This window comes from Phacochoerus africanus, chromosome X (genome assembly GCF_016906955.1).
Source record: "Phacochoerus africanus isolate WHEZ1 chromosome X, ROS_Pafr_v1, whole genome shotgun sequence".
NCBI classification, from domain to species: domain Eukaryota; kingdom Metazoa; phylum Chordata; class Mammalia; order Artiodactyla; family Suidae; genus Phacochoerus; species Phacochoerus africanus.
In genome coordinates, this window is record NC_062560.1 from 2,649,234 (window position 1) to 2,793,412 (window position 144,179).

At 51.3% G+C, this 144,179-nt stretch overlaps 1 protein-coding gene and 1 long non-coding RNA gene across 5 annotated transcripts; one reads left to right on the forward strand and one right to left on the reverse strand.

Moving 5' to 3' along the window:
* Window positions 1-22,335: 22,335 nt before the first annotated feature.
* On the reverse strand, window positions 22,336-117,205 carry PRKX (protein kinase cAMP-dependent X-linked catalytic subunit). 4 transcript variants are annotated; one of them, XR_007132946.1, is made up of 10 exons: window positions 116,631-116,897; window positions 77,521-77,689; window positions 63,214-63,477; window positions 48,230-48,349; window positions 38,121-38,216; window positions 34,025-34,082; window positions 31,001-31,078; window positions 28,880-29,028; window positions 26,448-26,623; window positions 22,336-26,352 (listed from the first exon to the last, which is right to left on the reverse strand). XR_007132946.1 is itself a non-coding variant. In XM_047765886.1 (9 exons), the coding sequence occupies exons 1-8, from the start codon at window positions 116,794-116,796 to the stop codon at window positions 28,903-28,905; spliced, it is 1,077 nt and encodes a 358-aa protein (XP_047621842.1). In that variant the 5' UTR covers window positions 116,797-117,205; the 3' UTR covers window positions 22,336-26,623; window positions 28,880-28,902. The 4 variants fall into 4 exon arrangements, 3 of the variants coding, with proteins under 3 accessions (XP_047621842.1, XP_047621840.1, XP_047621841.1); XM_047765886.1 differs by having other exon boundaries at window positions 22,336-26,623; window positions 116,631-117,205; XM_047765884.1 differs by having other exon boundaries at window positions 22,336-26,619.
* A 2,833-nt stretch (window positions 117,206-120,038) lies between these two features.
* Window positions 120,039-122,587, forward strand: LOC125118641 (uncharacterized). The gene is made up of 3 exons (XR_007132863.1): window positions 120,039-120,724; window positions 120,820-120,985; window positions 122,016-122,587. It is a non-coding gene; the product is annotated as an uncharacterized LOC125118641 (long non-coding RNA).
* The last annotated feature ends 21,592 nt before the right edge of the window (window positions 122,588-144,179 follow it).

Consider the following 144,179-nt stretch of genomic DNA (forward strand, 5'->3'; position numbering starts at 1 on the left):
CCGGAGAGATGCCCAGGCGTGGGGCTGCTGGATCGCAAGGTAGTTCTGTATTTAGTTTTCTGAGGAGCCTCCAGACTGTTCTCCACAGTGGTCGTACCCGTTTCCATTCCCACCAACAGGGCAGGAGGGTTCCCCTTTTCTCCACACCCCCTCCAGCATGCGGGATTCGTGAGACTTGTTCATGACGGCCCTTCCGAGAGGCATGAGGTGGTCCCTCACTGTAGTCTTGGCCACTAGGACAGCTTTGAACTCCCTAAGTCACGGGAAGGCTCCCGGGGGCGTCCCGGGACCCGCGTCTGCAAGAACTTCTCTGGGGTTTAGCCCTACAAGAGGCAGGACTGGGGCGAGATGTCTGCTTCTCTAGTGCAACTCAAAGCATGGCCAGAACGCCCTTCGGAAAGGCGGCCACCATGCTGATGGGTCACCATCAGGGCAGGGACACTCGTGTCTTCTGCTGCCCTTGAGAAGACCGCGTCTGTCCCCACTTTACAGAGCTTGCGACAGCCACGTGCACTGATGTCTCTCACTGTTGCCTTTAGCTGCATTTCCCTGATCATTAGCTAATTACTCATTAATAGGTGTTACACTGTCTATTCCTCTGGCCGCTGCTTCCCCCCCCCCCCCCCCTTAACGTGCAGGAGTCCCATTCATCTTTATCTTCTTCTTTTCTTTAGGGCTGCACCCAAGGCACAGCCTGGGAGGGACATTCCCAGGCTAGGGGTGAATGAGAGCTGCAGCTGCAGGTCTACACCTCAGCCACAGCCATGCAGGATTCAAGCCCAATCTGCAACTTACACCATAGCTCACAGCAACGCCAGATCCTTAACCCTCTGAGCAAGGCCAGGGATGGAACCCACAACCTCATGGACACTAGACAGGTGCTTTTCCCACGGAGCCACGATGAGAACTCCGAGAGCCATCCGTTTTCTTGCTGCTTGGGCATCTAAGCATAATATGTACGGGACTCCTTTCCAGTCTGTGACTTTTTTTCCCCCGTGACAGACTTGGGAGCTTTGGTTTTCTTTCACATATATTTCTCTCGGAGGTCCTTTCAAACTGGTGTCACCATTGCACAGAAATGAGGATTGGCATGAGTACATAATTGAGGGGGGCAGTCACGCGAGAGAGAACACACTTCATCGTCACAGCCTGGGAGGGAACCAAAGGGGAGCCTGAGGCCAAAGCAGGGAAGGGATGGGTGGGAGGGGTCCCGGTGGGGTCCCAGCGGGCAGAGATGCAGCCCGGCAAGGAACACAGGGACCTGTCCGGCGGCCACCGTGGGGTCTCCGGGGGTGGGACATAGGGCAGGACCTCTGAGTGTCTGCCACCAACTGTCCTATTCTGTTTTACATCTTTTTCAAGCCTTCCTGGCGTCGCACCCGACCCCGCCTGGTCTCGTAGCTGAGGCTCTGCGTTCAGGACCCACACAACCCCACCCGGGCGCGGGCGCGGGAGCTGGGTGATCGGAACGCCTCCGCTACTTGTGGGCACGACATCGCCCAGCACGGCTCGTGCCAGCGGGGTTCGGATGTACACCCCCAGGTCCCCTTCCTCGCCAGCAAACCACGTGCTCCTTCCCTAATCTGGCACCTTCGGTCTCCACCGAAGGCACAGCCCCAGGCACCACCCAAGGGCACGCAAGGCTCAATCCTCCTTCCCTTTCTTCCGAGATGCCTCTGGGAAGACTGACTGACTTTCTTTTTAAAAATGTTTTTAGTTTTCTCTTCTTATGGCCATACCTGCGGCATATGGACGTTCCCGGGCTAGGGGTCGAATCCGAGCTGCAGCTGCAGGTCTACACCACAGCCACGGCCACGCCCAATATGAGCCACATGTGTGACCGACCGTTGCACCGTGTGCCAACGCCAAATCCTTAACCTACTGAGCGAGGCCAGGGATAGAACCCGCATCCTCATGCATACCCGTGGGGTTCTTCACCCGCCGAGCCACAACAGGCACTCCTATCCCGACTTTCTCGGATGGAAATGATGCTGGACCATAACGCTTCCGTTCTCACACAGCAGAAGGCCTGTTACTGTACTGTGAAACCACACACACACACACACACACACACGGACACACAAACACACGCTGTGAAACATAGAGCACATGCATAGTAACAAACATGGGGACTAAACTTTGAGTTGTATAAATCGTTTCAAAAGGATACCACTTCTTCCACCAATACATGAACCAATGTTCAGCAGCCTCTCTCTCTTGTTTGTTTTCTATTCACGGCTGCACCTGCAGCATAGGGAGGTTCCCAGAGCAGGGGTCAAATCGGAGCTGCAGCTGCCAGTCTACACCACAGCCACAGCAACGCAGGATCTGAGCCACATCTGCCATGTATGCTGCAGCCTGTGGCAACGCCGGATCCTTAACCTCCTGAGCCAGGCCAGGGATTGAACCCACATCCTCACAGACACTAGCTCAAGTCCTTACCGTGCTGAGCCACAGCAGCAACTCCCCATTGCATTTATTGATTGAAAATGTTTTCCTCTGCCCAGAGGAATAAGCCCCACCTGTATCAACATTCAATGGCCAAAACTATTACTAAGAAGCCTTAGGACAGGAGGAAGAGGAAGAAGAGTGTTGGGTGGAACTGTTACCTCGCAATATATTTCAGTCCCCTGAAACGGCAGGACGAGATGTGAGAAGCTAACCTGAGAGGAACAGCTATAAAACTTGGACGAAACTCACACACACGTGGGGTCCAGGGGTGACTCTCTCTCTCGTGTTGAAACCGTTTAGGGTTTCTCACGGGGGGGACGGGATCCTCGCAGACCCTGGGCTGGGGGGACGGCCCGCCCTGCCACAAACTCAAGTGCAATAGACTTTTTGTCTCCCGCGGGAAGAGCGCCTCCCAGTCTGGGACGAAGGCCAGTCCGGAGCAGCGGATGACATTGTCCGCAATGAGCCACGAGGGCACCTAGGCTGGGATTCGTGGGTCCGGACATTCTTCCAGCTCTTGGAAAGTAGAATTTCTTTTTCTGCCAACCCCCTGCTCTTGCATGAATAAGAGGCTTGTTCTCTTAGTGGTTACGGTTTGTTTTCTTTAAGTCAATCCTATTTAGATTTCTTGCTGAGAAAAAGCATACGGAGACCCCTTGAGGATGAGCCATCTGTCACAAACAGTTTGCACCAGTGCCCTTGATGGACGGCTGCTGGTTCAGCAAACAAAATCCCAGGACGCCTGAGAGTGGAAGGGCGAGCCCGGGATCGCGGTGGAGGGACTGACGCCGACCGTTAGTACATCCACTGAACGGGAATTGACGTGCAAGGGCGGGCACCATGGAGGCGTTCCCATCCCATCCCAGCAGCCACGAACCTGTCTAGTATCCATAAGGATGAGGGTTCGATCCCTGGCCCCTGCGCACTGGGTTAAGGATCCAGCATTGCCGTGAGCGGGCGGCAGCTCCGATTCGACCCCTAGCCTGGGAACTCCCACAGGCCGTGGATGCAGCCCTAAGAAAAGACCCAAAACAATGTTGGGTACCTATTAAATTTGCATTTGAGGGTGAATAATGAATCATTTTTAGAGGTAGAAGTATATCCCATTGAACTTAGGACGTACTTGTGCCTAAAAAATTTTTTTTCACCATTTACGCAAAATGCAAATTTCACTCAGCTTCTTGTATTTTATTGGGCAATCTCACCTGCACGAGCTGAAATGATATCTTTTTGGGGGGGAGGTGGGTGGAAGTAGCAGACGGCACTCTAATAAGACTCACTTTGGTCTCGGGGAAAGCATTCGCCGTTGTGGCTCTGAAGCAACTTCTGGAACGCAGCCAGGATGTGCCGTACGTAACTTAAGTCTGTACCAGGGATAATTCGCTGAGGGGGCGTTCCTGCCACCTTGAATATACATGCCAACCCCTGGTAACTCCACTCAGAACCAAGTCCTGGTGGAGGACAACCAGCAGCCGTTTCAATTCCCAGAGAGTGGAGACCAGGAATAAAAAACAATCTTTCGAGACAGCCACGGGCTGGACCCGGTCTGTGCTAAAATCACGCACCTCCTTCCCAGCACATCCGGCACCCAGCCCCCGTCCCCGTCCTGCCAGCAACTTCTCTTCAAGCTTGTCTAGATGAGCCCTGGGCAAGGTCGGGCTCAGAGCATCACGGCATCCTATGAGGCAAAGAAAAATCAGAGATGCAGGAGTTCCTCTTGTGGCTCAGCGGGTAAAGAGTCTGACATGATGTTTGTGAGGATGCGAGTTCAATCCCTGCCCTCGCTCAGTGGGGTAGGGATCTGGCATAGCCGTGGCTGTGGCATAGGCTTCAGCTGCAGCTCCGATTCGACCCCTAGCCCGGGCACTATCCCACAGGTGCGGCTGTAAAAAGAGGAGAAAAAAAAAAAATTAAGAGTCTCAGACCCCAGTTTCAGAGCCGACTGGGTCCCTTTGAAATGGGGCGAGTCACTTTCTCTCTTTGCCATGGGATAAAGGGAACCGCCCAGCTCACAGCGCCGTGACGAAGATGGAGCCATTTCCAGGGAGGGTGACAGTAGCAGGCACTGAATGGGTGCTGAGGGCTCACGTCTATTCCAGAGCGTGGGGGCTGGTTCTGGGGGATGGTGCAAACAGGCAAAGAGCCGCGCCTGGAATATGGGTACTGCCGAGGTTGTGGAGGGTGCAAGACATTCCAGAATCCAGCTGGATCAGAGCTGGATAGAAAGGCAAATCTGCTAACAGCCCCATCTGAGAAGTTCCTAGGTAGGGGGGCGGTGATGCAGGAATAAGAAGCCCCTGTGAGTTTGGTTGCCATGGCTACCTGTGCAAGGGGGGTCGGCGCCAGCCTGATGTAGGACAAGAGTGAGAAGTTACATTGTGAGGGTTCTTGGGTTCAAACTCATTATTCAAACATTACTTTGTTTCCTTCTGCGGGACCTCCCGTGAAATGGATGACTTCCTTCCAAGAAGGTCCGCAGCCCAAAGGGTGCAAAGGGATCTGGTGCATGAGAAGGGCAAGCTTCGCAGAACTGGATCCGATGAGAAAATGCAACGTCTCGGATCATACGGGGAGAAGGGAACCCTTAGGTCCTGCTGCATGCTCTCCAGTGACAACGCGGGCGAGGACGTGGGTTCGTGTGCGCCCTGCCTGTCACAGCAGGGACGAGTCATCACTGATGCAAGAACGCCGAGCCTTGCCTCCACGCATCCCCGAAGTCACTGGAAAAAACCACCCTTCGGCAGACATCCCATAAATTAAAGGAGGGCTTGGGGATGTTGCAACTACTATTTCCAGGGTGTCTTAGCCGCCTGGCAGTCTGTTCCTGCTTAAGGCGAATGCTTTTCAAACAACGACAAAGACCTCTCCAAACCAGCCCTGACTGTGATCTACACATACGATACAACAGTGTTTTGGGTTTTTTTTTTTTTTAAACAATAATAACTATGGCTTTGGACGCTGTGCCAGATGTTTGGTCTTTACTCTGTTTGTGTGGTTTTGGGTGTTTTTGGTTAGTTTGTTTTTGTTCTGGTGGCACCAAGGCACGTGGATGTTTGCTCTTTATTCTTTTGTATCCATTGCTTTTCTTCCTTCCTTCCTTCTTTCTTTCTTTCGTTTGTTTTTTGCTTTTTAGGGCCACACCTGCAGCATGTGGAAGTTCCCTGGCTGGAAGAAGGCTTACACCACAGCCACAGCAACACAGGATCCAAGCCACACCTGCGACCTACACCACAGCTCCAAGCAGCGCTGGATCCTTAACCCACTGAGCAATGCTAGGGATCAAACCGGAGTCCTCATGGACGCTCGTCAGATTTGTAACTCTCTGAGCCACAACGGGGAACTCCTGCATGCATTGTTTTTCCATGAATAAAGAAGACCCTTTCCGGAAGGAATGCGTTTTCCTTAATGAGAGATGATAAACAGCACCCTGGCGTGTTTTGAAAGGCGCTTAGTATATACCCTTTAGGCTGGAAAATATTCTTTTGAATCTGTATTAATTGTCTATTAACTGTTCAATGGTTCAGTTGCACTTGGCACAGAAAGAAAGGCTTACTTATACTTCCGTCATGAGAGACAGTGCGCCCAGATTAAATACTGATTGCCTTGCCTTTCACGCAAGTTCTTTAGATTCCAATCACTTAGAATGGGACCTCATGTTTCTTTCTTTCTTTCTTTTTTTAACACCTAAACAAGATGTTATCCTGAACTGCAGGAAATATGAACTTCGGAATATACAGAAGCCCAAACCAACGTCCATTTTTAACCCACATCTTGGTTGGGCGGCTCAACTGCTGTGAAAACGAGACCCCCCACCCCACCCCTGCCACTTTGAAACACACGAGGGAAGGGTTGGGACGGAGTCAACATGTATTTTAGAAATACACGTGGCCTGCCGCTCCCAGAACTTTCTGCAATAAATGAAAACACATGAGTTTGTCAGAGGCCACAGACACCACATTCTCAGCCCAAAAACAGACCCTACCACGATCTGGCGCGAGGCATTTATGCAATAATGAGCAGACTGGAGATCTGATGGCCCCACCTATAAAAAAAGACATCACGAAACCCTATAATCCTAATACCCATTCTCCGTTTCATGAGCCAGCATCGGAATGGAAGTTTGGTGACCTCCTGATCCTCTCTGATTATCTCGTCACAGAAGAAACTGTTGCAACCGCCCCTCTTCTTCTTGGCACGTGTAATCATTCGGACTGACTTTTTAAGCACCAGTAATTTTCCAATCATTCTGATTTAAGAGGAGCCCCATGCCTATTTTTAAGAACTGTAATTCACCCCTTTTTGAGCCCCGGTAATTTCCCCGAGCACGCGTGATGCTAATACCTACCACATGTTTGCATCTCGGCCCGTGAAGATGACAGACCGAGACAAGGTCATATTCCATCCAGGTCGGCTCCGAGCGCATCAGCGCGGTGCAAGCCATTGCCTGGGATGTTTCTGGACCACACAAGGGGCTCGGGGGCCCCAGGCAGGGACCACACCACTGAAAAGGATGTGATCATCTCTCCTGGCAAAAGGTTTTCAAGCTAAGACAGAGACGGGCCACCGGGCAGGATGCAGGAGGCGAGCAAGCGGCGGGCAGGAGGCCAGGTTCAAGGCAAGAAGAGACTCATGGAAAAACACAACCAAGCAACACTCCCGTGGTCTCCCCTGATGGGCGCGTGGGCAGGGCTGCAGGTGAGCATCCTAACGCCACAAGAGAGGAGGCCGCCCGATAAACACAGATGCATGCAACGGGCCCTGAGACCGTCGAGGTCCTGGAAAAAATGCTGGAGGCCCTACGTCATGGGTGGGGTTGGCTTCCAACCCTCAAACCCGACAGGAACAAAGGGGAGAAAGGCACGGTTTCTCTGTGCAAATCGCCCTCGACCTCCCCCAGGTGTCATCTGTTTGACGTGTAGCTTCCTGCATCTTTTCCGTGGATGTGAGAACCGTCCGTGTTCAGACACGCGGACACGTGGGGCGTGCGCCCTGGTGCATCCCTTTCACCCCGGGACGCGTCCCGCAGGTGGACAGTATCTCGCAAGCCACTTCTCCACAAGCCAGCCCAAATTCAGGTTATCCACAGTTTTTTTTTTTTTTTTTTTAAAGTCCGGCCACTTAATTCTGTTTCCTGGGGGCACTCTGGTTTCTAGTCACATCTCACCCTCATTTTACGACGATTTCTCAGACCTTTTTTTTTTTTTCCCCTTGGGTGGGTGGTTATTTTATTTCTTATGCTTTTCATACAAAGGAAGGAAAAGAAACCAAGCTATGTGCTGATTCCACTACAGAGAAGTTTTCGTTAACATTTGGTAACATAAGTCATACGGGAGAAAGGAAAGAAAGGAGGAAAGAAAACAGAAAAAAACAAAAAACAAAAAACAAAAACTGAACAGTATGGGATTTTCTCTTTAGCGTATGTTTTGCAAACCCGAAATTACTAAGATAATTCTATTTCAATGAAAAAAATGGTTTAAAAAAAAGAAAGAAAAAAAAGAAAGTTTAAAAAAAAGAAAGAAAAGACAAGTAAGAGAAGGGGCCGAGAATATAAATTAGTTCACCCCTTTAAATGCATAGAACAGGGGGTCAACGTGGTTCATTTAAAAATGCACATCAGGAGTTCCCATTGCAGCTCCGTGAGTTAAGGACCTGACATAGTCTCCGTGAGGTCGCGGGTTCTATCCGTGGCCTTGATCAGCAGGGGCAAGATGCACCGTGGCCCCAAGCTGTGGACATAGGTCACAGATGTGGCTCGGAACCCGTGCAGCCGCGGCTGTGGTGTAGACTAGCAGATGCAGCTCCACTTTGGACCCCTAGCCTGGCAGCTTCCATATGCTGCGGGTGCAGCTGTAAAAAGGAAAAAAAAAAAAAAAAAGGAACATCAATGAGTCGAACGGTATTACGCTCCATGAAATAAACCAAAGACAAAGACTCTGTGATATCCCACGTGGAATCTAAACACTACAACGAACTGGTGAATATAAGAAAAAAAGCAGCAGGCTCACGGGATCTAAAGAACAAACAAGTGGTTCCCAGCGGGGAGAGGGAAGGAGGAGTAGCAGGTGGGAGGGAGGAAGAGATACAAAGTTTTGGGGGTGAAGAGGCTGCAAGGATACAACACAAGGAATAGAGCCAATGTTTGGTAATAACTGTAAATGAAGTATAACCTTTAAAATCTGTAGAAAAATTAAAAAAAAATTAAAAAGAAAAGCAAAGAATTCACCTAAGAAATGTTTTTTCTTCTTTTTATAGCCATACCTGCGGCACTATGGAAGCTCCCAGGCTAAGGGTGCAAATTGGATTTGCAGCTGAAGCTACACCTCAGCCACAGCCATGCCAGATCCGAGCCCCACGTGCAACCTACACCACAGCTTCCAGCAACCCCGGATCCTTAACCCACTGAGCAAGGCCAGGGATCGAACCCACATCCTCACAGACACAACACTGAGTCCTTAGCCCGCTGAGCCACAAAGGGAATTCCAGAATTTTTTTTTAATGCACATCAATGTGAAATAGTAGATTTTACTCTCCTGATTAGCAAAAAAACAGAAAAAAAGAAAAAGGAAAAAAAAAAGTGTACAGCAGCTAAGATCTGCAAAAAGGCATTCCCTTAAACCATCGCATGAGTAGAACAGGAGGGATATTTTCTGTGAATTTCTCAAACTCTATCAAAATTTTAAAAGATCGATACTAAGAGTTCCCACTGTGGCAAAGTGGGTTCAGAATCTGACTGCAGCAGTCGTGCACGTTTCATCTTCAGCCTGGTGCAACGGGTTAAAGGATCGGTTGTTTCCGCGTCTGTGGCTCAGATTCAATCTGTGGCTTGGGAACTTCCACGTGCTGTGGGTTCAGCCATAAAATAAAAAAACAATAATAATTTTTAAGATGTCGATAAGCAGGAAGTGTAGGGGAGGAGAGGGGAGAGTGAGGCATTTTTCTAGTTTCCCAGTCATGCGTCCATGGTCCACGTTAAACCCCTGGCAGTGGACAGATAAAGAACTGGTGGGGGAGCCACATTTCTGCCCCACCCCCCGGCTTCCTGCATCACGAAGGGGCGGGCAGTGCCTCCTCCAGCTCTTCAAAGGGGACTGGAAAATTCTAAAGAATTCTGCACCCCAGCAGCTCAAAGATCCACAGCCTGAAATTAGTCCCGTCAGAATCAAGTATTTACACCACTGTCATGGGCAAGAGCTACACATCAGGGCCTTAGTTCAGCCCAGACAACTGGTTTACCACTCCCACCTCAGTAAGACCTTCAAAACCTCTGTACCACTGAAACAAGGCAGGACCCTATGTCCTTCTCAGGGCTTCCCCTCTCCTCCCCCCCAACCCCAATGTCCTCTGCCTGCCTCTTGCCTGTAGAAAAACTTTAGCCAAAGGATACATTTAATCAGAGACGTGAGGAAGTGCAGAAGCAAAGGAAAGCCGTCAAGCCAGACCCCATAATAACAGGTGAGTCATTCAATAACGTCAAGGAGTTTTGGGTCCTCCTCCAGGGGCACAGACCATCCTCTGAGCCATGCGCTGTGAGTTGTTTTCCAGAGACTGAAACCCCCCAGCAGGTGGAAAAGTTCACTGCATGATGACCAGACTGTAGCTGTGACATCAGCTGCCACAATTCTGAGAAATGGCCTCAAGGAAATGGGAAAACATTAGCCTGGAACTGAAGATGAACTGTACTTAAAACAATCAAGATGACGCTGGTTAGATGACCCCATGACCAATTTCAAGAGGACGGTCAGAGCTGTCTGTGCTGCTCTGCACGTAGCCACTTCCCTCTGCTGACACAGCCCCCAACCTTTTTTTTAAGGGCTATACCTGTGGCATATGGAAGTTGCCAGATTAGGGGTTGAACTGGAGCTCCCACTGCTGGCACATGTCACAGCCACAGCAACACCGGATCTGAGCTGCATCTGTGACCTACACAGCAGCTTGTGGCAACACTGGATCCTTAACCCACTGAGCGAGGCCAGGGATCAAACCTGCATCCTCAAGGACACTATGTTGGGTTCCTAACCCATCAAGCCACAACAGGAACTCTTCTAACTCCCTCTCCATTTTTTTTCTTTTTAGGGCTGTACCCATGGCACCCCAGGCTAGGGGCTGAATTGGAGCTGCAGCTGCCAGCCTACACCAGAGCCACAGGGGCACTGGATCCAAGCTGCATCTGTAGCCTACGTGAAATTCTCCTTTCAAAGTTCTTGCCCCATGATCAGTAATGGGGAGTTGGCTTTTGGACATGAGTCCACCTTCTCATCAGGGTGCCAGCCTCTGGAATAAAGCAAACTTTCCTTTTTACCAACACCTGCCTTGTGTGTACCGGCTTTTGAGCAGCAAGCAGCTAGCTGGACCTGCGTGTGGTCACACCCCTACAGCAGAGTTCTGTATGCTGGGTCTTGAGAAGATTATGGCAACCCAGTATTTATGGGGTTTTTCATGCTTGGCAAGATGTGAAATAGTTTTCCCCGTGAGATCAGGATGCTGGTGATGGTGGGGAGCCACGGAAAAATAAATATGGAGAGAAAACCCAGGAGGTCTCAAGGAAATAGTCTCGTCTACCCAAAGGTTCTGAAAACAAAGGCGAAGACCCAGGAGGCTTATGTGGACTTTTAGGAGCTCATTGACTTCCACTGACACCTTTCAGTTAAACAGCAGAAAAGACAATCTGAGAATGTGACAATTCTACATCTCAGCATAGAAAGAGAATACGCGGCAACCCCCTACTGTTGAGAAAACTGGGAACAAGAACAAGAACGTGCTTCCAAGCATCTGCTCGTCAGCTTTCAGAGGTGACAGAAATACTGCAGATGAACAACTGCTGGTGTGTGTTCCAACATTACACATGGACTATAAAACAAAATAGGGACGGGGTGCTAATAAACAGTAACGTTAATGCAAGCTTTATATGACATCAACAGCCTACGAGCGCAAGCACACCCTCTGCAAGGGGATTACTGGCTAGGTTCAGACATGGACAGAATCGCAAAGGGGGGTTTCTAAGCATTTCTTGCCAGCTTTTGCTCCAAAATATGACTCCCATGGAGTGTCAGTGTTCCCAGCAAAGAGACAGGAACTCCCTGATTTGTTTTGGGTGCAGGTGAAAGACAAGACCGATGGGAACAAAAAGGGAAATACATTGGGCAACAAGAATGGGGAAGAGTTGAGACCTCATACAGCAGGGAAAAGACAGGCTATTCCATCAACAGTTCCAGAAAAGCCCTCCATTAAAAAAAAAAAAAACAATCTCTACGATGCACCATATACCAATAACTGACAACGGGTTTCGTGTCTTGAATTAAAAGTAAATAAAACCAGAAACCAGGTCCAGCATCATACTATAACTGGGACGAAACCCTAAGTGATACCCAAGTGCCAGAAAACGTAAATTCAGTTACATTAAAAATTTTGTAAGATGTTATATATGTTATTCCATCCATGCAGCACCTCATAAAAGCACAGCAACATTTTCAGTAAAACATGTGTCTGTATTACTTCTATCAGTTTTTAAAATGAAATGAACTCGAAGATATTTGCAATTGATAGGGCAGTAAATTTCTAGTTTGGACACTGTACTATGGTGTAAAATGCTGTGACCTGGGGAGGGTGGATGAATTATGTTTGCAATTTCTTCTTTTTCTTTTTTGGACTGTATTTGAGGCAAGCAAAAGTTCTGGGGACAGGGATTGAACCCATGGGACAGTAGTGACAACTTCAGATCCTTCACCTGCTGAGCCACCAGGAGACTCCTGGAACTCCCGTTTGCAGCTTCTTGGGAGTCTTAAATGAGCACCAAAAAAAAAAAAAAAAAAAAAAAAACCCAGAAAGGAAAAAACAAAACAAAACAAAAAAAACCCTGCATAAGCAGTAAGGCTTTTTCTAGAACCCCAGTCACTAAAAATGAAGCAAAGCATAGGTGATTCAGAAACAAAACCAAAAAAGCAAAGAAATGCACAAGCCCACAAGACATGAAAACGTACAGAACCTCCCTCATACATGTGGGTAGAGAATATTGAGGTATCACTTCCTTAAAACAATCCGGCTACCCGAAACCATGAAACCTGGCACAACATGCCGTGGACACGAGGCGACGAGAACCTTCCATTCACTGGCAGGAGGGTCCCTGGGTCACGACCTGCAGTGTCTGATCATAACACACTCAAGCCTGTGGATGCGGCAGTGTGATTCCCAACCTAGAAACGGATACTGCAATCCCACACTCACACACACACCAGATATACACACGCCCCGGTGACACACGCACACACAGATCACAGCAGATACACACACCCGAGATGAACACACACCAGACATTCCCCAGAGACACACACACACCCCAGAGACACACCCCACACCGCAGACACACACACACACACACACACACACACACCCCCTTGGATACATGCACACGCACATCCCGCCAGATACACACACCCTACATAAACACACACACCGGACACAGCCCACACGAGACACACACACACACACACACACCAGAGACACACGCACATCAGAAATACACCCCATGGACACACACACACCAGATACACACACCCTAGATAAACACACACACACCAGACACAGATCACACTACAGACACTACATATACACACACAAGCCAGATACATACATACACCAGAAACACACCAGACACACCATAGACATACACACCAGGTACGCCCACATCAGCTATACATACACATGTCAGATACACACAACCCAGGTGTACGACTCACATGCCGCAGGCACACCCCCACACCAGATGCACATACCCAGCAGATACACCCCCCATACGCACACAGATGCACCCACACCTGTATACCCATGCATGCTGTTTGACATAAAGCACGGTTTGTGTTGTGCAAAATGCAGAGACATCCTCTCAATTACAGGGCACCGCACCCATCAGTTCGAACCGCACCCCAGCACCGCAAAGGACAGTGCAGCGTCCATGCACAGTGACAGGGAGTCACCCTGACAGAGTCTAATAGGAGGCTGTACCTCCCAGGTACCGAGGACTGTTCCGGGCACCAGGCATGCAACACGGGACAAACCCAAAGACCAGCTTCCCTGCCTCCACGGGGCTTGCCCTCTAACAGAGACGATTCAAAAACGTAAGAAACGTGAGAGTTCCTGCTGTGGCGGAGTGGGCTCGGGATCTGACTGCAGCAGCTTGGGTTGCTGCAGAGGTGTGGGTCTGATCCCCTGTCTGGCACAGTGGGTTAAAGGATCCAGGGCTGCTGCAGCAGCAACTTGGGTTCAATCCCTGGTCCCGAAGTTTCACATGCTGCAGGTGCAGCCACAAAAAAAAGACAGAGAGAGAGCAGCACACCTAACCTGTTAGAAAGGGCTCAACACTATGGGGGGCCATACAGGAGAGAAGGGGCTGCGGAGTACGGCCGGGAGGAATGAGTTGAAATGCAAAATACAATGACGAAGGAGGCCTCCTTGACTTGACCCTTCAGCCAAGTCTTTAAGGAAAGGGTGCAGAGGATGGGCAGAAAGACAGATTTAGAAAGACTGACGGACAGATGCACAGATCCAGTCTCCTGCTAATACTGTCCAGGGTCTGAGCACCTCAGCCCTCCTGACTCCGGGTCTGCAGGACTCTGATGGGGGGCGTCCTGGGCGCTGTGGGGGTTGAGCTGCGGCCGTGGTCATGTCCGCCCCCCCCCCCCACGGGCCAGGAGCCCTCTTCCTCCAAGTCGGGACAGCAAATAATGTCCCCAGACACGGACAAGTATGACAATTGGCTGCTGGAAGGTGAAACAGTCTCACACTGCAAACAAGCGCCACAGATAGAGCTAGTGATGGAAAGAAAGAAAGAAAGAAAGAAAGAAAGAAGAAAGAAGAATGGATGGAGAGATAGATAATAGGCAGATGGTAGAGCTAGACCAATAGAGAGGTCAAAAATAGATTTATAGGTAACAGATCGATAATCAATAGATCGGTGATAGAGATAGATATATAGGTAACAGGTAGAAAGAAAGAAAGAAACAGAAATGATGAATAGACAGAAGGATGAAGACAGACGTCAGAGGTCAACAGACATAAACAGATACTAGAAGGAAAGAAAGATGGACGGACAGGTGGCTAGAGATAGAAAGACGGTGGGTTGGATGGATGGACGGACTGACAGATGACAGAAGATCAAGGGACAGAGGATGGATGGAGAGGCAGAGATACAGCGAAGGACGGGTGGGTGCATGGATGGATGGATGAACTGATGGAGAAACCGCAAGAAAGATGGAGAGCTGGTGGCCAGGCAGAGAGACAGGTGATGGGCAGCGTCCCGTGCTAGAGGGCGTTCATTTCTCAGCCTCAGCCCCATTGCCACTGGGGCTGCAGGACTCTGACGGGGGTGTGGTGGGGTGTCCTGTGCCTGGTGCGGGGTCTCCTCCCCCCCGCGCTTGTCGGCAGGACCCTCTGCCGTCCCCGGAGCTATCTGCAGGCCCTTCTGGCTTCTGCTTCCACTGTTCATGAAAGAGCCCCAGACTTAACCACCCCGGTACATCCACGGTTTTAAACAACAGCCTTCCAGCTTCAACATCGCCGTTCGGAGGGGTCAAGGGGCCCCCTCGAAACGCGCCGCAAAGCCTTTTCAAGCAGGTCATCAGACTCGGAGCAACGGCCCATCTATGGAGCCCTCCGAATGGGGGCGGTGTGTCATTGCTGAACGGATATTTTTAGGGGTGCAGAACACGCGGCCCTTTTCCGTGACAACCAAGAGAAAAATGCCAGGGAGGAGTCACAGGGGATCGAGGCCACAAAATGAAAGCGGGGGATGGAGGCACAGGGAGAGGGCTGAGCACGCCAGGGCCCCCCCAACGTGCCCAGGCCACACTCAGGTCTGGAGCCCCAACACCTCCAGCTGTGCTCGGGGGGAGGAGGCGTGCGGAACCCCAGCAGCATCTCCTCTCCCTCCAACGAGAGGATGCTCCCTGCATCCGGGGGGGAGGGGGGGGCGCCCGCCCGTCTGTCCATCCGTCCCTCCAGGGGGCAGTGGGACCTGGGCAAGGCTCCCGCGGGCTGGCTGCCTGCCCCCCGCGGCCAACCACTGACAAGGACCTCCCGCCACCATCAGGAAGGCACATCCACGCAACCGCATCCCTGAGCAGGTCGCCAAACAGTCCCCGCTGCAGGCAGCAGCCCGGGCAATGTGGACCCAGCAGTTGTAAAAAAAAGGGGAAAAAAAACACCCCCAAACCAAACCAAAACTAAAACATACTGGAGCGACTTTGGTCAGAGTACAGATTCGCAGGGACTGGGGGACAGGGCTGGAGAGCAGAGCGCTTGCCTGCCCTCATGGCCTGCAGGACCCCAGGGTGTACAGGGCACACATGCAGATAAAGCCTCCCAAAGGGGGGGGGGGTGTCAAGCTTTAAATTCAGACATCAAGGGACAGAGAGCTACAGCTTCCTTCTGAGCCCGGCCTGGCTCGTGAGGTCAGTAACCTGAGTCCAGGTGCACGTGGGGGAAGAACGGGATTCGATGTGGGACAGACACACACCCTGGGGACTGCGGGGGGTTTCAATGGCTAAGCAGGAACCCGGGGCTGTCGGGGAGGGGGAGAGAGAGAGAAGAAGGAGGGAGGGAAGGAAGAAGAGAGACAGACAGAAAGACAGACAGTGAGTTCTGGATGTTTCCTGCCAAATACACCAGCCGGACTTCTCACCAGGACCCCAGCAAAGGTTTGCAAAGCCAGAATTAGGGGGTCTCGGCTGCAACCCCAAGTCTTTCCCAGGTGACATTCTGAAAGCCGCATCGCTCCCCCTAATGGGTCGCAGGGCGTCCCCCGTTAGGGTCGCGAGAGAAAGAGCACAGGTCCCAGAAGACAGGCCGCGAGCGTGTGTTCCGGGGACGGGGGTGGGGGTGACAGGGCTCAGGAACGAGGCCGGTGCCCTGTCTCCGGCCTTTGGGCCTCTGGGTCATGATTTTCCAGCCCCACAGAAGTACGTGCAGTTGACCAGAAGAGCCAAAATTCAGGTCTCCGAGGGCCAAATTAACCTCTCTTCCTTCCCGCTACTGAAATGACATCACTGTAAAAATTCTGCCTTTTGTGGAGTTTTTTTTTTTTTCACTGCTTTCTCTGAGGCAGTGGCTTTAAAGAGCCCGCACACAAAGTCTGACTCAGGAGGAAGAAGGGAGGCCAGTGGCTTTCCCACAAGTGCCCCCCAGGGAGACGGAAAAGCTGAGCTGGCACTGGGCTCAAGCCCACCCCTTATTTTTTATTAATTTTTTTTTTTTTTTTAGAGCCGCACCTGCAGCATATGGAAGTTCCCAGGCTAGGGGTCGAATCCAAGCTGCAGCTGCCAGTCTACACCACAGCCACAGCCACGCCAGATCCGACCATATCTGCGACCTACATCACAGCTCATGGCAACGCTGGATCCTTCACCCACGGAGCGAGGTCAGAGTTCGAACCTGCATCCTCATGGATGCTAGTCGGGTTTGACACCTGCTGAGCCACAACGGGAACTCCAAGCCGGACCTCTACAGCCAGATACAGGATGTCCTGAGAACTGACAACGGTTCTGGGTAAAATTCCAGAAGGCAGCTCCGATGTGGAAGCCGGGGGTGGGGGTGGGGGTGCGGGGGGGGGTGTCACTCACTGTTCAGCAGGTGTATGGTTTCGGTTCTGTGAGGTTGATACATCCGTGACGCCCACAGTAAACACTCCTGTCCTTGGCACTTCAAACTGTGTCGAGTGGTGGGGGTTCCCATGGTGGCTCAGCAGGGTAAGAACCCGACTGGCATCCATGAAGTTGCACGTGCGATCCCTGGCCTCCCTCAGTGGGTTAAGGATCCGGCACTGCTGTGAGCTGGGGTGGAGGTCGCAGATGTGGCTCGGATCTGGTGGTGCTGTGGCTGTGGTGTAGGCTGGCAGCCGGAGCTCAATTTGACTCCTAGCCTGGGACGCCCATATGCAGCAGATGTGGCTCTAAAAAAAATAAATAGTTTATTTCCAGGTCTATCCATGTTGCTGCAAATGGCATGATTTCATTCTTTGTTGGTGGTGGTGGTAGAAGAATTTTATTTAAAAAAATTTTTATTAGAGTTGATTTACAATATGCTAATTTCTGCTACATTGCAAAGTAACAGTCAGATACACACACACACACACCACACACACACACACACATTCCCTTTCTTATGTTACCTTCCATCATTCTTTTTTACAGCTGAGATGTATTCCATAAAGTATATGGAATATACTTTATCCAGTCCTCTGCTGATGGACATGTAGGCATGGTACATAGATACAACGGAATACGACGCAGCCATAAAAAAGAACGAAATCATGCCATCAGCAACAGCATGGATGGACCTAGAGATGGTCACACTACGTAAGTCAGAAAGAGAAAGACAAACATCACATGGTATCACTTACACGTGGAATCTAGAAAAAAGGACAGCAATGACCTTACTGGCAGGACAGCAAGACTCTCAGACTTTGAAAACAATCTTACAGTCACCAAAGGGGACAGGCGGGCGGCAGGGACGGACGGGGGTGCGGGCTTGGCACGTGCACCCTGAGGTCTATGGAATGACGGGCCAACGGGGACCTGCTGTCCAGCACAGGGAGCTCTACCCACTACTCCGTGATCATCTCGGTGGGAAAAGAAGCTGAGCAAGAACACACGTGTGGACACGGATCCCCGAGTCACCTTGCTACACAGCAGAAAGGCTCCCAACGCTGCACATGAAGTCCACCGCAATGAAACTTTAAAAAACGACAACAACAACAATAAAAAAGTGTAACAAGGTCCCACTGCCCAGCCCAGGGAGCTCTCTGTATTCAGTATCCTGTGACAAACCCTAACAGAAAAGAATAGGAAACAGAATGGATCTCTATGTATACCCGAACCACCGCCCAGCACAAATCAGCACAACACAGTACAGCAACCACCCATCAATGAAAATTCTTGTTAAAAGTCTCTCCGGGAGTTCCCATCATGGTGCAGGGGAAACGAATCCGACTGGGAACCGTGAGGGAGCGGGTTCGATCCCTGGCCTCACTCAGTGGGTGAAGGATCCGGCGTTGCTGTGAGCTGTGATATAGGTCGCAGACGCGGCTCGGATCTGGTGTGGCTGTGGCCGTGGTGTAGGCTGTCGGCTACAACTGGGATTTGACCCCCTAGCCTGGGAACCTCCATAGGCAGCAGGGGCAGCCCTTAAAAAAAAAAAAACAAAGATTACAGTTCTCTGCCCTAAGACACAGCAAAGCATCAGGTCCTCTGTGCTCCTGGAGCCCCCGCACTGAGGGTCTGCAGCTCGGGAGCTGGTCCAGCATCCGATGTTTTCACCAGAATACAGAACACCGGCTTCTTTGCTCCTGCAGCAATCACTGTCCCAATACACAGTATCGGGGCAGAGTCACGGGCTGAGCTGGCATTGAGCAAGAATCAGATGGAGTTGAAATCTCAGCTCCATGATCGTTCAACTGTGAGACCTCGTGTGAGTTATTGAGTCTTTCTCACCCTCGCGTGCATTAGCTTTAAAGGGGGGGGCAGATACCCCACCTCACAGGATTTTTAAACATCAAATGTGCCCAGGAGTAGGACTGCGAGATCCTGGGGTGATTCTATCTTGTTTTCTGAGGAATCTCCATTCTGTTCTCCACAGTGGCTGCACCAACTGACATTCCCGCCAACACTGTAAGAAGGCTCCCTTTTCCCCGCACCCCCTCCTAGCATTTATTATGTGTAGGCTTATTAATGATGGCCAGTCTGCCTGGTGCGGGGTGGTACCTCATTGTCTGTTTGCTTGTTTTTCCTTTTGGGGCCACCCCACAGCATATGGAGTTCCTGGACCAGGGATCAGACCCGAGCCACTGCTATAGCTGCAGCAATGATGGAATCCTTAACCTCCCCGTGTCCCAGCGCTCCAGCGATGCCCCCAGTTCCACTGCAACACAGCAGGAATTCCCTCATTGCGATTTTGATTTGCATGTCAAAGAGGTACCTGTGCTGGGTTATGGCAGCACTCTTCATGGCAGACAAGATAGGAAACAGTCTCAGCGTCCATCCACAGATGAATGGATACAGAACACGTGGTACAGGCCTGCAGTGGAATATTACTCAGCCAGCAAAAAGGAAGTCGATCCTGCCATTTTCAACAACATGGACGGCTGTTGAGGGCATTATGCTCCGTGAAAGAAGTCAGACAGAGAAAGACAAATCCTGTATGATCTCATTTATACGTGGCCTCTGAGAACGCCCAATGCACAGAAACAGAGTTAAAAGGTGGTTACAGGGGGCTGGGGGCTGGGGGCATAGAAGGAATGTTGGTTAGATGGTTAGAGTTGGAACTAACAGATAAATAGGGCCTGGAGATCCAAGCACAGCAGTGATTATAAACAAACTTCTGTATTATAACCGCCATCACACTTGCTATGAGATTTGTCCTTTTTTTTTTTTTTTGGCATGCAGAAGCTCCCATGTTTTTTTTTTTTGGCATGCAGAAGCTCCCAGACCAGTGATCAAAGCCATGCCACGGCAGTAATCAGAGCCACTGCAGTGACGATGCTGGGTCCTTAACCTGCTGAGCCGCCAGGGAACTCTGAGACTCAATCTTCATGATCCCATCCCGAGAAAGAAATGATAGTTCTGAGACTTGACGGAGATGTGAGCTACTGCAACACACAAGTCCACCAAAACATCCTATGGAACAAATTATGAGCTTGCTTTATGCCGAACATATGACAATTTCAAAAAAGATGAGTTCTTTATGAGCAGCTTAGAGTTCCCGCTGTGTCTCAGTGGGTTAAGACTACAATACGGTCTCCGTGAGGATGCGCATGGGACCCCTGGCCTCGCTCAGCGGATTAAGGGTCCAGCGTTGCCACAAGCCGCAGCGTAGGTCACGGATGCTGCTCAGATCTGGTGCGGCTGTGGATGGCGCCAGCGGCTGCGGCTCCAATTCGACCCCTCGCCTGGGAACTTCCGCGTGCCTCAGGCACAGACATAAAAATGAATAAGCAGCTCCATGGAGGAGAGGAATTCTAGGCACAGAGAATGAGAGCTGCAGAAAGCACTAAAGCAGGGGTTCAGGGCTTCTAGATGCCCGAGGTATGCACCCCGAACCCGGATTATGAAATAATGCCAGAAAAGCCTTGTAAATCATCTAACCGTCACGGTCCGAGATTTCTGAAGTAGGTACACGTGACCTGACCTCCACTTGGAAGCGAGGAAGAGCTCGGCATGAAGAGCCCCCGCGTTACCCAAGCCAAGCTTTGGAGCCTCGGCTGAAGCATCAGGATTCCGACAGTGCTGAGCTGATCCGAGAGACCCCAACACCCAGCTGGCAAGCCGGTCGGAGGCAAAGCACCACGGTTTGTCCTTCTCACTCTGGCCATCGTATGACTCCAGTTTTCGTAAAATAATAATGAAACAGTAAAATAACTTAAAAATAGTTAAAAACAATGACCCATAAAGCAGGCATCTCCTTGTCCTGCGTGGGGCAGGGTGCTCCGAAGACAGGAATTGTTTTGGTTTGTGTTTTCTCTTCAGGTAAGACCTGTGCAGCCTCTGGTTGAGACCACAGGGGTACCCCTGTTTCTCCTGAACTCTCTGACACAAGGTCACGAGGTCCTTGAGCGAGAACGCCAAACAAGATGGGCTTCCAGGCGTCCATGAACAGAGAGCACAGTTTAAAAAAAAAGAAGAAGAAGAAAAAAAAAATGAACAGAACCAGGAAAAAAAAAAAAAAAGGCAATCAATGAGAGCAGCCAAAATGACAGAGGCGAGAAAAGAACTTAGCTCCTCTGCAGCACACACTCCACAGATAACTTCCACTGGTCCTTCAAAACACTCTTGCCATTTTCTCCCAAAACATGCATGGACACGTGTACACACACACACACACACACTCTCTCTCTCTCTCGCAAACCAGAACATCACCTGCTAAGCATCTGCTCTAAAGAAATTCTGGAACTGTCACTCCCAGGAGACTCAGGGCGGGACCCTAAGCTGCTGTGCGGCCCGTCTGTGGAGAGGATCCCAAAGTTGGCATTCCCCCCGCAGGGGTGACCAGTGTGCTCGCCAGCGCTCCTGTGCAACCCTCTCCTGGATGCGATGGACGGTACCCGGCTGTGACAAAGTGACAGCAGTGTCGTACGTCACAGCGAGAAAGGCAGGCTGCTTTTCGCCACCTGCAACCGCAACTCGGAAAGCTGGTACCCGGCTAAGCGCGTGATGAGAACGAGCAAATATTTCACTTGGGGAGGACCCGGGACAGAGCACGAGCTGCAACGTCACCCTCAGGCCTGAGAGGCGAGCTTGGGAAAGCACGGCCAGGGGGTCCCATCTGGCCCCCCCAGCCTCTTTTTGTAAATAAACAACTCTACTGGAACACAGCCACACTCCTTCAGTCACACGATGCTTAGGGATGCTTTTGCACACGTGCGGATCCTGTGGTAACAAAATTAGTGACCATCTGGCCCCTTGCAGAAGAAGCTACAAGAATACTGTATCATATATTTGCAAGTTGTCTTAAGAGAGTAAAATTTAAAAGTTCTCAGCCCAAGAAAAACACTTTGTAACAAGGTTGGGAGATGGGTGATACCTAGACTGTATGGGAGTGTTTTTTGCTATCTAGCCATCTAGCTGTAACTAGCTACAACCTACCTATCAGTCACTCATAACTATCTATCATCTACCATTCGCCCATCATATGTATCAATCATTTATCAATCTACATATCAATCATTATCTATCCAATCGTCATGTTGTCAATCCGAAACAAACATCAAGTTTTTGTCAATTACATCTCACTGAAATACAAGAAACTGAAAAGAAGAAGAAACACTGCCGACACCTCAACGAGATGTGAGCGGAAAAGATACCCGCTCCTCCCGCGACAGAAAAAGCAGACCGCACTCAAGACTTTATCGTAAAAGATACAAAGTTTTATTAAACAAACCTAGAATCAATAGCATTATTCCATAAATTAGACAGCAGTAAAATTTTCCTAGGGTATATATACAAATCACAGTGATTTTCATTGTGCAAGGAATTGACAGGGTTAGAAACAGGCTTTTTTGTTTTTCGGGGTTTTTTTTTTTTTTTCCTTTTTCTTTTTGTCCATCCACATGAAAAGCTATTGACCTGGCGGGGTTCCCAGAGTGACCGGCCACCGGGAACGATAGGCTGCAAATGGAAAAGCTTCACATCCCACTTGCAAAAATACACCTGTCACGACTCTGACTTCAATCACAGAGGCGTCCACCGCGGAAGACCCAACAGAAGATCAACAGAAAAGTCCCAAAACACCATCGTTTGGAGGCAACCAGGACAGAGCATCTCCTTTGGATGCAGAGGGACGGCGCCCCGGGAGGCAACGCCCCGGGGTCAGCAAAAGCCAGCCTGCTGTGTACACGGGATGCTTGGTGAAGGCATCCCCCTGCACTCGACCTCCACCAAGACACACACACACACACAAACGCACACATGCGCACACACACACACACCAAAAAATTATGAAGACAACTGTGTATGTGCTTTTCTCTCTGTTTTTGGTAGGTCAACAACATTCACTGGCATTGAACTCATTGCTCAGAAACCAGGCGTCAGGATCCAGTATCTAGGATGCGCCCAAGGGCTGCAAAATTGCACGGTGGGGACATGGACCCCTGGAAGAAAGGGCCATGCAGGCGTTCCATTTCAAATCTCCATGGGGAGCCATCAAGAGCTTCCAGGATGGAGTCAGTTTCCTGAAGGGCTGGAAGAAAAAAAAAAAAAAATCCCACCTTCCCTGTACCCAAAACCAGAGCAAAGATTTTGATGAGATTGTGGGCAGTCTGCATGCAGGGCCTCCTGAGCGGTTGCCCAGGAGTTTCCTGAACGGGCTGGGGCTTCAGCTCCTGGTGAAAGTGATTCCGGATGGAGAGGCATCCTGGGTGGTCCGCAGAAGCAGCACACGCCCGTCACAGCCCTCACGTGCTCAGCGCTCCTGGGGCCCCTGGGACCGGCCGCAGGTTAGTCCTGATGCCCAGATGGACCGAAGGAAACTAAACCACGGCAGCAGGCGCTGCCACACAGCAGATGGCGCGTCTGCTCCAGGAGCAGGATGGGACGGGGTGGTGTCAAAGCAGCAGGAGGGTGTGACATGAACCCTCGGGATCTGGCCGCTGGGGGTTCCTCTGCACATTCTCACGTGTCCGCAGCAGACGTCACGCTTTTGCCACTGCTGGCAACCTATCTGCTCCTGCTGAGCAGGGGATTCTGAGGGGGGCAGCGAAGGAGCTGGACATCGGCCCGTGACCATGGTGCCACGCCCGGCTGGCCAGCTGTGGGTCTACCTCCTTGTGGCTGTAGAGATGCCATCCATCCCCTTAGGGAAAGGAGACCCACCTCGGGCCACCTCTTGCCATCTCTGCCGTTTCCTGAAAGACGTTTCAAATCGCGTTCTCATCCAGGGGAACGCCGCCAACCTGTCAAACTGCCTAAAACAAGACAATCTGTCCTATTCTGGCTCGGAATGTTGTGGGGAGTGCCGGGCATTTTCTTCCAAACCTTTGCACCCTGATTATTTTTGACCGGACGCGGGAACCGTTCAGAACCCGCCCACGGGGTGATTGGGTTTTGCTCGTCTGTCGTGAGCCCGCCGTGTATTCACAGCACATCTTGATGCCATCATCTCTGCATTACATCAGACCATGAAAATTATAGCCCAGCCCCAGGCAGATAACGCTTGGGATGATGAAACTGGGAAGAGTGGCTCTAAGGCGAGAGAATCCCAGCAGGGATTCTTGGAATTCCTTTGAATCTTCGATCTCTTTTGCATGGCGGACGGCCAATGACCATGCCTTTTTTTAACGACCAAGTCGCCAAGGCCTCCGAATTTCTGTTCTTCCCACCCGTCCGTGGACATGGAACGCCGTGCATTTTCGGGCATCCTGGGGCTATTTTCACCTCCTAGAGTCCAGCCTGGCCAGGAAGAAGGAGGCCAAGAAATATGCACAGGGCTCGCCATGTGTATGTACAACTGGGTCTTGGGTTCAAGAAAGGCGTTTCATTTCTTTTTTATTGTCTTCAAGCGGAAGACTCCAAAATACAAAGAATGGTGTGTTTTTACAGTCCGAGGGCCCCAGACGTGCTTCTCCTTGGGACTCCGTGCTCGCTCCCTTTGCCGATCAAACCTTCTCACCCTCCGTTCAGAAACTGCAGCATAAACTGTTATCCCAACGCCACACCTGGGCTTGACCCAAAAGGCACAGATCGGAACACGGGTCTGTGGCAAGATTCACCCAAGTGCAGCCTTGGCAAACCATCTTTTCTTGAGCTCCTCACTCCATCCTGGACTCGCTCTCTGAGACGGAGGGGATTGCTCTTTGCAGAAGGGCTCCTTGAGGCCAAGGCGCCTGACGGACGGCTGCCCGGGGCGGAAAGCGGTGACAGGTGTCGTTTCTGTCTACGTGGCCTCGGGGTGCACACAGCCCTGGCTTTCTGATTCGAGAGTGCCATCTGGGCGAGTCGGACAGGGGCCTGCCTTTCCCTTGAGACGTGTGCTCCTTTTCAAACACAAACATGTGTTTTCTGAGCGGCGGGGACCCAGAGCCCTAGATGCACCTGCAGGAAAGACAGGTGAACGAGCGCCTTCCTGGCCTGGCCGAGGAAAGACAAAATTGACGGCAAAGAAACTGCCATGTGACTCAACACCACCGGAGCCGGAGGGGCCGGGGGTCCCCTCACCTTGACTCATACCCCCCCAGGGAGACGCAGCTCCCACCAGCTGTCCACGGAGCTCTCCTGACAGGAAGAAGAAGAAGGCAGAAAGGGTTGCAGAGGTCTACTAGGCATAGCCGGGGCGTCGGGCAGGGAAGGTTCTGGAACTGGTGTGCAGAGCTCCACGGGGAAGGGCACAGTGGAGCCCCAGGGCCACAGAGACACACAACAGGCTCGAGCAACTCTGTCCTCCCAGGCGAGCTGCGGCCCCTCCAGACGGCCCAGCCAAGTTCAGCATCAGGAAGCAGAAGCCCGAGCGGAGAGCAGGAAAGGAAAGACAGACACAGCAGGGACCCTGAGGTCCTTTCCCGCCCCCCCCGCCCCCCGCCCCCAGGAAGACGTGCACGGAACCCGCGACACCCACCACGCCCTCTCCCCCGACGCCCAGCTTTGGTGAAGTCCAGACTCCACGAAGGACAGAGCCGAGGAAACCCTTCAGGATTCCAAGAGAACGAGAATTCTGCACGAGCCAGCCCCCCGGGTCTGTGCAGTCAGAGGGGGACCGAGGAACTCAGGCTGAAGGTCAGCACGGAGCCACGAGACGAAGCAGCAGCGAGCGAGGGTCCAGCGCATCCAGCCTGGAGGCGTTTCCCCCAAAACCAAGGGCAAGGGAGCACCTTGGCATGAACTGAGCTGGGGGACGGCGGCCCGTCTGCTCTGGGGGATGCCCTTTGGTCAAGGCATCCAGGCTGCCTTCTTAACTCGGAGCCAGTTCCCTCCAGCGTATGAAATCTTTATCAGGGACAGAGAGGATGCCTGGACTAACACTCCCGGCCGATGGCTAGTCCTGCCCTCGTGTTCCAGCCCACATCTCCTTCGTGGAAACCCTTCTGCGTTCAAGCCCAAAGGCTACCGGACAGAAAGCATTAAAAAGATGCTGCGTGGATGGTATCTTCGTCACGGACAACCATCAAAATGCCCATATTGTACTTTTGACATGTTGTCCCCAAGAGCATAGATGCTTGGAAAAAAAAAAAAAAGAAAGAAAGAAAATCTGAAGCACAAACATCACAGGCTCAGGAAAAAGGAACACCAGGCACACGGATGCCTGATTTCCATGCTCCAGGAACACCGTCCTTGTTTTAGACACACAGGCGCCCGCGCTCACACGCACACTCACGCACACACGCTTTCTGGTTCTATCGGAGCAGGTCCGCTCACACGTATAAAGTCATGTCTATGGAGGGAAAAAAAAAAAATCAAGGTATCACAGTAGGAACCCAAAGCTAAAGGGAAGACAAAATCTACAACGCGTTTTTCAAATCGTCCTACTGTGCCGTCGATTTCCAGGTGCTTTAAATGCTGCCGGGTCCGGGAACGTGAACGGCTCTGCCATCTCTCTATCGGCATCCGGGGCGTCTCGCCGCGGGGGAACGTCCGTATCCGATGAACAAGATGCTCCGATCGCTGCGCCCTGGTTCCAGGCAGCCTCAGAGCCTCCTCCCTTTCTGGCACGAGGTAAGACAACGCATGCCGTTAGTTTTTAAAGACCCGAGGGGAACGTCCGTAATCTTTCCGAGAACAAGAGCAACAACAACAACCCCCAAGGGAGTTCCCACTGTGGCACAAGGACACTGGGGGTGTCTCTGCAGCCCCAGGATGCAGGTTCAATCCCCGGTCCAGCACGGGGGCGGGGGGGGGGGGTGTTCAAGGACCCAGCGCGGCTGAGGCTACAGCACAGGTCACAACAGGGGCTCAGATGTGACTCCCTGACTTGGGAACGGCCTATGCCACGGGGCAGCCAAAAAAAACAACAACAAAGTAAATAAGCACAAAAGAAATGAAATTATTATACACAGAAAGGACAAACAGAGAGAGATCTCAGTGTAGAACAGGGAACGATATTCAACATCCAGTGATAAACCCTCCAGAAAGAACACGAAAAAAAGACTGTAAACAGACAGATATGCATGACCAGGTCTCGCTGCGGTACAGCAGGAATTGGCACAACCTCGTAAATCAACGACACTTTACTAGGAGCTCCCGCTGTGGCTCACGAAACCCGACGAGCATTCATGAGGATGTGGCCTCACTCCGTGGGTTCAGGATCCGCCATGAACCGTGCTGTAGGTCGCAGATGTGGCTCAGATGCATCTCGCGTGGCTGTGGTGTAGGCCAGCAACTGCAGCTCCGATCTGACCCCTAGCCCGGGAACTTCCATAGGCCGCAAGTGTGGACCTAAAAAGCAAAAACCAAACAACAAAATCTATGCATTGCTTTTAAAAAACTCCTTTCAAAAAGAGTGTGTATGGACCTATGATGGAATCCCTTTGCCCCGTGACCCCGTGGCAGAAATTAACACACCATTGGAAACGGACAATACTTTAATTCAAAAAAAGAATTTAAATAATAAGAGCACAAAAGAAACCAAACTTTTCCCTGAAGTGCTTATTGCCAAGACCACAAGCCTGAATTCTCAGGAGAGAAGATGCCGACAAGAGAAACTGAACAGGGTCTTAAAAGTGGGTTTTGTTTCTGCTTTTTTTTTTTTTTTTTAGGGCCACACCTGTAGCTTATCGAAGTTCCCTGGCTAGGGGTCGAAGCCTTCAGAGTGGCAGTTGCCGGCCTACACCACAGCCACAGCCACACCAGGTCTGAGCCCCGTTCGCAATCTGCACGGCAGCTCAGGGCAATGCAGGATCTTTAACCCCCTGAGCAAGGCCAGGGATTGAACCCGAATCCTCACAGACACTGCCGGGTTGTTACCCCGCTGAGGGGACTCCTGAAAACCATCTCTTTGAAACCTTAAATTAAGCTTAGCCAATGAGGTAATGCTAAGATGCTTACTTTTGAATAAAAAGGGAGCCAACGGCTGTGCTGAAAATGTTTGGTTAAGGACTGGGGTCTGTTCCAGGAGTTCCCACTGTGGCTCGGCAGGTTAAGAACCCGACTAGTATCCATGAGGATGCAGGTTCGATCCCTGGCCTCGCTCAGTGGGTTAAAGATCTGGCATTGTGTGAGCTGTGGCACAGGTCACAGAGGCGGCTCAGATCCCACAACTGCTGTGGCTGCAGGCGGGTAGCCGCAGCTCTGATTTGACCCCTGGCCTGGAAACTTCCATTTGCCGCAGGTGCAGCCCTAAAGAGCAAAAAAATAGAAATTAAAAAATAAAAACAAAGCCTCCAGCGTTCCCATCGAGGCTCAGCAGTAACAAACCTGATGAGTATCCATGAGGACGCGGGTCTGATCGCTGCCCCCGGTCAGGCCATTAAGGAGCTTGCGTTTCTGTGGCTGTGCGGTAGGTCGCAGGGGCAGCTCGGATCTGGCGTTGCTGTGGCCGTGGTGTAGGCTGGCGGATGCCGCTCCAATTCGAACCCTAGCCTGGGAACTTCCATATGCTGCAAGGGAGGCCCTAAAAAAGGGGCGAAAAAAGATTTTGGTTTGGAAGTCAGGGATTCCAGAACGGGAGCCACCAGAGCTTGCTCCTCAAATGTGTAGGCACAGACCCACCTCCCAGGGGTCCCCTGAGGATGCAGAGACAGGTGTAAGGAGTGAGATGCTGGTGGTGACGTTGGGGATCCAGCCACACCCCCCACATGCACGGGCTGCTCGGAGGAGGAGGAGCTGGGCCGGCCCTGCTCCATTGCCCCATGGCTGAGAGAAGCCCCACTCAGTCAATGTGGGGTCCCCACTCGGTCACTACAAGGTCCCCTTCCCAAGAGCTCCTGTCCACCTCGCCAACCTTAACCACAGTCAACACGTACCTTCCAGAGGTGGGCTCCCGTCCTCAGAAATTCTTGAAGGCTTCCAGGTCTTTCTGTGCCACCGGAGGGGCTGTGTTCCAGTCGTTCTCAGGATACGCTTCGAAGTTGGAGGTGTCGCCCTCACCACAGACTTTAGGCACGATGGGGGGCTTCGGGGTCACCAAGACACAAGGCCACCGTTAGAGGGGACCGTGCACACCAGGTTACACATATGCAAGCCTGTCTCCTTCTTCCCAATTGGCAGATACCATATTTTTAAGCCTTGCCGCGACCCTCCAGCCATCAAGCCTCCCCACGTCCTTTCTCCAAAGGCCTGGGCGCGCCTCGTCTCTCCAGGTCACATTTTGATCCTGCTCGCCGTTATTTCCAGCGGTTTCAGGATGATTTTATCTGTTATGTTGATCAGTGACCTGTGCTCCCTGACACTACCATTAAAATGATCTAACTGCATTTTTCGGGTTTGGTTTGGTTTCTTTTGACACACCTGCAGCAGGTGGAAGTTTTCAAGTTCAAGGATCAAACCCGAGCCACAGCAGTACCCAGAGCCACAGCAGAGACCATGCCAGATCCTTAACTCACAGAGTCCCCAGGGAACACCTGTTTTTGTCTGTGTGTGCGTGTGTGTGTGTGTGTACACGTACACACATATGTATGTGTGTATGTGCTTTTTAGGGCTACGGCTGATGTATACATAAGTTCCCAGGCTAAGGATCGAATCAGAGCTACAGATGCTGGCCTACACCACAGCCACAGCAACACCAGATCCGTAACCCAGTGGGCGGGGCCAGGGCTCGAACCCGCATCCTCACGGATACCAGTAGGGTTCTTCATCCACTTCGCCCACAACGCACACCCCCATCCTGGATTTTCGGCTTGGACGTTGCTGCTTCAGATGTAAGGTGCCTGCACGGCCAGCACACTCGAGGGGGATACAGATCACTTGCAGACACCCCGGGAAGCCCCAGAGAATGTGTGAGACTGGCTCTAGCGGGTGATCTGGAACCGAACCCTCTGCATCTCTGAGGTCTGCCTGTGTATCCACGTCTACAACTAGGGAAACAATCGGGGAAACAGCAGAGCCGATTTTCCCCTTGCTTATGAACAGGAAGCGCCTGGAGTGAAGATACTGCGAATGGGGTGCCCACCCTCAGACCGGTGAGGGCTTGGGAGGCCGTGGGAAGAATTAGGGGAGAAGAGAAGGGACCTGCAGCCCAGCACTTGCTTCCTCAGTTCTAAAGAAGCACCCCGGCTGCTTGGTCCATGCAGACCCCCAGGCCTGCCCGGTCTGGGCAACGCTGATGTGGCTGGTCCTCTGACCAGACGCTGGACAATTCCAGAAAGACAGAATAGAGCCCCCCCCCGACTCGGGTTTTCGTAGCTCCGATTTGTCCCCGTCCCGAAGTTCCATGCTTCCTAAGAGACCACAGCAAAGCAGATGCAGCTGGACACGCCTGACAACAGAGAACGGGCTCCTAAGCGGGTCCCGGAGGAGACATTCTTCCCTGCGAATGCGGCCCCAGAAATGAGTCGCGTTTAAGTTAAAAGTGACTCGTGTACAAAAAGGAAAAGAGATCCTCTTGTCACGTCCGTGTGAGACAGGCCGTCGCACGCATGGTGCGTCCATCAAAATGTAAACGGCACTGAATGGTCAGCGTCTCAGAAACCCCGGGGAAGCGCAGGGCCGAGGTGCCACATTCCCAAGGTGACCCGGCAATAACCACACCAGGAAGCCTGGTCCGTGGGGTTCCCACCTGACACGCCCAGCGGACAACTCCCATCACCCAACGGGGCCAGCCCACGGACGAACGCATCGTAGGCGGGGTCCCCAAGAGAGACCAGGAGGCGCGCGTCCTAGCTGTGTTCACCCCCGTGACAAAAGCAAAGCCGAAGCCCCATCGAAGCCGCAGAGCTCAAAACCCCAATGGCACGAGCCAGGGGACGTAGGAGAGTCTCTGGCTAAGGTGCCCCGTGAACAGGGAACCTGGCTCAGGGACGACGTGGGGTGGCGGGTTGGACGGAACCAACTGTCTTCTGCATCCCGAGGAGGCAGGGCATGCGGCGGAGCCCGCCTCTTGCTCCCAGGGCCCAGGGACAAAGGAGACGCACGCACGCGGGTTGTACCTTCAGCTTCCGCTCCGGCACAGTCTGCCAGTCCACCGTCCGGAACCACCGATGCCGCTTGACGTCCTCGGCCCCGTTCTTCAACAGAAGCACGTGACACCGTCAGTGACGAGAACACCCACAGGACAGGACAGAAAAGCCGCCCAAGAACGTCTACAGGATATGCCACCCAGAGCGCAGCAAACACGCAAGAGCGGGCAACGCGGGGCGTCTGCGGCCCTGGAGAGCAGGCTCTGCGGGAAAACCGTGCACGAACGCATGCGGGCTTTGCTTGCTTTCCTTCGTCACAGCAAGAAATGCAGCCATGACGTCCACGGGCACAGCTCTCTGGACCACAGAGACCAACGTTTAATGACGGTTCAGCCGCTGGACAGAAAATCAGACGGACTTACGGGTAAGGTCTGAGACTGTCACCTGCTTTCGTCCTGACAATTTTCTTCTGATAAAATTATGCTCATTTTGGGGAGTTCCCGTCGTGGCTCAGGAGTTAACAAATCCGACTAGGAACCACGAAGTTGCGGGTTCGATCTCTGTCCTTGCTCAGGGGGTGAAGGATCCGGCGTTGCCATGAGCTGAGGTGTAGGTCACAGACACGGCTTGGATCCCGCATGGCTGTGGCTGTGGCTGTGGCCGGCGGCTACAGCTCTGATTCGACCCCCAGCCTGGGAACCTCCATATGCCGTGGGAACGGCTCTAGAAAAGACAAAAAGACCAAAAAAAAAATTATGCTCATTTTATAAATATATAAATGGAGGTTCATGAAGCGATGTCACCTGCTCAGTATGGCCTGGCAAGCAAGTCATGGGACTACAGCTCAAAGCCAGGATGTTCAGCTTTCAGAGACTGTCACAACTGCCCCACACTGCCTCCCAATCAACCCGGTGGGTGAAGGTTGATCGAGTTCATCTCCAGCTGGGGCACCGACCGCCGGCGGGCAGACACCCCCCTGCCCACCAGGTCCTGAAGAAGTCCTGACCCCAGCCCCCGCCAGACGTGGGAACGTGACTTTGTTTGGAAAACAGGGTTTCTGTAGATGTAAACAAGATGCAGTCATTGGAAGCGGACTCTTCATCCACCAGCAAGTGTCCTCCTAAGAGACACAAGAGGAGACCCAGACACAGAGGAGAAGCCACGGGAAGGGTCTGAGAGGTGGTCCTCCTGGATGAGGGGTCCCTCCATCCAAGGACAGTGTCCTCCCAAGAGACACAAGAGGAGACCCAGACACAGAGGAGAAGCCACGGGAAGATGGAGGCAGAGACGGGAGGGAGGCGGCCACCAGCCCAGGGCCGCCTGGAGCCCCAGGAGCTGGAAGAGGCAGGAAGGACCCTCTCCTGGAGCCTCAGGAGGGAGCGCGGCCCTGGGACCCCTTGACCTCAGACGTCTGGGAGGGGGGAGGGCGGGTTTCTATGGCTTTTAGCCTCCACTTTGTGCTCCTTTGTCACAGCTGCCCCAGGAGATGAACACACCACATAAACAGCGGGCCCTGAGAGATGTGTGGGGTTCAAGTCTCACACGCAGGTCTACTTGGTCCCTTAAGACTGCCACCGAAGGGTCAAGGCACTGGTGCACATCTTAAGTTTACCCAAGGACGTCCAGAGCTGGAAACAGCTGAGAAGATGTCGCTGGATTGTCTCAAATTCAGTGGAGCCAAAACTGAATCTAGGACATCACACCATTTACGCAGCTGAATCCCTGACCTGTATTTCCCTCCAGATGGTAGGTTGGAGAAAAATCACACACGACGTTCATCTTCTAAAATTCTGATTAATTCACACACAAACGTGCACCCGCATGTTCACAGCAGCACAATTCACAATAGCCCAAAAGGTAGAAACAATCCAGATGTCCATGGATGGATGGCTGGTGAATGGACGGATGATGGATGGATGGATGGATGGATGGATAGATGGATGGATGATGGATGGATGATGGATGGATGGGTGGATGGATGGATGATGGATGGATGGTGATGGATGGATGGATGGATGATGGATGGATGGATGGATGATGGACGGTTGGATGATGGATGGATGGATGGATGGATGGATGGATGGATGCATAGATGGATGGGTGGATGGATGATGGACGGTTGGGTGATGGATGGATGGATGGATGGATGGATGGATGATGGATGATGGATGGATGATGGATAGATGGATGGATGGATGATGGACGGTTGGATGATGGATGGATGGATGGATGGATGGATGGATGATGGATGGATGGATGATGGACGGTTGGATGATGGATGGATGGATGATGGATGGATGGATGGATGATGGATGGATGGATGGTGAATGGGTGGATGATGGATGGATGATGGATGGATGGATGGTGAATGGGTGGATGATGGATGGATGATGGATGGATGGACAGGTAGATGAATAGAAGGATGGATAATGGATGGATAAACAGCATGGGGTCCATGCACACCATGGCCTATGACCCAGCCAAGAAAAGGAGTGAAGCTCTGACACAGGCTGCCGTGTGGATGGACCTTGAATCCGCGATGCTCAGGGGGAGAAGCCAAAGAGAACGTGTTTTACATGATTCCATGTTTTATGGAATCAAAGAATAGGATCACTGATAGAGAGAACGCAGGCTACTTTCTCTGGCCTGGTGCCAGAAGAGCGAGAAGGACAAGGAGGTGATAGTTACAAAATGCGTGTTTCTTTGGAAGAGACTGAACGTGTTCTTTCAAACGAACCATGGCTGAGAGCTGCACAGTTCGGCAAATCCATTACCAGCCATCGAACTGTCCACGTTAAATGGGTCATTTGGATGGCGTGGGAATTCTACCTCAGTAAGACTCTTTCAAAACACAAAAGTAAATCAAAGAAGGATGGGTCCCGTATCGATCACTGTTGAGTCGCTGGCTCCTCAGCCCCAGGCTCCTTCTGCGGAAATGCGGATTTGAAACGTGTCCAGTGATCGACGACAAAGGTTCCGCCTTTGCTGTCACGTCTGAACTCAGACGATGGGCCCTCATCACGAGCACAGCGTAGGACACACGGACACACTCACCTTCATGTTCCCCAGCCGCCTGGTTCTGTCGACGACAAGCAGCTTCCTAATGAGGTCTCTGGGGGGGAGACAGAAACACAGACGCGTTGAGATGGACCCACACAAACACAGCAGCGAGAGAGTCACTGGCTCGTGGGTTCAGACTTCCCGGTGGCTGGACGTGTTCGAGCACGTCCCTTCCTTCCTCCCTTCCGCGATGACTGATGTGACTTGGAGCGGCCAGCACCCAGGGACCCAGCTAAGGGTGCGAGGGTGACGACATCACGGCGGAGAAGCACAGCCTTGGAACAGGAGCAAGAGGAAACGGGCCGCCCTGGGGACCGGGAGGCTCGTTTCAAACACACCCATCGGGCCACCCGGCTCGATGATAAAACATAAAACGTGTGCTTTCTCCCAAACCGACGGTGACGGTTTGCCCTGGGGGGTCTAGTGAGTTCTGGGATTCTCGCGTGGCCGTGCTCGCCTGCCCCTAAGCGTGTCATAACCCAGATGGGAAAAGAAGCTGGAAAGGCACAGACAGCCGTCCACATATCACGGGTTCATCTTGCTCTACACCTGAAACTAACACAACCTTCTGAGTCCACACTACACCAGTAAAATGTATTTATTTTTTTAAAAAATGAGCATTCATGGAGAACACATGTGTGGCTGTCGAGGGCAGGGGGAGTGGGATGGATGGGGAAGGTGGGGTTGGTAGCTGCAAACTAGGACATTTAGGATGGATGAGCCATGAGGTCCTGCTGCCCCGCACCGGGAATTTCTATTCGGTTTCCTGTGTTACCCCATCGCGAGCAAGACTATGTCTGTGGATCACCAAGTCCCTTTGCTGTACACCTGAAACTGAGATAACACTGCACATCAACTCTACCTCAAGAAAATAAATTCAAACATTAAAAAAAAAAATACACGCAGCATCAGATGCACAGACAGAACTAACTCAGGGTTACCAACGGGGAAAGGTGGGAGACACGATACATCAGGAATTACGGGAGATTCAGAGACATGCCACGATCTATAAACTAAACAACAAGGACTCAGTGCCCAGCACAGGGACCCCGACTGCATATGGACAAGAACAAATCTGTGTGTAACTGAGTCACTGAGCAGTACAGCTGAGACTCGCCAACAGCGTGAATCAACTATACTTCAGTAAAACAAAATAGATTTTTTTTTGGGGGGGTCTTCTTAGGGCTGCATCTACAGCATATGGAAGTTCCCAGGCTAGAGGTCGAATTGGAGCTGCAGCAGCCAGCCTACACCACAGCCACAGCAACACGGGATCCGAGCCAACTCTGCGACCTACACCACGGCTCATGGCAACGCTCCATCCTCAAGCCACTGCGAGAGGCCAGGGATCGAACCCACATCCTCATGGATACGAGTCAGGTTCTCCAGGAACTCCAAAACGAAATGGATTTTTAAAATGATGCTACACTATAAATAAAATTTACTATTTTAGCCATTAAAAAATAGATATTAACACGAGCAAATACATAACCTAGGATCTGTAGGTGCCCTCTTGACGTGGGGAAGTGGCTCCCGGAAAAATTTAAGCCCTTCTTCAGAAGAGAAAGTGGATTCAATCTGAGCACCTGCTGTGTTGCCTACAACCAGCAAGATAATTATGGACAAGATAATTAATTGGATCCAATCATTGGTAAGTCGCTAATACATCTACAATTCAATTTTATTTATTTATTTTTTCTTTCTGAGGAGTTCCCATTGTGGCACAGCGGAAACAAACCCAACTAGGATTCATGAGGATGCAGGTTCGATCCCTGGCCTCGCTCCATGGGTTGGGGATCCAGTGTTGCCGTGAGCTGTGGTATAGGTCACAGATGTGGCTCAGATCTTGCGTTGCTGTGGCTGTGGGGTAAGCCAGCAGCTGTAGCTCCGATTGGACCCCTAGCCTGGGAAACTCCATATGCTGTAGGTGCGGCCCTAAGGGGAAAGAAAAAAAAAAAAAAAAAAAAAAGAGCAAAAATAAATAAATAAATAAATAATGCTTAAGGAGTTGCCCTGTGGCTTAACGGTTAAGGACCAGTGTTGTCACTGCTGAGGCTCGGGTTTGATCCCTGGCCCAGGAACTTCCACGTTCTGCAGACTCGGCCAAATAATAATAATCACCAGCCAACAATGATGGGATCAGGGGCCTGGGAGAAAAAGCCAGTGGTCTTCGTTTCCTCCTAGAGCAACAGACTTTTTAAAAAATATTTTTTTATTTTTATTTTAAAAAAAATTTTCTGTTACAGTTGCTGTCCAGTGTTGTGTTCATTCCTGCTATACAGCAGAGTGACCCAGGCATACATACATATACATATAGATTCCCTTTCTCATGCTCTCGTCCATCCTGGTCCATCCCAAGAGACTGGACAGAGTTCCCGGTGCGGGACAGCAGCACCTCACGGCTGATCCATTCTCAGTGTTCCAGTTGGCATCTACGGACCTCTAACTCTGCGTCCAGCCCACGCCCTCCCCCCTTGACAACCACCAGTCTGTTCTTTGTGAATAGACATTTTGAAAAAGAAAGAAATCAATTTTACTGGCATAGCCCTGACATCGTTCCTTTCCAGACCCTTTTCCCATCTAGGTTCTTCCACGCTATCGGGGAGAGTTCCCGTGAGGCCGTACTCCCCTCGTCACCTGACTGTCCGACCACTCACGGGACAGACAGTCCCTTCTGGATGGCGCATGTCTCCCTGGAGCCTCCACATCTTGCTAAAATCTTTCCAAACCCTCCTGGTGGAGCCATCACAACGCCAGCTCCAGCTCTATGGCGGGTCAACACACTGACGGCAACAAAACAAAACGTGGATGCAGCCAGGGGGCCCAGGAGCAGATGAACTAAGAAACAAGTGGTTTTCTGAATGCAATTTCCACGGGTGTGTTAAGAAAATGTAGCCATGGAGTTCGCCATGGAGTGGCTCAACAGGTTAAGAACCCAACATAGCGTCCATGAGGATAGGGGTTCGATCCCTGGCCTCCCTCACAGGGTTAAGGATCCAATGTTGCCACAAGCTGCAGCCTAGGTCACAGGTGCACCTGGGATCCCGCGTCACTGTGGCTGTGGTGTAGACAGCCACAGTTCTGCAGCTGCAGTTCTGATGCGACTCCTAGCCTGGGAACGTCTTTATGCTCCAGGGGCAGCCGATTTAAAAAAAAAAAAAAAAAAAGTAGCCAGAAAAAGAGAGCACAGTTGAGTTTTCAACCCAACACAATTAGGTCCCTCTGAAGATCAGAGGACTGTGATCATCTGAGGGCCTCCATCAGTCCACCTGGGATTTAAAAAAAAAAAACACACTCATTTATCTGGGAGATAAAGACAACTAGAACGTAGGGTTCATTTTATCGGCGAAAAGTTGGCCCCACTGAGCCAGGTCGTTTGCCTTTCATTTTCATTTTATGGCCACACCAGCAGCACATGGACGTTCCCAGGCCAAGGACTGAATCCGAGCTGCCGCGGCAGCAATGCTGGATCCTTTAATCCCTCATGCCCGGGCTGGGGATCGAACCCGTGCCTCCGCAGTGCCCTGAGCTGCTGCAGTCGGCTGCTTCATCCACTGTAGCACAGCAAGAACTCCGAACGCATGCCGATGTTTTAAAAAATTAAGGGGTTTTCCCCCACATGGCCACACAAACGCCTACCCAACTTCCTCAGGCTGAAGCACTGTGGAAGTTCGGGAAGCAAGAAGGTCGGAACTCAAAGTTTTCACCGGTGACTGTCATTTCAGCCCGAGAGGAAAGACCAACGCTCCTCCAGCCATCCACACGGGGGGGCGCCAACCTCAACCCTCGCCGGGAAAGGAGAGGGGAGCCGTTGTGTCCAGAAAATCAAACGGCTGGCTCATTAAAGATGACAGCACAGGCTCTTATCTGCTGGCTATACGTCCCATTTACCTCCCGAGGTAGAACGCAGGGCCGAGAGCCATGCAGACGTGACGTCCCACGCCCGCAGAGTCCGTGATGGCATAAAACGATGGTGCCGAGAAGCTGCAGCCCAGCCCAGGATGGTACCCGGCCCGGCAGGTTCCTTGCCTGGGCTTCCCCGAGACGCTTTCCAAAGAAACATGCGGAACGAGGCCAAGGGTTTACTTACTTGACACTGAAATCCAAATGTCTGGGGAAATCGATCTTGCCCGCAAGAATTTTTTGATAAATGCCAAACGCGTTGTCGTCAAAAAACGGAGGGAACCTATGAGAAGCACAAACAGCTATTTTTAGTGGCAAGGGCGCAAAATCGCCGCGTCGTCACAAAGGTTCTGGCGGCCGGAGGCGGGCGAGCAGCATGTGCTGCACGGGAGGCGTTGCCTTGAGCCCCGGGGTCCTGGCTCGCTGGGGACCGGCGGCAAGGGCTTGGTTCCAAGAGGCGGAACGTCAGGCACGGTCGCCCCACGAGGAGGATGAGCCCGCCAAGAAAAAGCAATGACCATGAGACCACAGGACCAAGAGGGTCACGTGGGGGCCACAGAAAACGTCCCCCCTCCCCCCCGCCAGCAGAACATCAGTGGACGTCTTTGCAGGCTTCCTGCTTTAAGGACAGCATGTCAATCAGAAGATGCTACCTAGATATACACAGAGGCTGTCCAGGAAGAGGCTGGCTTACCCTGGCCCGTATTTTGTGGCTCAGGAAGTCTCTAACGTTAAAGAAGGCAACATCTGAATCTCCACAGGAAGTCAATGCACCTATTTATGTCCTACATGCGGTGGCTGGTGCCTAGCTTGCAGCTTTGGGCCCAAAGATCTAGCCTAGAGGCTGGGCAAAGGACGGCCCTTAGCCTGTTTGTGTCAATAAAGTTTTATTGGCACACGGCCACGCCATGCACTTATGTAGCATCTGCAGCGTGGTTACCAACGGCGAAGGCTGTAGTTCAGGTATGGAAACCTAGAGACCTGTCTTTTTCATTTTTGTCTTTTTAGGGCCACGCCTGCGGCATATGAAAGTTCCCAGGTGAGGGGCTGAATCAATGCTGCAGCCGCAAGTCTACACCACAGGCACAGCAACACTGGATCCAAGCCACATCTGTGATCTATGCTGCATCTGCATCAAAGCTGGATCCTTAAGCCACTGAGGAAGGCCAGAGATCGAACCCGCATCCTCAGAGCCACTACGTCAGGTTCTTAACCTGCTGAGCCGCAATGCGAACTTCCGAACCCAACAGAACTATCTCTTTTAATATCTGCGAGTAGAAGGGGAAAAAAAGTAACATAAGCTAAAGAAGAAATATGCTTAAACTGCAAACACCAATGCAAGAAGCTCTAGAAGTTAACCACTAAATACACACTAAATATGCGTCCCTGGATACGTGCCCGAGGCAGAGAGACCTTCGACTCAAAATCACAACCTCCAACATTTTCTTCAGAACCAGACCTGCTACTTCAGTGGAATAAGCCTATGGAGTTTTCCAATGACATTCGGATGGACAAGGGGCAACCTCGGTGACCAAATCGAATGCCTGGGAAGTTCCCCGATGGCCCAGTGGTTAAGGATCTGGAGTTGTCACCGCCGTGGCTTGGGGTCTGCTCCCTGTCCCAGGAAGGTCTGCAGGCGTGGATGGTGACAATGAGGATGATGAAGATGCCAAATCAATTCCTGAGGGTTTTTTAAGGAAAAGGGAGACGAGCCAGAGGAATGGTGGGAATTCCACAAAGCTGGAGCCATGTTCTCGCCTCAACTACCTTGAATGGACCTTATCTGGAAAGAGACTCAATGCAGGTGTGAGGAAGTGAGGGGTCTGAGAGGGGGTCCTCCTGGGTGAGGGGGACCCTCCCTCCAAGGACAGTGTCCTCCTAAGAGACACAAGAGGAGACCCAGACACAGAGGAGAAGCCACGGAAGACAGAGGAAGAGACAGGAGGGAGGCGGCCACCCGCCCAGGGCCGCCTGGAGCCCCCAGAAGCTGGAAGAAGCAGGAAGGACCCTCCCCTGGAGCCTCTGGAGGGAGCCCGGCCCTGGGACCCCTTGACCTCAGACACCTGTTCTCCAGGATGGGGGAGGGTGGGTGTCCGTCGTTTTAAGGCCCTCCATTTGTGGTCCTGTTACTGCCACCCCAGGAAACCAATACACAAGCATATACTCCAGAAAAGAGAGAGCAGGAAGAGAGAGGAAAAAAAAAAAGCAGAAGAATAGCACCACGAGGCCTAAAAATCGAAGGGACTTGAGCGCGGGCGGGGAGACGAGGCTGGCCCCCTGGACAAACGGAAGCCTCTCGGGACAGGCAGGAGCAGCTGTGCCCGCGCGGCGTCAAGCAGCCTTTTTCCCTAAAGGATCCCTCGGTTCCCGGGCTGCCCGCGGGGGCCCGAGCACAGACACAGGACCGGTGCGAGCATCGGCGAGGTCGCGGAAGCCCTGGGTAGGAGGGCGGAAGAGCCAGCTGTCCTCCTGCCCTGGCTGCGGCCCCGTCCGGGCACAGGCAGGTGGAGGATGTCATCGGCGGGCACGAACCCGCATTCAGCAGTGGGGCGGGGAGAAGAGCGTGTCGTTCGGATGTCCCTCTATTTAGGCGCAAGAGGACACGCCGTGCTGCTGGCGGGCTGGCGTGATGGGGCCCCGTGGCGGGAAAGGCGTGTCAGCGGCGGGTTAAGGAGCGGGGAAAAAAACACGCATCGGTGAGCACGAAGCGGTCCTGCCTGAAGGAAGGAGCCCAGAGAAGGCGCTTCTGAGACCCCGGGGTGTGCAAAGGGCTCCCGGAAACGCTCACATCTCTGTCTCCCACCCAACAGAATCCTTCCGCCCCCGCAGACCGGCCAGGAGCGTCCGCTCCACAGAAGCAGGTGCCACAGGAACCCTGCGACACTCACCGGGAGCTGAACTCAAAGGAAAGACAAGCTATCTGTGCATCTACACGAAGGCACATTCGAGGATTTCATCCTGGAGCTCCCGCTGTGGCTCAGCAGGTTAAGAACCCCACACCGTGACCATGAGGATGTGGGTCTGATCCCTGGCCCTGCTCAGTGCATTAAGGATCCGGTGTTGCCGAAAGCTGTGGCACAGGTCACAGATGTGACTTGGATCCCACACTGCTGTAGCTGGGGTGTAGACCTGCAGCTGCAGCTCCAGTTCGATCCCGAGCCTGGGAGCTTCCCTATGCCACAGGGTGGCTGTAAAAAGAAAAAAAAAGAGGAGTTCCCGTCGTGGCGCAGTGGTTAACGAATCCGACTAGGAACCATGAGGTTGCGGGTTTGGTCCCTGCCCTTGCTCAGTGGGTTAACGATCTGGCGTTGCCGGGAGCTGTGGTGTAGGTTGCAGACACGGCTCGGATCCTGCGTTGCTGTGGCTCTGGCGTAGGCTGGTGGCTACAGCTCCGATTGGACCCCTAGCCTGGGAACCTCCATATGCCGCGGGAGCGGCCCAAGAAATAGCAACAACAACAACAACAACAACAAAAAAAGACAAAAGACAAAAAAGAAAAAAAAGAAAAAAAGAAAAAACCAAAAATCTTTAAAAAAAAAAAAAGAAGAATTTCATCCTAAAACTTCATGCCAGCTTTGCCCTTGGCTCCATCATCTACCCATGATTTTTTTTTTTTTTTGGCCGCATCCATGGCAAATGGAAGTTCCCAGGCCAGGGATAAAATTCTTAACCTGCTGTGCCACCCTGGGAAGTCCTCCGTGATCTACTTTCATACACACCTCGAACCTACCTAAATCGTCCAGTAAAAACTGGACTGTCCCCAAACAGGTGCCATAGTGCTTGTGTCCTCGCGTTATGAGGTTCTAATCTATCAGCCAGTCCTATCAGGGGCTGGAAGTGGGTTCAAGGCAAGGCAGAAAGAGGTTTTGGGGAGGGAGACGAGAAGGAAGGGAGAAGCTGCTCCAATTTCACTCCGTGTTGAGGTTTCCAAGAGCCCCATCCTCGGACATGCCTATAAAACCAACACTCTGGGATCCTCGGAAAAAGCGACCACAACAAAGCCGTGGATGGGGCAGAAAGTACTGCGACCAAGAGTCCCAGGGGCACCGCACCTCGGGTGTGGCAGCCGAGATGCTCAAAGTGGGGGGGGGGGTCTCACGGAAGCCTGGGGTCCCGGGAGGCCTTTTGGGGAGCTTAGTGATGCCATTCTTCCGACGATGCATCTGAAAGCAGATGCATTTTCTTCCTCGAAATGTTTTCTTCCTCAACTCAAACAACAAATCATGCCAGACAGAGCCTGAAAGAAGAGAACTAGGTGGCCCTCGATGAAGCTGGACGTGAAAGCGATGAAAGACAACATGAAACAAGACTGCTCTTCTAGAAGCATTTCAATTTCAGGAAAGACTTACTTTTTTTTCATTAAAAACTCGGTTTACGTTCCCCATTAGTAAGTTGACTATTTGTGGTAAGGTGATATATATTTTCATTTTGATTTTCACGTGCAGTAATAAACACTGACAGATAGAGCCCTCGTCAATGAAAGGAATTTGACATCCATACAAACAGGGAGGAGTGTTTGTAACTGTTAGCATGGTAATAACTTTCAGAATAGATGGCTGCTGAAAAATGTAAGGGTCCTGTGGCCAAAATGTTTGAGAACGTTCTGCCCTGCAGCTAATATTCCACCTGGATGTGGCTCTGAATGCAGACAAATGCTCCACCTTCCCTAAAAAGAGGGTTCAATTCCCCTCGCAGGTGGAGGTCCCAGGCTGAGCTGCGGGCCCCCGGGGCAAGCCCAGGAGTCATTTTGTTCTGGAATGAGCCACGCACTTTTTTTTTTTTTTTAAAGCATTCTATTTTTTTTTTGTCTTTTTGCTATTTCTTGGGCTGCTCCCACGGCATATGGAGGTTCCCAGCCTAGGGGTCCAATCGGAGCTGTAGCCACCAGCCTACGCCAGAGCCACAGCAACGCGGGATCCGAGCCGCATCTGCAATCTGCACCACAGCTCACAGCAACGCCGGATCGTTAACCCACTGAGCAAGGCCAGGGATCGAACCCCCAACCTCATGGTTCCTAGTCGGATTCGTTAACCACTGCGCCACGACGGGAACTCCATGGGCCATGCATTTTCAACCCAACCTACGCATTTCTCATTCAACGAAAATACAGCCCAGTTGTGATAGGCTTTCCTACCTCATCCCAGGTCGAACACACTAAACGGCTGCTCTTGTTCTCATGAAAGAGTTAAACGACCCACTGAAGCAATGAACAAACAGATAAGACCGTCTAGCCTGTCTAGCTTGACAAGACAGTTGCAAAAACAGAAAATGGAAATCGAAGGACTAAGTTGGAAAGCGGGAGACACTGAAGAAAGATCCATCTTCCACGTCCCTTACAGTAACGCCCTTCCACCAGCCACCAAAAGTTTCTGGGTTCAAGGGGGCAAGAAGAGCAGCTTTGAGTCCAGCCAGTGATCCTGTGGGCAGTCAATGCATGTAACCTGATGGTTTCACATCCACTAAGTGCTAGAGACAGAACAGAAAGGGATGCTGGGGCAGAGAGAAAAAGAGAGAGAGAGAGAGAGAGAGAGAGAGAGTGTGTGTGTGTGTGTGTGCACAGGGGGACAGCAGGTGGAATGGGGGGGCAGGCTCTTAGGACAAGGTACAGGTGACTCTGAACTGTGAGCAACAGAAGAGAAGGGACCAGCCTAGGATGCTCCCAGGAGACAGGCAGGCAGAGGGACCCCAGCAGCGAGGGGCATATCAAAGGGTCAGCAGGAAGGACCACGATTCCAGGACAGGAGCCACGTCACTGTCGACGTGGGCAGATCTTGTACTGACCACTTGAGAGCCTCGAATAAGAAGCAGCTCTGAGTCTTTCCACTCAAGGGCTGCCGGGGCAGGGCTGGATGGTGCTGGTTCTGGACCCCTCCAGCAGCTGCCAGGGAAAGGTGGCCCCGGCAGGAGCAGGTGCAGCTGGAGGAGACGTGAGGACCCTCGGGGCTGGTCCAGGCGAGGGCGGAGGCTGCCCAGACTTGAGAGTCAGACAGGCGTGCAGTGTGGGCAGACTGATGGCTCTGCAAATACCCACCCAGAAAACCTGAACTCTAACTGAAAATGCAGCCAACAAAAATATGCCAAGAATGGAGTTCCCTTTGGCGAAATGCAAGGTGCAGGGAGGTGTATGGTGTTTTGGTTGGGTGGGGAGATGGTTTTATTATTAATCTCCTCTTATTCTCATAACAGAACCCAATAACAGGTTAGATTCTAATTACATTATTTTCTATTGAATTCCTAACATGCTTTGTTTTTAACGATTTCTATCTTTTCCATGATAGCTGGTTTACAGTGTTCTGTCCATTTTCTGCTGTACAGCAAAGTGACCCAGTCACACATACCTATAGACATACTTTTATCTCACGTTGTCCTGCATCCTACTCCATCCTAAGTGACTAGATATAGTTCCCTGTGCTGTACAGCAGGATTTCACTGCTTTTGAATTCCTAACATTCTACTAGAGTATTAGAAATATCGTCGAACCTTCTATTAGAAACGTCCTACTTTTTAATGTTCTATTATTAATATATTAGATCCCAACAGTAATTAGAACACTGCCTTAATAGCGTCTACCCTGACAATAATGAGCATACTATTTTAATAGATTACATCCCAATTGTAATCAGAGTACTACTTTAATGGATTATAACCTGATAGAAATTATATCTCAATAGTAATGAGAACGCTATGGTAATAGATCATATCCAATAGAAACGAGAATATTATTTTAAGGTTTTATTATCCCAATAGTAAATGAGAATACTATTTTATATTTTATCCTGATAGAAATGAGCATATCATCATAATAGATTATATCCCGACAGAAATGAGAGTATTATTTTAATATGACTTATCCTAATACTGAGATTACTGTTTGAATGTTATATCCTGACAGAAATAAGAATACTATTTAAATAAATTATATCCTGATAGAAATTGAAGTGCTAGTTTAATTTATTACATCTAGATGGTAATGAGAACACGATTTTAATAGACTTTATCCCAATAGAAATGACAGTATTAGTTTAATGTTTTATCCAGATAGTAATGAAAACACTATTTTACTATATTTTATCCTGATAGAAATGAGAATACAATTTAATAGATTATATTACGATAGAAAGGAGAATGATATTTTAACATGTTTTATCCTGATAGGAATATTATTTTAACGTATTACTCCAATAGTAAAGAGAACACTATTTTAAACATGTTTTATCTCTACAGTAATGAGAATGCTATTTTTTTTTTTTTGTCTTTTTGCCATTTCTTGGGCAGCTCCCATGGCATATGGAGGTTCCCAGGCTAGGGGTCCAATCGGAGCTGTAGCCACTGGCCTACTCCAGAGCCACAGCAACTCGGGATCCGAGCTGCGTCTGCAACCTACACCACAGCTCACGGCAACGCCGGATCCTTAACCCACTGGGTGAGGCCAGGGACCGAACCCGCAATCTCATGGTTCCTAGTCGGATTAACCACTGCACCATGATGGGAACTCTGAGAATGCTATTTTAACATGTTTTATCCCAATAGGAATATTATTTTAACGTTTTACCCCGATAGTAAAGAGAATACTATTTTAAACATGTTTTATCTCCATAGTAATGAGAATGCTGTTTTAACATGTTTTATCCCGAGAGTAATGAAAATACTACTTTACTATATTTTATCCCAATAGTCATGAGAAATACTATTTTAACAGATTATATCCTCATATAAATTAGAATACTATTTAAATATCTTATACCGACAGTAATTAGAATGCTATTTTACTATCTTATAGTCAGATCGTAATGAGAACCTATTTTAAGAGCCTGTATCCTGATAGAAATTAGAATACTATTTTAATAGATTATATACTATTTTAGAAAAGTACATCCTAAGGGTAAACAGATGACAACTAGGTTATATTAAAATATTGGAATCCTAATAATTGTGTTTCTTAATAAGTCTAATAATAATTCTAATACATCCTAATACTATATTCTAATTCAACTCTATCCTACTTTATTCAAATAATTTTCTATTATAGTCTATTAAAGTTATGTTCTGAGAGTTTATTAGTTTCTAACATTATTTACCAATGATATTCCCTATCATTATACTCTGCACTATTTTATTCTTTTTTTTTTAGGGCTGCACCTGCAGCATATGGAGGTTCCCAGGCTACGAGTCGAATCAGAGCGGGAGCTGCTGGCCGACACCACAGCCACAGCAACACGGGATCCCAGCTATGTCCGTGACCTACACCACAGCTCAGGGCCACGCCGGAACCTTAACCCACTGAGCAAGGCCAGGGATGGAAGCTGCATCCTCATGGATACTAGTCAGGCTCATTACCGCTGAGCCACAACGGGAACTCCTGAGGTGCGACGGGAATAGAATACTATCGTATTCCATCCTAATAACACAGACCGTGCAGGGGACGCAAGAGCCCCATTCTGTAAAAATCACTGAGCACCGGGCTTCGGCGCTCCGCGGGCAATGCTGCCCTCCAGTGGTCAGGGAGGGATGGTAAGAACGGAAAACCGGCGGCCAGCATGCGAGCGTGTGGACGCTGACCACACAGGGAGCAGAAATACTGGCAGTTTTTCTATCTTGGTGGCGGGCTGGCTGTATAGGTAATTTATGTCAACCGTCTGCCTTGCTTGCGACTTTCTGGGCTGGGGTGTCTGTCAAGACATTTCCATCGATGCACTGGGGTGTCTGTCAAGAAGTTTCTGTCTATGGGATTTGCTAAATGTGTGGAAAGTTCAAAAGGCCAGAGAGAAAGAGAGAGAGAGAGACATGTACAGATAATAGAAAGATGGACAGACAGACAGACACATGGAGAGGTAGCGATCAATGACAGATAAACAGATATAGATGAAAAATGGACAGACGACAGATACCAATAGAGATCAATACAGACAGAATACCTAATAGATGACAGCTGTTAGATACACAGAATCGACTGTCTATAGACTATGTCTACAGACAGCAGATAGAGATACAGAGAGCTAACAGGTAGACGAAAGATGCTAAGAGTGAAAGACGGATAAACACAAATGATAGAGATGACAGGTAAATACAATAGGATAACTAGGTGATACGGTTGACAAGAAGACAAGAGATGACAGAGCTCACATCATATACAACAGATAAACAGAGAGACGGACAGACAGACAGATTGGGTGATACAGGTGACAGATAAATAGACAGAGAAAGAAGAAAGACAAGCAGATGATAGAGAGATACAGACGATGGGTGACCAAGAGACGGATGACTGATAGACAGACAGAGGTTTGCACAGATCCCCCGGGCTGGCCACACACTCAGGGCAGCAACAGACACCCTTCCGACGCCCTCAGCTGGAAGGGCGTCTGGCACAGGCTCCAGCTGCTGCTCCACTGGGGAGCAAACTCAAAGAGTGTCTGCAAGACTCACCAGCAAAGGGCACAGATGCCAAAGAAGGCAGGACAAAGGGAGGGGAGGGAGAGCGGGGGCCACAGCCAAGGGCCCCACGCAAGGGTCCTGGGCACCTCCTGCCTGCCCGCCACACCTTCAGACTGCACAGCCTTGGGGTCACAGGACAAGGAACCCCAGGTCCACAACCACCAAGAACAGGGAGGCTGGCACCGTGTTTCTGCCAGAGAAGCAGCAAACCCGTCTCTCGTAGAAGCCATGCTCGAGTTCACACGCCGCCCACCCCCTGACCAACGGTCCCGCCTCTCGGATACCTGGACCAGGGGACCTGACTCCGAATCTCCAAGGCAGGTTGGGGGCTTCAGGGAAGAACAGTCTCTTTCCCCCCAGGCCTGCTGTTCGTTCATCAAGTCCCGAAGCACCTCTCGTTACCTTCATGCCCCACAGCGTCCTCACCACCAGCCCATTGTCACCAGAATCAGCATCGTCACCGCTGCTGGGGATGGAATCTGTGTTCCTCCAAACGTCCCGTGTTGAAGCTCCAACCCCCACTGGGGCTGTGTGTGCAGAGGGTGTTGTTTGGAGGTAACTAAGGTGACATGAGGTCGTGAGAGCAGAGTCCTAACCCCAAAGGACTGGGGACCTTCTGAGACATTTATCCGCCAAGATTAACGGTATGTTCTCAGGACTCAGGGACAGTGGAGAAGCAGGATTAAGATGCCATGCGTGGCTGGTCCTTCAAGCCTGCATCTTATTCTTCCGAAAACAAACCCAATGGTCCACCCCCATCGCCACCCCAAGCGTCTGCCCCGCCCAGGTCTAGAGACCGAGCATCCGCGGACAAGCCATCAGGGGAAGGGTGTACCAGCAGGTCCCCCAGGAAGCCCTACTCACCCCGAGAGCATCTCAAATATCAGGATGCCAAGCGCCCACCAGTCCACAGCTCTCCCGTGGCCCTTGCTCTGGATGACTTCCGGGGCCAGGTACTCGGGGGTCCCGCAAAGCGTCCACGTCCTGTGGACAGAGAAAAAGGGGTGAGGGGGTCCACAAACGCCAGCTGTGCCTGGAGAATGCATGCATCTTCCAAGCCCTGAATGTCACGGTATCGGAATGGATCACCACCAGCCGGTGGCTCCAGACAGTCACACCGGAGCTCCCGCTGTGGCTCCGTGGGTTAAGAACCCAGTAGCGTCCATGAGGATGCAGGCTAGATCCCTGGTTGCGCGCAATGGGCTAAGGATCTGGCATTGCTGTGAACTGTGACGCATGTCAGAGATGTGGTTTGGATCCCGAGTTGCTGGGGCTGTGGTGCAGGCTGGCAGCTGCAGCTCTGATTCAACCCCTGGCCCGGGAACTTTGTACCGCAGGTGCAGCCCTAAAAAAGAAACAAAAAGAGAGAGGCAGTAACACTGTCTCAGCTGACTTGATCCCCTTACAAACACTCAGCGACCCAAACAGAACAGTCCTGTTTCCCCGGCGCTGTGCTGGTCTTGGTGCCTGCTTGTGCCACTCAGTCCTTGCTTTCCCATAAAATGAGGTGCAAAAGGAAGATTCAAGGACGGATGCATGAACCCCCTGCCTGGGAGGAACCCTCAGGAACCCACACGCCAGCTGGTTCAGTTGCCCCGGAGGACATGCAGAGTGCGTGTTACTTCCCCCTGCTCTGCAAAAGGTCTGAAGTGTTTTCCATGCTTCTGTGTGTTCAGGTCATTTGAGCATCAGTGGCGGCTTTCGGAAATCCTCAGGTTGAGGACCTCTGGGATATGTGGGGCTTAAACAGGGAGAGAGCTTCAGAAAGGTGTGTTGAGACTTGCCCCCAAAAAACAAAACAAAACAAAACAAACCTTAGCTTTTAGCGCCACCTAGAGGGCAGCTGGCTGAAAGCAAGCATGGTGACCAGCGGAGAAGCTGGAAATTTCTGATTGCTCAGGTGATGTTTTCTTATTTGGGTCATCTTCTCCTTAGATGTGTTTTTCTTTCTTTTTTTTTGTCTTTTTGCTATTTCTTGGGCCGCTCCCGAGGCATATGGAGGTTCCCAGGCTAGGGGTTGAATCGGAGCTGTAGCCACTGGCCTACGCCAGAGCCACAGCAACGCAGGATCCGAGCCGCGTCTGCAACCTACACCACAGCTCACGGCAACGCCGGATCGTTAACCCACTGAGCAAGGGCAGGGATCGAACCCACAACCTCATGGTTCCTAGTCGGATTCGTTAACCACTGCGCCACGACGGGAACTCCTCTTTTTTTTTTTAATTGATGTTGAGTTGATTTTCAATGTTGTGTTACTTTCTGCAGTACAGCAGAGTGATTCAGTTATACAAATATATATATACAATTATAGCTATAATATATATTTTATAGAAAATATAAATACCTATAAAAGTATATATTTATATATAAGTATATGTGATTCAGTTTATATAGATATAAAACTGAATATATATATATATATATATAAAACTGTGTATGTGTATATATATATATTTTTTCTTTTTCAGATTGTTTTCCTTTATGTTAGTACCATATGGAATATAGTTCCCTATGCTCTACAATAGGTCCTTGTAGGATATGTGTTTTTCACAACAAACAAGAGAGAAACATTCATTGTCTCCTCTTTGTACTTAAAAAAAGCCTAAAGTTTTAAATTTTTTAATTTTTTTTTATACCCTAAAGTTTTAATGTATCAACTTGAGATTTGTGTGTGTGTGTGTGTGTGTCTTTTTGAAGCCACACCCACGGCATATGGAGGTTCCCAGACTAGGCGTCCAATCGGAGCTGTAGCTGCCAGCCTACACCACAGCCACAGCAACATGGGATCCGAGCTGCGTCTGCGACCTACACCACAACTCACGGCAATGCCGAATCCATAACCCACTGAGCAAGGGCAGGGATCGAACCCGCATCCTCATGGATCCTAGTTGGGTTTGTTAACCACCGAGCCATAACTGGAACTTCAAAACCTTGAGATTTCTAATGTTTCTGCTAAAATAACTAAATGTCTATGCCCTGTGGGAAATAACACACCGCTTTTCTTAATTTTCTCCTCGTTGGTATATGTCAGTCTGGAGGATTTTGCTCACAACAATTCACCTGTGAAAAGGTGAAAAAGGTACAAACTTCCAGGTAGAAGGTAAGTCCTGGGGATGCCATGCCCAGCATGGGGACTCTGGCTCAGCATATACCACCGCATAGTGGAAAGGTGGTAAGGAAGCGGACCTTAAAAGTTCTCATCAAGAGGAGGGAAAAAATGTGTACCTGTGATGCATGTTAATTAGATTTCCCGGAAAGATCGCTTTGTAACATATACACGTACTGAATCATTACAGTGCACACCTGAAACCAATACAATGTCATACGGCACTTTCACCTCACTTAAAAATAAATAAATAAATAAATAAAGAGCCACCAGTGGAAGATGGATAAACGGAATGGGGTCCATCCACAGAGGAGGTCAGTGGAGTCATCACTGCAGCATTATTCACAAGAGCAGCAAAGGGGGAAACAACCCGAGTGTCACGGATGGATGGATGAAGGATGAAGGATGGATGATGGATGGGTGGATGGGTGGGTGGATGGATGATGGATGATGGATAGATGGGCAGGTGGACAGATGGATGATGGATGGAAGGATAGATGGACAATGGATGGGTGGATGACAGATGGACGGGTGGGTGGATGGATGGATGATGGGTGAATAGAAAATGGATGGATGGATGACGGATGGATGGATGGGTGGATGAATACACAGCATGTGATCCACCCACATGGTGGAATATCATGCAGCCATGAAAAGGAGTGAAGCTCCGAGGCAGGCCGCCACACAGGTGGACCTTGAACACACAATGCTCAGTGAGAGAAGCCAGGCCCATGAGGACACGCACTGTGTGATTCCACAGACAGGAAACGTCCAGAATAGGGCAGTCCAGAGACACAGGAAGTACATTTGTGGTTGTCACGGGCTGGGGAAGGGGAAACAGGATAATGGGTTTGGGGTTTCTTTGGGCGGGGGGGTGAGAACTTCTAGAACTAAACAGAGATGAGGGTTGTACAGCACAGAGAATGTGCTAAAGTCAATGCCAGTGAATTCTTCACTTTAAAATGGTGAGCTTTATGTCAGAGGCGTCTTCGCACAATGTCGGAAAAGCTACATCGTTTCTGTGCCACACCCCAAGGATGCTGGTTTAACCTGGTCCCCGAAAAATCCCGCTGCATCAACGCAGCTCTGAACAGATTCTGCTTCAGGACGGCACCCTCTCGGGTCCCTGGATGCTGCAGCCCGTCGGCAAGAAAGAAGGAAAATTAAAATTTTCAATCCCCGTGTCCAAAGCAGAGGAGAATCACTCCCTGACGCTGTCGCCGTAAGGGCCACCATCCTTTAGCAAAACTCCTTTTTTAGGAAAACGCATTTTTTAGACAACACCTTTGTCAGCAGAGGTGACTCTCTTTTCCTACAAGAGCGATTCTCCCGTAAGTGGGACTGTTTGTTTCCTTGTTTGCGGGGCTGTTCCAGAGCAGGCAAGGTGTGGGATTCACCTGGCTCTTTCTATCCTATCGTCTCATCTAGGATCAAAGCCCAAGACCATCAAGGGCCTCTGCCTGTTTCGTCTGGTTTCTGTTCACATGTCTGTCACTAGCAGAGACATTACATCATTTCACTGGTACCTGCACCGCTGGCCCCTGCCTCCTCCCACACCCCTGGCAGCCAGGCCACTTGCTGCTCTCCAGTTCAGGGACGTCTGCTTTTACTTTTATTTCTTTGTTTGTTTGTTTAGATTGACAAAGTTGTGTGAGTTTCAGGTTCTCGAATTATTCTCCATTACACGTTATCACAAGACACTGAACATGGTTCCCTGTGCTATGGAGTCGGTCCTTGTTTATCTCGTTTCTACAGAGCAGTGGGAATCTGTTAAAGCCAAACTCCTCCCTTCTCCCTCCTCTCCTTTCTCCTTTGGTAACCCTAAGTTTGTTTTCCATGTCTGTGAGTCTGTTTCTCTTTCATAAATTCATTTGTGTCATATTTGAGACTCCACATCTAAGCGATACAATGTAGTATTTGTCTTTCTCTGTTCCGCTTCCTTCACTTAGTATGAGAATCTCTCAGTCCACCTGTGTTGCTGCGAATGGCATGCTTTCGTCCTTTTTCATGGCTGAGTAATATTCCACTGTGTCTATGGACCACATCTTCTTTATCCCTTTCTCTGAGGATGGACATTTGGGCGGCTTCCATGTCTCGGCTACTGTGAACAGTGCTGCAGTGAACATTGAGGTGCGTGTATCTTTTTAATTAAGAGTTTTCACCTTTGCCAGGTACATACCCAAGAGCAGGATCTCAAATTGAGCTTTTTCATTTTTCATTCTATTTCTTATTCTTTTTAAGGCCATACCTGCGACATACAGAAATTCCCAGGCTAAGGGTTGAATCAGAGCTACAGTTGCAGGTCTATGCCACAGCCACAGCCACAGCCACAGTTGCACCAGACCTGAGCCATGCCCTCAACCTACACTGCAGCTTGGGGCCACGCTGGTTCCTTAACCTACTGAGCAAGGCCAGGGATCAAACCTGCATCCCCACAGCGTCCTTAACCTGCTGAGCCGTAACGGGGACTCCCAGGGAAGCTTTTTTAGACTCCACATACAAGCAAGATCCTACGGTATGTGTCCTTCTGTCTGACTTCTTTCATTTAGTATAAAACCCTCCAGATCTCTATGTTGTCCCAAATGGCCAGATTTCCTTCTTTCTATGGCTGAATAATATTCTAGCTCCTATCTTCTGTGTCTACAAGCCAGAAAACACGTGAGGCTACCAGAAGCTAGAAGAGAGGCACAGAACACATGGTTTTCTAGAGCCTTTCAAGAGACCATGGCTCTGCTAAAACCTTCACTTCCTACACCGGTTATTACAAGATATTGAATCGAGCTCCCTGTGCTGTACAGTAGGTCCTTGCTGTTTATCTTCTTCACTGTAGCGTGCACCTGCTCAAACTCCTAATTTATCCATCTCCCCTCTTGGGGTCCCCTTTGGTAACAGTAAGTTTGTTTTCTATGTCTGTGGATCTGTTTCTGTCTTGTCAATACGTTCATATGTGTCCTTATTTGGGCAGGGGGGGTTGCACCCATGGCATATGGAAGGGTCCAGCCTAGGGCTCAAATCCGAGCTGCAGCTGCTGGCCTAGACCACATCTCATGGCAATGTGGGATCCGAGCCACATCTGTGACTTACACCACAGCTCGCAGCAACGCAGCATGCGTAACCCACAGAGCGAGGCCAGGGATCGAACCTGCAACCTCATGGATACCATCGGGTCCCTTCCTGCTGATCCACGACGGGAACGCTCCACGTGTGTCCTATCTTAGATTCCGCGTATATGTGAGTCCTCCCACGACCTTTAGAACCAGGCGCTATAACCTTCTGTGGCGTTCAGCCCCTTACCTTGTGGCACTTTGTCACGGCAGCCCCAGGAATTGAACAGCCACCCCCCTGTTGGCCACAGCTCATCACCGCTTACACAGTTCACCTCCGCGCCTAGAGCACGTGAGGGTGTCTTGCTGCAGAATGTGCATCCTAACTTGTGCCAGTGAGGGATGAAAAGCCACCTGATGAGCAGGGAGCCACGGCATTTGGCAACGCAGCCTCTGAGGTCAAGACCACGCTCAGCTCTTTAAACACCTGGCCAAGGCTTGGAGAGATGACAGCCTGTCACCAAGGTGGGAAGCGACAGCTCAGAAAAAGGATGCGCTGAGTCTCCCGTGACAAAGACCTTCACATCCTCCTTGGGACGGTCCCCCAAGCAGCAGGAAGAAAAAGAGGCGAAAGTGCAGAGGCGAGCATGTCCCCCACGGAGGAGGGCAATGATGAAAACAACAGAGACCCGTGTTGACAAGGATGGGGAGAGCTTTGGGGAGTCACCTCCGAGAGCAACGAAAATAAAAGCAAACGTACACCAAGGCGACCACAGGATCCCTAAAAGAGGTGCACGGCAAAGGAAACCATCAACAAAAAGCAAAAAGCCAGCCCACTGAGGGGGAGAAAACATTTGCAAATGATGCAACCAACAAGAGATGAATAATCCAAGATATACAAACCGCTCATGCAGTTCACTATCAAGGAAAAAAAAAAGTCAATCAAAAAATGGGGGAGCGGGAGTTCCCGTCATGGCTCAGTGGTTAACGCATCCAACTAGGAACCACGAGGTTGTGGATTCGATCCCTGGCCTTGCTCCGTGGGTTGAGGATCCGTCGTTGCCATGAGCTGTGGTGTAGGTCGCAGACACGGCTCGGATCCTGCGTTACTGTGGCTCTGGTGTAGGCTTGGCAGCTACAGCTCCAATTAGACCCCTAGCCTGGGAACCTCCATATGCCATGGGTGCGGCCCTCAAAAGACAAAAGACCAAAAAAGAAAAAAAGCCCAAAGGCATAAATAGACATTTGTCCAAAGAAGACATACAGATGACCAGCAGATGCAAGAAAAGACACTCAGTGTGGCAGATTATTAGAGAAATGCAAATCGAAACCACAACGCGGGAGCACCTCACACCTGTCAGAATGGCCATTATTAAGAGTCAGTCTGCAAATGACACACGCTGGAGGGGGTGTGGAGAAAAGGGAACCCTCCTGCACGGCTGGTGGGCATGTCAATTGGTGCCGCCACGATGGAGCACTGCGTGGCGGTTGCTCAGAAAAGGAAACAGACAACTGGCATAGGATGCAGCCACCCTGGTCCCGGCGCGTTTATCCCAAGGAAATGAAAGCGGGGTCTGGAAGAGATGGTTAAACCCCCGCATTCAAAGCAGGACTCCTCACCACAGCAGAAAGGCGGAAGCAACACAAGTGCCCCCGTGGATGAGGAGATACACAAAACGTAACACATCCACACCGCGGAATCATCTCCAGTCCGCCAAAGAAAGGAACTCGGGTCGGGCTGCATCGGACCCTGAAGACACAGTCGCCAAAGGAACATCCTGCAGGCTCCCCCTTCCATGCGGTCCTTAGAGAGTCAGATTCAGACAGAAGAGTAGCTGCTGGGGCTGAGGGCTGGGGCGGTGGGGAGTCAGCACATTTTAATGGGGACAGGTTCCGCTGTGCAAGATGAGGAATGTTCTGGAGAAGGATGGCGGGGACGGTTGTACCACATGTTAGGGATGGCGGGAAACCCGCTGAATCTTAGCCTTGAACTTGGTGAAGAACGGTCTATGTTGGCCACGCTTCAAACGTCTGCACGGGCAGAGACAGGAGTTCCCGTGGTGGCTCCGTGGGTGAAGGACCCTCACAGGGTGCGTGAGGGTGTGGGTTCGAACCCTGGATCCTGCCTTGAGCGGTGTGACGATGAAAAGCTCATGGTCAACGTCAAGAATGCAGTCCTTGTAGGTGTCCGCGTGCATCTCTCCAAACCCTTCGCCCGCCAAGGCTGGGCAGGATCTCAGCGGGTTCAGGATCCGAGGCTGCCACACGTTGTGGCGCGGGCTGCAAGTGCATCTCAAATCCGAAGTTGCTGCGGCTGTGGTGTACCCCGGAACTTCCCTGTGCTGCAGGTGCAGCCCTAAAGAGAACAAAAAAAGTGCAGCGACAGAAGAGGCTAAGGAAGCAGGTTGTCCCCATGGATGGGAGGCCCAGGAGGAAGTGTGTGATCCCCAAAATCAAGGTAAGGGGACCAAGACCTCGGCAGAAGCTGGACAAAGGGTGGGTTTGGAAGGGATCTGGAACCAGTAACTGGAGACACACCTGTGGTCTGAGCTTTTTCTCTGTCGACCAGGCCCAGGGATGCAGATGTTTCCAGGCCGGGGATGGAACCCGAGCCACAGCAGTGACCTGAGCTGCTGCAGTGACAGTGCCGGATCCTTAAGCCATGAAGCCACCAGGGAGCTCCCAAGAGACCCTATCTTGCAGGTTTAATGCAAAGAGAACAAGAGCGTCCGCTCGCAGGTGTGCCTGTCCGCTCTGTGTCTCGGTGCCCGTCCCCAAGCCCACGCTGATGCTGTTACACAGCAGCATCCCGCCGTGCCGTCCCTGCCCCCCAAGGTCTGGGGGTCGGCGGGGGGACTTTGGCTCCTTCCGGGAACCCACCCGAAAGTGCACTTGAGTCTCTCTTTGCTTCCCTCCCCCAGGACACCCCCCCGCCCCCCAGCTCCCTGTGGTCACACAACAGACTCTCCCCTCTTTCCCCACAGCCCCTTGTGACACCAAGTCCCATTCAAATTTCAAATCCTATGGAAGGAACGGGGTTACATGCCCTCGGCTCAGGGGGAGATGGTGCAGCCTGGAAGCCAACCAGGAAGTACGATTCGGAGGAAAGCAGGAATGCCAGGAAGGGAAGGAGACAGGAGATGGGGGACCCGCCTCATGGAGAAGAGCAGAAGGGGCTCGCTCTACCTGCTGGGCTGGGCAAGGCGGATCCGATCTGGGTGCCCGAAGCACCCAGGAGGAGTTTCTCGTCCCCCAAGGTTGCGTCTAGCACCTGAGCTTCCGTGCACCCCACCTCAGAAGCATCCCTCCAACTGTATCAACCCAAAGTCAACCCCAGCTGCCTAGACTCACAAACGTCTTTAATTCAGTCGAACAATCGAGTTCTTGGCCCCTTCATGCTGCGTTCCGAGATGGGTGGCGCATCCAAGGTGGCCTGACCCCAGCTGGAAGCCTGGCTCTTTGGGGATGCCAAGACCAGGTGGAGGTGGTGGCAGGTAAGTGTACCTACCTCGGGCGCGGTGTCTCCACTTACAGCTAGAAAGGTGAGCCTCTTGCCAGGGTAAGGGGCACAGCTCGAAGGCTGGATGACTTGCCAGTTTCTACAGAAACTCAGGGACCTGCTCCCTCGTTCCAGGAAAAGCTTCCTGGGAAAAGCTCCCGTGCTTCCTGGACACACAGGCACAGATAGCCAGAAAGAGCTTCCGACTGCAATAGAGACGTTAAGACACAGCAGACAGCCCCGGATGCTGCTGGGAGACTGCAGGTCTGGGCTGTGAATTTTCCATGCCCCTGGTCTATCTCTTTTTTCGCTCGGTTGGCTCCTGGAGCGAAGGGCAAGGTGACACTCGCTCTTCTCCGATTTCTCGAAGTTTCCATTTCTACGATACCCGGAGTTTGGAGGCCGTCCTCCAAGGAAAGACAGGCCTCTCCGTCAAAGTGAGGTCACGCTGCTCACGTGCTCCTACGGCCCGCCGCCTTGCACGGCACCCATCCTGGGCTGTGGTCCCCCCCGTGTCCCAAATCCTGGTACCTGTGAATGAATGTCATCTTATTTGGCAACAGGGTCTTGTAGACGCAATCAAGTTACGGCGGGGACAGGTCCGATGACGCATGTCCTTGTTTAAGAAGAGGAAGAGGGGTTCTTTCACGGCGTGAGGGGGTTAAGGATCCGGCACTGGCACGGCAGCAGCTCAGTTCACTGCTGAGGCACAGGTTCAAACCCTGGGCTGGGAACTTCCACACGCCAAGGGAGGGAGGGAGGGAGGGAGGAAGGAAAAGAGATCAAGAGAAAAGAAAGACAGAGAAAGAAAGGGAAAAAGAGAGAGGAAGGGAGGAAAGAAGGAAGGAAAAGAGATGAAGAAAGAAAAAAGAGAAAGAGAGAAGAAAGGAAAAAAGAATGGAGGAAGGAAGAAGAGGAAGAGCCTTCTCTAGCCCGTAAGGAAGGCCACAGCGGGCAGGAGAGCACCTGCGAGCCAGGAAGAAAGCCTCCGCAGGAGCCCAATCCGCCAACACGCGGACCAACACGCGGACCGTGGACTTCCAAACTCTGAGAAATAAATGTCTTAGAAGGTCCCCAGGCCTATGGGGTTAGGACCCTGCTCTCACGACCTCATGTCACCTTAGTTACCTCCAAACAACACCCTCTGCACACACAGCCCCAGTGGGGGTTAGAGCTTCAACACGGGACGTTTGAAGGAACACAAAGTCCATCCCCAGCAATGGTGATGCTGCCGGTGGTGCTGCTGAGATGATGGAGGTGGTGTTGATAAAGAAACGACTTCCAAACAAACAAACAAAATCAATCCCCGAGATCCCATCGTGGCTCAGCGGAAATCAATCTGACAAGCATCCATGAGGACGGAGGTTCGATCCCTGGCCTTGCTCGGTGGGTTAAGGATCCAGGATTGCCGTGAGCTGTGGTGTAGATCACGGATGCAGGTCAGATCCCATGTTGCTGTGGCTGTGGGGTAGGCAGGCAGCTACAGCTCCAATTTGACCCCTAGCCTAGGAACCTCCATATGCCACAGGTATAGCCCAAAAAAGACAAAAAAAAAAAAAGAATCCTGTTGTGGCTCAGTGGGTTAAGATCCCTACATAGTGTCCATGAGGATGCGGGTTCCATCCCTGGCCTCGCTCAGGAGGTTACGAATCGGATGTGGCCACAAGCTACAGCATAGGTCACAGATGTGGCTTGGATCCGACGTTGCTATGAATGTGGCTGTGCCATAGGCTTGCAGCTGCAGCTCCGAGTCAACCTTTGCTTGGCCTGGGAACTTCCATATGCCAAAGGTGCCGCCATGAAAACAACCCAAAACAGAAAAAACACACAAAAAAACCAGGCGGACCATATACCATGTGCTGCCAATAGGGGGCAGCACCAACGCTATAAAACCAATCTTTAAAATTACGTAGTTTTCTCTCCTCTAGGAATTTTATTCTGAGCCGTGCAATGGGTGAAAATTTATAGGGAAAAATGAGGTGAATTTAACTGCATCATAAACCTGATCCTAGCACGGTCCCTTTCTAAAAACCAACAGAGAGGAGTCATTGAATGTAAAACTGTCTCCAAATCATTTCCCAGCAACACAGGTGTTTCTACAACATGAGGATACAGCTATCACCTGACCCAGCCCCATCTCATCATGGAACGGGACACCACGGGTGAGTTTTCGACGTCCCATATGGGAACCACTAGCTACATGGAGCATCTGAGTAGTTTAAAGGCACAGAGGAGCTGAAGTTGATCTACCTGCAATGAATTAGATCAGTTTTAATGGATGTGAATTTAAATCTAACAACCTGTACTGGATGCCGTGCTGGAACCTATACTCGATGCTGTGCCAGAAAAAAAACTATTTCTGGAGATCTCGGGCACACGAAGCGACTTTTTGCCTAGCTCTAAGGATTACGGACCCTAAGTACAGATCAAGGGGTGCTGATAAACACTCCGTGTCCTGATTTGAGACGTGTCCTAAAAATGCAAGGCGCCTGGAATATCCAAACTTCAGTAGCAAAAAGGCACGTGCTGTCTCAAGGCTGATGCTGAGTATACGCGGCAATGACCCTCTGTGGGATATAATGAATTAAATCCACTCTCTTCAACACATAAGCTACCCCTGTTTTTCTGCTGCGAGCACGGCCACTTGGCAGTGTGCAATACTTCGTGGGGTCTGCCTTGGGTGTGTGCTGGACCGCACCGCTCGAGAGGGGCAGCAACGTCCACAAGGTCGCTAGCAAAAACTGTCCAGAGGAACAAAACACACATCTTTGTCCCTGCAAACGGAAGACGGTAGGTTTGCGAATTATCCTCAGAAGCTGTGATGACATCAGAAAAGGGAGAGTCCACACGAGCCAGGAGAACAGACGTGGGGTTGCCAAGGGGGAGGGGAGGGGGGAGGGACGGGGAGTTTGGGGTGAGTAGATGCAAACTAGTGAATATAGGATGAATCAGCAACAAGATGCTACAATGTATGTATTTATACACACACATATATATTATGTACATATGTGTGTCTGTGTGACTGAGTCACTCCGGTGTGCAGCAGAAACTACTACATGGTAAATCAACCATCCGTCAATAAAATAATTAAAAAAAAAACACGCATGAAGAGGGGAGGCAGAGGAGCCTGGGGTGAGCAGATACAAACAGTCATGTATAGGACGGATAAATAAGACGCTCCCACTGTCCGGCCCAGAGAGATACACGCCGCATCCGAGGAGAGATGCAGAGGCGCCCGGAGACGAAAGCGCATGTATCCATATGGAAAACCCTGCATCCCTGCTGTGCAGCAGAAACTAACACGACACTGGTATGTTTCTTCTCCTTTGATACAGTATTTTTTTTTTTAAGGCATGAGAGCTTGAGGGGATGGTGCAAGAGTTTGGGATTCGCGGATGTGAAGTCTCATACGTAGGACGGATAAACAACAAGATGCTACTTCAGGCAGCAACGAACACGTGATAAGTGAATGACGTGTCCAGCAAACACGAAAAAAAGAAAAACAAGAGGCCCCTGTGTCTCCTGCTCTGTTTCGCTGTCTCTGTTTAATGCCTAGGTGTACCACCTGGTTGGGTGGCCCGTGGGGGATGCTGGGGGAAAAAGCTTCCATTTTATCAGGGGTTCAAAACAACAACAACAAAACCACAGCAAAACAACCCCCCTGCCACACACACACACACACACACACACACAAAAAACCCCACAAACCAAAAACCTAGAAAACGAATGTCTGATGCGAAGGAAGAGAAACTGCCCATGTGGAAAATAAGGCAGTTTTATCCCCTGCCTTTAATCACTTTGATGTGACTCGTTTCTTTGGAATAAAAAGGTAGATTTGAGGGAACTCTACCGAGTCACCCTGTGACGGAGCCTGACGGAGGATAACGTGAGAAAAAGAATGTACATACGTGTGTGTGACGGGGTCCCTTTGCTGTGCAGCAGAAAACCGACAGAACACTGTAAACCAGCTATAATGGAAAAAATTAAAATCCTTACATAAATTCTTTTAAAATCTAGAATTGAGGAGCTCCCGCTGTGGCACCGTGGGTTAAGAATCCGAGCACAGCAACTTAGATTGCTGTGACATATGGGTTCAATCCCCAGCCTGGTGCAGTGCATGAAAGGATCCTGCATTGCACTATTTGCAACAGCCAAGACATGGAAACAACCTAAATGTCAAGAAGACATGCTCCATATACACAATGGAATATTACTCAGCCATTAAAAAGAACAAAATACCAGCATTTTTAGCAACATGGATGGACCTAGAAACTATCATGCTAAGTGAAGTCAGCCAGACAATGAGACACCAACATCAAATGCTTTCACTGACATGTGGAATCTGGACAAAGGACAGACACTGACTCACAGACTTTGAAAAACTTACGGTCTCCGGAGGAGACAGTTTGGGGGGGTGGGGGGATGTTGCTTGGGTTGTGGGATGGAAATCCTATAAAATTGGATTGTGGTGATCATTGTACAACTACAGGTGTGATAAATTCATTGAGTAATAAAAAAATAAAATTAAAAAAAGAAAACAACATAAAAAATAATAATAATAAATAAATAAATAAAATGAAGGATCCTGCATTGCCAGTGCTGTGGCATACATGGCAGTTGCAGCTCCGATTCAATCCCTGGCCCAGGTCCTTGCATATGCTGCAGATGTGACCATAAATAAAATAAAATAAATCTAGAACTGCATTCTCACCAGACCTTTAGACTCAAGAGAAGCCTCGAGCGCTTCAAGTAACAGGTCCTCCTGGCTTAAGGGCTCAGGATTTAAAATGTCACCAATTATTCTTTTATCCTATATATTAAATTCAGCAACGATCCTAAAGGAAAGAGTATGCTCTTTAGAGACTAAAACACTCGTAAAAATTCAACACATACAGCTTTGAAATATATCAGCCTCACTTATGCTGAATACTGTATGTTTCTAAGCTTTGTATCATATAAGGATACACACTTGCTATAAACGCTGTTTCCCAGTTAAACAGAGCATTCAGGCTTCTCAGGGAGAAAATCCAAGAAGTATTTTATAATAAACGATGTAAGATTTTTTTTTTCCCTTTTATGGCTGCACCTGTGGCAAAAGGAAGCTCCAAGATGGGGGTCAAATCGGAGCTGCAGCTGCAGGCTTACACCACAGCCACGGCAACACCAGAGCCGAGCTGCATCCTCGACCACAGATGCAGCTGTGAAAAAAAGGAAAACAGGAGAGAAAAAAAAACCCTAAAAAGAGAACTATCATATGATGCTGGAATCCCACTCCTAGGCATATATCCCCCATGTTAAAAAAAAAAAAAAAGACTGTGGAGTTCCTGTCGTGGCGCAGTGGTTAACGAATCTGACTAGGAACCATGAGGTTGCGGGTTCGGTCCCTGCCCTTGCTCAGTGGGTTAACGATCCGGCGTTGCCGTGAGCTGTGTTGTAGGTTGCAGACGCGGCTCGGATCCCGTGTGGCTGTGGCTCTGGTGTAGGACAGCAGCTACAGCTCCAATTAGACCCCTAGCCTGGGAGTCTCCATATGCCGTGGGAGCAGCCCAAAGAAATAGCAAAAAGACAAAAAAAAAAAAAAAGACTAATTCCAGAAAATACGTGCACCCCAATGTTCACAGTAGCCCTATTCGCAATAGCCGAAACATGGAAGCAACCTAAGCATCCCTCACCAGAGCAATGGACAAAGAAGACATGGTACAGGAGTTCCCGGTGTGGCTCCACAGGTTAAGAACCCAACGTAGAGTCTGTGAGGATACAGGTTCGATCTCTGGTTGCACTCAGTGGGTTAAGGATCTGGCATTGCCATGAGTTGTGCTGTAGGTCCCAGATGCGGCGCAGATCTGGCGTGGCTGTGGCTGTGGTATAGACCGGCAGCTGCAGCTCCAATTCAACCCTTAGCCTGGGAACGTCCCTCTATCACAGATGCAGCTGCAAAAAGGAAAAAAAAAACAACAACGGTGGCACCGATCCATGAGGCAACAGGACGCAGCCATAAAGAAGAAATCACGCCACCTGCAGCCACGAGGATGGACCCAGAGAGGCTCATACCCCGAGACGTCAGATGAGGAAAGACACGACGCTATCATGTCTACACAGACTCTGACACCAACAGAACGCCCAGAATAGGACAGAGTGGTGGCGGCCAGAGGCAGGGCAGGGGCGGGAGGGGGAAACGGGGCTGGGGACGGTCACTTACTTGTCCACCAGCTTCTTGGCGAACCCGAAGTCGGTGAGCTTGATGTGCCCGTCCCTATCCAGCAGGATGTTCTCCGGCTTGAGGTCCCTGTAGACGATCTCCTTGGAGTGCAGGTACTCGATGGCGCACACGATCTCCGCCGAGTAGAAGAGCCCGGTGGCGGCGGAGAAGCGGCCCCGGTTGCGCAGGTAGCTGAAGAGCTCGCCGCCCGGCACGAACTCCATCAGCATGTACAGGAAGCGGTCGTCGTGGCCCGTCCAGAACCTGCGGGGGGCACAGCGGGGCTGAGGGCTGCCGATCCTGAAGCGACGCATGTGGGCGGGCAGACACGGACCCCGACGTGTTCAGGGGTGGCGGGGACCCCTGTACAGATGTGTGTGCTGGAGCTGGAGGCGGGGTGACCTGTCCAGACAGGTTAGGATGTGTCTACAGGTGGACACTGGGGTATATGCATGGACAGAGGCCGAGAACTGGGTGTGGACCGATGCGAAGATTGCGCAGGCACGAAGGGCATGGGGCAGGTGCACGTTAAGACAGACATATCTATAGCTCTTAGAAGAGAAAAATCAACCTATAAGCAGATTCTTACTTTAAAAAAAGATACACCCCTTGCTAGAGGTTCACATGCTCGTATCGATGGACAGACGCCAGCACCTATGCATGCACGGATGTTAGGATTTCGTAGGCATGAATGAATCGGGACAGGTGCATGTTAAGATACATCTACAGGTATGAGGAGAAAAACAACCTTTAAACACACTATTATTTTAAAACAAGTTACAGCCCTAGGAAGATGGGAAGATACTCACAGAGACGGACAGGTGCCAAGATTTAGGTCCGGACTGATGTTAAGATTTGCTAGAGGTCAATGTTACGGTGCAGATACATCTATGCACACAGTGGGATAGAACAGGATGGAAGATGACAGAGCAGGGAATGTGTATATATGTGTGGCTGAGACGCTTCGCTATGCTGCAGAAACGGGCACGACGTGGCCCATCAACTGTACTTTAAAAATACATGTAGAGGGGTTTTTTTTTTAAAAAAATGATACATCTTGGAGTTCCCGTCGTGGCTCAGCAGAAACGAATCCAAGTAGCATCCATGAGGATCGGGGTTCGATCCCTGGCCTCGCTCAGTGGGTTAAGGATCCAGCATTGCCGTGAGCGGTGGTGTAGGTCACAGATGCGGCTTGGACCCCACGTTACTGTGGCTGTGGTGCAGGTCAGCAGCTGTCGCTCCCATTCGACCCCTAGGCTTGGACCGTCCATATATCGCAGGTGCGGCCCTAAAAAGCAATACATAAATAGATAAATAATATATGCAAAATACATTTTTTAAAAAAGATACATCTATACATATTAGGAAAGCAAAACTACCTATGAAACAGATTACTCTAGGACAAGACTCACCCCTAGGTGAGGTGAGGATGCCTCTGCAGATGGACAGACGCCGAGATGCGTGTACAGACACATGCGAAGACGTGCTAGCGGTAGAAAGATGCCAGCACCTGTGTCTCGACTGATGTTAAGATCTGCTAGAGACCAGTGCTATGGAGACGGCAGACAGACACGCGTTCAGACATGTGCACGTATAAGCATCATGCGTTACGATTTAAGTCTTTCAGGATCGGGTCCCTTTGCTACAGCTCCCTGGCCGGTCAAGCCACTGTCCGCACAGCTCCCAGACCTACTCCAGCACCAGGACAAGCATCTACCTGGATTGGTTCTCAGCTCCAAGGAATTGGTTCTCAGCTCCAAGGAACAAGGCATCGCAAGCCTGCAAAGCCCGTCCCTTCACCCCTCAGGGGCATCAGATAATTCACCACGAGGGACATTAGGGCACCACCGAGGAGTGAGAGAAACCAGGGTTAAGCAAGCACGTGGAATGTGTGTCCCTAGACATAGCGCAGGTGGAGACCAGGGGATGCAGGCAGGAGAGCCTTGGGTCAGAGTCTGTTTCGGTCGCCTGGCTGCCAGCAGGACTGCAATGCCATCCCCGGGCAGGCTGACCCATGGAGGAAAGAGGCAGGCTTAAGTGTGTGTAATTGGCGCTCAACTGCAGGGGATGGGATGGTCCCTCCCACGCCTGACCCGCCACGCTCGGCCACCAGCTGGGTTTCCTGCCACAGCACTACCTCGGCGCTGACGCCACCCACCCGGAGTTTGCATCAGACCCCACGGGGTAAGGGCCGGCCCCTTAGGACTGTCCCCCGCGTCAGACGCCACGGCAAGTCCTGGGACCGACGGGCTCCAGGTGGAAGGTAACGACTCCCGCGCTGGGTTTTTCAATGAACTGGCTGGCACGGCTCACACAACTCGGCAGCCGTTCATGCACTAGGTCACCTGTTTATTAGAAAGGATACAGCTCAGGGAGGGCCAGACGGGAGAGGTGCGGACGGCAAGCTATGAAGAAGGGGGGCGCTCCCACACCCACTCTGGGGGCCACGCTCCCCCTCTCTCCATGCGTTCACCAACCCAGATGCTCTGGACCCTAGCTTTTTGGGATTTTGCGAGAGGCTGCATTACCTAGACCTGATGACCGCCTGGGTCCTTGGGGAGTAAACTCAACCTGCGGCCCCTGTCCCCTTCCCAAGGTCAGGGCTGGGCTGACAGTGTCAACCCTCCAGGGGCTGGTTCCCCTGGCCATCAGCCCCATCCTGAGGGGACCGGGGGGCTTTCCAAAAGTCACCTCATGAACCTAAGAAAAGACACCTTTATGCAGAAATGACATCCTATGGTATCTGTCTGTCTCTGTCTCACTGACTTCGCTTCGCATGAGACTCTCTTGGTCCATCCCTGTGGCTGCAGATGGCGTGATGCCGTGCTCTTCTCTGGCTGAATCTAAAATCTGGCACAAATGAACCTCTCTACAGAGCAGAAGAAGACTCGTGGACATGGAGAGCAGACCTGCGGTTGCCAAGGGGGAGGGGGAGGGAATGAGACGGACGGGGAGTCGGGGTTCGTAGATGCAAACTATGACACTGAGAATGGATAAGCCATGCGGTCCCGCTGTCCAGCACAGGGAACTCTATCCGGTCTCCTGGGACAGACCAGGATGGATGAGAATAAAGGTATCTTATACCTGATTCGCTTTGCTGCACACCTGAAACTGACACAACCTTATCCATCAACTACAGTTCAAAGAATGGAAGAAAAGACAGAAAAGGGCAGGAGCCTTGGTTAGAGTGAATACAGAGGAAAAGGGAATGAAAAACGGCACCTGCTGGGCCCCAGGAGCTGGTTGGAAGGAGGGGGCGCGCAGAAAGGTCACGAATTCATATTTGGACTTGGGGACCTGATGCACCTGTGGGGCATTGGGGCAGAAGGACCAGGAGCCAGCTGGATGGGCAAGCCAAGGGGAGAAGGAGCAGAGCTTGGAGTCTTGAGTCTCAGATGCAGAGTGAGCGTGATCAGGGTGCACGGTTTGGGGGTGGAGAGCACGTGCCCAGATGCACACCCGTCCGTCCCCGACATCCATGTCCACTCTCTGGTCCTCTCGCCTCCAGCCTGCCTGCCCAGCTGCTCTCCGCGGAAAGCCTGAGAGCGCTCTCTCACCCCCACCCTGTATCCTGGAACAAGTCCCCCCAAGAACATCCAGGGAGGACCCTCATGAAGCTGAGTTAACAACTGCGAGAGGCGAAAAAGCCTGTATAACATGCTGCAGGATGCCGGACTGTCACATGCACGCATGCAGAGCTCTTTGAGCACAGAAAAAAGGACAGAGGCTGCCCACATGATGGCCTGATGAGGATGGAGGACAGAAAGAAGAAAAGAAGGCAAAAGAGGCGAATTGGAAAAGAAGAAGAAGAAACACAAACAAGAAAACTGCTTAAGTATCTCCGCAAGCCGGAAAGAGAGTTAGACACTGAAAATGCCCTACTCAGACTCGAAAGTAGTCAGACTTTGTACACCCATGTGAACACAGGTATTTCATTACAGCACTCAAGAAGTAGAGGCAACCTTAATGTCCATAGATGGATGGATGATGATGGATGGGTAGATGACGGATGAACAGATGGAGGATGGATGGATAAGGGATGGATGGATGGAAGATGGATAGATGGATGGATGATGAATGGATGACGGATGGATGGGTAGGCGATGGAAGAATAGATGGATGATGAATGGGTGGGTGGGTGGATGAACGGATGGCCAGATGGATGGGTAGATGATGGAAGAATAGATGGATGGATGATGGATGGATGATGGATGGATGGGTAGATGATGGAAGAATAGATGGATGGATGATGGATGGATGATGGATGGATGGGTAGACGATGGAAGAATAGATGGATGATGAATGGGTGGGTGGGTGGATGAACGGATGGCCAGATGGATGGGTAGATGATGGAAGAATTGATGGATGGCTGGATGGATGGATGGATGCTGGATGCAGTGGATGGATGTGGATGGCTGGATGGATGATGGATAGATAGATGGATGGTGGATGGATGGATGGATAGATGGATGGATGATAAATGGATGACAGATGGGTAAACAATGGAAGAATAGATGGATAATGAATGGGTGGGTGGGTGGATGAACGGATGGCCAGATGGATGGGTAGATGATGGAAGAATTGATGGATGGCTGGATGATGGATTGATAGATGGATGGTGGATGGATGGATGGATAGATGGATGGATGATAAATGGATGACAGATGGGTAAACAATGGAAGAATAGATGGATGATGAATGGGTGGGTGGGTGGGTGGATGAACAGATGGACAGATGGATGGGTAGACGATGGAAGAATAGATGGATGGATGATGGATGGATGGGTAGGTGATGGAAGAATAGATGGATGATGAATGGGTGGGTGGGTGGGTGAACGGATGGACAGATGGATACACAGCATGGAGTCCATCCACGTGATGGAATATTACGCAGCCATGAAAAGGAGTGAGACTCTGCCTGACACAGGCTACCACACGGATGAACCTTGACCACATGATGCTCAGGGAGAGAAGCTAGACCCAGAAGGACACACAGTGTGGGATTCCACTTAGAGGAGGTCCCTAGAATTGTCACATCCACAGAAACAGAAAGTAGACGGTGAGGCCAGGGGCTGAGGAGGGGAAGTGAGGAGTCAGTGTTTCAAGGGGACAGAGCTTCACTTTTGCAAGATGAAAAGGTTCTGGAGACGGTGGTGGTTGCACAACAGTGTGGATGTACTTCAAGCCACTGGGCTACACACTTAAAAAATGGCAGCGATGGTCAATCATGGGAGGTTTCACCACAATCAAAAACTGAAACTGAAAAATGTTTGTAGGCAAGCGTAGGTATTCACCTACGATGTTTCCAACAGCCAAACACGGCTGTTGTTTACAACAGCTAGGAGCACACACAACGGCACAAACCTAAGCTCTGAGCTCCAAGAAGGACCTTCTCTCTTTCACTTTCTTTTCTTTTTAGGGCCACACCCGCAGCATATGAAGTTCCCAGGCTAGGAGTTGAATTGGAGCTGCAGCCGCCAGCCTACACCACAGCCACAGCCAACGCAGGATCCGAGCCGCATCTGCAACCTACACACAGCCAGCACCCACCCTCCGGCGTCCTAATGAACTCAAAGTCAACCCCATTCATTTGGAGACACCTAACTTCAAACTGTCCTCATCTCTCCAGATGCAGCAGGAAAGTCAAACTCCTGCCATTAAAAGAACAACGAAAACCCAACTGCGTCATCGTATCCTCTTGCGCCCCACTGCCCTGGGCAATATGAAGTTCTAGAAAGTTCACTGCAGTTTCCCAGCCAGCTCCACGGTCCCCAGCCTCAAGGGCACCTGGACTGTTGGTTTCACTGCCCTCCTTCCTACGGTCTCTCTGCTGCTGCTGTCCCCGTGGGTCCCCTCCTTCTCCTTCTGCGAGATTCTGCTGAAGCAGCCACATGGCTCTGGCCCCGCACAGCCGGCCCCCAGGTCTGGTGGTTCCCTCGTGGCCCAGGCTGCCCGTATGGACCAGAGCCTCACAGGGAAGTTCCCGGTTCACTCGACAACCCGGGGAATTCAAAGCTCCCTTTTCTCCGCGTCCACCATGCCCCCCACAACTCCAAATGTACCTCCCAGTGTTTGGGGATAAAGCCCAGGAACAAGGCATGGGGAGGCGGCTGTGTTCCTTGTGTCACGGGGGCCCCTTGCAGGCAGTGAGGAAAAGCAGAAGGAGAGCTATTTTTACACTGTTGCTTTTTGCATTCAAGCGCAGAGCGGGCAGAGGAAGTCAGACCGGGCTTTCTTCCCTCCCTCACGCTCAGAAAAGCAAAGCGCCCTGGCCCCACGCCACGCGCCAACGAGACGCAGAGCAGACGCAAGGCTGGGGCAGGGATGAAGGGGCTCCTTCAGGCTCCGTGCTCGTCTGCTCCCGAGCTCCTCCAAGCGCAAATCAAGCGCTCACCGCACCGGGTATGGGGCCGATGGGTGCCGTGGGTGACAGGCGTCTGAGATCTTGCTTCCCAGATGTGGGCAGGACACGGGCAGCAACCCAGCCCGCCAGCGGGGGCTTCACGGGACGCGGGGCGCGATGGCTCTTGGGAGCGCGGGGAAGGCCCGGACTCATTATCAAGACTGAGCACGGAGCTCCCGGCACCGGAGCAGGACAAGCGAGGGCGGACGGAGCCCCCGCCCACGTGCCTCTGCCTGCGCCCCCATCGCAGCCGTTATCAACCGGGGTCGTTCTGCTCCCACAGACGACGCTCGGCCTGGTGACACTGGGAAAGTGTCACGGCGACTGGCCTCTGGTGGACGGAGGGGCCAGGAGTCAGGTTCACCATCAGACCAGTGCACAGGACGCCCCCTCCAGACAGGCATCCAAACCCCAGGGTCGAGAGGCTGAGGAAGCCAGCAGGTGTACCTTCCACAGAGTCAAAGGCCAAGAGCCGCGAGGGCAGGAAGAGGCAGAGGCGGATGGAGACGTCCAGTCGGGAACCGAGACTGTGGGTCTGCCATCCGCCCTGCGGAAGAAAATCCCGCACCGTGATGGTTAAGTCGGAAAGGCGACTCCACCCCAAGGAAGGCAGACCTGTGACATTTCCAGAGAAGCACGTCCAACAATGGCCCCAAGGCAACCGGTTTCAGACGTCCGACTTCATCCCTCGGCCCTGCTCCCTTCTCCTCCCCACCCCACCCCCGATCTGGCCAAGACACAGTCTCGTTAACGGGCCACACCTCGGGTGGCCCTGTGGATGACACGAGGGAAGCAAAACTTTGAATATTTTCAACGCGCTCCCCTGAGAATGGCGACCACGTGGGGACCCCTGGTTGGAAGCGACGTCTCCATGAAGGAAGCCCCCTCACCTGCTCCCCAAAGCACGGGTTGGACAAAGATTTCCCAGCTCGGTCTCCAAAGTTCATGAACACAAACTCCTACATTTAAGACACGACATCACTGATAAAGAAAAGCGACGCTCGACCCTTTACAAGGGCCACCATGCACAAGGATGATCGAGCGATTCGGCATGTTCTCCTACGGAGGGAAAAACAAACAAACACACACCCGGCATCACGAGCCCAAATCAGAAATGAAAGAGGAATGGGGGGAGTGAGAAGCAGAAGCAGAGTCGGATGATACAGGAGGCGGCAGGGAAAGTGGAGGAAGACAGAGCGTCAAAAGAAAAAAAATACCCCACCTGAAAAGCGGAGAATGAGGTGTTAGTCGGCAGCCTTGCCCAGCACGTAAGCCCAGGAGGCAGCCTCTCAGACAGTTCTGAGGGTCTGTTCCACAGAGGCGAGGGACCAGCCAGAATATATGCATTTTTGCAAAAAAAAAACCCAAAACAACCAACCAACAAAAACCAGGTAGTCAAAACATCCAAGATTCCTCGTAAAGAAAACCAGACTTCTCACGTGAAAACACTGAGCATTTTTCTCTGGGTGGGAAGGTGGACGCGTCTGGGCTCGTGGCCGTCGCGGTCGTGATACGCGCCTTGGCCATCAAGGGCCGGAGTGGTCCTGCCCTTTCCCATCCTGAGTCCTCAGCACACACAGTCCAGGGCAGCGGCAGCGGCTGAGGGCAAGAGCCGCGACATCCTTTGTTCACCGCTGTGGCAGATGACATGCTTCATCCGTAACAGGTACGTTCTCAGGACGGATGAGCCTAGTCTCATTCAGAAGCCTTCACCTCTGCTCTCTTGTCTGCGGCCACATTCAAAGTGACTGGGACCTAGCCAGCCCGCAGCTCAGAGGTTTCCGTTACAAGAAGAACAGCAGCAGAGGTCCCGTTGTGGCTCGGCAGGTTAAGAATTCGACTGCTATCCATGAGGATGCGGGTTCAATCCCTGGCCTCACCAGCAGGTGAAAGGATCTAGCGTGGCCCCTCGGATCTGGCGTCGCTGTGGTGTGAGCCAGCAGCTGCAGCTCCGAATCGACCCTTAGCCTGGGAATTCCAAGTGCCATAGGTGCAGCCCTAAAAAAAAAAAAAAGGCAACAGCCAACTCAGGCAAAACCCGAAACCGAGAGCATGTTACCGATTAGAAGGTGACGAAGGGATTACCTCTTGTCCATCAAAGGGAAATTGAAGAGAGCGTGAAAGGTGGCACCCAGAGGAAGGAAACAGGAACACCCCAGAGAAGCAAGGAGAAGAAAATGCACCCGGCATGGGACACTACCGCCAGGACACGTCCAGGAAAGCTTTTCTCGAAGCCTATAGCCAGGAGCCAGGCGCCCAATGGCATTTCTAGCTGTGGCTCCGATTCTGGACTCTCAGGTTGCCCTCGAGACGACTGCTTCATCAACTCGCCTGGCGACAGAGACCACCGCACTGGGCACTTCCACTGTCACAGGGACAGAACGGCTCTGGTCTCTTTCTCAAGCTCGATGGCTATGGCCCACTGTGATGGCTAATTATCTTCGGCCTCACCTTGATTAGGCCACATGCAGTCAAACACACATCTACACGGCACTGGGAAGAAACCCGTGCTGATGTCAAGAGCTACCATTCGTTGACTTCAAGAGAAGCAGATGAGAACCCTCTGCCACATGGTGGGCCGCATCCAATCATTTGAAGGCCTCGATAGACAAGACGTGCAGCTTCCCAAGGAAGAAGGAATTCGGCATCTAGAGTGAACTGTGATAGAGAAATTCTGCCCCAATGCCCAGCTTCCTGGACTTTTTGGCAGAATTCTACACATCTTGATGTGATTAGCATCCTACCGTTAGGTGACTTTAAGGGAAGCAGATGACCTGCCATCATAAGGGTGGGCCTCATCCAATCAGGTGAAGGCCTCAAGAGCCAAGAAGCAAGGGTTCCCAAGGAAGAAGGAATCTGGCATCTAGATTAAACTGTCTTATAGAAATTCAGCTTCCTAGGCTTTTCTGCAGAATTCAGACTCAAGATTGCAACATCAACTCTTAACTGGAATTACTAGCCACAGATTGCAGACTCACTGACCCCTAAAATCACATGAGTCAGTTCCTTCTTGATCACATATGTATGAAAGGAGTTAGCCTGCCACCCAACAGCAACACGTAACAACGAGGCAATATGTATTTCTCACATGATCTGTGACTGCCATCAAGTTAAAATTTTTTTCAAGCTATTCCCTGGCTCAGCATGACTTCTCTGAATTAATGATTTCATTAGAATTCTACGTCAAATCCAGGTGTTCCAGATTATTGCCTCTGCGGGTACCTAGCGGGGGAATGAGAGGCATCCAGTAGGGTGGGAGCTTGTCTCAGCCCCTGTCTGGCTGGTAGTTTCTCGTTTCTCTGTAGAGCAAACAGCTGAGCTACATGGAAGCTCTGGGATTGGTTTGGCATCTAGACGTAGCAAGGTCTAGAAGGAAGCATTGGGATGGGCCAGGAAAAGGGTCAGGCGGAGCAGCATGGGCGAGCGTGGGGAGCTGTGACGGTGGGGCAGGAGGAAGCTGGACGCTGGCACGAGATGACTACCCTGCAGGCTGTGTCACCTCCCTAGCTCAGGTATCCATCCATCCATCCCTTCATCCAAATACCTATCCATCAATCTACTTATCTACCTTTTTCTATAGCATCTATCTATATCATCTATGTTATTTTTATATCATCAACCTATCTATCCATCCTGCTTTCCTTTCTTTCATCCATCCATCCATCCTAATAACACTCTATCTACCCACCAGTGTATTTATCTATTTCTGTATCTCTCTATCCAGCCATCCACACATCTATTTATCATCTACCTATCCATCCATCATCTATTTATCTATCTACATCTACCTATCTATCCATCCATATATCTATCTTATGTGTGTGTGTGTGTATATATATCATCTATTATTTATACCTATCTATCCACCCATCATCTACCTATCCATCTACTCAACCATCCATCCAATGTATTTATCATCCAACTAGCCAGCTAGCTATTATCTATCTCATCTACGGGAGTGCTCTGTAATCAGGACCATTTCCCTCCCTAGGACACTTTCTGTCAAGGTCTAGAGACATTTTTTTTTGCCATTGCGTCGGGGCAGCACTACTGGCACTGAGTGGGCAGAGACCAGGGGTGCTGTTATCCATTCTATGGGACACAGAAGAGCCCCCACCACAAAGAAGCTCCAGTCCCCAGTGTCAGCGCCACGAAGCCGTGAACACTGTCCCAGATCCCAACAGCTCTAAGGTGCCAGCAATGTCGACACACCGAAAGGGCAAGGAGCAGACCTTGGGGTCATGGTCTCGGGGCAGGACACAACGCCAGACGGCTCCCTGGGCAGTCCTGTCTCACGCTTCCTCTGCACCCTGGATGGGGACTGACTCCGGGCTTCTGAAATTAGCTCTACGCTGGCTGAGCTGGTGTTGGGAACGGCTTTATCGCAGAGCAGAATGCCACCTTCCGTGGGTATGTGACGAATGCCCTGGCTCCCTTTCAACAGTACAACCAGGAGCACTTCACATACCGAGCACTGATAACACCGGGGGCAGACGTGCCAACTCATCCGAGGGGAACTTCCAAGTCTTTTGCTCAGGGTCGTGAGTATTTCAACACGGCTTCACTGAAACGCAAGCAAAAGCCAGTCAACATCTGTGGACAGCGTGGAACACAGACGCTGGGTGACCCAATTCGCATCAAGAGAAAGGGCACAGCGGGGTGGATGGACTACCTGCCTCACCCATGGTCCCCTCCCCCTAAATTGTGAGCATCTCCCCATGGCCACAGGCACCCCCCTTCCCTGGTACGCAGGGCTGGACAGATAAAGCACACTCTCCTGTGCCACGTATGGGGTGTTTCAGGAGCCTCCTTACACTAGATCAAAAAAATTTTTTTTTCTTTTTACAGCTGCACCTGCAGCATATGAAGGTTCCCAGGCGAGCGGGTAAATCAGAGCTCTATCTGCCAGCCTACACCACAGCCATGGCAACGCCAAATCCCAGCCACGTCTGCAAGGCAACACCAGATCCTTAACCCACTGAGCGAGGCCAAGGATCGAACCCGCAGCCTCATGGAGAGTAGTCAGGTTCTTAACCCGCTGAGCCACAATAGGAACTCCCAGGAGATGAATCTTAATTCAGTTTTCAAGCACCGAGTGTAACATACAGAACATATCCAGATGCTACCCATCCCTTATCCTGAGACCCTCATGTGTTGAAAAGTCTACTTTTAAGTGGCCAAGCAGGTGTTCCGGGCTGAGCTGTGTTCCCCCCAAATCTTGAATTAACCCCAGGACCTCAGCATGGGATGTGTGAGGATGGGGTCTTTAAAGAGGGGACGAGGATACAATGAGGTCATTAGGGTGAGTCCCGATCCAAGCTGACTGGGGTCCTTAGAAGAACAGATCAGGACACAGGGACCCAGAGGGACAACCTTGTCAACTACCTGACCAGGAAAAATTCCTGCCTCTCAGCCACGCTCCTAACTGGACCTGACGTAGGAAAAGGCTGCATTCAAGTGTGTCCTGCCCCCAGTGAGCTGCATGAGCCGCAGGAACAGCGATGCAGCATAGAAGCTGTCCGATTACGGAGCCAGCACAGTCCACAGCAATCACACACCTTACAGAGCAAAAGATAACCTAGGGTCAAATTCCATCCCACTGAAACTAGGGCTGCAAGCCCTAGTTTGTGACAGAAACCAGTTGGGTACTTTTCTGAAAGCGGGGAACATCCGAATACAGAATCGGTGTCCCTGTGGATGCGGGAAGTTAGCACACAGGAGAATGAAACCCTCTGCTCAGCTGCCCGCGGTAAAGAAGGCACAGGCATCTAACGCAAGCTCTGTTTTGCAAGTTCCTCTATCTCCCTGCTCCTTTGTAACCACCCAAAGCTCAAGGATTCTCTCCTGGAAACGCATCACTCCAGGAGGGGATGGGGTGTTAGTTTCTTGGGGCTTATTCCCCAAAGACCTCAAGTTACATCTTCACTACGCCTGCCGAGACCCAATTCCCCAATAAGGACACGTTCACAGAGAGTGGGGGCAGGACTTCAACATAACTTTTTTTTGGGGGGGGGAGGGGGAGACAGAATTCAACTCACAACAAGGTGGACTTTTCAGAAATGGAAGCCTCACCCTAGATTTCCTGTAGCATGACCGTTACGCTTCCAGGGGGGTGAGCCTGACCCCAGAAAAGATGCAACAAGGTGAACTCAGCCGTCCCACCAGCCACGCAGCAAGACCCCCGCCAGCCGCTCCGACTCTCAGCCCTGGAAAGCACGTCGCCCACTGGCTTCTTCCCTCTTCTCCAAACTCGTGCCTCTTCAGTAACATCTGAGTCTTTTTCTTCTCCCCGCCCATTCCGTCTGCTTCTCTTCTGTGCTCTCCTCATTTCACGGCAGACACGTAACAGATCACACTACTTGGTGTCCAGAACAAACCAGAATCCAGCCACGGGGTGCACCATTTTCCTGGGAGAAGTCAACCACCGAGCACCCTCTGGGACGCACCCTGGGGTTGTGGTCTAAGACTTCCTGTATTTGGTAGAAGCCCGAGACCACTGTCACTGTCCTAAGCAGGAGGATGACTTGGCAGCAGACAAAGGAGCCCCCTCCCCTTTACAAAACATTAACTGAAAACCCTGGCGAACTGACAGCAATCCTTTCTCGGAATCACTTCTTTCAGCTCATAGAAGAGACACCATCCGTAAAAGCTTTGCTTCATCCCAGAAGAGGGTCTATGTGGATTCAGTTTCCTGACCACCAGCCGAGCGGACGCTCAGACCCGACCAGTGAGGAGTGCTGACGCCGATGTCCCAGCGCCTTTTGTTTTCATGACTCAAGCAGCATGAGACTCTACTGACCCCTCCACGTCCGCTCAAGACTGCCTTTTAGCTCCGTCAAAGGAGAGTTAGACCAGAAGTCAGCTGCCCCCCTCTGTCACTCATCCAACATGTCACCCGTCCTTACTCCAAGGAAGACACAGTTTCGGGCCCTGGGGACATGGCTCTGGTGGCGTTCGGGGGACAGGTGTATCTCCCTGCCCTGGGGGACCGGCAAGGTGCATCAAGACCATGGCGGGGGGCTTGGCGCAAGGCAGGTGCATCGCACAGGAAAGACAGGTGCTGAGGAGGTGGGCAGGGGGCGAGGGGAGGCAGAGGAAGGAGGCGGCGCTGTGGGGGACGGGTGGCCCTGGGGTGACAACGGGGCTGGCCTTCGACTGCTGGTCACTTTCCGAGACGGGACCGTGGAGGGAAGAACACTGGAAGAGAGACAGAGCCCGAGAGCCCGCGATGACCCTTTCTAGGCAGCCAAGTCGCTGGGGCCACTAAGCCCCTCGGGATTTGTAAGCAGATCGCCAGAGGGGTGAGCGGGGAGAGGGAAGGAGCCTGGAGGAGCCTAGACGGGGAGGGAGCGGGGGCGGGGGGCACCCAGGTCAGGCTGGGCTGCGGGAGGGGGCGCGGGCTGGGAAGGGGCCTGAGCAGAGAGCTGGGAACCAGGTGGACCCACGTCTCTGGCCCCCGGGTGGGAAACAGCCTTTGTCTCGGCTAGGAAACAGCGTGGGAGAGAGAGGGACCGATCTGGTCCGGGGGGGGCTCCGGGAACTGGAGGAAGATTCTGCACTGCATCGAAAAATAAAAGTCAACCAGGAGCCCGAGAAAGGATCGGCGTGGGTAAAGCTGAGCAGGGGACGGAGGTTCCAGAAAAGCCGACCAGAGGGGTTCTCCAGAGAGCTGGGGAGGGGGGGCTACAGAGGGCAGGGTGGCACTAGGGGCAGGCAACCATGGAAACAGCGCCTGCCGCTGCAGACGCAGCCCGCGGGAGGGTCAGTGGTCCTCGCAGCATCACATCTGTGAGATCGGGAGCTGAGACGTCTGCGAAGCATGACCCCCCTGCAGGCGAGCCCCACACCAGGGCCTCTCCATCCCGCCTCAGCCCGGGAGGGTGGGGGCCGGAGGAAAGGACTCACAGCTTGACCAGGAAGGGGTGGCTGACTTCCTTCAGCACGGACTTCTCGTTGTGCACGTGCTGCTCCTGCTTCAGGCGGATGACCTCCGGGATGCTCATGACCTTCAGGGCGAAGAAATGCTTGGCCTTCTTCTCCCGGACCAGCTGCACGCGGCCGAACGTCCCTGTGCCTGCAGAGGGAGAGGCGAAGTCAGCGCTCGCGGGTCCCCGGGACCCGGGACCCGAGGCCCGCACCCCAACCGCAAGAGAGCCTGGCGGCTCGAGCAGCTGAATCCCGTGTGATGTGCCGGGCGCCAGGGCTAGACGATGGAAATCCCACACTCGCAGATCACACAGCCCCCAACTGGGACAGGCCGTCATTCCTGCAAGGGAGCCATCCCAGAAAACACACACTCACAGGGAGAGAGGGAGGCGCGAAAGCCTGGTAAGTGCACCCTCTCCTCGCATCCTTTTCTCTTTAGGTTTTCTACCTCCAGACAAGAGTAACCCAAGACCCAAAACGCAAACGTACAGTTCCTAAAGCGGAAACGGGGGCGGTGGAGGGATTCATGAGGAGTCGGGGATTAGAAGAGACACACTCCTGTATATAAAAAGAGATAAAAAACAAGGACCTGTTACATAGCAGAGGGGACTCTGCTCCTTATCTTGTAATAACCTATCATGGAAAAGAAGGAGAAAAGGCATCGATATATGTGTGTACATGACGGAATCACTCAGCCACACACCTGAAACTAACACACGGCAAACTCAGCACGACGTCAATAAAAAAAAAAAATGAACTGGAAAACACAGTATCAGTAAGATAATTCATCCCATGAAAAATGTGGCCCATTCCTGCCCAGTTCCTACGTATCCCACTGCAGGAGAGTGCTGATAAACTCTAAAGTTTATTGCTACATGTCGGTAACTGTCACGGTCCTGTCCAGAAAAAAAGACAGACAAGGATCACACTGCCCTCCTCACAAAGAGGGCAAGGTTCTTTCTTTTCTACATTTATGCCAGCTAAACACACGTAGGTCCATCTGAAAAACTGCCACGGCTTAGACTCAATAAAAAACTGCTACCCCTATAAATACAAAAGGACATCAGTCAAACACACACAAGGGGAAGTCACACCCTCTTTTGTACCCTGGTGTGACATTTTCTTTTTTTTTCTTTCTTTTTTTTTTGTCTTTTTGCCATTTCTTGGGCCACTCCTGTGGCATATGGAAGGTTCCCAGGCCAGGGGTCGAATCGGAGCTGCAGCCGCCAGCCTACGCCACAGCCACAGCAACGCAGGATCCGAACCACGTCTGCGACCTACACCACAGCTCACGGCAACGCCGGATCGTTAACCCACTGAGCAAGGGCAGGGACCGAACCCGCAACCTCATGGTTCCTAGTCGGATTCGTTAACCCCTGCGCCACGACAGGAACTCCTGGTGTAACATTTCCAACCCCTTCCCTCCCACTCCTGCTCCTTCCCCGTTTCCTCTTCCTCTCTCTCCCTCCAGCCCCTCTGTATCCTCTGAGCCTCACGGTGAAGGGATCAGATCCGCCTTCTACTCTTCATCCACCTGGCAATCACCTGATGCAACTGTGAGATCAAAGATCCAAAGGAATTTTATCGACACCCAGCGAAGAGGTAAAGTCAGGGACAAAACCACCCAAATCTGTATGTGGGAGCCTCTGGGTGCCTGACACGCTGCACGCTGATATAAGACAGGTGGCTGTCTCTTCCGCCCCTGTTCGTGAAAGCAATACTGCCAAGGAAGACGTCTCCCTGGGCAAGAAGGCGTGAGAAACTGGGGAGGCACTGGGCTCCCTGGCTGGAAAAATAGGGGTCAATCCGATGAGAAACCAGGAAAGCGGAATTCAAGGATGGCTCGAGGACAGGGACCTCCAACACAATGACACAACCACCTCTGCTTCTTTTATTAGACAGGTGCAAGTGCCCTTTCTGGCACATGGCACCATGAAAAAGAAAACACAGTCAACGTTAAGCCATACCTTGGGGGGAAGGGGAGCATGTTCTATACGTTAAAATTCCCAAGCCGTAACATAAATAAATACACCTCCCAGCCAATGCAGCCAGGGAGAGGAACGCCAACAAGTCACCTTGGCTTTGAAAGGAAGTTTCCAATCATGAATATTTTATCAATGCAGAAGTAGAAAGTGATGTACAAACACGAAGAAAAGAAACTGCTCTGTCAGAAGCCACGAATGAAGAGCCCTAATAAATATTTTAAGTATAGTCTTATCAAAAGATAATTTGGAAGTAAAAATAGAATTTTATGACAGTTCGGCAGCATAGGGAAGTTCCCAGGCAAGGGGTCGCATCAGAGCTGTAGCTGCCAGCCTACACCACAGCCCCAGCCACAGCAAGGCAGCAGGAACTGGACTGCATCTGCGACCAACATCACAGCTCACGGCAACGTTGGATCCTTAACCCAATGAGCGAGGCCAGGGATCGAACCCTAAAAAGAAAAAAAACAAAACAAAAAAAGTGGAAGCGCCCATCTTTTAGCTTTGCATGGAAGGGTGGCCATGGGACCTACCTCTGCAAAAAAAGACAGAAAATAGAATTCGTGTTCTGTTGTTAAGGCTTCCAATAAATGATACAGGGGTATATATATTTTTTCCAGGGCTTGGGGATGCTCCACAGGGTCGGTTTTTTAAGAATAAATTTTACTGGCGTAGAGGTAGCTTTCGGTGTTGTGTCAGTTCGGGTGTGCAGCACAGTGAATAAGCTGTACATATCCTCACATCCACAGCTTATCAGATTCTTTCCCACAGAGGCTCTCAGAGACTATTGATGAGATTTTCCCCCCAGCTAGAAGTAGGTCCCGTCGATTTTCATACAATGGTGTATATATACTATATTTTGTATACAGTAGTGTCTATATGCCAATCCCAACTCACGTGTCCCTCACCAACATCTCTCCTCTGGTAACCATAAGTTTGGTTTCAAAAATCTTCAAGTCTGTTTTTGCGAATGACGTTCTTGTGTATCCTTTTTTTATTAGAGTCCACATCTGAGTGATCTCGTATGACGTTTGTCTTTCTCTGTCTGACTTACTTCCCTTAGTACGGTCCTCTCTAGGTCCACCCAGGTGGCTGCAAATGGCATGCTTGCATTATTTTTTATGGGTGAGTAATATTCCACCATGTATGTGTACCACATCACCGCAATAGAATATTACTCAGCCATTAAAAAAAAAAGAACAGGGAAATTCTGTCATCTGGGATGACATGGAGAGACTTGGAGGAGCTTATGCTCAGTGACATAAATCAGACGGAGAAAGACAAACATACCTGAGGAATCTCAAAACACAGGCCAATTCATACATACATAGGACCCTGTGGTCCCCAGAGGTGGGGGGTATGGAGTGAGGGGTTACAAGGTTACAAAATAAATAAACACAACCATAAATAACAAAGAAGTTAATAACAAAGTTACGAAATAAAGTCACGGGGATACAGTGCCCCTCAGAGAGACTACAATGCATCAGACTGTATGAGACGCTTGAAAGTGGCCAAGAGAACAGTTCTCAGCACAAGAAAAAAATCCGTCACTACGGGAGGCGACAGGTGTCGCCGAGGCAGATGGGGATGCTTCCGCCCTCTATGCAAAGATCCCTCTGTGGTCTCGCACGCCTGCAACGCACATAACCAACGCTCTCTGTCCAATGCGTCTCCATCCAACGGGGCAACACTTTGAAAGAAGTCTCTGAAGCATTTTGAGGCCCAGGTTTTGCTCCCTGATGCGAGAGAGCTTTCAGGAAAACATTTCGTCTCTTCCGCCCTGGCTCATCATGGAATAAAGCAAAAGAGATTCACGCGGGGACAAACGACACTCAGTGGCTCTTCCTACCCTTAAAACTCTCAGGGGAAAACCAACCACGGGGTCTTCAGCGCTTTACACACACAGCTCCTTCACTGATTCCGCCAGCTACAAAAGCCTGGTTTGGGAGCTCAGGCAGATGCAAAGCTGTTGTCTATATGAGGGATGAGCAAGGCGCGACAGAGGAGGGCCGGGAGCTGTGTTCCTCTCCTGTGACAGAGCATCACGGAAAAGAGGGTGACTGAGAAGGGCAGCGTCCTCACGGTGGCCGCGCAGGTTAAGAACGCGACACAGCGTCTTGTGCGGACGCGGGCTGGATCCCTGGCCTCACTCAGCGGGTTAAGGATCCGGCATGCCCTCAAGCTGCGGTGTAGGTGGCACATGCAGCTCAGATCCTGTGTGGCTGTGGCTGTGGTGTAGACGTGCAGCCACAGCTCTGCCGAGACCCCTAGCCTGGGAAATTCTAATCTGTGTGCCGCAGGTGCAGGCGTGAAAAGGAAAACACACACACACACAAAACTGAGTTGCTTTGCTGTACAGCAGAAATTAACACAACCTTGTATACCAACTATATGTCAATAAAATAAAAAGCAGGAAGCTCTTGGGTCTTGATTCCCATCTCTGGGTGACTATTCATTCGTTTCGCTGGAGAAATAGTTACGTGTTCCTAAAATCACGTGTCTGTGTTCCTAACAGCCTGAAATGCCCAACTGCCATCAAGAGGCTCATCAAATAACCGGCACCCGGCCAGGGTGATCCTTCCAGACGCTGAAAAATGCCCAACTCCAAGACACAGCTGGCCCTTGGCTTTCTGAGGCTCAGAACTACATTGTCTTAGGAAGGCTGGAGCACACGGAAGGGGGAAGGTCCTTCTCCTGGTTGGTCTAATGCACCGGCTTTTCCTCCAACAACACAGGAGGCTTTTGGAGTTCTCATGGCCCAGCTGAAACGAATCTGACGAGCATCCAGGAGGACACAAGTTCAAGCCCTAACCCCGCTCCATGGGTTAAGGATCCGGCGTGGCTGTGAGCTGTGGTGTAGGTCGCAGACGCGGCTTGGATCTGGCGTGGCTGTGGCTGTAGCTCCGATTCAGCCCCTAGCCTGGGAACCTCCATATGCCACAGAGTGCAGACCTAAAAAGACAAAATCAATCAATCAATCCATAAACTAAAAATAAAGAAACAAAAGAAAAAAGAAAGAGGCTTTTGTTTCCAGATAATGCAGGTGGCTTCGATTTATGGGCCATTCTGTGTCTTTTTTTAAAAAATTAGAGTGGATTCACAACGTTGTGCCAGGGTCTGCTGTTCAGCCAGGGGACCCAGTCGTACCTGTAAACACAGCCCTTTTCTGATCTCACGGTCTCTCTCAAGATGTCCTTTTTTTCCACTTGGCCCTTTTGGCTCCATCTCTGTGATTCTGATTTCAAAAAGGTCAGGCTGAGGAGTCTGACTCCCGCAGGGGGTCCCTCGAATGCTTCAGGGTCTAGGGCGGCGTGGCCGTACATGGACGGCGGGTCATACCTCTTATTCCTCTGGGGGATGCCTGGCTGATGCTCGCACCCGTGTCTGCAGGCAAGACGATGACACTGCATGACGCATGCGAGGGGGACCTCCGCCTGCCCAAGTCTGTCTCGTCTTCCCCAACATACTCACCTGTCTCATTTTCTCTGTGCTTTTATTAAAGTCCAGTTATGTGCAGTGTTGTGTCCATGTCTGCCGTACAGCAGGGTGACCCCGTCCTACACAGATTCACATTCTTTTTCTCTTACTATTGTCCATCCTGGTCCGTCCCAAGAGACTGGACAGAGTTCCCTGTGCTGGACAGCAGGCCTTCATGGCTTGTCCATTCTCAATGTCCTAGTTTGCATCTACGGACCCCCAAACTCCGCGTCCAGCCCACGCCCTCCCCCTCCCCGCGGTTCAGGTCTTCCGACGCCAGCAGAGAACAGGGAAAGGGCTCCCGGTTCTCTGGAGAATCCTCCATCCTTCCAAAGCCTCCACCACCTTCTCCAGGCTGTTGGCATTTCTCCACCACCCCACCCGCCTCCCGTCCCCCTCCACACACCCCGAAAACTCCGACACACCCCACGTCATGCGGGTCTTGCATCTGGGGAGCGGGAGAAGTAAGACCTGAGGACGGCGGACGTCAGCAGCGGGAAGCAAGCGGAGCCCACGCGACACAACCCATCTGCGCGCTCCAAGGTCCCTGCAAACAGCGCACGCCGAGCCTCCGTCTCCCTCTGTCTGTCTCTCTCTCTCACACTCACACACACACACCCCATGACAGCACAAACCGGGCACCTTCGCCTGGAGGGTTCGACAGCCAAGCACAGCTCCCCTCTTACAGGGACGGCCTTGTGCTCACAGGGAATGAAAAGGCATCTCCGGCCCCCGAGGTCACAGCAGAGGGTGGAAGAAACAGCCCAGGGGGAGGCGTGGCAAAGGCGGAAAAAAAACGCCTTCCTCTCATCAGTGGGGAAGGACCTCTGCTCTCCGAACCCACAAACGGTCCCGAGGGCAGGAAGGTCACAGAGGGACCCCAGGCAAAGCCTGGGCCCTTCAGACGCCACGTGGAAGAGCGCCCCCCACCCCCAGTTGATCTCTGAAAACCCACAAAGGGAAGCACGTGTGACAGCAAACTCCTGTTGTGGCTAGTGGGGGCTGTTTTCAATTGGTTTAAGCTGATAGGGGCTGTTTTCAGTTGGTTTAAGTTGGCACAGGTTGTTTTCAGCTGGTTTAAGCTAGCGTGCATTGTCTGCAATTGGTTTAAGTGGGTGCGGGTTGTTTTAAGTTGGTTTACGTTGGTGGGGGTTGTTTAAAGTTTGTCCCAGTTGGTGGGGGCTTTTTTAAGTGGGTTTACGTGGTTGGGGGCTGTTTTGAGTTGGTTTAAAAGCTGGTGCAGGTTGTTTTAAGTTGCTTTAAGTTGGTGGTGGTTGTTCTAAGTTGGTTTAAGTTGGTGGGGGTTGTTCCAAGTGGGTTTAAGCCACTAAGGGTGGCTCTAAGTTGGCTTAACCTGCTGTGCGTTGCTTTAAATTGGTTGAAGCTGGTGGAGAAGCCACGGGAAGATGGTTGTTTTAAGTTACCTGGAACTGAAAGCCCTCGGGAAAAATCCACAGAGAATGAGAACAGCAGGGGTAGGCTGCCACGCCAAGGACAAAAGACACAATGCTAGTCTTCATTTCAGGTCCGGGGGTCAGAGGGGTGATGACAGACCTCAGAGGGAGGCCACCTGCTCCGACTTCAGCAAAACAGGCAGGACCCTCCATCCCCCTCTGCTCTCCTCCCATCCCCCACAGCACCTTCTAAGGAAAACCCATCAAGGAACCAAACACCAGAAAGCCACCACCACCCATCCCGGCCCCTGTGCTGGGAGGGGACCCCACAGCGAGCCTGGTCCTGTTTGGGTCACCTGCACATGGTCATTCTAACCCCTCCCCCCTCTGGAGGGTCAAAGTGTGTCCCCCAAGACAATGGTTCAATTCCTAACCCCGGTACCTGGGAAAGGGAGTTTGTTTGGACAAAAGGTCTTTGCAGATGTGATGAAGTCAGGGGTCTGAGAGGGGGTCCTCCTGGATGAGGGGGGCCCTCCCTCCAAGGACAGTGTCCCCCTAAGAGACAGAGAGGAGACCCAGACACAGAGGAGAAGCCACGAGAAGACGAAGGCAGAGATGGGAGGGAGGCGGCCACCAGCCCAGGGCCGCCTGGAGCCCCCAGGAGCTGGAAGAGGCAGGAAGGACCCTTCCCTGGAGCCTCTGGAAGGAGCATGGTCCTGGGACCCCTTGACCTCAGACGTCTGGTCTCCAGGGTGGGGGGTGGGGGTGGAGTCCTGCTGTTTTAAGCTTCCCAGTGTGGCGGTTATTTGTTCACGGTTTTGCAGGCAGAACCCAACAGGCGTTTTCCTTGCTATCCCCCTTCTTTTTTGAGGACACGTTTGGAAATCAAAATTGACAGGTTTCCAAGAGACCCAGGGTTCCGTTCCCGGCTTTGCTACACTGATGCGGTTTGGGAAATGTGGGGAAATTTGCAGGCCAGCGCGGAAGACACCCCCAAACCATGCGCGGTCATTCTGCAGAGCGCTGACGAGCAGAAACTCCCAGAAAACCCAGGAGCATTCCCAGAAAGAAAAGCCCGTCTGTTCTAGAAGAGTGATGAACTTTCCAAAAGCGTTATCAAAAGAAGCCTGCAAACTGTGAGTCTGTTCCCAGAGAGGATAAGAGATGGTTAAGAATAGCAACATTTTCTGGGCAAAGGAAGCAGTGCTGGGTTTCCACCCCGGTGGGTGGGTAAGTCCCCCGGTCCTCGGCCGGGAGACGCCCCCGCCAGAAAAGGGGAATTTCTCCAGGCGACTTGACAAGAGGAAGTTTCACTGAGAAGGCAGCCCGATTCCACATTCCTTGATTTTTTTTTTTTTTTGTCTTGTTAGGGCTGCACCTGCAGCAGATGGAGGGTCCCAGATCATGGGTCCAATCGGAGCTGCAGCTGCCGGTCTACACCACAGCCACACGGGATCCGAGCCACATCTGCGACCTACACCACCACTCACAGCAACGCTGGATCCTTCACCTGAGGAGCGAGGCCAAGGATCGAACCCACGTCCTCATGGATCCTAGTTGGATTCGTTTTCCGCTGAGCCATGACGGGAATTCCCACATTCCCTTTTAGGAACTGCATTTTCATTCTGTCAACGTGTATACATGCATAACGTCCTCCCCAAAACGTGGAGGTAATTAAATGAACAGTTATGACATGAAAGTCTTGCTTCTTTCCCAAGACCTATTTTTTTTTTAATCTTTGGGATTGCAGAAATATCAAATAAGATATGCAATATCCCTTTATCCCTCGCTATTTTAGGGCTGCTCCCATGGCATATGGAGGTTCCCAGGCTAGGGGTCGAATCGGAGCTGCAGCTGCCGGTCTACCCCACAGCCACAGCAACAGGGGATCCGAGCCGCATCTGCGACCTACACCACAGCTCACGGCAACGCCAGATCCTTCACCCACGGAGCGAGGCCAAGGATCGAACCCATATCCTCATGGATCCTAGTCAGCTTCATTAAGCACTGAGCCACAAGGGAACTCCTATCCCCTTATCTTTTCCTAGATACCCCAACACTGGGGACCTCTCAGAAACACTGCACTTTCACTGCTTTATACGGCCAAGACCGTCAAGTGACAGTGTCTGACACACTTTCTTCTTGGGTTCGAAGGGAAAAGGCCCCGTAACAAAGCACGTATCCACGCTGTGAGGATGAAAGGGATGGAAACACACCATTTGAGGGCGTGTTTAAGAAGATCCATGACTTTCCCAAGCACGGACAGGGCAACCTGAAATACCACCACCGCTGGCACGACGTGTGGATCAGCATTCAGAGAGGCGTTCCCGTGTTCCTCCAGGGGTTAAGAATCCCAGGACAGCAGCTCGGGTCCCAGCCCTGCACACGGGGTTCAAGAATCTGGTGTTGCCACACCAGTGGCACAGGTTGCAGCAGCAACTGGATTCAATCCCTGGCCCCGGCGGGGGAGGGGAGGAAAAAAAAAAAACAAACTATTTCCCGTATGCAGCTAAATATTAAGGAATTGAACCGCTCACTGCACCTAACAAGAAATCACCTGATATGTTCTTCCCCTTTCAGAGATTCAGAAATAAGTCATGGTTCCCTAAAAAGGCCTGAGCTCCCACTGTGAAGGGTTTGCTCTACCTCGGATGAGATCTCGTCTTCACGGTGAGGGGCTGGTAGGAGCTTATAAAAGTAATTTTTTTTTTTTTAAAGGCTGCACCTGCGGCATATGGACGTTCCCAGGCTAGGGGTCCAACTGGAGCTGCAGCTAGCTGCAGGTCTACACCACAGCCACAGCAACGCTGGATCTGAGCTGCATCTGCAACCTACACCAGAGCTCACAGCAACATCGGATCCTTAACCCACTGAGCAAGGCCAGGGATTGAGCCCGTGTCCTCATGGATCCTAGCAGAGTTCTTAACCCACTGAGCCACCATAGGAATGCCTATAAAAAATTCTTTAAAAAAAAAAAAAAAATCACCTCTGGAGCTCCCACTGTGGAGCAATGGGGTCAGTGTCTTGGGAAGTGCTGGGATGTGGGTTCGACCCCTGGCCCGGGACAGTGGGTTAAAGATCCAGCGTTGCTGCAGCTGCAGCTTGGATCTGATCCCAGGCCTGTGAGCTCCATATGGAGCCAAAAAAAGAAAATAAAATCAACCCTATCTGGTACCCTGACGAGTATTACGAACCTCATGATAATCTTTGAGGATGCCCCGTCTCTCACATCCATAGAGTCCCCATTTTTTTTTTGTCTTTTTGCTATTTCTTGGGCTGCTCCCGTGGCATATGGAGGTTCCCAGGCTAGGGGTCCAGTCGGAGCTGTAGTTTCCAGCCTACGCCAGAGCCACGGCAACGCGAGATCCGAGCCGCGTCTGCAACCTACACCACAGCTCACGGCAATGCCGGATCGTTAACCCACTGAGCAAGGGCAGGGACCGAACCCACAACCTCATGGTTCCTAGTCGGATTCGTTAACCACTGCGCCACGACGGGAACTCCCCCATTTTTAAAAAAAAACTGGCTGCACCCATGGCATGTGTAAGTTCTGGGGCCAGGAATCGAACCCACGCCGCCACTGCAACCTGCGGCAACCAGGGATCCTTAACCTGCTGTGCCACGTGGACACCACCCAAATTCCAGACTGGACTGGAGACATTTGCTAAGGGCATCCGTAAAGAAGGTCCCCTCCTGCTCACCCACCTCTTCCGTCTGTTTACCTGGCGGTCCAGTGGCAGGAAACACCCCCCTCCCACCTGTCTTCTCTTACCTGCATCCCCCCCCCCCCCCCGCATACATAAGGAGGAAGGGAAGGATGGACAGATACACAGACAGACAGAAGCAGGGATGGATGGAGAGACACAATCAGCACAGACGGCTCCGTCAGCCTATTTCCCAAAGAGGAGCTAAAACCACATCACGACCCACCTGACAACGACCCAGAATCCCTGCCTGGACTTAATCACAGCGCACACAATGTCAGGATGGCCCCAACTCCTCCTTAAGACCTGTCATGCTTCCTGCTGTGTTCTATCTAGTCATGCACGATGGAGGATAATGTGAGAAAAAAGAACGTGTATATATATACATGCATGTGTGACTGGGTCACCTTGCTGTACAGGAGAAAAGTGACAGAACGCTGTAAACCAGCTATGATGGAAAAAAATAAAAATCATTAAAAAAATAACTGAATCTCTATAGGCAATCCTCCCTCCCTAAAAAAAGAGGAGAGGATTAAACACAGCCATCACCTGGCTTCTGGCATCCGCACCCTCACAGGTGAAGGTGCCCGGGATCTGGAAGCCACTAAACTCACCTGGCCTCCCATCCCTGTCCAGGCAGGTAACACTTTTCTTGACACTTTTTGAAATGAATGTACAGTTGATTTGCAATGTTGTGTCCATTTCTGCTCCACAGCACAGGGAGCCAGGCATTTGCAGACACACACGCCCTTTCTCACGCTATCTTCCATCTATCCCAGGACACTGCACAGAGTTCCCTGCGCTGCACAGCAGGACCTCATGGCTTCTCCGTTCTCAGTGTCCGAGTTTGCACCTACAGACCCCAAACTCCCCGTCCAGCCCACGCCCCCCCGCCCCCCAGCAACCCCACGTCTGATCTCTGTGGCTGGGGGTCTGTTTCTATTCGGCAGACAGGTTCATTGGTGCCCTATTTTAGATTCCACATGGAAGTGATATCTTACGGTATTTGTCTGACTGACGTCACTCAGTATGAGAGGCTAAGTGCGTGTGTCCTTTTGCATTAGAAAATACTCTCCCCAAATGACACGCGGCCACACCCACACATGTGCACAAAGTACGATGTATGGTTTTGTTCTTCCTTGTCTCAACTATGGAAATTCGAAACTCCATGGGGGGGCGAGGAGGGGCTTTGAAAAGCAGCTGCCCTAAGTTAAAGATTTGGCGGAGGAGTTCCCGTTGTGGCTCAGCAGGTTAAGGCCCTGATACCGTATCCACCAGGCGATGAGGGTTTGATGCCTGGCCTCACTCCGTGGGTTAAGGATCCAGCGTTGCCGTGAGCTGTGGTGGAGGTCTCAGGTGCAGCTTGGATCTGGTCGCCGTGGCTGTGGTGTAGGCTGGCAGTGGCCGCTCCAATTTGACCCCTCGCCTGGGAGTTTCCATATGCTGCAGGTGCAGCTATAAACAGAAGGGGAAAAAAAGATTTTTTTTTTTGGACCTTTATATGGAAGCATAGTTGAGTTACACGTTGCCCTTGTTTCAGGCGTGCAGCAAAGTGACTCCGTTATACACACACATATCGATTCCTCTGCAGATTCTCTTCCCTCCTAGGTGATGACGATACATTGAGTATAGTTCCCTGCGCCTGCCCAGTAGGTCCTTGGTCTCTGTCTATTTTACATACGAGACTGGGTATCTGTTAAAGGCAACCCCCTAACTTGTCTCCCAGCCACCCCATCCTTCTTCCATCTTCCGTCATTCTCGCTTGAGGCGTCAAGGCCCCCTGTGCCTTGCCCACGAGCATCCCGGATGCTACCAAAGCAGAGCCAGGCACAGTCAAGGGCCCAGTGTGGGGATGAAGAAGCCCAACCTTGCCCGAAAGGCAGGCGGAAGTTCAGGCAACAGGCCAGCCAGGGCGGAACACCGCCACAGGCGCAGAGAGTCCAGCAGGGACAGCAGCTCCCGTCCACGGGGCTCTGAGAGCCTAAGAGCATTTCAACACAGGTTCCACCCCCTCACCCCCAGGGAGCAGGGCTCCCTCCCCCACTCTACAACCCGGCCAGCCCCTGGGTTTCCAGGGAACACTCTTCTTCCTCGCCCTTCCTCCTGCACGGGATGGATGAAGACACCAAGGTCACCCCAGGACGTATGTGCTGAGACCACCACTGGGACACGTCTGACAGATCAGGACCGCGCTTCAGCCCCAAGGGTGCCTGAGGATCTGAGCCCCCCCCCCGCCACCCCCCGATGCAGCGATTCTGCAAGATGGGGACTCCAGGGCAGGTCTCATTCACCCCTAACTCGCCAGGTGCTCCTGGAGCTAGGAAGAAATTCCCAGACACCTCAGGGGAGGCTGGTCCCTGGTGGGTGGGCTCTGAGGGTCCCTCCCAAAGCCCTCCCATCATCAGTGGAACCCACACGGCCCAGTGTCGGCCGTCACCTCCCTGTACCTGCAACACTGGTTGCAAGCTCCCCTCCATTCAAGGGAGGCTAAGGTTTTATCTCTTTCAACATTTAGACGGGTGAAACTCGTTCAGGAATGTTTCAAAGAATTTAAAAAAGAAAAAGGATATATAACTTCTAAGGAGACTGAAAGGAGGCCGCATCTTAATAATATGCCCCTCTTGATGGTGATTTTTGCTTCTGTCTGTTGAAAAGGTGTTTGCAAAAAGAACAAGACACTGAGCTGCAGGCCTGGAGTGAGGGGATGAGGGCAGCTGGGGGCCAAAAACAGGGGTGCCTCTGCCTGAAGAAGTTTCTTTTTTTCCTAGGGCCGTACCTGCAGCATATGGAAGTTCCCAGGCCAGGTGTCAAATTGGAGCTGCAGCTGCCAGTCTACACCACAGCTACAGCAACATGAGATCTGAACCACAGCTGCAACCGACACCACCGCTCAGGCAACGCCAGATCCTCAACCTCCTGGGCAAAGCCAGGGATCGAACCTTCATCCTCGCGGATACTACAGTTGGGCTCGTTCCTGCTGAGCCACAAAGGGAACTCCAATTTTTTTTTAACTTTTTTATTTCTGAACTATAGAAATGTCTTACGTACACAATAGCTAAATATATGTTACCTTGATCAATTTAATACACACACATTAGACAAGGATGGCAAAATAATTACGACGCCTTGATGAAAGAATGTATTATTGTCAAACCCATCTCTTTGCCTTAAGGATTCCTCTCCACCAACGTCATATCAGAAAAGATTGTAGGAGTTTCCTGGTGGCGCAGTGTGTTAAGGATCCATCACTGTCACTGCTGTGGCGTGCATTCCATCTCTGGCTTGGGAGATTCCACATGCCAAAAAACGCAGTCAAATAAAAATTTCAGAAAGAAAAGATAATAAACTACATTATGTGACATCACTGCACCCCCCAAAAAAATTTTTTTTAAAGAAATGATTGTAAACTACATTACAGGACATCGTAAGTGGGTAACGTGGACACTTTCTTTTAAAAGTTGGATTCTGGAATTTATGGCTGCAAACAAGTTTAGACAAACTTCTGTTTTATCAGGGGGTAGGGGGAAACCTTTAGAAGGTGTTTTAAAGAACTTGTGCTGGGAGTTCCCATGAAGGCTCAGCAGTAACAAGCCCCACTAGCATCCATGAGGATGCAGGTTCGATCCCTGGCCTCGCTCAGTGGGTTAAGGATCTGATGTTGCCGTGAACTGCAGTGTAGGTTGCAGATGCAGCTCGGATTTGGCGTCGCTGTGGCTGTGGTATAGACCAGTGGCTACAGCTCCAATTCGACCCCTAGCCTAGGAACTTCCATATGCCACAGGTGCAGCCCTAAAAAGACAAAAAAAAAAAGAATGTGTGCTAAGTCTGATTCAACTTAAAACCAAGAACTAGACACTTTGAAAGGGTGAATTTTATGGCTTGCGTATCGTATCGTAATAAGCAAAATTTATCCCAAATGATGTTTGTTTTGGATAAAGTTATGAAGGCTTTTTAACTAAGCCTGGAGCCTGAACTTCAAAGATCGGTTCCGCTGAGCGCTGGGCGGGGAGGAGTGGGCTTTGTGAGATCACGCGTCTAGACAGCTCGAAAAAAACCACCAAGTAACTGCTCCCAAATGCTGCTGAGGCCAACATTCCATTTCACCGTGTCCTGCTTTAAAAGATAAAAACAGAGCTGACAGAACCACAATTCTTGCACTGACAGATGACTTACTGAGTGGTACTCCCTGCTGGCAAGGATGCGAAATGGAGAATCACAGAATACCAACCGTGCCAGCTCCAGCCCCAACACGGACAAAGGCCACACCAGGAAATGCCAGCTCCAGCCCCAACACGGACAAAGGCCACACCAGGAAATGCCTGGAATTCCCGGCCCCGCCTTCGCTTTCTCTCAGCAGATGTGCTTGGTCTTTGTATGTTCACAGCGCAAAGACGGCCAAGTGAGAGCAGCAGCCCTCAACTGCCCCCAGGGGGATGTGATCAAGTCACAGAAACAGCCCCCCAGCTCCAATGACCAACAGTGCCTCAGCAGGTTTCTCCACCTCAGCATGATGGACAGTCTGGGTTAGAGGATCCTGTGTGCTGGGGGTGTCCAGGGCACTGGGGCGGGGGGCGGGGGTTGACCCACCGCAGCCCAGCAGCAGCCCCCTTTCTGCTTGTGTGACAATCGCGATGTCTCCAGTCATTGCCAAGTGTCCAGAGAAAACAGCAATGCCCTCGGCTGCAAAACAACTGCTCCAGAAGATGGGAAAAGGATGGATGGATGCATGGATAAAAGACAGATGAGAGACAGGTGGAAGAAATAAAAAAAATACTAGGTAGATGCATGCATAGATACAAAGATGCTTTATACACGTACACACATACACCCATAATACACACAGAGCGATAGAGAGATGACGGAGAAATACAGACAGATGTAAACGGATGACACAGATGATTGAGACGGATGAGAGAATAAACAGGGGGTGGCTGGACGGATGGATGGATCAAAGATAACAGGTCAGTGGAAGACAAGTAACAATGACGACGGAGAGATACGGTAGTGAGATGACAGACGGACAGAAGACAGATATAGATACATACATAACGGAGAAGAGAGATGACAGATGACACGGAGACGACAGAGAAACACAGAGAGAAAAACGGATGAGATGGATGACAGATTACACAGATAGGAGACGGACACATACACGGAAGCAAAGAGAAAACTAAAGGAAGATGGATGGATGGATGGATGGATGGACGGACAGGACGGATGCACGGACAAAGAGACAGAGCCTCCAGAAGCTGGAAGACATAGGAAGGACCCTCCACTGGAGCCTCTAGAGGGAGCTCAGCCATGGGACGCCTTGACCTCAGACACCTGGTCTCCAGGATGGGGGAGCGTGGGTGCCTGTGGTTTTAAGCCCCTCGTCTGCTTATCTGGATGGAAGTCTGTTCTGGGAAGAACCCGATCTTATCTGGAAACAGGGTCTTTGCAGGTGTGAGGAAGGGAAGGGTCTGAGAGGAGGTCCTCCTGGATGAGGGGGGCCCTCCCTCCAAGGACAGGGTTCCCCCTAAGAGACAGAAGAAGACACCCAGACACAGAGGAGGAGCCATGGGAAGACGGAGGCAGAGACGGGAGGGAGGCGGCCACCCGCCCAGGGCCGCCTGGAGCCCCCAGAAGCTGGCGGAGGCAGGAAGGACCCTCCCCTGGAGCTTCTCAAGGGAACCCAGCCCTGCGACACCTTGACCTCAAAACATGTGGTCTCCAGGGCTGGGCAGAGGATGGAGATCTGCCGTTTTAGGCCACCTGGCTTCTCACGGCTTGTGACAACAGCCTCAGGACGTTAACGCAAGGGACCCCGTTGATATCAGGGCAGACAGACACCCCCAAAGGCAGTGGCCGCCAGCACCCAAACAAAGGTGTAGCTCAGAGCCGTGCCTTTGGGAGCCACCAGCTGCAGGACGACAGCTAAAGTCACAAGGATGGGCAAGTTCCCCCTTCGGACTTTGAAAAATCCCTCCTTGAAATGTCCAGCCGTCCTGCGAGAAGCTCTTCATGTTGCTCCTTCACTGAAACATCCTATTTTTGTTGACGGAGACAGACTCTTGTCACACTTCTCCGAAATTATGACTCAAAGGAAAACTTAAAAAAAAAAAAATACCTTATGTTCCCTTTTTGTTTTAACGGTCTCTCGGGTTCCACGAATTACGTGCTTTTTCTGGAATCTTGGGTCTTTTGCCGTCTTGACGTCTCGGACAGAGGAACCGACTGATCAAGACGAGGCTGATGGTCTTTTCCTACTAAGACCATAAACAGTAAATGCTGGAGACGGTGTGGAGAAGAGGGTTAGGGTGGGAACGGAGATCGGTTCCACCACGATGGAGGACAGTCGAGAGGCTGCTCAGAAAACTAAACAGAGAATGACTGTAGGATCCAACAACCCCACGCCTGGGCATCTCTCTGGAGAAAACAATCCTCTGAAAAGATCCACGCACCCAATGCTCCTTGCAGTACGAGGTACAACAGCCGAGACATGGAAATAACCTGTATGTCCATCGACAGAACAGTGGATAACGAAGACATGGTCTGTGCATACCGTGGAATATTACTCGGCCAGGAAAAAGAACACAATAACGCCACTTGCAGCAACATGGATGGACCGAGAGATGATCACACGAAGTGAAGTAAGTCAAACTGAGAACGACTAAGAGCATACGAGGTCACTTCTATGTGGCATCTAAAATACGGCACTGCGAGTTCCCGTCGTGGCGCAGTGGTTAACGAATCCGACTGGGAACCATGAGGTTGCGGGTTTGGTCCCTGCCCTTGCTCAGTGGGTTAAGGATCTGGAGTTGCCGTGAGCTGTGGTGTAGGTCACAGACGCGGCTTGGATCCCGCGTTGCTGTGGCTCTGGGCTACAGCTCCGATTCGACCCCTAGCCTGGGAACCTCCATATGCCGCATGAGCGGCCCAAGAAATAGCTAAAAAGACAAAAAAATAAATAAAATAAAATACGGCACTATCTACAGAACAGAAACAGACTCACAGACATGGAGAACACACGTGTGGTTGCCAAGGGGGAGGGGGAAGGGGAAGGGATACATTGGGAGTTTGGGGTTAACAGATGCAAACTATTGTCTGTAGGATGCAGAACCCACCAAGTCCTCCTGCAGAGCGCAGGGAACTATATTCAATATCCTGTGATCAACCATCATGGAAAAGAACACGGCAAAATATCTATGTGTGTAACTGAGTCACGCGGCTGTACAGCAGACAATAACACAACGCTGTCTACCAACTCCACTTCAACAAAAGACATTAAAGAGAAGAAAAAAAAAAAGAAAGAAAGAATGACTTTCTGGAGGACCACTCAAGTTTTCGTGTGTGAGTGAGGTTGGGATGCTTGGCTTTGAAAGAACAGCCAGTTCTTGCTGCCTTGCTTTTTTTTTGTTTTGTTTTGCTTTGTTTTTGGTCTTCTTAGGGCTGCACCTGCAGCATAGGGAGGTTCCCAGGCTAGGAGTCCAATTGGAGCTACAGCTGCCAGTCTACACCACAGCCACAGCAACACAGGATCCGAGCCTCGTCTGCCAGCTACATCACAGCTCACGGCAACGTCAGATCCTTCACCCACTGAACAAGGCCAGGGATCGAACCTGCATCCTCATGGGTACTAGTTGGATTCGTTTCTGCTGAGCCACAGCAAGCACTCCTGCCTTGCATTTCTGGACAGAGAAAACTTCCAACGGTGCGGATGGTTCCCTGGGCACGGTGTTCACGACAGGGGGACGTGGTGGCCACCAGAGAAGGTCCCTTTGAGCCTCAACCCGTGCAGTTCCTTCTTGCTGGGTGTCTACACCTACGTTATTCCTGTGTCCCTGGAAATGCACTGTGGTATCAGTTTAACGCAACCTTGGAAGAGGTAGGCTATAAGCGTGTGTGTGCGTGTGTGTATGTGTATTTATACTTTTCTGTGTTTCTGTGTTTGTGTGTATTTCTCTGTGTGTATGTCTGTGTGTTTGTGTGTGTGTGTATTTCTGTGTGAGTTTCTGTGTTTGTGTGTCTGTGTTTCTCTGTGTGTTTCTGTGTGTATTTCTATTTCTGCCTTTGTGTAGGTATATTTCTGTGTGTACGTGTATTTCTCTATGTGAGTTTCTGTGTGTGCAAGTGTATTTCTGTGTGTATTTCTGTGTTTGTGCAGTGTATATTTCTCTGTGTGTGTTTCTGTTTGTATTTCTCTGTGTGTTTTTGTGTTTGTGAGTGTTCGCGTGTATATTTCTCTGTGTATGTTTCTGTGTTTGTGGGTGTGTGTAATTCTGTGTGTTCCCGTGTGCAGGGCCTGCAGGTAGACAACTGTGTGCAGGCAGACTGACACATGAAAGTCTCCAAACACATTCACGATGGTGAGAGACTAGGAATAATACACACACACACACACACACACACACACACACACACACAGTTGACAGACCTCAGAGATATTTCAGGTTCAGTTCCAGACCACAGCAATAAATCAACTATCACAATAAAATGCGCCATAGAGATTTTTTTGATTTCCCAGTGCCTATGAAAGTGATGCTGAGGGAGTTCCCTGTTGGCTCAGGGGGTTAAGGACTCGGCATTGTCACTGCTGTGGCTCAGGTTTGATCTCTCGCTAGGAGCTTCTGCATACTCCAAGTGTGGCAAAAAAAAAAAAAAAAACTGATGTCCACTCTCCCTTGTAGTCTACTAAGTGTACAACACTTTATGTCTAAAAAACAAGGCAGAGACTTTCATTTTAGAAGGCTGTCTTGCTAAAATATGTGAACTGGAGCTCCCGCTGCAGCTCAGTGGGTTAAGAATCCGACATAGCGTCTGTGAGGAAGCAGGTTCAATCTCTGGCCTCGTTCCGTGGGTTACGCACCCAACATTGCTGCGAGCTGTGCTGCAGAAGTTGCAGATGCATCTCAGATCCGCTGTGGCTGTGGCTGTGGTATAGACTTGCAGCGGCTGCTCCGCTGGGACTCCATCTGGGAACTTCCAGATGTCACAGGGGCGTCCATAAAAAGAAAAAGAAATGAATCAATAAATAACACATGCTACCCATCCTGAGCCTTCAGTGTGTTGTTGACATAGTTACGTCAAAGCTCCCGGATCACAAATACGGACACGTTTGAAATACGGCGAGAATTACAGGAATGGGACCCAGAGCCACGCAGCGGGCAGACGCTGTTGGAAAAACGGCCCTGCCAGGCTTGCTCACGGCAGGGTTACCAGAAACCCTCCATCACGGAAAAATGCAATTAGCAGCAAAGCGCAGTCAGGCGCGCTCCACCTGCGTACCTGTTCTCTAGGGAGTAAACCATGAGTCTCCCGACAAGTTCTCAAGAAAGCCCGCTGGTCCCTTGGCGAACTCAATCGACCCCATCGGTAAGGAAGATGTTTTGCTTTGAAATCCTCACGTCACCTTTCCTGTGGACTGTACAGAAACAGCAGAGACACTAAGAGGGCTCCGTGTAGGATCCGGCACCAGCGATGCTCAGAAAATAGGAGCTGGTGTTAGTGGCTTTCAGAAAACACTCGTTATATCTCTGGACTTTCAGTGCGATTAGGGAAAGGTCTTTTGGGTGTGCCATGTATCTCAGGTGTCAAATGAATTGGGGGAGAGCCAAGAATATTATTCAAAAGCTGTTTCGGGAGTTCCCCGTGTGGCTCAGTGGGTTAAGAACCCAACACTGTCTCCATGAGGATGCGGGTTCCATCCCTGGTCTCACGGAGTGGGTGAAGGATCCGGCGTTGCCGTGAGCTGTGGTGTGGGTCGCAGACAAGGCTCGGATCCCACGTCGCTGTGGCTGTGCCATAGATCGGCAGCTGCAGCTCCGATTCCACCCCTGGTCTGGGAACGTCCATATGGCATGCGTGTGGCCCTAAAAAAAAAAATTAAAAAGATCCTGAGGTGCAGGCCCCCCCCCAGGAGGATAGAATTCTGATGTCTGATTTTGTTTATGTATGTGATTGTCAAGGTTCTGAAAGGTGGAAGGCAAACCCCTAGGGCTCTTTAAAGTCAAAAGACATGAGCCTGAATCAAAGAAAGAAGACGGGGATGACCCCGCAATCTCACTCCTGGGCATCTATCTATCCAAAGAAAATCTAATTAGCAAAGATCCACACACCCCTATGTTCACTGAAGCACTCGTCACCACAGCCAAGACATGGAAGCAACTTAAACATCCACAGACAGAGGAACAGATAAAGAAGATGTGGTGCATGCACACCATGGAATATTACTCAGCCATAAAAAAGGAATGGAATCATGCCACGTGCAGCCACACGGGTGCAACTAGAGATTCTTATACAACATGAAGTCCGTCAGATAGCAAAAGACAAAAAGCGTATGGTCTCACTTACACATGGCATCGAAACTACGGCACGGAGGAGCCTAGCTATAGAACGGAAACAGACTCACAGACCAGGAGAACAGAGTGTGGTTGTCAAGGGCAGGGGGGTGGGGTGGGGGGGGGAGCGGGATGGAGGGGGAGTTTGGGGTTCGTAGATGCACCCGAGGACACAGAGGACAGCAACCAAGTCCTAGTGCACAGCACAGGGCAGCCTATTCACCTGTGATCAAGCATCACGGAAAGGAATACGAAAAAGAATACCTATGTATAAATGAGTCCCTTTGCTGTATGCCTGAAACCAACTCAACACTGCATGTCAACTCTACTTCAATAAAATAAATTAAAAAAAAAAAGAAGGTGGGGCTATCCGGGGGTCGCCATAGCAACACAGACTCCGCACACACCAGACTCCTCAGGGCACCAAGGCGTGTCGGACGCGCTGCTGGAAGGAAACCAAGAAGGCTGCTACCCTACCGTCTAGGAGAGACGGGTGAGTCCGGAACTAGTCATACCAACCTGGTGAACCGGTCAGGCTCAACTAGTCCTGCTGAGTCTACTCAGGAGCCTGTCTTGTCTGCATAACAGTCAGGGCTGAGGCCACCAGACAGCTCCAGAGCTACAATGATCCTTATAATTCATGATAGGAGAAGGCCAGGATTCAGCTCAAAACTCATTCTTGGTCACAGACAATAGTACTAAAAGTGCCTAAGGTCCGAGTTCCCGTGGTGGCTCGGCAGGTTAGGAACCCAACATGCCTCCATGAGGACGCAGGTTCGATGCCTGGCCTCGCTCCGTGGGTGAAGGACCCGGCGTTGCCGTGAGCTGCAGTGTAGGTCGCAGATGCAGCTTAGATCTGACGTCGCTGTGGCTGCGGTGCAGGCCGGCAGCTGTCGCTTCCATTCTGCCCCTGGCCTGGGAACTTCCATATGCCCCACGTGAGGCCCTAAAAAGCATCTATGTATCTACACACCCCCCCACACATGCCACGTCCTCATCCACGCCTCTGTCGACGGACACGTAGCTGGCTTCCATGTCTCGGCTCTTGTGAAGAGTGCTGCTATGAACATTGGTTGGGGTGCCTGTGTCTTTTGGAACTGAAGTTCCAGGAGGGGGACTGCTGGATGATACAGTCCCCCTGTATTTAGAAACACCTACAAACTTTTCGCCTGGCAGTAAAGACGCCCATTATTTGCATCTTACCTATGTCGAGATCCGGCCTTCTCTGACTCACACAGCTCAACCCCAACGCCCCCACGAGCTCGGGGCTCCATGCGTCTCCCCTCCAATCACACCCGCCCCGATCCCGGCCACCGTCACACCTGCGCTGTGAACGCCTCGCCTGTTTGTCGGCCCCGATTCCACGCCTCACAATGTCTGCCCTTCCCTGACATGAATTTCTATGTATAAGCTGCTTGAAAATGCGACGTGCAATCCTGCCTCTTTTTTTGTAATGGCCACACTCACAAGGTATGTGGCGGTTCCCAGGCCAGGGGTGGAATCCAAGTCAAGTCCGTGAGCTCTGCTGCAGCAGCAGCAACGCCGGATCCTTAACCCGCTCTGTCCAGCCGGGGATCGAACCCACGTCTCCGAAGCCTTTCTGAAGGTTCCCTCTTCAACGCACCATCCGTGGAGTTCTCGTCCTATCTCCGAGGTTAACAAACCCGACGAGGATCTATGAGGATGCGGGTTCGATCCCTGGCCTCGCTCTGTGAATTAAGGATCCAGTGCTGCTGTGAGCTGCGCTGTAGGTCACAGACGCATCTGGGAACCCGCGCTGCTGGGGCTGTGGTGTAGACTGGCAGCTGCTGCTCCAATTGGACTCCTAGCCTGGGAACTTCCACATGCACCGGGTGCAGCCCTAAAAAAACAAAAAACAAAAACAAAAAAGAAAACAGCACCTGTTCAAGATCAAAGGTGTCACTTGAGACAAAAACATGCTTCCTTCCCATCAACCGTCTTCCTCTGGGACTGCCTCGAGCTCCTCGCATATCCAATGCCACCCACAAAACGCTGTCTCCCCAGACCAAGGACTAAGAAGCCACATCGTCCCCCAGTGGGGTCCGGGAGGGAGACCTGAGGGTCCCTGGGAACTGTCGTAAAAGCCCCCCGGCCCTACTCTGGGTGAGCACCCATCACTGTGTGCTGCAGGTGAACCGTGTCCTGGGCAAGCACAGGGAGCTTAACGTCTGCTTAGAAAACAAAAGTGAGCCTGTCTTCCAGTGACCGTGCCTGACTCCTGCCCGGCCGGAGCCAGGGGACGCGTTCCCAGCCCGAGGCATGTCGTCCTTCAAGCCTGGGCACGGCGGGCATGCCACAGCCCTGCTCCAAAGGGCGACGCCACACCAGCCACTCGGGAGGTGAGGCACAACGCCGGCAGCCAATAAAATCAACCGAAAGGCAGTGTCTCAGTTCCTCAAGAATCTTGATGAAAGCTACTCACCCCATCCTGAAGGCCCTCTAGTAAACTGCGCCTTCCCTAGAAAATGACGGAGGACAATATGAGAAAAAAAAGGTCTCTCTATGTGTGACCATGTATGGACCACGTTGCTGTACCGCAGAACTTGAAGGAACACTGTAACTCAACTAAAATAAAAAAAAAAAATCTTAAAAAAAATTTTTTTTTTAAATGACACGAATGAACCTGTCTACACAACAGGGAACTCTATCCAGTCTCTTGGGAAAGAACTTGATGGAAGATACTATAAGAAAGGGAATGTGTGTATATGCATGACTGGGGCACTTTACTGTACAGCAGAAATAGGCCAAATACTATAAATCCACTATACTTTAATTAAAAAAAAAAAAAACACAGAAAAAGAAATTGTGGTATATACACCACGGAATATTACTCAGCCATAAAAAATAATAAAATAATGTCATCTGCAGCCACACGGATGGATCTGGAAATTATGCTACGAAGTGAAATGAGCCAATCAAAAGTACAATGAGGTGTCACCTCACTCTGATCAGAATGGCCATCATCCAAAAGTCTACAAACAATAAAAGCTGGGGAGGGTGTGGAGAAAAAGGGAACCCTCCGACACTGTGGGTGGGAATGCAAACTGGCACAACCACTATGGAAACCAGCAGGGCGATTCCTCAGAAAACGAGTCATAGAATCACCATAGGATCCAGCCATCCCCCGTCCGGGCATCTATTCCAAGAAAACCACCATCAAAAACATCCAATCACCCCTATGTTTACAGCAGCCCTATTCGTAAGAGCCAAGACATGGAAACAGCCTAAATGTTCACCGACAGAGGAGTGGATGAGGAAGATGCAGCCCAGAAATACAATGGAATACTACTCAGCCATCAAAAAGAATGAAGTCATGCCCTTTGCAGCAACCCGGATGGACTTAGAAATTATCATACGAAGTGAAATCAGACAGAAAGACAGGGGTCACAGGAGATCACTAATACGTTGGACGCTAATGAAAAATGATACAAAAGAACTTCGAAAACGGAAACAGACTCAAAGATTTTGAACCAAAGTCATGGTGACCAGAGCCGAAACGGCATGGACGGAATAAATTAGGGGGTTGGGATTGGCACACACGTGCGACTATAATAAAATAAATAGGTAACAAGGACCTACTGTGTAGCACAGGATAATGAATCAATACTGCGTAATAACCTCTATGGGAAAAGAATCCAAAAACGAATGGATATGTGTATATATATACAAAAGACGGACTTTGCAGGAACCTGAAACCAACACGACGTGAAAGTTAACTGGACGCCAACAACAACAAAATTTTTTTAAATGCCTTCTTTCAAGCACCCACACCCAAGAGTCCTGCTCTTTGTGCAACTGAGTGATTCCTGGGCTGGACTCGGTCCCCCTCACCTTATAATAATGCTGCCCCCTTATAATAATGCTGCTATGAACGTTCCGATCACTATGCGATGTGTGTCACGATTTCTGGGAGTCTTTTCTGGGGGCAGAAGGAAGCAGCCTGGAACCCTACCGTCCCACGTACTGTGGCTCCCAAAACAGTGACCGTCTAAAGGGAGAATTCACACGCCCCCTCCGGGGGCCGAACCGGGGTCTATCTACCTGGGAACTACCTGCGCTGCTGACCCAAGGGGACGGCCGGGGCCGCGGGCTTGGAAGAGGAGGTGGCGCTCTGGTTTCAGCAGAGTAACTGTCCAAGTCCAAAGACCCATAGCGTTTTCCACAGCGCGCCAGACTGGCACCCCATCAGCCACCGGTGCCCGTGGGTGTGCGCACCTGTGTCTGCTCCGGGAACCATCGTGGGCGCACACGTACCGCTCAACGTAGACAGGAACGCACACCACGAAATCACCAGCCAACTACATAAAGATGCAGGTTTTCCGTTTTGCAAAGGCAGAGCCCGCTGATACCGCAGGCACCCGACCTGCCCACCGAGCCATCTGTCAAGAGCATCCCAAGGTCTAGACTAGACAGGAGTTCTCGACGTCAAGACCACACACTTGCAAGCAGTTCGACCTGCCGGGCTGTGCCCTCATGTGACTCTGACTTTTCAGGAAGACAAGCAGCTGCCCTGAAACGCCCTGCACATGTGGGCTGGCTTCTGGAGCAGGTGGCCAACGCCTCATTGTCTCCACGCTTATGTCTGCAGCTTGGTCCCCGGGGGAAGCAGCTGGGGCTTTTCACACAAGGAGGAGGGGGAGCAACGAGCAGCAGCTGGAAGAGGGAACCGTAAACCCACAGGAAGGCACAGCTCCCGAGGAGGGTCACCCAGCCCCAGCACACAGAGCACAGCGGACTGGCCACTGACCTGGAGGAGCTGGGCTGCCCAGGACGGCGGCAGGCAAAGATGCCCCTGGCTTAGCAGGTCTCCTGCGTCACAGGTTTGCTTTTTTTTTTTTAGGGCTGCACCATCAGCATATGGAGGGTCCCAGGCTCAGGGTCAAATTAGAGCTGCAGCGGCCGGCCTACACCACAGCCACAGCAATGCGGGATCTGAGCCACATCCTTGACCTACACCACAGCTTGTGGCAATGCCAGGTCCTTCATCCACGGCTTGAGGCCAGGGACCGAACCTGAAACCTCATGGACACTATGTCAGATCCTTAACCCACTGAGGCACAATGGGAACGCTGAAGGTTCCATTTCTTCCATGGTTGTCTGAGACACTCAGGGCCGCAGTCCAGAAGCTCCATCAAAATAAAGCACTTTCATACCAGCCAAAGTAAATAAACACCAAAAAAAAAAAAGAAAGAAAGAAAGAAAGAAAATAAAAGGGGGGCGAAGAAGAGAAAAGGAAAGGAGAAAAAAGAAAAGAAAAACTACACAAAGAAGAGGAACACAAACCCAAAGCAAGCAGAAGACCTAACACAGATTTGAGCAGAAATCCATGAAGGTGAAAAGCAGAAATCCACACAGATAGTAACAACAATGGAGTTCCTGTCATGGCGCAGTGGTTACCGAATCCAACTAGGAACCTTGAGGATGCGGGTTCGATCCCTGGCCTTGCTCCGTGGGTTAAGGATCCGGCGTTGCCGTGAGCTGTGGTGTAGCTTGCAGGCGTGGCTCAGATCTGGCATAGGCTGTGGCTGTGGGGTCGACCTGCAGCTACAGCTCCGACTGGACCCCTAGCCTGGGAACCTCCATCTGCTGCAGGTGCGGCCCTGGAAAGACAAACTCAATACCGTCATCACCACGGTGACCAGAAGCCAGGCAACCCCTGCGGCAGCAGAATCTGTCACCCAAATGAAATGCGAACTCACCCGTTCAAGGCTTCAGCAGTAAAACCTCCCCCAACAAGAACTACTCATGTGCAAGGAGACAGGTGATCCTCTGACTCACTGCTTTTCTTTTTTCCAGGTAAGTTTTTTTCTGAAGGTGTCAGGATAGATAAATGGCATCTATCGCCCAGGCAGAATTTCCAAAAGAGGAAAACTCTAGAGAGAGTTTGCCTTCCGGACAGCCTTTGTGATTTGAGGAGGGGCCTTCCAAGGCCAGCATTCTCCATCTCTGCCGAATGGTAATCTTTGGAATTGTCCCCAAACAGAAGGTGGCCGAGGACCCACCTCTCGCCCCTCCCTGCGAGCCCCCGGCGTGAGCTCTGGCTCTGCCTCAGCACACAGAGCCCCACGTGTCTGCCCCCCCCCCCCCCCCCCGCCCCAAGATGCCGATCCCAGGCGCCCTCGGCCTCACAAAGGCTTTCTTTCAGCAGAGCCTGAGCCCCGCCAGCCTCACCCAGCCTCAGATCTACACCGTCCTTTGTGGGGTGAAGGGGCTCCTAAGGTAACGATCCCGCCGGGTAAAATCATCCACCAATTAAAGGTCAAGCGCTCGCGAGAACCCTGGGGGGGGGGCTGCCCCCTGGGGGGCGCTGCCCGCCAAACCTCCCTGACTCGCAGCCTCTCATCACCGATCCGCCCAAACAAACCACCTGGGGGGACGTCACAGGGCACCTGCACACGAGCCGGGCTCAGGACACGAGGATCTGCAGGAAGTCATGCACGGGAACCCGGACGGTGGCAGACGGCTTGCTTGCTTTCTATTACCTGGTCAAAAACCCTGTGGGACTCTGCTCGGGGGACGTGGGATAAAGCAGTGTGCAAGGTGCCAGAAGTGGAGCTTCTGCTCAGAAGCGCAATGAACCAGTGGGCGGGCACCTCGGACGCCCAGGGTCCAGCCCGGACAGTCCTCCTGGACTCACTGCGACGGAACGGGTCAAGTAGGGGTTGGGGAGGGTGCTGGAGGCGCCTGGCTGGAGATGAAAGGCTGGAAGGAGCACCCAGCGGTGTCTGACAGGGAGCTCCCACGTGGGGACAAGGCTGACACACAGGGCGGGCAGGAACCGCCCACAAGAAGAATCTCCCGTGCCCCGGCCCACCCCCCACGCCTTCGCTCCATCCGCGGTCACGGCGGATGAGGCGCATCTGTCGGGGCGAGTCTTGGGGACGCTGGGGTGGCTTGAACGCAGGAGCCTGGGGACAACTTCAAAAGCACCAGGTGCCAAAGGCAAGAATGTACGGTGGAGAAAAGACAGCCCCTTCCATACGGGGTGCCGGGAAAGCTGGACGGCCACTGTCCACCAGACACGAAAATAAACTCCCAATGGATGAAGACCTACATATAAGGCCAGATACCATAAAACTCTTAGAGGAGAAACACGGGCCAAACACTCTCTGACATAAAGACAGCAACATCTTCTCAGATCCGCCTCTTAAAACTAATGACAATAGAAACAAATGGACTTCGTTAAACTTAAATGTTGCTGCACAGCAAAGGAAACCCTAAACAACACGAAAAGACAACCCACAGAATGGGAGAAAATCTTTGCAAAGGAATCGACTGGACAAGGGATTCATCTCCACAATTTATAAGCACCTCCTCCCGCTCCATACCAACAAAACAAACAACCCCATCAAAAAACAGGCAGAAGATCTAAAGAGACGATTCTCCAAAGCAGACATACGGATGGCCAAAAAACACATGAAAAGATGTTCAACATCACTCATGATTAGAGAAATGCAAATCAAAACCACTGTGAGGTACCACCTTACACCAGCCAGAATGGCCATCATCCAAAAGTCTACAAACAATAAGTGCTGGAGAGGGTGTGGAGAGAAAAGAACCCTATTTCACTGTTGGTGGGATTGTAAATTGGTGCGACCACTGTGGAAAGCAGTATCGAGATGCCTCAGAAAACTAAAACTAGAACTCCCATTTGATCCAGCAATCCCACTCCTGGGCATCTCTCCAGAGAAAACCATGACTCGCAAAGACACATGTACTCCGATGTTCACTGCAGCAGTATCTGCAATAGCCAAGACATGGAAACCACCTAAATAAATGTCCATCGACAGACGTGTGGATCAAGAAGATGTGGTCCATAGACACAATGGAATATTAGTCAGCCATGAAAAGGAAAGAAATAACAGCACTGGTAGCCACATGGATGGACCTGGAAATTACCATGCTAAGTAAAGTCAGTCAGACAGTGAGACACCAACATCAAATGCTATCACTGACATGTAGAATCTGAAAAAAGGACCCAGTGAACTTCTTTGCAGAACAGATACGGACTCACAGACTTTGAAAAACTTATGGTTTCCAAAGCAGACAGGTTGGGGGGCAGGGGGATGCACTGGGGGTGTCTGACGGAAATGCTGTGAAATGTGGTTGTGATGACTGCTGTTCACCAATAAATGTAATAAAATCCATTAAGTAATTTAAAAAATAAATAAAGGGTTTGCATGAGGGGAAAAAATCCAAAAAGCAAAAACAAAAGCACCAGGTGTCTCTTCCTGCCCTCTGTCCTATAAGAACGTAAGCCAGGTACCCAAGGGACTTCCGCCTCTGTGCCTTAAGGATGGAGCAGCCCATGTGGCACCCTGACCCCCCAACCCCGCACAGAACAGAGATCCCACCTATGAAGTGGGGGGAAGGGGACGCTCCTGGGATTGGTGTGGCAGAAGCCTCCAGAGTGTCGGTTTTATCATTCTGGCAAGGGTCGCCGGGGCAAAAAGAAACCTGCCTGTTTACGTAAGAGCATACCTGTGTTGCCAAGTTAGCCAACTTGCTCAAGACTCCTTGAGGACAATCCGCCCTCTGTCACCTTCACCTCCCTCCTCCACGCGCCTGCGTGTTGGCTTCTGGGATCCCATGTGGGCATGGCCACCCGCCCAACATGCCTGCCCAGCCTGCTGTCCCCTGGGGTCAGAGCTGTGTGTCTCAAGGTTCCAGACACTCTTGAGGTCAGGCTTTGTCACCTCACCTCGGAGCAATCCTGTCTGCTGTGACATCAGAACAGGTTCTGCTGGACCAGCACAGGGGAGGGACCGGGGGAGGGACCATGAGAGGGGGACACAGGTCCAGCCCCACAGGAGAGGGCACGTCCAAGAGAGCCTCAATTAGCTCATCTGTCCACCCCAGCGTGCGTGCATGCACACACACACATAGATACACACACCCCTCCAGCCCCGTCCATCCGCTGGTCCCTGGATCCAGCTCTTCTCCTAGAAACCAACAGACAAGCTTTTTATCGTCACTGTGGCTTCTCCCTTTACAGACATCCATGCTGCCGCATCATCAAGGCCAGGCTGGGAGCAGCTGTCCAGCCACCACGATCTCCCAAGAGCCTTCATGACCCAGAAGAGGCATTCACAGTCCCTTAGAAGAAGCAGGTGGCACGCAGGATAAGATGTCCTGCTCCTCCTCCCCAGAACGTGGGGACACTTTTGTTCACAGGGCACAGGGCGAGCTGGGTTTCCGGGGCTCATTACTGATGCTCATCAGTTCATCCTTAAACAGGTGGAAGTGCAAGAGGATTCTGGGAGTCCAGTGGAATTGCCAGGATCCTTAGAAGAGTAAGAAAGAGACAGGAGATGGAGAAACAGCAGCATGAGAGCAACACGGCCCAGAGTTCCCACTGTGCCTCCATGGGACTGGTGGTGTCGGGGCAGCGTCAGATGCCGCTTGGATCCCCCGCCTGGCATGGTGGGTTAAAGATCCAGCACCGTGGCAGCTGAAGCTCAGATCTGATCCCTGGCCCAGGAACTTCCATGTGCTATGCAGTGGCCAAAAAAAAAAAAAAAAAAAAAAAAAGAAGGAAAGAGAAAAAAAGGAAAAGGAAAGGAAAAAAAAAAAGGATACGATTCAACAGTGCCCTCTTCCTTAAGAAGCCCAGGCATTCGGGCGGCTTCCAGAAGCTGGAAAAGGCCAGAAAACAGATTCTGCCCTGGAGCCTCCCAAAGGCGGAAGGCCCTGCTCCGCACCTGGAGTTTTCACCGAGTGACACCTGCTTTTCAGATTCCTAACCCTGGGAACTGCAGGCTGATGAATGCACGCTGTTTTAAGCCACTGAGGGTGGGCTAATGTGTAATGGGAGTCCCTGCTCAAATGCACGACTTCCAGCAGATCCTCGCAATGTGTGCCTCGTGTTCTGAGCCCGTCTCGTGTGCAGGCGCCATGCAAATTCCCTCCAGGTGGTTTGGGTGGCGTCACAAGGAGGCACCCTGTGCATGAGAGGTGTGGACGCACCAGGTCGGCCGCAAGGAGCAAGCGCCAACTCCATGCAAAGACCAGCGCCATCCGGCCCTAAAGATGAGATGAGCCTGTGATTGGAAAAGATGACGATGGTGGGGGTGGGGGTGGGGGGAGGGGGTGCTTGTCTTGGTTCTGATCAGCCCAGTCTACCTGGAGTGATGGCCAACTATGCATCATGGGAAACTCCAAAGGCACTGCGGTACCCTGTGATGCATTAACAGGTTCGCGGTATTATGGGCTGGACAGTGACCCCTCACCAAAGAATTTCATGTTGAAATCTTAACCCCCAGGACCTCAGGATGGGGCTGTGGTAGGAGACGGGTCTTGCAAGTGGAGATGGAGGTACATGAGGTCACGAGGGGGGGGTTCTGATCCCCCAGGACGCGGGTCCTTAAAAGAAGAGGAGGTGAGGACACAGACACGCACAGAGGGACGGCCCTGTGAGGACACGGGGAGGAGACGGCCATTGACACGCGAAGGAGAGAGGCCTCGGGAGGGACCCGCCCTGCCCATCCCAGGGGCTGAGACTCCGGCCTCCAGGATGGGGAAAGAATGTCTGTTGTTTAAGCTGCCAGGTCTGTGGTACATGGCTTCTCCAAGCACACTCCTGCAACAGAGTCCATCCAGGGAGTTCCTGTTGTATCACAGTGGAAACAAATCCGACGAGGAACCAGGAGGATGCAGGTTCGATCCCTGGCCTCGCTCAGTGGGTTAAGGATCCAGCATTGCCGTGCGCTGTGGTGTAGGTCGCAGACGCGGCTCAGATCCCGAGGGGCTGCAGCTGTGGCGCAGGCCCACAGCTGTAGGTCGATTCGACCCCTAGCCTGGGCACCTCCATGTGCCGCAGGTGCTGCCCTAAAACAACAAAGAAAAGATGAGGATGACGGCAGAGACGTGAGGCTCAAGACAGGGAGATGCGGGACCGTGGCCACCGGCGGGGAGAGGTGCTGATGAAGGCTGTGGTGATGAGGCTGGGACCACAGAGCTGTCGCACAGACACAGCAAACTTCACACGCCCCGGACAGGACTCTTGGTCTTTTCCCCCAAAGGCTGTTCCATCCCGGACGCCCTCCGCCCGTGTCCCCGAACGGCAGCACCGGCCTTCCGATGACAGCCCCCAAACCGGGGACTTTGCCCTGACTCTGGCTCCAACACCGTCAGGAACCCCTGGGCGAGTCTCCCCACGAAGTCCCGGGGCAGCGCCCACTCCCGGGGTGACTGGCTTTGGAGACAAACCCCTAAGGAAGCTAAGAGGGGGCAGAGGGGAGCGGCCCCTCCTTCGCAGCCACAACCGTCCCCCGTCCCTTGCTCCAGCTCTGTCCCCGAACACAAACCCCCAGGGAAGGACACGCGAGGACGCAGAAGAAGACGGCCACCCGCCCGCCAGGAGCCAGGCGCTGTGACCAGAAACCCTCCCAGCCAGCACCCTGAGCACACGTGTGGGGAGCAAACCCCCTTGGAAGGGTCAGCCCTTCCCCACCAGAGACCCCCTGAAAATCATGGGAGGTGACTGGGCTCCACCCAGAACAGGTTGTACGAGCTGCAAATGTGACCCCCTTCCTTCCCGGGACTTCACGGTTCTTCCAGCAAGAAAGAGCACGTGGACAGCTTCAAAGACGAGAGGAAAAAGGGACATGTGTGCTTCCTTTTAGGGCCGCATCTGCAGCATATGGAAGTCTCCAGGCTAGGGGTCAAAGCAGAGCTGCAGCTGCCAGTCTACACCACAGCCACGGCCATGCCAGATCCAAGTCACACCTTGCAACCTACACAGCAGCTGGCGGCAACGCCAGATCTTTAACCCACAGAGTGAGGCCAGGGATGGCACCTGCAGCCTCATGATCCTAGTCCAGTTATGAACCCACGGAGCCACAGCAGGAACTCCAGGGAAATGCTTTTCAATGGCAGGGAACGAGGTGACGCTTGCACATTGGGGGAAAAAAAAAAAAAAGTGGGAAAAATACCAAGAAAGCCCCACGGAGCCGTTCCCAGAGGGACCGATCTAGGTGTACCGAGAAAGCGATCACGCTTTTCCCCAGGAAGAACACGGAGGCTACACGCTTCGACCAAGCCCAGGGAGGGGACGCTCTGGTCTGTGTCCCGTGCTGCTGGTGCCTTTTTCTGCAAGTGACAGAGGGGGCCTCCCAGGAGGACCTCAAATGTGGAGGGACCCATCCCAGAAGCAGGTCGGATGCCAGCATCAGGGCACCGTGGCGCCATCCACCTGGGTCACCCGAGTCGGGCCAAGGAGGGTGGCCCCCAAGCCCCCGGGACGGAGGTGTCCTCCTGTAGGAATTTCAGAGTGTGACCAGGTGAGGGTGCTCTGGGGTCCCCCCCGACGGGCAGGCCTTCTGGACAGGGCAGGCAGCACAACATGCAAGGAGAGGAGGGTGACCGACGGGATGTCTGTCCCCCCCAAAAAAAAAATCCTCGGTGGAAGCCCTGACCCACACTCCCCCAGGGAGACGGGACTTGGGGGCGGGTCTCTGGGAGGCGATTAGGATTAAATGAGATCACGAGGGGGGTGTTTCCAGTGTGGGGAGAGCATCTTTCTACGCGCTGGCTTCGCCTTTGTGCTCTCCGCCACCTGAGGACGCAGCCACAAGACAGTGTTGTGTCTTGGGGCAGCGCTCGCCCCAACCCCACCACCCTGCACCCTGACCTCGAACTCCCAGCCCCCAGAACCGTGGGAAACCACCCCGTGCTGTGCAGAAGCCGCCCAGTGGACGGTGTTTTGTTACAGCAGCCCGCGCCCGCCAAGACGCCCCGGAGGGGACCGAGTCAAGACGGAGCCGATGGCCCGGCCCTGTGGGAAATTGGCTCTAACTCGGCTGTGTCGTGCTGAGGGGGGGGTCCCTCTATCCAGCAGTGACCTAGGATGCCTCGTCCTCGGCAATGGGCGTCTGCCTTTTCTGCTTCCACCAGACCCCAGGCTGCGTGGATGAGGGCGCACCTGGGACGCGCCGGCAGATGTGGTGACGTAAGGGGTCGTGACGACGTGACGTGACGTGACGTGACGTGACACTGTGACGTCCTTCACCTCCAAGGATCTGAGAGAAACCACTTGGTGGACCGAGCTCTCAAGCCACGGAAGTGGACTCTGCAATTCTCGGTGGCAGGTGTATTACCTTCCTAGAGCTCCCACAACGTGGTGGCTTAAAACCACAGACAGCTACGTTCTCTCCCCTTTCTGGAGACCAGACGTCTGAGGTCAAGGGGTCCCAGGGCTGTGCTCCCTCCTGAGGCTCCAGGAGAGGCTCCTTCCTGCCTCTTCCAGCTCCTGGGGGCTCCAGGCGGCCCCGCGCTGGTGGCCGCCTCCCTCCCATCCCTGCCTCCATCTTCCCGTGGCTTCTCCTCTGTGTCTGTGTCTCCTCTTCTGTCTCTTGGGGGGACACTGTCCTTGGAGGGAGGGCCCCCCCTCATCCAGGAGGACCTCCTCTCAGACCCTGCACTTCATCCTATCTGCAAAGACCCTGTTTTCAGATAAGGTCCGGTTCTGAGGGTCTGGGGGACACAGATTGGGGGTGGCTGGGGTCTCTATCATGCCCAGGATAGCCGATCTCCTGCGCCTGTGCCGTGTCTGTACAGCCTGTCTCTCTGGGACGGGACCCTTCTACCCCAGCTTTGTGTTCCTCTGGTGTTTCCCAGCCCCACTTCCTCTCCCAAGGCCCCTTTTCCTTTTCTCCCCTGGAGCAGGAACTACTGGCTGTGCGTCTCCTCAGTTTGTCGTCCCAAACCTCCAGCCCCTTGGTGATGGAGAGGATGCAGAGGGTGTGACAAGAAGAGAAACACAGAACAGGCAGATGCACGGAGACAGAGAGCTGATGGAGCTTCCCCAGGGGCTGGAGGAGCAGGACACGCGGAGGGACGGCTCACAGGTCGGGGAGGGGGGTCTCCTGTGCAGGTGATGAAAATGCTCCGAAACCAGACAGAGTCTGCTGGGGGTGCAGCTTGGTGCGTGTGCGGAAGGCCCCTGGATGGTCGCTTTAAATGCTTCCTTTCACATCACGCGAATTTCACTTCAATTTTTGCACACCAGGAGGAACAGCCTGCAGGGCTTCTGTGCTCGGGACAGTGTTTTCCTAGTATTTTACCACATTTTCAAAGGGACCACAATGCTCTGAAGTAGCACCTGCCATTCACAGGTGTTCAGCCAAGGTCCTCTAGGGCACCCACGCCAGGTGACTAAGAGGAGACGGCCACGCAACTTTCTGAGTATTGTGAAGCAAGAAGCAACCTTCCACCCCCGTCGGTCCTGACAGCGCCGCCCCCATGGAAGCTCATTCTTGTGCACAGCCTCCCCGCCCGGTTCCGGCTGCCCCAGAGGGCGTGCCTGTGTGATGGAGAACGTGACAGGGCGGCTGGGGACCACACAACTAGGGCTGATGCTGGGAGCCCTGCAGCAGGGAGGGACCCCGGGGGTGAGACAGAACGAGGAGGTTTCATTCTGCATCATGGAAGGTCTCCTAGAATCCAAGAAAACACAACTTCCTGGCAGCGTGACCTGGGGTAGTAAATACAGAGACAGTGACAGGCATGAGAATGCTGTCTGCTGTCTGGGGTGAGGGAATGAGTTTCTTTCTTTCTTTTTTAAGGCTGCACCTGCAGCATATGAACGTTTCCAGGCTTGGGGTCAAATGGAGCTACAGCTGCCAGCCTGCATACGCCACGGCCATGCCAAATCTCAGCAGCATCTTTGACCTACGCCACAGTTGTGGCCACGCCAGATCCTTAACCCCTTGAGTGGGGCCAGGGATCGAACCTTCATCCCCATGGACACTGTGTTGGGTTCTTCACCCGCTGAGCCACAAAGGCAACTCCAGTGAATGAGTTTTGCACCTTGATTTCAGCGGTGGCAGCTGCCCAGATGGACGCATGGAATAAAACTGCACCCAACTACACACCTGCCCCCCACTCACAAACCCCAAAAAGGCTTTTCTTGGAAAAGTCGCAGGACGGAACCCACGCTGACATGGTGGTTTGAGAGCCTCGTGATGGGTGCACACGACTGTCAGCGTGAATTCAGGAATCCCCTGTGCATCTAACACGTTGTCAAAAGCGTCTTTTTAATAACAGGGCTGCGGTTCGTGCTCATGGTGAGCCGTCAAGCCACAGATGGGGAATGAGGCCGGGGAGCTGCAAACCATTTCACAGTTTAGCCAACAGCGGCCCCAAAGTTCCTGCCAAACTCTTAAAAATGCCCATCCTGAGCTTTTTCAGCAAGAGCTGAGCGCTCTCTCTCCCAGGCTGTCTGACTGTGTGTAGAAGCGGTCAGTCTTAACACTGACAATTTCCCAGAGATCGTTTCTCCAGGAGCACGGAATAAAGACATCTACAACCTTACCGATCACTGCCTTTCCTCTTTATTCCACCTCCTAGGGGTCGTGGCCATGAACTTGGCTGGGTTTTGGCCTCCACACACCTCGCCCAGGGGACCCACCACCGGCCGGGCCGCTGTGGGTTTTGCTAAATCAGGCAGAGGCACACCTGGGTCCACCTGCAACATGCGACCTGTGCTGTGATGTCTACGTCATCAGAAGTGTCCTCGGGGGACTATGAGTCAGCAAGTCTGTCCCCAGAGCACCTCCCCCTGGGGCCCAGCTCACGGGCAAAAGGAAAGGATGAAAACAAACGAAACAAAAAAAATGCATGCTGGTGAGAAAAAACAGAGCTCCCCCACAAGGGTGGAGACCACAGCAGATGAAAACACACAAGTGTGTGTGGCCAGGATTTCCAACATCTTTTGGGGTGGAGGACACGCCCATGGTCCTTCCAACCCTGACTCACTCTGGAAGGTTCCAAAGGATGGGAACTGTGATAAGGCAAAAAAGGTCGAGACGCTTGGGAGGCTTTTTGTTTACTTGTCTGTTTTGTGCGTGGGTTAGTTTCCCATCACGGAAAATAGCCTTGCTCAGCTGGGAAACTGTGTACAGTCACCCTCGCACAACTCCAAGCCCCTGAGGGCGCCTGTGTCTGATGGGGGCCGTTAGCAATAAGGACCAAGAGCAAGAAGCTGAGGATGAAAAGACATCATGCCAGACCCAACGGGGCTCTCACTGCCGGTAAAGACCTCAAGGTATTCCCCCGCCTGTATCCTTTACCCGTCACCATCTCAAGTTGCTGGACACTGTGACAGTAAGCTCTGAAGGCTCTGGGGTTTTTTAAATCTTATCCTGCCTCTTCGATGAATCATGCTCAGATTAAGCTTTAATATTAAAGAGGTTTTGGACAGGGGGAGGGGAAGGTGACTTTAAAAAAAAAGCCATCAAAGCTGCCAAGCAACACACACAAACAAACACACACACACACACACACACACACACACCCAGGTCCCAGACCAACATCCTAAATATGGGCCACCTGGCTCTCCCTTCACACCCTTGGAGCCCACAGGAAGTTATCCTTGAGAAACAAGCATCATCTTCATTAAGAAAAGACAACTGGAGAGTTCATTTCGCCCCTCCCCCCACCCGGCACTGCCCGGTCCTCAGAGGCAGTGACATTCTATGTTTAAGGGACATTCTATGTTTAAGGACACGATGAGGCCAGGCACCCTATGCCAACTTGGCAACACCCACAGGGCCCCCACAGGACTGCAGACAGCAGGCGTCATCATGCTTACAGCCCACCCACCTCCTGGTGCCCCGCCCGTTGCACAGGCACCTTTCACAACAGACTCGAGCAAGGGCCCCAAAGAGATAGGATGGCTGGAGCTGTGTGCCAAAGGCCAGTAGTGGGTCTTGCGCCAACTTTCCACTGTGGACCTGTGTTTCCACCTACCCGTGTGCCTGCGGCGGTCAGGCTTTCGGTCCCACCCTGCCGCCTTGCAAAACAGGGCTATTGGCTTTTAAATCAGCCCAGAAGGGGGTCCCAGAGGGAGGGAGAGAGACAGAGGGAGGGATTAGAGAAAAAAGAGAAAGGGAGAGAGATGGAAGATGGAGAGAGGACAGAGATGGAGGAGAAGCAGGGGGCGAGGGTTCCGAGGGAGGGAGAGTAGCAGGAGAGAGAGAGGGTGCCTTCTATACCCTCTCAGTCTCAAATCAGATTTCCTCCCCCCAAACCAGGCTTCCTGGGGACCCTTCCTTCCTCACAACTCACTGCACACGGGAAGAGGTTCCTGAAGGAAAAGAGAAAGTCTCAGCGCTGTGCCCCTCGGTCTTACTGAGCCCCAAGCCATGACCTTGAGGCCAATGCTTCCAAAAAAAAGAGGGGGAGAGGACCCCAGAAAAGTACCTGGACACCTGCCCCCACAGTCACAGAGGGCACAGCCCTTTCCCCCTTCATTTTTCCCTCCTGACAAGCAGCAGGGCAGCACAGTCCCCTTAGCAACAAAGAGTTGCTAAGAAGCCACAGGCTGGCGGAGCCCACAGCGTGAATGCAGGTTCTGGTGGGGCCCCTGACATTCTAACGGCTCTGGGGGGGTGGGGGGAGAACCCCATAAACCAGCACGGGAACCAGGCGCTCAGGGAACTGGAAACTTACACTTCCAGCTACTTAGGAGCAGCCAGGTTCAAAGGTGGATGATAAAAGGAAACAAGCTCTGATAAAAAAAATGCCAAGTTTGAGATGCACAGACAAAAACTCCGGCGGTGTGGAGAAACGTGTGATCCGCCCCAACGTCGCCCTGCACCCCCAAACTGCCACGGGACGCCGGCACCCCAAACCCCGGAGAGGGTCTAAAAGTCCCCGCGGGAGCATCCCGCACCCCCAAAATGCCACGGAACACCGGACGCCCCAAACTCCAGAAAGGGGCTAAAAAGGGAGTATCCTACCGCTGGGCAAGGGGGAGGCTGGCCAAGATGGTGTCTGCAGGTGTCTTCAGGGCCACCACCTCTGTCCCGGGAAGTCCCTGCCTGGGAGGGGGCGCGAGGTCTCCAATCTGAGGGGAGATCCTCACCCCTCCCTGGGTTCCCAGACACCCAGGTCGGTGGGGCGGGGGGGGGCGGGCAGGGAGGTCTAGACACGGAGCCACTGGAGACGCAGGGCAGAGCGCCCGTAGATGGGGGACTCGAGGGGGGCCGAGGGGAAGCCGTCCAAGTCTCGGGGCGCCCGGGGGGCCCTGCGCGCAGGGGCAACCCGGCCCGGGGACCCCGAGCAGGCGGGACCCGGCAGGGCCCTCCCCGCAGGCGGCCGGGCGGCTGCACACTACCCCTTTGTCTGACGCCGGCGTCCCGGGCGGCGCCGCGCGCCCCTGGGGGCCAGGTCCCCGCGCGTCGCACTCACCCACTGTGGCCAGCGTGTCGAAGTCCTGCAGGCGGTAGGCGGGAGGCTCCGGCTCCGGCGCCTCGGGGTCGGGGACCTGCGCGGGCGCTCCGTCGGGGGTCTCCTGCGGGCTCCCTCTAGGGTCGGCGTCCGCCGCGGCCGCCTTGGCCAGCCCGGGCGCCTCCATGGGGGCGCGCTCAGGGCCGGGGCGCCGGGCCGGGCCGGGGGGCGCGGAGGGCCGGGCTTCCCGGGACGCAGCCTCGGAGGGCGGCGCGGCGGCGGCGGCGGCATCAGCGGCGCCCACCCATGCGCGGCCCCCGCCTCCCGCTCGGCGGCCGGGCGCAGCTGGCGGCGCGGCGGGGACAATGGCGGGGCGCGGGGCGGCGCTCAGTGCAGCAGCAGCAGCAGCAGCAGCTGATGGGAGTAGCCGGCGGCCTCGGGGGGCGGGCGCGGCGGGGCGGGCGGCGGCTGGGGCGGCGGCGCGGCCTCGGCTGGGGGCGCGGCCCGGACTGGCTGGGACGAGGTGGGGTCCCGGCCGCGGGCGCCCGGCTGCCTGTTCATTCCTCGTGTCCCGCGTCCGCCGCCACCCGCGCCGGCGCTGTGGGCGCGCTGCTGGGGGGCCGGGCGGAAGCGGCTTGGGCGGGGCCGCGCGCGCCCTCCGCCCGCCCCGGCGCCGGCCCGCCCGGCTGGGGGCGTGGCCCGCCCGGCTGGGGGCGTGGCCCGCGCCCCAGCTCGGGGCCCGCGGGGCCTGCTCCCGCCCCAGCGGGGCGGTGGAGTTACCCGCGCGCCCTCCGCGCCTCGGAGCGCCCCAAAGTAGGGTCCCGGCCAAGCTCCTCCGGGGGACGCGCGGGCGTGCCCCGGCGCTCTCTGAGCCCCAGCCCGGAAGGTGGGGAGGAGGGAACGGCTGGGGAGCGAGAGGGCGTGGTTCAAAGAAAAGTAAAGTTAAAAAAATAAAACGGGAGTTCCGTAGGGACCCGGCGCTCAGTGGACTGCGCTGCGCTCACGATCAGCCCCCGGACCAAGGCGGCTTCCAGCCCTGGCTTGTTGGGCTAGAGCGATGTAAGATGCGCACCGAGCGAGGCGCGGCGCTGCGCGGGACCTCTCGGTGCGTGTCTGGGCAGCTTCCGACAAATCTACAATTACTTCTAAACAACTATTTAAGAAAAAAAAAAATACTAAGAGCCAGATGATTAGAGAACAACCACATGCAGTGCCTTGCAGCATGACGGAACGCTGGTTTAAACACGCCAGGGACAACTTGGACAAAGAAACCCGGGACGATCCGACACGTCGAAATTTCTGGCACACGGTCGTTTCGGTTTTTCTCTAGTGTGTGCCCCAGGCCCTATTTGATTACAATCATACCAGAGTGTCGTGGGTGTATCTGAAATTCAAATGTAGGCAGATGTCCTGTATTTTATCCGGCCCCTGTTTCTCCGGGGATCTGGTTAAAATGCGCCTTGGACCTGAGCCAGCCGGGGAAGGAACGCCTGGAAGCGGCCTTTCTGAGGCGTGCCCAGGGCCATCCGGGCCGCCGGGCCGCGGACCACAGTTTGAGCAGCAAGAGGGCACATTGCCTGTCCTCTCGTGTAACAAGATTCCAGCGATCCCGCCCTTGCATAGGAGTGTCCAGCCCCTGAGTCCTCAGGTCCGGGGGGGGGGGGGGGTCTGTCGCAGAGGCTAGAACCCGTGAGGTCAGCTTGGACCAACTTTAGAAGGGACGCCTTTTACAGGGACCAGGCCATGGCTGCCACGCTTGGCCAACTGGATGGGGGTGACAGGAAATCAGAACTGGTTCTGGGTGTGGCTTTCAGGCCCCCGGCTGCCAGCCTCGCCCCAGCCCCCCTCTGCACGCTGTGGGTGGCGTTTTCCCCCGGGCGTGACGCCTGCTCGCTGCTGGTCGCCAAATCTTGAGCTGGAATGCGAAAAATGCGCTCCGAGAGCCGGCCGCGTGCGCCCCAGCAGCTGATTAGACACGGGCTGGTCCCGTGCGATCAGGCCACCAGACCCTGCCTGGCCAAGGGGCTCGGGGCGACAGGACGGTCCCCAGGGGCAAGTGGGTGTCTCCCCGGAGGGCGCGCCCTCTCCCCGGGGATTCGACCTAGTGACTGCGGCCGCGCGGGTCGGTGGTCACGGCTGGGGTTTCACACCCAATGAAAGGCACGCCTTTTTCGATGGCAGGCAGACAGCGAGGCAAAGGCAACAGAGAAACTTTCAGAGTTAAGCTCTGGGTTCCACAGGCCACCTGACCCTCTCTCGCCCTGGGCTCCAATCACAGACCTACCTGTTTCTATAAATATCCCGGGCGGTTTTGCAACCCGGGAAGAACAAAGCAGCTCTCCTGTGGAAGGATCATAAAAATGCTTGAGAAACCACAGCATACTATTTGCCGGGCAAAAAAGGGAAAAATTCCCGCAAGCGAGGCGTGATAGGGTCATTATGGCGCCTTTATGATGCAGATTAGGTTGTGGGGAGGTGAGGAAATAATGATCTCTAATCCATTTTTTTTCTTTTTTTTTTTCCTTATTGCGCCCGTACTTGTGTACTTGTAGCCTTTGTAAGTTCCCTGGCTAGGGGTCGAACCGGAGCTGCAGGCCTAAGGCACAGCCACAGCAAAGCAAGAGCCCAGCTGCATCTGTGACCTACACCACAGCTCAGTGCACGCCAGATCCTTAACCCACTGCGTCCTCATGGATACTAGTCAGATTCATTTCCAGTGAGCCGCAACAGGAACTCCTCCAGTATGTTCTAACATACATTTTAAACTAAGAGTTTACCTGCCTGCACTGACTTCACAATTTATATATGTATATTAGATAATATGTATCATGTATTATATTCTAACTTGTCCCTTGATATATATTCTAAAATGTTTTATTGGATGTTCTATTATATATATTCAAAAACAAGTGTTCAACTGCCTTCACAGGCTACATTTTTATATATATTAGATATTATTTATGTCACATACATTCTAGTCTCAGATCTATATTCTAGTATGTTTTACTATGTGTTCCAATATATATTCCAAAAGAAATGTTCAGCTGCCTTCAGATGCTACAATTTATAGATTACATTCGATATTACCTATGTTATATGATTCATTGTATTCCAGTGTACTCTCGCAGGTACATTTGCTTTTTTTTTTTTTTTTTCCGTCTTTTGTCTTTTGAGGGCCGCACCTGCAGCATATGGAGGTTCCCAGGCCAGGGGTCCAATCGGAGCTGTAGCTACTACCAGCCCACGCCAGAGCCACAGCAACTCGGGATCCGAGCCGCGTCTGCCACCTACACCACAGCTCACGGCAACACCGGATCGTTAACCCACTGAGCAAGGGCAGGGACCGAACCCGCAACCTCATGGTTCCTAGTCGGATTCGTTAACCACTGTGCCACAACGGGAACTCCCTAAACCTATTTTTTAGGTTAACATATCATTGATTTCCAGTAGAGCGCTGAAGTCTGCTCTACGGCAAATCACATTCACTCTTTTTCTTGTGGAACCTGTCCCTCAAAAAACATGATGCTTTGATGCTGTATTTCTCCGTGCCCCTCATGCATTCTAATGTATTTTAGGATGGAGTCTAACACAGAGCAGTCTTTGGTTACAGGATACGGTTTCTGATTTTACCGTCATTCAGATGAAGCCACTGTGTACTGAGGCTGTCCTAGATTATATCCTGGGCTCAGTAGCTTTGTTCCCATTTCTCAGATGCACTGTTGCAAGGCCACATGTGGCAGCCGGGGTGCTGTTATTCATCACCAGGGACCGTCTTCCTGGCCAGGAATGATTCTTGTACTTGGAAGCGCTTACCGTTGGTCGCTTGGCCGTCTCTGCTTCCTTCTTCCTTGTCGGGTTGGCCCTGTGATGGATTCGTGCTGGGTGAGGAAGTCACGATAATCTAGTGAGTTGGCTACGTTCTATTCCAATCCCGGGGTCCTTGTGCCTCCCCAGGTGGAGCCAGGCCCATCACGACGAATCAACGATGGTGCCACTCATTTGATGGTTATGATACGTACACCCACAGGACTCTGGGGGCTGCTCCGCCGGTGCCCAGCTGGATCCCTGCCATGCACAAGCTGGCTGCAGGCCACCCCACATCTGGCTCCCTAGAGGTATTTCCTGCAAAACAGACCCCTCTTCTTTTTTTTTTTTTCTTTTTAAAACAATTTTTAAATTAAAGTAGAGTTGATTTATGATGTTTTGTCAGTTTCTGCTGCACAGCAAAGAGACCCAGTCATACATTTTCAAACAGCTTCAAGTTCACTCGCGGTTCAAGTCTTTGACCCAAGATATACGTTCACCCGGCCAAAGGCGGACCTGGAGAGGCCCTCTGTGCTGGTGGAAATGCAGTTTTCACCATGGAGATATTCACTGTGAGGAAAGCAACCTATCTTTTCTATCAAAGGAAATCTTGGTGACTCCATTTTGCTCTGGTTTCAGCCTGAAACACACCTGCCACCCTTGCCCCCTTCCTGTTTCGCTCTTCTCCCAGTAACAATTTGTTTCAAATGAGCCAACTGGGAAGAATGTGCGCCCTGATCTGACCCATGGGAAGGGGACAGGTCCATCACCTGCGTTAGGGATAAATAGGGGAGGGTCCTTTGTTCAGCGCAAGTGCTTTGTGGAGCACCCACACTTTCCAACACTGACGACCTGAGCCAGAGTTATCTTAATTTCCAACAACACTGACCTAGTTCAGATGGCTTCAGTGTTAGTAAAACGTACCACCAAGGCGTTGCCATGAAAGAAAACTGCCTTTTACAAGGACTGGATTTAAAGAAGGGGGGGGGGGAGTTCCTGTCGTGGCGCAGTGGTTAACGAAGCCGACTAGGAACCATGAAGTTGCGGGTTCGGTCCCTGCCCTTGCTCAGTGGGTTAACGATCCGGCGTTGCCGTGAGCTGTGGTGTAGGTTGCAGACGCGGCTCGGATCCCGCGTTGCTGTGGCTCTGGCATAGGCTCCGATGGGACCCCTAGCCTGGGAACCTCCATATGCCGCGGGAGCGGCCCAAGAAATAGCAAAAAGACAAAAAACTAATAATAAGAATAAAATAAAAAATAAAGAAGGAGGGAGAAATCATAGGAGAGGCTCAAGGATGTATCACACAACACGGGGAGTTGAGACAATACTTTGGACTAACTGTAAATGGAGCGTAGATAGCCTTTAAAAATTGTATAAAAAATGTCATTTCTTTTTTAAGGTCACGCCTGCAGCATATAGAAGTTCCCGGGCCAGGGACTGAATTGGAGCTGCAGATGCAGGCCTGCACCACAACCACAGCAGCACCACATCCTTAACCCACTGCGCGAGGCCAGGGATCGAACCCCCATCCTCACAGATCCTAGTTGGGTGCGTTAACAACTGAGCCACAATGGGAACTCCTCTGCTTTTTGGTTTTTTTCAGTCGCCTTGACGTCATAAAGATGCAGTGTTCCTTGCTGCGGAGAGACTCCATCAGCTGACTTTTCCTTGTCACGTCAGGGTGTCCTGTAACGCTACGTGTAGAAATTTCTTTTTCAGAATTAAATTTGGGAGAATATCAAAAGCTTTGTGTTCAGAGTTATGAACTGAAATGGGTTTCTGGGCTCCCCAAATTCACATGTGCAAATCCCAGGACCTCAGGATGGGGCTGTCTTAGGAGACGGGTCTTTCAAGAGGGGGTGGAGGTAAATGAAGTCACAAGGGGGGATCCTGACCCCTCCAAAGACTGGGGTCCTTTGACGGAGAGGAGGTCAGGACACAGACATGGCCAGAGGGACAGCCCTGTGAAGACACAGGAAGGAGACGGCCATTGACCTGCTCAGGAGAGAGGCCTCGGGAGGGACCCGCCCTGCCCGCCCCTGGGGCTCAGACTCCAGGCTCCAGGCCTGGAGGACATTAATTTCTACTGTTTAAGTTCCCAAGTCTGTGATACTGTGTGGTAGTGACCCTGCCAGTCAATGACGCCCATGATTTAAGGCAGTTTTAATTATGCAGAAATAAACAGAGATGCTTTCAATATCCAAAAATACAGGAATGGGAGTTCCCGTTGTGGCTCCGTGGAAACGAACCCCACTAGTTAGTGTCCATGAGGACGCGGGTTCGATCCCTGGCCTCGCTCTGTGGGTTATGGATCCAGCGTTGCCGTGAGCTGTGGTGGAGGCTGAAGACACGACTCTGATCCAGTGTGGCTGTGGCTGTGGTGTAGGCTGGCAGCTGTAGCTCCCATTCGACCCCTTGCCTGGGAATTTCCATATGCCGCCAGTGTAGCCCTGAAAAGAAAAAGAAAGAAAGAAAACTCATTTCTTCACTGAGGACAGCATTCTTACAAAAAGAAAGAAACAAACAGAAAGATTTCACCAGAGATTGAGTGAGGAAATCTGGGGGTTTGGGGTTTGTTTTGTTTTGTTTTGTAGAAGGTGATGGATTAGATTAGAGTTATCTTAGACCTTGCGGTTCTGTAGTTAATCTTAACTTCCAAGACAGACGTGAGAAAACATGTATCAATTCTTATCCGAGACAGAGATGCTTGGCGTTAGTCACCGGTACTGAATGGTACCAGGAGGAAAGTCTGAGGACGCTGAAGGCCGTACAGAAGCTGTGACAAAGATGCAACACATGCCGCGACCTTGGAGGTGGCGTCTGCTGGGTCTACTCTTCCTCCAGTGATGACGTGGCCATTCGTTCTCCCACCCGCCCCCCCTTCCAAGGCGGCTGGAACCTGGCAGTGTCACGTTACAGTGTATCTGGAAGGACACAGGGCAGAGCTGGGCTCTGAAATCCAGACAAATCGTACTGGTCATGGGGTGGGCACTAGCTGTTCTCAGGAGAAAGCCAGGATTTTTCAAAAGTTTTCAGGGAGTTCCCGAAGTGGTGCAGTGGAAATGAACCTGATGAGCATCCTTGAGGACGTGGGTTTGATCCCTGGCCTTGCTCAGTGGGTTAAGGATCTGGCGTTGCCCTGAGCCGTGGTGCAGGTCACAGATGCGGCTGGGATCTTGTGTGGCTGTGGCTGTGGCCGTGGTGTAGACCGGCAGCTGTAGCTCCGATGAGACCCCTATCCTGGGATCGTCCATATGCCGTAGGTGTGGTCCTGAAAAGCAAAATAATAAAAAGAAAAAAGGAAAGAGTTCAGGACTGGAGAGGAAGGACATTGGGAGAAGCACCTGCCCTTTTAACAGGCTCACCTAGGACATGCTACTCGGAAAACTGCAGGACAACTTAAATGGAAACCCAGCAGGATGTCCTCTGAACACTTGACGCCAAAATAAAATCTTCCGGTTTCAAAAGGCACATGTAAAACAAAACCGTGGCATCCTGGATGAGAATGTGGACTTTTAAAGTATGAGAGTGATAATAAATATTTGTAGACCCCATGTAATGCATGTTTTGTATGTAAAATACATAACTTATAACAACTTTGATGTAATTAATATAAAATACGTCATTTATTTTATATAATGATTATAATCATATGCCTTATAATATATGTAATTTATATAATGTATAATTTATATTATATAAGTATTATATATAATATATAATATACTATTACATAATATGTGATTTCTATTATAATGTATAGAAAATAATTTATATGTATAATAAAATACGTATAAATAGTTATATGTATAATAATTTATAAAATGTATAGATGTGATTATGTGTACAATTTATACTACATATGATTATATGTATAAAATTTATACTACATATAATTTAATATAATTCATGTACTTTATACTACATATACTATATAATTTATACATATTATATATCAAAATTGATATATGAAATATTACCATCTATACATAAGTATATAATGTTGGAATAGGGATGGTTTTCTAACAAAGCACAATAAAGACACATCTGTGCTTATATTGCCTAGGAAAAATATACATATGTTTTTACGTGGACTTGTATATGCATGTGTATACAGATATATAAAGAATATATACAACGCAATTAATAACGTCTCATAGATACATGTATATAGAGCATATATAGCAGACAAATGTATATAAACTTTCATACATGAGTATATAAGCATGTGTATATGCATATATGTATTATGTATATGTAATGCATATGGGTACATGCTACACGTGTGTATATGTCTCTATGTATATATAGATACATATATATATTTGTTCTTCCGTCTGCATAATCCCCTGACATATGCTTCATTTACGCTCATTTTAAAGGCAAGCGTAAAAAGGAAAATCCTTGGCGTCCCCGGCCCGCAAACCTCCTGCTGGGTCTCTCGCGGGCTGTGGTCCATTTTCTGCCTCGCCTCCCTCCCTCTGGACAGCAGCCGGGACCTGGTGGTGTCACCACTGATGCTGAGAAAGGGGACGCCAGGGCCTCGAAGTGCGGCCCCGCAGGTCCTCAGGTGTGGCCGCGAGCCTGCAGCGTCTGTGCCGACACACCTGAGAAAGACTCCGCCCCTCACCAGGGCGGGGACGCAGGCTCGCACCCCTGTTCTCCCTGGAGGGGCACCCTGAGGGCCTGGCCTTGGGGGGACGGCAGGCACTGGGGACCCCACCCACCCAGGCATCCAGGGCTGCGGCTTCATGGACCCCCTGGGAAACGACTGTGAAAACCTCCCCGGATTCGCGCTCGCTCGGGGCGGGGGCGGGGCTCGGGACTCGCGCCCAGGTGCGCGCAGCAGGTGCGGCGAGCTTGTCTGCGGGAGAGGGTCGCTTCCAGCTTTGCACCAGCGGGCTGCAGTCTGTCACTGCGCGGGTGCTGGGGGAGTGCCTTTGCCGACCGCGAGATGTGGGTATTGGGATAAAGCAGAGACGAGCAGGGTGGGACCCACCACCCACACGCAAAGGTACCGGTTACCAAAGGGCAAAGGAAGGAGGGATACATTGGGAATTTAGGATTAGCAGACACCTACCACCATACACAGAGCAGATCGACCACAAGGCCCTGCTGTCCAGCACAGAGAACTGAAGTCAATATCCTATAATAACCTACGATGGAAAAGAATCTTTAAAAACGGTGTCTATATGCATACATATATGTGTGCATGTGTCTATACATATAAGCAAAGCCCTTCGCAGTACACCTGGAACGAACACGATATGGTAAACCAAAAAAGAAAAAAAGAAAAAAGAAAGAAAGAACGTAAAAACAAACCAATGCATGGCTTTACACCAGACTGTGCTGTACTCGTTTGAAAAAATAAATGAGAATGGTCTCTATGGGCGTATTTGTTGGGAAAATCTCCAACAAATATGAATAAGAGACAAGTTATATCGTAAGAACTAGCTGTGTCATGTAAAAGAGCAGATGTCTCTATAGTCATGGAATATTCTGGCACTCCAGTGTGGCTCCCTGGGTTAGGAAGCCCACACAGTGTCTGTGAGGAGGTGGGTTCCATCTCTGAGCTCGCTCAGTGGGTCAAGGATCCCCCGTTGCCACAAGCTGCCATGTAGGTCGCAGAGGTGGCTTGGATCCAGTGTTGCCCTGTCTGTGGTATAGACCTGCAGCTGCAGCTCCAATTAGACCCCCAGCCTGGGAACTACCATCTGTGGTGGGTGAGGCTCTAAAAAAGGAAACATAAAAATAAAACCCTGCCTGAGCCCCCCAAACACGTCTTTCCCGTGAAGAGGGACGTTGATTCAAGGTGGTGGGCATTCAGTGGTGCAGCTGGCACCTTCCTCTTCGTCTCATCCTCTTCACGTGGTTTCTGTTCCCTACCAGATGTTATTGGGTCATAGGTCTTAGCATCAGTGAATTGGGTGAGCTGCCAGAGGCAGGGCTTCTGTGTCGGGCCCTCAAAGTCCACTCTCCCGAAATGCTCAAGACACACTGAGGGTCGTAAAGTTAACAAGACCCCAGCAAGGGGACGCAAGAGGAGACATGCCACTGTCCATAGAAAAACAATTCAAGGGGCGTTCTTTCCTGATGATGGGTGCAGGTCTATTTCCTACACGCAGGGAGATAATATTATGTTGAATGCCTAACAGAGCTCACCAACCATCCTCATTAAAAAAAAAAAAAATGAAGAGTACAGATTAATGACATCTATTCACACCAGGAGAATTTCGGTCATTCCTACAAGTCAGTCAATATCCATGAAGAAGATGGGGGCCAAACCAAACCACACCGAACCAAAAGACACTCAAAGACAGTAGACCACCACAGCATCCGTGTTTGATGGAGTTAACCATCTCCCCGCTCTAATGTTTTATGGCTTCTCACATATGATTAAACCAACCCACGTGAGACCCAAAATGATGGGCTGAGTGTAACTCAAGCCACTAATTACAGTGTATTTATTTTTGAATTTATAAGCGCCGTTGTCTTTATAAGATGGCTTGAGATATGGGAGAGAAAGAAAACACACAGAGAGAAAAAAAATAAATAAACGATGCAGTGAGTATCTTCCTTAGCACTAGACTAGCTGGTTTTTAAGATAATACCCAGCTCTGCTCTTGGGAAAGAGAGCATAGGATCTAGCCTGTGCTTTTCCGGGATCTGAATTTGGGGCGAGAGAGGTAAAGAAAGTGGGGAGGAGAGAGGTAGAGGGGGAGGTTGGAATTAGCAGATGGAAACTGTGACATTGAGAATGGATCAGCCGTGAGGTCCTGCTGTCCAGCACAGGGAACTCGATCCGGTCTCTTAGGATAGACCAGGATGGAAGAGAATAATAAGAAAGGGAATGGATATATATGTATGACTGAGTCACTTTGCTGTACAGCCGAAATTGACACAACATTGTACATCAACTCCTGGGCATCTATCCAAACAAAACTATAATTGAAGAAGATGCACGCACCTCATGTTCATTGCAGCACTATTTACCATAGCCAAGACATGGAAGCAACCTAAATGTCCATCGACAGATGAACGGATAAAGAAGACATGATACATATACGCAATGGAGTACTACACAGCCATAAAAAGGAATGGCATATGTAACACCATTTGCAACAATATGGATGCAACTAGAGATACTCATACTAAGTGAAATCAGCCAGAAAAAGAAAGACAAATACCATAGGATCTCACTTCTATGTGGAATCTAAAATAGGGCACAAATGCACCGATGTACAGAACAGAAACGGACCCACAGACCCAGAGAACAGACTGGTGGCTGCCAAGGGGGAGTGGGATGGATGCGGAGTGTGGGATTAGCAGATCCTAACCTACAGGTGGATAAACAACAGGGTCCTACTCATTATCCTGGTGTCATAAAAGAAGGAAGCACAGCCCCGAAGGAGGGCAGGTGAAGAGCCACCTGGAAGGTGTTTCGAATGTAGGAGCTGTTTCTGAGTCCAAAAGACAGATGATACAGAAGAGCAGGAACACTGAGACCCCAGTGGGGCAGCCTTCCCACTGCACGGCACCCCCGTGGGTGAGGTGGCAGCACATCCTGTGGCTCTAGACAGAGACCCCGTGGAAGAGTGAGACTGAAACGCATCCTGGAAGATATACCTGTGACGAAAATATCAGTCTCCTGGACCAGGAGTTTGGGGTTAGGAGATGCAAACTCCTGCATCTGGAGTGGAGGAGCCATGAGGTCCTGGTGTACAGCATAGGGAGCTCTGCTTAGTCACTTGGGATGCAAGAGGATGGGGGAGAAGGTGAGCAAAAGAATGTATGTGCATGTGTGACTGGGTCCCTTTGCTGTACAGTAGAATTTGGCAGAACCCTGTAAATCAACTATAATAATAAAATTTTACAAAAACAAAAAACCAAAATGCCACTCTCCCCTGAAGGGGCAGCGTATCCTTGGGGGAGATGATACCCAAGTAGAGAAGGGCACAGGGTTTGGTTTGTTTTGTGGGAAACCTGCAGAACAGGTGGCTGACCACGAAGATGCTGCGATTCAGCATTGGGGAAGGGCTCGCTCGGCCACTCGGCACAAGGGCCATTCGGGATGGTCCTAGAAAGCGTGGGTAGACGTGAATGAAAACAGGCAAGACTGGATGTGTCCACGAGGAGCCCTGAATCGTCCCATCCCACATCTTGAAGGAGAAGAGGTTGCATAAGCCTGCCACCACGCCTTCACGCCTGGACTTCGCCTCAAAGATCTGCCTGCAGGATAAGACGTACAAGAGGACACATTCGCCAGGCACCCACCTGCTGTCTCTGGGGCCACCACGGTTGTTACGGCCGCCACCAACAACAATAAAACAATGCATTTGCCTCATGAGCTGAGGAACGCTGTGATGAAATGAGGGATTGGTATCTCTTGTTTGGGGTCTTGCTGAATTCATGGCTGCCGAGGAAAAAGATGAGGACAAGATGACCTGAGGGTTACAGATACGCTTGGGGTTGCACACGAGGGGGAGAAGACCTTGTGGGATGATGACCTTCTGTGTTGGGACATCCGGGAAGGATCCAGGACCAACCACAATTTAGAAAGGAATTTCATCTGCTCTTCAACATGTGCAGACATGCCCAGAAGCGGAGTTCCCCGCACACCAGGCATAGGGCTTTCACTATTAAACGGGAGCCATGACAAGTCAATGTGGGCTTGTCCAGAGACAGGGGAAACCGTTTCTGTTTCTCCAAAGAGCAGAGTGTGCAAGGGCTAGAGCTGGGCAGTTTGGGGGAAGATAGTCCTAGCTGTCGCCCCAAGGGCACGGGACAAATCTTTTGCACAAAAACTCTAAAAACCAACGCAAATCTGTCTACCTCGAGCCAGTGGGCAGCGGGCTTTCCTCTTTGCAACGGGACAAGGTTGGGGCCCCCGGGGATCTGCCAAAGGGTCACAGCTCAGGCTGATGGGGCAGGCATGTGCCAGGGTCCAGCCCACCCAAGATAAAGCATGCACCTGCCACACAAGGACGGCTTCAGCTGGAGCGGGCGTGGAGGAAAGGGAACCCTCCTACACTGTTGGTGGGAATGGAGATTGATGCAATCGCTGTGGGAAACAGGACGGAGGCTCCTCAGAAAACTAAATAGAGAACGACCATTGGATCCCTCAATCCCGCTCCTGGGCACCTCTCCAGACAAAACTCTCAGGTGAAACGATCCATGCACCCCTATGTTCATAGCAGCACTGTTCACAGTAGCCAAGACATGGAAGCAACAAAGGGTCCATCAGCAGATGAAGGGATAAAGAAGATGTGGTCCATATGCACAGTGGAATATTACTGAGCCATAAAAAAGAATGCAAGCATGCCATGTGCAGCCACAGGGATGGACCTAGAGATTCTCACACTAAGTGAAGTAAGTCAGACAGAGAAAGACTGATACTGCACAGTCACACTCATTGATGGAATCAAGGAAGACAACAAACTAGGGAATGGAACAAAAACAGCAGCAAACTCATAGATACAGAGAACGAACTACTGGTGACCAGTGGGGAGAGGGAAGGGGGTTTAAGAGGTACAAGCTATTAGGTATAAAATAAGCTACATGGATATACTGTACAAGACAGGAAATATAGCCACTATTTTATAACAACTATACACGGAGGAAAACCCTTAAAAATTGTGAATCACTATATGGACCTCATTAATTTTAGCAAATGTACTTCAATTAAAACATTGAAATTTAGGAGTTTCCATCATGGCTCAGCAGTTAATGACCCCGACTAGTATCCATGAAGACGCAGGTTTGACCCCTGGCCTCGATCAATGGGTTAAGGATCTGGTGTTGCCGTGAGCTGTGGTGTAGGTGGCAGATGTGGCTCGGATCTGGTGTTGCTGTGGCTGTGGTGTAGACTGGCAGCTGCAGCTCTGATTCCACCCCCATTCCATAAGCCGCAGGTGTAGCCATAAAAAGAGAGAAAAAGAGCTTCCTAGAATTGTGTCTGCAGTGAGCCCTGAGATGAGACAGAGAGGTGACAAGCAGCATCCTTGGTCCTGGTGTTTCGTGTTCACTGATAGGGGCGTGTTCTTACTTCCTGAGGTGGGGGTGTTAGGAGGCTGCCGGGCTTTGTGGTTACCTGGTGGGGTGTTTATGCTTCTGAGCTCCCGTGGTGTCTGCTGGGGTGCTTGCAGGCAGCGCCTGCATCAGGGCTGTGTGGGGCCCAAGGGAGCCTCTGTCTCCAGGCTACACCCTGTGCAGTGCCAGCTTGTGAAAATGAATATAAAGGCTGCTGAAACATTGAATCTAGGAGAGTCGAATGCAGTTATTCCAGACAGTAACTGGGTTTCTTCTCACCCATAAGGAATGGAAAGGGATCTGCCCTCTATCTTCCTGGTTTTCAGGTTAATGTGTGGCAGGAAGTATGATGAGGTCGGTCTTGTATTTAGAGGAATGAAGTCCTGGAGTTCCCGCCATCGCTCAGCAGTAACAAACTTGACTAGGCTCCATGAGGACACAGGTTCGATCCCTGGCCTCGCTCAGTGGGTTAAGAATCCGGCATTGCTATGAGCTGTGGTGTAGGTTACAGACGTGGCTGGGATCTCATGTTTCCCTGGCTGTGGTGTAGGCCGGCGGCTACAGCTCTGATTGGACCCCTCACCTGGGAACCTCCATGTGCCGCAGGTGCAGCCCTAAAAAGGAAAAAAAAAAAAATTCATTTGCAGCAACACGGATGGAAAGAGAGAGGATTCTCCTCAGTGAAGTCAGACAGAGGAAGACATATCAGGTGATATCAGGTAGGTGTGGCATCGAATAAAGAAGGATACAAAAGAACGTGTTTATAAAACAGAAACAAAGTCACCGGTTTGAAAATCAAAGATACAGTTAACAAAGGGGAAGCGTGGAGGGAGGAGGAGGGTATTAACACACACACACACACACACTCTCTCTCTCTCTCTCTCTCTCTCTCCTGTATAAAAGAGGGAACTATCCAGGATGCGCTCTACGGCACAGGGAAACCTACTCAATATTCCGTAATAACCTATATGGGAAAAAAAAGCATGGATATGTGTATAACTGATTCGCTCTGCTGAACACCAGACGCTAATACAACACTGTCAACCAAGTACCCTCCAATAAAATTAAAAAAAAATAAAGCTTCAAAAAAAAAATTCTTTTGTAGAAGCCCTGACCCCCAGGACCTCCGGATGGGGCTGGGTTTGGAGACGGGGTCTTTCAAGAGGGGATGGAGGTTCATGAGGTCACGAGGGGGTGGGGGTCCTGATCCCCCAGGACGGGGGTCCTTAGACAAAGAGGACATCAGGACACAGACAGCCACAGAAATACAACTCTGTGAGGACACGGGGAGGAGACGGCCGCCTACACGCCCAGGAGAGAGGCCTTGGGAGGGACCCACCCTGCCCGCCCTGGGGCTCAGGCGCCAGCCTCCAGGATGGAGAAATTCATGTCTGCTGTTTAACACCCACCACCCCCCAACCCTCGTCTGTGGTCCTTTGTTCCAGCCCCAAGGAACCCATGTGGAAGCTGGAATTCAGAGCCAGGTCCTAGAGCCCTAAGGCCAGTGGCTCATAGACTTAAGCTCCCCAATGCAATGGCAGTTGCTGTGTGTGGGTTCAGGCTTTCACCTTCATAACCCTTTAGTGACCTGAGGAAGCACAAGCAAGCATCTCAGGGTCAAAGCCTGTCTACCCCGAAGTTCCCGCTGCGGCTCAGACTGAGACCTGGATCTCCGATTCCAGCCTCCGGGACCAGAGACAAGAAATGCATGTCACTGGCACGTTGTTCTGAGAACCTTAGTGCATCAAGTCCTGTGGGATGTAGGATGTTTATCTTCAAGGCCAGGGGAGGGCATTGAGCCTCCAGGTCTTGGAGGACTGGCAGGACAAGATGTGGGTGAGAGAGGCCAGGTCCCCTCTGGAGCATGGCCCTCAGCTGTACCCCCTTTAAGATGCTTGTGGAGTTCCCGTCTTGGCTCATCGGTAACCAACCCGACTGGCCTTGCTCAGTGGGTTCAGGATCTAGTATTGCCGTGAGCTGTAGTGTAGGTTACAGATGCGTCTCGGATCCTGCGTTGCTGTGACTGTGGCGCACGCCGGCAGGTGCAGCTCCGATTCAATCCCTAGCCTGGGAACTTCCAATATGCCCCAGGCATATTCCAGGGAAGCAAGAAAGTTTGCAGGATAGCCTTTTCTTAATACCATCTTCCTGACGTCTCAAACCCCTGGGGCCTCTGCCAGCCGGCCCCGCCCTCACACTTCCTGCTTCAGGGTGCCATCAAACCCCATCAGAGTGTTGCAGTCAATCTCAGTGTGTAAACTACACATGCTCGGAGGTTGGAGGGGTTCAGGAGAGGTGTTTCCAGTTTTTACACTGCTGTTAAAAAAAAAAAAAAGGAGTGAGTTCCCGTTGTGGCTCAGTGGGTTAAGGACCAACTCGTATCTATGAGGATGTGGGTTCCATGCCTGGCCTCACTCCGTGGGGTAAGGATCCCACATCGCCTCAATCTTTGGCGTAGGTCACAGATCCAGTGTGGCCACGGCAGCTCCAATTTGACCCCTAGCCTGAGCATGTCCACGTGCTGCACATGCAGCTGTAAAAATAAAAAATAACAAAGATTAATGAGCCGCTCTGTGGAGGAGGGAAATTGTAAGCAGAAAGAACAACTGGCCAAAATTCCTAAAGCAGGGGTTCAGAACGTGGGCTAGATGTCCACGGTAAGGAGTAGGAAGCAGGATTGTGAAATAATGCTGGAAAATGCTTTCAAATCATCCAACGTTTGTGGTCCATGATTGCTGAAACAGGTACATGTTACCAACTCCATCCCCTTTTGTTTGGATGATGGCACTCGTGGCATATGGGAATTCCCAGGCCAGAGATGGAAACTGAGCCACAGCTGTGGCAACACCGGCTCCTTTAACCCACTGCACCTGACCAGGGATCGAACCTGCCCGTCCAGAGCAACATGAACCACTACAGCCGGATTCTTAAGCGACGGCACGAGACAGCGAGAACTCCAGGTCTCCATTTAATCTTAAAAGCAATAGTCATGCCGCGGGAGTGGCCCAAGAAATAGCAACAACAACAACAACAAAAAAAGACAAAAAAAAAAGCAATAGTCATCCTACAAACTTAGCTAGCATCCGGGTACCGGGCCTCTGACAGTCATGCTCAATGAAGCAATTCAGCAATTCATAGTGACAGTGTGTGAGAGAAAGCTAAAACCCGCATGCTCGGTGAAATGCTCGCCTTGGAAAGACACTCCATGCAGAGAGGCCAAAATGATATTTGTATCGAAAAATCACGCAGTCAGAAATCCAAGGCAAAACTCATGGTGACCCCAATAAATAAGGAAAACAGAGGAGATCCCATTGGGGCTCCGAAGTAACGAACCAAACTAGTATCCATGAGGCCTCGGGTTCCACCCCTGGCCTCGCTCAGTAGGTTAAGGATCAGGTGTTGCCGTAAGCTGGGGTGTAGGCTGGCAGCTGAAGCTCCTATTTGAGCCCTCCCCTGGGAACGTCCATATGCCGCAGGTGCGGCCCCAAGCAAAAACAAAAGACACAAACAAATAAATGACCGTGTTTGCATGTTTTAAGTTGTAAAGGCTCCATGAGCATAACGAGTTTTGCTGTTTTTTTAAGACCTACTTTTGTTTGCACTGACTTTCACTCTGTCCCCCCATCACACATATGGGAGAGGTGCTTTGCATTTGCAAAGCTTTCTCAGAGAAGACAAAGATGCATTAGCTTGCTGTCTCTGAAGCTCTCTCGAGCTCATTTCATTAATGCCCTAGAACATCAGCGGTCCAGAGCAGAAGGGAGAAGGCATCGTTGCGAAGCCATCGCCAAATGCAGCTTTTCTCTGGATTCGGCGGCGACATAATCTCAAAAGCCCTCTTTGCAGCATAATGACACCCTCCAGATAAATTTTGTCTCAGTGGTAAAATTACTTTGGGTAAATGAGCAGCTGCACATTAGGTAGAATGTGGGAATGATTATGCTTTAAAATCTTGAGACTCTGATGCTGAAATTTTAGGCTTGACATTTTTATTTTACTTATTCATTTATTTTTTTGGGGGGCCGCACCCACGGCACATGGAGGTTCCCAGGTTAGGGGTTGAATCGGAGCTGCAGCTGCCAGCCTATGCCACAGCCACAGCGACGTGGGATCCGAGCCCCATGTGACCTACCCCACAGGTCATGGCAACGCCGGATGGTTAACCCACTGAGAGCGGCCAGGGATCAAACCCACATCCTTGTGGATACTAGTCAGTCTCGTTACCACTGAGCCAAGGCGGGAACTTTCTAGGGATAACCTTTTAAAAAATTTGAGCTGATGGCCTTCAGGGCATCTGCGGATGTGTATATTCTTTCGTTCTGGTGTGTTTGTTTTGCATTGAGCAACTGAGATTTAGACGGGAAGCAATCACCTCCAACCATGGGCTTCCGATTGTGTCTGTCCAACGAGACTTTCCTGGGGGAGCCCGTGCCGTTCCTGGCAGGGTTTCTGTTGGCAGCCCTCACTGTTCCTAATGTCATTGTTTATCTCAGAGTGACTCAGAGGGGAAATCCAGGGTCAGGGGTCCCACCTATCCGTCTTGTATGGACCTGGATGACTTTTTAACACACAGACAAAAAAAAAAAAAAATGGCAAAGGCATCCCCAAGCTCTGTGAACAAAGACACGTGGCTGCTTGTACTCATTGAATCTTTCCTTCACACATAGTTTTTAAAAGGAAGAAGATGTCTTCGAACTTATTATCGTGACACTTGTAACAAAGGACGTTAAACATATAAAACAGGGAGTTCCCGTCATGGCTCAGTGGTACCGAACCCGACTAGGATCCATGAGGATGCGGGTTCGATCCAAGGCCTTGGTGGGTTAAGGATCCGGCGTTGCTGTGAGCTGTGGTGTAGGTCACAGCCGCAGCTTGGATCTGGTGTGGCTGTGGCTCTGGCGTAGGCTGGCAGCCACAGCTGCGATTCGTCCCCTAGCCTGGGAACCTCCATGTGCCGCAGGTGCAACCCTAAAAAGACAAAAAAAAAGGGGGGGGGGAAGATGTCTTTGAAGTTATTGCGCTGATAATGACAATAGAAGGCGTTTGAAATAAAAAAAAACAATGTATCATTACGTCTGTACTGTTTAAGGTGACTTTTATGAAGACACAGGCGGGTGTGGTGGGCGTTTTTCTACACGTAGCATCAGCAGCTAAAATGCATACACCTTCCTTGATTTAAGAAGAGGGAATTGAAACTTATCATTTTCACCCCAAGTGGGGCCTGCGTCCTCTCAATTTTCCCGAGATTTCTGGGGCTGGTGCAGTCACTCTGTCATTTCTGAAACATCCTCTGACTCTACCAAGAATTAGGAACTTCAATTTGTATCCCCTGTAGAGGAAAACAGTCATGAGCTCCTCTCCAAATGCACTAACCTGTATTACAAAAACACATTTGCACACCCCAATGCATTTCCTAAAATACACTTTGGGTACTGGAGTGGAATAAAATGCTTCAAACCAATCAAGCAAAAAAAAAAAAAAAAGTCTGCAGTGTACATCCTTAAGAATCGAAATGTTAAGTATATTTGTAGGGTCCGTTGGAAAGGCGTTTTACATACAGGTCCAACGCGGTCTTTGTTATCTGGCACATGATAGAGAAAAGGGCTCCAACATTTTCTGTCTGGACGGGAAGGTCTAAAACAGAACGCTTAGTGAGCGTGAGGAAATTGCACGGGGTCGTTCTCTCACAAATGGCACTCACCTGACTGTGTGTAAAGTCACGGCCTTGTAATGTCAGCACTACTGACACTGGGGCTGGAGGACTCTGGTGGGGGAGGCAGGATGGGGTGGGGGGTGTCCTGGACACTGTGAGGGTTGAGCTGCCGCCATGGTCGTGTCCACCCCCCAAGGGCCAGTATCCCTCTTCCTCCAAGTTGGGACAGCAAATAATGTCCCCAGACATGGATAAATGAAATTGTCCTGGGTGGTGAAAGTGTCCTGGGTTGCAAAGAAGTGCCATAGATCGAGTGGTGGAAAGATAGACAGATGGACAGACAGACAGACATAGATGATAGATAAATAGATGATAGATAGACAGACATAGATGATAGATGATGTAGCTAGATGATAGATAAATGGATGATAGATGATAGACAAATGATAGTGAGAGGGAGAGATTATAGAAAGATAAAAAGATAGGTGATAGATGATTGAGAGACATATGATAGATAATAGGTAGACAGACGATAGCTGTAGGTAGATACATAGATGACAGAGACAGATGATAGATACATAGATACAAAGATGATAGAGACAGATGATAGATACATAGATGATAGAGACAGATGATAGATACATAGATACAAAGATGATAGAGACAGATGATAGATACATAGATACAAAGATGATAGAGACAGATGATAGATACATAGATGATAGAGACAGATGATAGATACATAGATACATAGATGATAGAGACAGATGATAGATACACAGATACAAAGATGATAGAGACAGATGATAGATACACAGATGCAAAGATGATAGAGACAGATGATAGATACATAGATACAAAGATGATAGAGACAGATGATAGATACATAGATGATAGAGACAGATGATAGATACACAGATACAAAGATGATAGAGATAGATGATAGATACACAGATACATAGATGATAGAGACAGATGATAGATACACAGATACAAAGATGATAGAGATAGATGATAGATACACAGATGCAAAGATGATAGAGACAGATGCTAGACACATAGATAGATACATAGATAGTAGACAGATACACAGACAGAAGAATCTCTCGCACTAAGTCAGAGTCTCTCCATCTCAGCACCAGTAACATGGGGGCTGGAGGATGCTAATGGGGGCGTCCTGTGCACTGAGGGGGCAGGGTGAGCATCTCCCTGGTCTCTACCCCTCCACCCGCCAGGGGCACCTCCTCCCCCCCATGACTGTCACAGCCACAATGTCTGCGGGTATTGGCGAGTGTCCCTGGGGGGCAACATCAGCCTCGTTGTGAATCACTGCTCCAGAGAAATGAGGACAACCCCCAGAGGGTCTGGAAATCAGACCCTCTGATCATAACGGAGATCGCTTGGAGTCCCCATTTCTGGTGGGCGCCTGCCTTCCTCCCTGCATCTTCACACTGGAGCCCAGACGAGGCAGTGGACACCTGGCGGGTCCTGCTTTTCTGGCAGAGAATGGGCATAAGGAGGACCAGGCCACCAAGGCAGCCGCATTGATAACCCTGGTCATCTGTTTACGCTGCTTTGCCCTCGGCCGGCAACATGTCAAACCCCACACCGTGGGGTAAGACCATCTCCTTTGCTGGGAAAATCATTCCAGCGCCGCTTCCAAGACGTGTGCGTGGTGTGTGGGAGGGGCACGGGGGGATCCCCACACCAAGTCTTTTTATTATTAGAGTTGATTTACAGTGTCGGGCCAATTTCTGCTGTACAGCAACATGACACAGGCATACACACGTGTGTGTGTGTGTGTGTGTGTGTGTGTGTGTGTGTAGTTCTTTTTATCACCTTATCTTCCATCATGTTCTGTCCCAAGAGACTGGATCAAGTTCCCTGTGCTGGACAGCAGGACCTCACGGACAGCAGGATCTCCATGCCCTAGTTTGCATCTACGGACCCCAAACTCCCCGTCCATCCCACTCCCTCCTCCTCCCCTTGGCAACCACCAGTCTGTTCTCTCTGTCTGTGAGTCTGTTTCTGTTCTGTAGAGAGATTCATTTGTGCCATATTTTAGATTGCACACAGAAGTGATCTCATAAGGTGTTTGACTTTCTCTGTCTGACTCACTTCACTTAGTATGAAACTCTCTAGGTCCATCCATGTTGCTGTGAATGGCATTATGATTATATTATTATTATTTTTAGGGCCACACCTGCGCCATATAGAAGTTCCCAGGCTAGGGGTGGGATCAGAGCTACAGCTGCCAGCCTACACCACAGTCACGGCCACATCAGATCTGAGATGTGTCTGTGACTGGCATGGCAACGTGCAGCAATGCTGGATCCTTAACCCACTGAACAGGGCCAGGGATGGAACCCGCCTCCTCAAGGACACTGTGTTGGGTTCATGATCCATGGAGCCAACATGGGAATGCCCTTGATGCTTTTTTAAAACCTTGCTTTTTCTGAAACGACCGTGTTTGACATAAGCTCTCGGTGGGCGGGCGGATTGATTTAGCATCTCTGTTTTCCAGAGACTGTCAGCTCTGTTGTGTGTCACCCAGCCCCACCAGCAATTACATGATCTTCACAGAGACTGAAACGATTGCTATAATTAGGCTAACCATCTAATCCAGTGCATAATAAAAATGCCATTAGACGCCTAATTCCTCTATAATTATATATCGCCAGAAGTTTTCCAGCTAATGGGAGCACACTCTTTGCACGGAAAAGTGTGTGTGTGTGTGTGTGTGTGTGTGTGTGTGTGTGTGGGCATTATAACTACACTGCTGTTACTGTGGTTTGAAAAAAAAGAAAAGGAAGGTTTTGTTTTACTTTGTTTTACTGTAGGTACCCTTTATTAGATTCTCTTTCTTTTCTTTTGAAGTTTATGGACGTAGAGCGGACCTCCCATGCTGTGTTCATTTCAGGGGTGCAGCGCAGTGAATCAGTGATACATAGATATATATCCATTTTTTTCAGATTCTGTTCCCACACAAGTTATCCATGAACATATAAGTATAGTATTCAATAACAATATTCACTATTGTTGAATAACAATATTCCCCTGTGCTCTGCAGTGGGTCCTCACTGTGTATCTATGTGATCGGTGGTGGTATCCATCTGATCATCCCGAACAGCTAATTTGCCCTTCCACCACCCTACGTTTCCCCTTTGGTGGCCATGAGTTTGGCTTCTAAACCTTGGAGTCTTTGTCTGTTCTATGAGTCCTAAACACAATCTTTTTTTTTACATGGGTGTGTTTAAATCTCTAAGAAGAGCCGTGACACGGGGCCGATGAGATGTGTTGGCCACAACGAGAAGGGAAGACTCAGTTCAATCTTCTTTTATGATTAAATAATAAATATTATTGGTTGTGGGTCCAGTTGGATCCTGAAGATCCTCAGTGGGAAAGCCCAGAATTACATAATCCAAGCTCACCAGTGTGTACTGCTTCCTGCTTAAAGGCGTTAGGCAGGGAGCACCCGTGGTGGCTCAGCAGAAACGAATCCGACTCGGATCCATGAGGATGTGGGTTCGATTCCTGGGCTTGCTCCGTGGGTTAAGGATCCAGCGTTGCTATGAGCTGTGGTGTAGGTCACAGACGCAGCTCGGACCCCACGTTGCTGTGGTTGTGACCTAGGCTGGCAGCTGCAGCACTGATTCATTCAACCTCTAGCCTGGGAACTTCCATATGCTGGGGGTGTGGCCCTAAAAAGCAAAAAAAAAAAAAAAAGCATTAGGCATGAGATGTCTTTGGCAGAAATGTTTTCAGGCTTAAACGATATAAGTGAAAGCGTTTAGTCAACTACTGATCAAAAGGTAATTATTACAGCGCACAGAGGGTCTCCAAAACCATAAACCAGGAGAACGAATCCAGCCGGACAAACAGCTCATGAGGGTCTCTGGGTGGAATAGGGCTGAGGTATTCGGAACAACCACAGCCCCTTGAAAACCATGCAAAGGAGGCAGCAACGTGGATGGACTTGGAGGGCATTATGCTAAGAGCAATGAGTCAGAGAAAGCCAGAGACTGTATGTCATCATTTATATGCCAGACCCCCAAAGGACAACGAACTAGTGAATATAAAAAAAACAAAGCAGACTCACAGATCTAGAGAACGAGCTAGTGGGGGCCAGTGGGGAGAGGGAAGGGAGGGGGGAGAGAGAGAGTTTAGGGGGTTAAGAAGTTCAAATTATTATGCATAAAATCAGTAAGAATCCCAGTTGTGGCTCAGCGGGCTATGAACCCAACTCGTATTCATGAGGTTGTGGGTTCAATCCCTGGCCTCGCTCAGTGGGTTAAGGATCTGGTGTTGCCGTGAGCTGTGATGTAGGTTGCAGAGGTGGCTGTGGTGTAAGCTGGCCGCTGTAGCTCTGAGTCAACCCCCTGGCCTGGAAATTCCATAGGCCCCGGGGGGTGGCCTTTAAAAAAGAAAAGAAAAGAAAAGAAAATCAATAACAAAGATATAGTGTCCAGCAGAGGGAACACAGCCAGGATTTTATACTAACTATAAATGGAATATAATCTGTAAAACTTGTGAATCCCTATCCTATACATCTGAAACATATATAATAGTGTACATCCACGATACCTTGATAAAAAAATGTTTTTTTAAAGAAAAGAGAAGAGGCCAGGGAGCTTGGGAAGGGCCATGCCCTCTCTGCTCCCTGATAGAACCCACCTCCTCCTCCCAGAGGAAGTCAGGAGGCTTAAGGCATCATCCACAAATCTCTCATGTCCGTGCAAAGACACAGCCTCACTCCCTTTTGTGTGCCCCCACCCCTGCCCCCCCCGTCTTGTTTGTGCTATTTGGGGTCACCTAGTCATGTGGTTACAGACGCTTTAGCAGAGGCTGACAGCTCAAGCATCCCTCTATCTGCTTCTTTTGTTCAAGCAGAAGTGTCCCCTAAGGGCTCAGGGAATCTTGTTCCTGCTTCCTGCTCCAGGAGATGGACACATTTTTTTTTTTTTGGTCTTTTTAGGGCCACGTCTGTGGTATATGGAAGTTCCTAAGCTAGGGGTTGAATGGGAGCTGCAGCTGCCTATCTACACCACAGCCACAGCCACACAGGACCTGAGCCATATTCTCGAACTACACCACAGCTTGTGGCAACGTCAGATACTTAACCCCCTGAGTAAAGTCAGAGATTGAACGTGCATCTTCCTAGACACTCTGCTGGGTTCTTCACCTGCTGAGCTATAACGGGAACTCCTATGTGGGCTATGGTGACCGTGAGGGATTTAGAGGGATGCCCAAGAAGCATACAACACATGGGATGTGGGTCCTGCTGATGCTGCTTTGTACAAGGGTGTTCATTGGATTATTTCATGATTAACTCTACAGAATATTACACACTCAGGCATGCATGAAAGAAAAAGAATTCTGTCAACATTTATTTATACTATGCGGTGAGCATTTTCCAGCAATTTTCTAAGCACCGTGGCAGCCATTCTATCAGAGTTTCAGAACTGGAACAGACCAGGAATAGAGAAATAGACATGGAGAAAAAGAACCTCCAAATCGCAATTAGCAGTAGAATAGACGGAGACCTACCTTCTCTCTCTCTCTCCCCCCCCCTCCCTCTCTCCCTTTCTCTCTCTTCCTCTCTCTCTCTCTCTCCTCCTCCCTCTCTCTCATTTCACTAAGATGAGAAATTGGTCATCTTTCTAGTATGTGGACCATAATCTTTCTCTAGGAAACACATCAACTCCACTGCATGTCATGCAAAGCTATTCTAAAAATATCTTGGGAGTCCCTGTTCTGGCTCAGCAGAAATGAACCCAACTAATACCCATGAGCAAAAACAAAGCAAAAAAAAAAAAGCTAAAAAGCGAAACAAAAACAAAAGCAAACTTGTCCTTTTTCAAATGGAAACTACTACTTGTTCATTTTAGACGTGTCTGTTTTCATTCTCTTCGTGTATTCGTAAAATAACCTAAAGTTGAACTAATAACCACCATAAGGCATCTTGTCTGGTCTTGGTGAAGTCTTAAAGCAAGTTCATGTGCTTTTGGGCTTTGCGGTTGTTTTGTTTTTTATTTTGGCGGCACCTGCATTGTGCAGATGTTCCCGGGCCAGGGATCAAACCCGCACCACAGCAGTAACCAGAGCCACAGCAGTGACAACGCCAGATCCTTGACCTACTGAGCTACCAGGGAACTCCAAGTTCATGTGCTTTGAGTATATGATTTTGAAGCAGTCATTGAAAGATGTCTTAATCCCTATTACTTCTTTGTAAATGCCCAGGGTCAAAAATTGATTTTCTAGAGCAAGAATGATAAGTGTATACCACATCTTCTTTATCCATTCCTCTGCTGATGGACATTTAGGTTGTTTCCCTGTCTTGGCTATGGTGAATAGTGCTGCAGTGAACATAGGGGTGCATGCATCTTTTTGAATTCCAGTTTTGTCTGGATATTTGCCCAGGAGTGGGATTGCTGGATCCTAGGGTAGTTCTAGATTTAGTTTTCTGAGGTACCTCCATCCTGTTTTCCACAGGAGTTGTACCAATTGACATTCCCACCAACAGTGTAGGAGGGCTCCCTTTTCTCCACACCCTCTCCAGCACGGCACAGAGGAACCTCTCTACAGAAAAGAAACAGACTCACAGACACAGACTTGGGGTTGCCAAAAGGGACGGGGAGGGAGTGGGCTGGACGGGGAGTTTGGGGTCCGAAGATGCAAACGAGGACACTGAGAATGGAGAAGCCATGAGGTCCTGCTGTGCACCCCAGGGAACTCTGTCCAGTCTCTCGGGATAGACCAGGATGGAAGAGAATAAGAGAAAAAGAATGTATTGTATGTATGACTGGGCCACTTTGCTGTCCAGCAGAAGCTGACACGACCCGTACATCAACTCTCCTCTAATAAAACATTAAATGAGTTTTAAAAATAACAAGCGAATTCCTGACTGCTGAATACCTGCACCATTCCATCTGGCACTTCCCTTTCTCAAAGTTAAAAAAAATGCATTTTCATTTCTGTTCAATCCTGCCAGTTCCTCATTCGGGCGTCACCTCTGTCTCTCCTCTCCTGTTTCAGAAAGCAAGTCGGCGGTCCCCATATCCTGTTGACGAAGCTCTTATCAGGTCCTTCAAGTTGGAACCCTTCTCCTCTTATCACAGCCCCACATCTCCCAGCCAGGAGGTACCTGTGTGCTGGCCACAGCCTTCCTTTGGGTTTCTGGTGGGACCGTCACACGCCCTGACTGCGGGCAGACAGAATTGTTTTTCTTAGATTGGAGTGATAAGGTCGTGTGAAAACGCAGAAACGCCTTCTTGTTCTGCAGGAGAAAAGAGGTCTGTCCGTGGAGTATCCATGTCCAGATCCATCCAGACCGAGGCGCCCACTCCTCCAGACCGTGGCGGCACAAGGGACCATGTGGCCCTTTACAGAAAAAGTGGGTCAACCATGGTGTAGACAAACCTGCATCTCGTCCACAGAGAGCTTGCCGTGTTCCCCGAAGATGCAAAAGATGCAGGGGCCGTCACAACCTGCTATGGTACACATGCCAGGGCGAGGCCAGCACTTCTCTCTGGTCCAGGACGCCCAGGGGCGGCACCGCTTGGCTGCGGGTCACAGTCCACCCAGCGTCTCTGGAACGAGTCCGGGCTCTGCAAGGAACTCAAGCCGTGGTCTAACCTGTCACATCCCCCTTGCACCCCTCTGCTTCGAGGTTCGTTTTTTTCTCGCTGTGGGTATACCTTTTTTTTTTCTTTGTTTTTTTTTTTCTTCAAATGATTTGTATGCACTTCAGAGAAGTGATATTTTTTTTGCTTTTGTTCTTTTCGTGTGTGTCTTTTGTCTTTTTAGGGCGGCACCTGCAGCACGTGGAAGTTCACAGGCTAGGGGTGGAATCGGAGCTATAGCTGCCAGCCTGCACCACAGCCACAGGGATGCCAGATCCCAGCCACGTGTGCAACCGACACCACAGGTCACGGCAATGCCGGTCCTTATCGCACCGAGCGAGGCCAGGGATGGAACCTGCGTCCTCATGAGTCCTCGTCAGATTTGTTTCCCCTGCGTCACGACGGAAACGCCTGTTCTTATTTATTTTTATTTATTTCTTTTAGTGAAGTACAGTTGCTTTAC

What these genes read in the sequence shown, in the direction of transcription:
- PRKX (XM_047765886.1), bottom strand. Translation starts at nt 116,796, where the DNA reads ATGGAGGCGCCCGGGCTGGCCAAGGCGGCCGCGGCGGACGCCGACCCT. An exon ending in CACCCCTTCCTGGTCAAGCT is followed by an intron (nt 63,478 to 77,520) that starts GTGAGTCCTTTC and finishes TGCCCCCCGCAG; the next exon opens with GTTCTGGACGGGCCACGACG. An exon ending in TGCCGGAGCGGAAGCTGAAG is followed by an intron (nt 29,029 to 31,000) that starts GTACAACCCGCG and finishes GTGACCCCGAAG; the next exon opens with CCCCCCATCGTGCCTAAAGT.